This window comes from Ylistrum balloti, unplaced genomic scaffold (assembly GCF_031769215.1).
Source record: "Ylistrum balloti isolate Yb309-2 unplaced genomic scaffold, AGI_CSIRO_Ybal_v1 Utg370196, whole genome shotgun sequence".
Lineage (NCBI taxonomy): Eukaryota > Metazoa > Mollusca > Bivalvia > Pectinida > Pectinidae > Ylistrum > Ylistrum balloti.
Window position 1 is genome coordinate 2309270 of NW_026782173.1, and position 144179 is coordinate 2453448.

Here is a 144179-nt window from a genome sequence, read left to right on the forward strand (position 1 = left end):
TAACTGAAAGGCCTTAACACCAGCTGTCTGATGGCTCAATTCCAGTGATCAAGACTACCAGGATTTCTACAAGAAAAATAAACAAGTAGAATATCTCTCCTTATATCAAATTAATATGTAACCTCGTGTTCATTTCACCTTGTGAACTTATGATACCAATGTCACTAACTATTAATACAGTCTTTGTGTTGTTTGTATTTGGAACCTCATAGATAATAGTAACATCGGTTAAGTATTGATTCCATCAATTTAAAAAGTGACAAGGTATTTGTCAGAAAGTGATGTGTTAAGATCACTATTAATCACTGTGTTCTGTCACTGTAACAGACTGATACAACTTCCAGTGGGATTACTGATTACTCGACTTTGATATTGATGATGATGATGATGATGATGATGATGATGATGATGATGATGATGATGATGTTGTTGATTATGAATATATGATGATGATGTTGTTGTTGTTGTTGTTGATGGTGATGTTGTTGTTGTTGTTGATGATGATGATGACGATGATGATGATGATGATGATGATGATGATGATGATGATGATGATGATGATGATGATGATGATGATGATGATGGTAGTGAGGATGATGATCAACGCTGGTGATTATAAGAATCACAGACAGCTGTTGGTTACCATCGCATTTTTCTGTATTGTGCTGTCGTGTGCGGAAGCCATGTCGTACAATCGAGATCTGCACCATTACAGAATCAGTTTGATATACTAAGACTCAACGTTAAAGTCTCTGAACGACTTTAACGCCATACATGGAAGGATGATGACGTCATGGTCTCTATATATAACTATAAGGATGAAAAGATAACGTGACTTCCATCAGACTCTGATGACATGATGACTTTGAGGATGTGCTAAAATGCTGTGTGGCGCCGACAGTTTAAATTCTGAATGGTGCTGATGATATCTTTATCAAGATAACGAAAAATGAGCGTTCGTCTGTTTTGTATAAAAACACAGATATGGTTTCTTTTGTTGTAAATGGTATGATGACTATATATCATGAGACCCGGATGTTACATTTTACCCTTATGACGTACATCAGTGTAACCTACAGTTTACAACACCAGAACACATCGATGAGATCAGTCTTAATTTTTGATATATCAATAATATCTGAGGCTGAAATTAATTTGTTGTGGAAATTAATTGGTTATATTCACATGATTAACTGCTTTAGAGACAAGACTACAGTCATCGAAAAAGGTTTTTACAATAGAACGTCGTCCAACGTACTTGATATACACAAGTCTCCTTCCCGTTTTGCCTGCTAAATTTCATCAACTGGAAACTACAAGCATTTATTCTGCCGGCAAACTCTGGTGATAAGGCATCATTCGCCACCACTATACTACTAACATATCCTTGTATATGACTGTAATGTCTGATAGTATCCCGAACACCAGTGATCCGGTTAATGTCGGATAGTATCCCGAACACCAGTGATCCGGTTAATGTCTGATAGAGTTTATATTGATATCGGTATTTGCATCCATAATCGTTATAGAAACAGCATACAATATTGTTAGATTAACCAATCGCATGGGAGGATAAATATTGATGTTGGTTACCTTAACTTTAACTAATGCACATATCTATAGATTACTAGCAAATGAATTCCAGTAACATCTGCAAACATAACAGATAATGTACTGAAAGTATGCATGTATTGTTAATCCGTTGGAACGTGTATTTTCACATCACAAGATATATCAGTGGACAAGGGAAAGTGAAATAGGCGAAGTTAATGGTAGGATCACCGGGGATATTCTTTAAAAAGATAGCGCGTTTTCACTAATGGAAGTCAAACAATTCTTCATGTTTACATTGTTAAAGTGGTAATGGTACCTATGAATGTGTCTAGCTGATGGTTTCGTCACTCGATATTGATTACCAAAGTCGATATACATCATGGCTATCAGCAGTGTGTGATGTCTGTTACAGTGTTGCGTCAGCAACTGTGAATACTTTATGTCCTGGAAAGAAAATTTGAAAGAAATATGATTTACTTCATCCAAATGCTACCTGAGTGACTCAGGGACTACCAGTGTACTTTCATAGTGTTTCGGAACTGAACTACTGAGTACACGATACCTGAGTGACTCAGTTACTAGCTGTGTACTGCCATAGTGTTCCGGAACTGAACCACCGCCGAGAACACGATACCTGAGTGACTCAGGGACTAACTGTGTACTGTCATAGTGTTCTGGAACTGAACCACTGAGAACGCGATACCTGAGTGACTCAGGGACTAACTGTGTACTGTCATAGTGTTCCGGAACTGAACCACCACTGAGAACGCGATACCTGAGTGACTCAGGGACTAACTGTGTACTGTCATAGTGTTCTGGAACTGAACCACTGAGAACGCGATACCTGAGTGACTCAGTTACTAGCTGTGTACTGCCATAGTGTTCCGGAACTGAACCACCGCCGAGAACACGATACCTGAGTGACTCAGGGACTAACTGTGTACTGTCATAGTGTTCTGGAACTGAACCACTGAGAACGCGATACCTGAGTGACTCAGGGACTAACTGTGTACTGTCATAGTGTTCTGGAACTGAACCACTGAGAACGCGATACCTGAGTGACTCAGGGACTAACTGTGTACTGTCATAGTGTTCCGGAACTGAACCACCACTGAGAACACGATACCTGAGTGACTCAGGGACTAACAGTGTACTGCCATAGTGTTTCGGAACTGAACCACCACTGAGAACACGATAACCGAATGACTCAGGGTCTAACAGTGTACTTTCATAGTGTTTCGGAACTGAACTACTGAGTACACGATACCTGAGTGACTCAGTTACTAGCTGTGTACTGCCATAGTGTTCCGGAACTGAACCACCACTGAGAACACGATACCTGAGTGACTCAGTTACTAGCTGTGTACTGCCGTAGTGTTCCGGAACTGAACCACCACTGAGAACACGATACCTGAGTGACTCAGGGACTAGCAGTGTACTGCCATAGTGTTCCGGAACTGAACCACCGCCGAGAACACGATACCTGAGTGACTCAGGGACTAACTGTGTACTGTCATAGTGTTCTGGAACTGAACCACTGAGAACGCGATACCTGAGTGACTCAGGGACTAACTGTGTACTGTCATAGTGTTCCGGAACTGAACCACCACTGAGAACACGATACCTGAGTGACTCAGGGACTAACAGTGTACTGCCATAGTGTTTCGGAACTGAACCACCACTGAGAACACGATAACCGAATGACTCAGGGTCTAACAGTGTACTTTCATAGTGTTTCGGAACTGAACCACCACTGAGAACACGATAACCGAGTGACTCAGGGACTAACTGTGTACTGTCATAGTGTTCCGGAACTGAACCACCACTGAGAACACGATACCTGAGTGACTCAGGGACTAACTGTGTACTGTCATAGTGTTCTGGAACTGTACTACTGAGAACACGATACCTGAGTGGCTCAGGGACTAACTGTGTACTGTCATAGTGTTCCGGTACTGTACTACTGAGAACACGATACCTGAGTGACTCAGGGACTAACTGTGTACTGTCATAGTGTTCTGGAACTGAACCACCACTGAGAACACGATACCTGAGTGACTCAGGGACTAACTGTGTACTGTCATAGTGTTCTGGAACTGTACTACTGAGAACACGATACCTGAGTGACTCAGGGACTAACTGTGTACTGTCATAGTGTTCCGGAACTGAACCACCACTGAGAACACGATACCTGAGTGACTCAGGGACTAACTGTGTACTGTCATAGTGTTTCGGAACTGAACCACCACTGAGAACACGATACCTGAGTGACTCAGGGACTAACTGTGTAGTGTCATAGTGTTTCGGAACTGAACCACCACTGAGAACACGATACCTGAGTGACTCAGGGACTAACTGTGTACTGTCATAGTGTTTCGGAACTGAACCACCACTGAGAACACGATACCTGAGTGACTCAGGGACTAACTGTGTACTGTCATAGTGTTCTGGAACTGAACCACCACTGAGAACACGATACCTGAGTGACTCAGGGACTAACTGTGTACTGTCATAGTGTTTCGGAACTGAACCACCACTGAGAACACGATACCTGAGTGACTCAGGGACTAACTGTGTACTGTCATAGTGTTCCGGAACTGAACCACCACTGAGAACACGATACCTGAGTGACTCAGGGACTAACTGTGTAGTGTCATAGTGTTTTGGAACTGAACCACCACTGAGAACACGATAACCGAATGACTCAGGGTCTAACAGTGTACTTTCATAGTGTTTCGGAACTGAACCACCACTGAGAACACGATAACCGAGTGACTCAGGGACTAACTGTGTACTGCCATAGTGTTCCGGAACTGAACCACCACTGAGAACACGATACCTGAGTGACTCAGGGTCTAACAGTGTACTTTCATAGTGTTTCGGAACTGAACCACCACTGAGAACACGATAACCGAGTGACTCAGGGACTAACTGTGTACTGTCATAGTGTTCTGGAACTGTACTACTGAGAACACGATACCTGAAGTATCCGAATCATATAATGGACTCCTTAAACATGGAGGTTTACACCCGGATAATCATGCTTTCTATCCTCACTGTGAGTACCCATGCTGGATCGTATGACGAAATGATAAGACTGCAAACAAATCTACTCGCGAACTATTCTAAATATATACGTCCTATACAAAATCAGGATGACGCGATGAATGTTTCCGTTATTTACTCGTTGACATATTTCCATGACTTTGACGCAGTGGCAGGTAAAATAACGGTGCTTGCATCTTTATATCTCCAGTGGAAGGATGAAAAGTTGTACTGGAATCCAACCAATTATGGCAATATACAAAATGCATATTTTAATAATTCACAAGTGTGGACTCCTGTTGTTGCTTTAGCTAGTGGTATCGACAACTTATTCATTCCAGTAACATCATCTATCACTGTTCAGCATTATGGATATGCTTCAGCTGTTGCTGCTGACGTCATAACATCAGTTTGTACACCTGATATCACCTACTACCCATACGACACTCACAACTGCACAATAATGTTTGTTTCTATGGAAATTTATACTTTGATTCGTTTTCAGTCTGGAGTTATAGATATTGAATATCCTGATAATTTATTCTGGAAGATAACCAGAAAGGGATTTCGGGATTATATTAACAACAACTATACCTCTGGTATAGAAATAACTTACACTTTAGAGCGACGGCCGACATATGTGGTATATACAATCGTGCTTCCAGTGTCCATGCTGAATTTTGCTATTCTTCTTGTTTTTGTTCTGCCAGCAGATTCCGGGGAAAGAGTGTCGTTCGCTACTACCATGCTTTTAACCTTGACAATGTATATGACCATAATGTCGGACAGTATCCCTAACACCAGTGACCCAGTGTCCATTTTCACGGTTTCACTGATGGTAAAACTCATTATCAGCGCCTTAATAGTGTTGTCAGTAATTATAACTCTGTGTGTGTATAAGGCCAATGAGAACAAAGCGATACCGCTGTGGTTGTTGTACTGCTGTAAACTAAGACGACCACGGGTAGATGTTGCGGATGAACAGACAGAGGAGAAAGACGACGTTAAATCTTACACGAAGGTGACTGTCGCCAACTGGCATTCTATAGGGAAGCGTTTGGATTTCATCTTCTTTGTATTGTTTGGCTTAACGATGGTTACGGAGACTTTAGTAAATATCCTAAGAATTACATATCACTGATCACTGTATATTTACATTATTATATAATGATAATTCTTTGATTGATTCATACATAAAATAGTACATATGTCAACTATAGTAAGGAATTGTAACTTAGTGGTACTTATCTTTATAATTATACAAAATCATGTTTATTTCACATTGTTTAGTTTTTTGTTAGCTGACTTTCGTGAGGGAAAAAGAAAATATGAGTTCTCGCCATTCAGTACTGTTTGCTTCCATCCGGACGAACAACATACAGAGGGGGGGAAGGGTTCTTCATGTATGTATGGTATGAATTACATTTACATATAAACGTGCTAGCGTGTTAGCTATACTTTTCGTTGTTATATATGTCTATAGGTATATAGAATTTCAATATTCAGATATTCACTTATTCAAGGGCAGACATTGTTTACGTGTTTTTCGATAAAGCCCAATTAAGTTGTTTTTTTTTACTACTAAACAACTATTGATAACACATTTGCACATTGACTTGCGAAATAAAAAGACTGGCGTATTGAGGATTAAATCATTGTTACCCTAAACTTCCTATCTTTTCAATGATTTTATTTTATTCATTTATCTATTTCATTTTTGTTACATTTGTTAAATTCTTTTTAGATATTATCTATGATAGAACACATACTGAAGCTATTTTTTCAAGTTAATAATGGTGCTATCGAGATATTCACAATCGGTCCAGCTTGATAACGTTAAACGATTGTTTTGAAAGCGAGGCCGTTAATATTGTAAACACGAACACCTGACAGTGGGAAGAGATGATAGCGACAGTAGTGACACAGTCAAAAAAACAGAGTAAATATTTCAGGAATCATTTTCAAGATTATAATTTGAGTTCCTAAGTTTCATGCCCTACTTTGCATCTAGAAGGTTCTTTTTTAATCTGATGTTTATTCTTCAAATTAATTCTGTTAATGATCCAATGTGTTAATCTAAAATATGTGATATATGAAATACAGTATGTAAATAGCCTTTAAAGCCAGCGAAGTAGCCAAGTTACTTCTTACAAAGCAAATTATGTTTTTGTTCATTCATTTTCTGTTTGCAAGTCGAATTTGAAAAACCTATTTTAAAAAAAAACAAATGCAAACAAAATCGTCATCTAAATTGAAAACCAATGAAAACGAGAGCACAATATGAATGAAGAAAATGATAAAGAAACGAGACTTCTTTAATTGTAAAATATCTTGTATTGGATATGCATAGTCGTATAAAAATAAGCGGAATATTAGGGCACCTTATCTAATCCCCCAACACCTGTTAAAAATCTGTCATTCGTGACAAAAAACTTATAAACATCCGGTGCGCCTAAATCACAAATGTACTGTGACCGTACGAATGCATGCGTTCTTTTCCGTTCAAACTACTGTTGATATTCTGACTATCACCTAGACACATGATCGCCAGTATATTTGCAATCAATAATTGTTTAAACAAATATGCTAGGGCAACCCCTTATTAATAGAGGACGGGCTCTCGCAATCTTCATGGGAGATTGAACTAAACAGCAGGTTGCTTCTGACTTTGGAGTTCACAAACCCACTATAAGTCGGTTAGTTTTTCATCTCAACGTCTCTTACGTCCATGTGTGACGTCGCGACGTCAAGATCGGTTCAAGTTAGGCTTGCCTACTTGCGTGACAGGAGATTAACGACTGCCGAAACTGCACGGAACACCATTATTAATGGAAACCGTCGAATACAACACAAACATTTAATGAATAGGTTGCGGGAAGTAATTTTACGCCTCAGTACGTCGGTTTGCTACTGATACTTCAACGTCGAGCATGTCGTATGCGATGATTGACGGCACGTGTGCCCAGACGTTTTCCTATGAGACGTTGGCGGTCCATGTTCTTCATCGATCAATCTCGATCCACGTAATTTCGATCAGATAGCAGTCAACGTGTGTACCGATGTTGAGGAGAGCGTCTTGTAGAGTCTTGCGTTTCGTAATTAAAAACGATATATCTGTTCAAGGAGGATACTATATTAGCGATTGGATTGACAACTGTCGTTTATCATCTTTGTGTATTTTAGGGAACGCAGTTCATGGTGCCCTAACGAAGTCCTCATTTGTTAATAAAATCTCAGAAAAATTGAAAACTGATAAGCAAATATTCGAAATCAACTTTTGTATTCTCACATTTAGGCCTAATGCTCTTAGATATTATTTTATAAAACCTTACAATCGAAGTTTCTTTTCCTTTTACTCTGTATATATCATGTTTTTATTTCCTTATCCAGGGTTAAAAGCAAGTTATAAAAAAATAATGAAACATATATATACATCTTACACTTTGTATGTCTCTTACTGTGAATGTTTTAGGTTACAACGTCATGTAACCTATACATCAGATAGGCGTGGTGTTTGACTAAAAATCCAAAATGAATATAATGCTATCTTTATGTTTCAATACCGTCTATCTGAATATACATTTCAATAATGATTTTTATGAACTATGATAAGCAACCTGACTAAGCCTACAAATGTAGTATTTACAACGTAGGACACATCCTTGATCTAGTGTGCAGCAAAAGTAACTATCGATTAAAATCGGTAGTCTAAATGGTTTTCAGACAATAATAATGGCACACCGTCTTAATCAAACTTCGGCCCTTGACATCACTGACGAGTCCGACAAGGACCGAACAGCTGTATAATGCCATTTAAGTAATTACCCTGTATTTGGATCTACAGTATACCCCCACCCCAACTTCCCCTAACTCTGACACGTTCAGGATGCTGAATGGCCCAGCTTGAAAGGATTCCTGAAATCCATACGTCGATAGAGCTTGATATTTACATTGTTTACCAATACTAGGTTTCTACCAATGAGATATAGATTATTGATAAGATAGCCATTATACACATATAGAGACCTGCGAGTTATGAGAAAGAACAGATTTGCTTAAGACATCATACGTACACATTACACAGAGGTTTACAGAACGTGCTAAGTATGCAAGCCCATATCCGGACAATTCTTTCATGTCTTCTCTTTGTGTGCATACATTCTGGATCCTATGACGAAATGGCATCTCTTCATAACGCCCTTTTGTCAAACTACTCCAAGAATATACGCCCTATACAAAACCAGGACAGCGCGATGAGCATTATATTTGTGTTCACTATGCCTTATTTCCGTGAATTCGACGCTATAACGGGAGAGTTCACTATAATGGCGTCTATATACCTTGGTTGGATGGATGAAAAATTAAACTGGGATCCTACCGATTATGGCAATATCCATACATCCTATTTCTCCGCCTTTCAGGTGTGGACACCATATCTTGCGTTAAGTAGTTCTGTAAACAATCAATTAATTACAGCTACGTCTTTAGTCACTGTTGAAAGCACCGGGTATTCGTCTGCTCTTTACTCCAAAATAGTCACTTCAGCATGTTCACCAGATATTACTTATTACCCGTATGATGTCCACAACTGCAGTCTTTATTTTACAATGATGGAGCCCTACACGATTATCGACTTGAAACTTTACCCGCAGGATAACTACATTGAAAACACTGACAATTTATTTTGGATTTTATCCAGAACAGGTATGAAGAAGTATATTTCTAAAAACTACACTTCAACTATAAAAATAACATATTCACTAGAACGGCGACCTACATACTTGTTGTACACTATAATGCTGCCAGTTTGCTTGTTGAATTTCGTTACCCTCCTGGCGTTTGTTCTGCCAGCAGATTCCGGGGAAAGAGTGTCGTTCGCTACTACCATGCTTTTAACGTTGACAATGTATATGACTATAATGTCGGACAGTATCCCTAACACCAGTGACCCAGTGTCAATTTTCACGGTTTCACTGATGGTAAAACTCATTATCAGCGCTCTAATAGTGTTGTCAGTGATCCTTACTCTGTGTGTCTACAATACCAGTGAGGATAAACACATCCCTAAATGGTTGCTTTTCTGCTGCAAACTGAGGTCAGGACGAGTAGACGTCGATGACAATTTGAAATCTCCCGCAAAAAGGACAGTTGTCTCCTGGAAATGTATAGGAAAACGGTTTGATGTAGTTTTCATTATTTTGTATTCCATAGTGACTGTTACCGAGACAGTTGTGAACGTTGTAAGAATTTCATATCGTCTTTGATATATCAGGCAATTAATGGACAAGGTGAAAGGTTCCCACATTAATGGGCAGTCACTTTATTACCAAGTGATTGATTTTCGAACTGAAATTCATTTACTTTTGATTAAAGCATTTGTATTTCTTTTTCAAATATCATTCCTTTCTTATATAGCAATACATTATAATACAAGTGATTAACACACCCAGATATATGTTCCACATTAAGAATATCTAGCGGTATGTCCACTTTCCCCCGTTTTTCTTTCAGTCAATTTCACATGAAGGTATACTATTAACATATTTAAAGATATGGTTATGTAACTAAAACAAATACTAATGCACATGCAAACTCTAACTACTATTGCAGAGTGCACCAACAACTCATTTAAGAAGTATGAAAAAATACATAACAGGTTTCACCAATTCATTTATGTATATACATTACTGTATGTAAGAGACAAGAAAGCACTTAGAAATGAGAAATTAGAAAGATTGTATGTGACCTGAGGTCGGTCCGCCGTTTTGACTAGACATGCTTTTTTATCTTATCGATGCATTCTGTATTTTTATAGAAGTCTCCTTGGTCTTGTTTTAATAGAGTAAGGTCTAGCGAAATATTATTGCACATATGCGTCCTTCCCAAGATGATCACCAGATCTATAATACAAGTTTCCCCAAGACAAACATTTAAAACATAAAGGTAGAGCACTCTTAGTTTTATTATATTCCCTGGACAAAGTAAGTGACATATTGATACTCTTAAATAAAGTATATAGATTTTATTAGTATAATAAGGCAGTGTTTTTGCCTTAGGACTGAGGAGACTTTAACTACTAACGTACTAAGATTTTATTTCTTAAATATTCCAGTAAAAAGTGAGTTACTTCTGACATGTTTAAACTAGGTTTGCCTTCAAGAAAAGTGAAGGTTATATTCATTGAATATTATAAAGTAATATTTAATACTAATAATATAAGTTGATAAGACAAACAAGTATCCTTAACTCCACAGCTGGCCGGAACAGTTTTTTCTTTTACGGAATCTTTAAGGTACAAGATAATTTTAAGTGCGATATAATATATTTGCCGAATCCGATTTTTTTTCATGGCTCTTTTGTTTCTTAATCAACTTTCTACATATTTTATTAGATGTACTGGCATTGTATCTAACGCAAGTATTGAAACCTAAAAAGCGATGTTATGTTAACAATGAAAATACAATATAAGAGCTAAATCTATCTCTATATAGATTTCACATATATAATCCTTTCAAACCCAGTTTATTCACTTAATCTCCAAATACCTTTGATATCTATGACTTTGGTCAGTACAGAAAGTTCAGACATGGGAAGTGATTTGACCATGAAATCGAATTCATATCAAGAATAATCCGATACCTTGGAAAATCACAATACTACAGAGCCCAAGGCAACATATCTCCTTTTCAAAACAGAGCCCAAGGCAACATGTTTCCTTTTCACAACAGAGCCCAAGGCAACATATTTCCTTTTCACAACAGAGCCCAAGGCAACATATTTCCTTTTCACAACAGAGCCCAAGGCAACATATTTCCTTTTCACAGTAACAACTCTTATTTTATTATATCTTTTTAACTTCTTTTTATCTAACTCACGAGTTCAAATAATATTGAACTATTTTTTTTATTTTTGAAAAATTACTCGGTATGTTTTATAATTTCTAAGACTATATGTTTAAAGGTTGCTGCGAGAATCAATAACTCTTTGGCTATATTTCGTAGATCCTTGTGTAATCAAGAATAAATTCATTCTCAATACAATAGTAGTGTGCAGTAATGGTATGCATTTTAAACATCGATGAAAACGCCATACAAACATATGGTTGGAATACACTTTATTCTAAACACACATAATAGATTGGTCGTTTAATTTATCAGTAATGACAAATATTGATCATAGCATTGCTGAATAGACTAATGTAAATAGCTTCGTTCGATTTCTTATATCGAATCAGCCCTATGCAATTCGATTACAAATACTGCGCCAGGAACGGAATACACTAATTAGCGCCCAGTCTAAGTGATCATTTGAATGGTTTTAATGTGTGATTAAAAGAGGCGAGTGCGACCATTATTTAAGTAAAGACATACAGACATACATTTAGAAATCGTTCACGTTCTTCTCAAAAACAGACGTTAGATGTCTCAAATATAAACATAAATGTCCAGCAAATACATCATTGTACAAAAGACGCTCTTAAGTATCAATCGAATTTCAATATATATAATGTTTTCAATTGAGAATTTACCCCCTCAAGACAACATAAATAGAATTAGCTGAAATACCAAATGTTCATATCAATATTCGTGGGATATGAGGTATGTAAAGTCATGATTTTGAGAATAATCACTGGTTTCTTCGTATTATGCTAGAAACATAGCAACACCTCAAACACACATATATGATAAACGGAGTATGTAATAACTTCTGTTTTAATGTCCCGTCTATGAAAATGTCAAAGGTATATAATTGCTCCCTATGCAGTCATATTTTTCCATTCCTTCATTACATCTTGATCTGGACCCAATCATCTTTGGCAGATATAGAAATTGACCTGATATTAAGTATATGGTTGTATGATGAAATGATTGGGAAGTTCAGATTTGATTATTTACAAATTGTTTTTTCTGATACTGAATAAAAGACATGACACCTCTTCTATACGATTTACAATATCCAAACTTGCCATTAGCTGTAGGCAAACATGTGGCACCGCCACTACTTGTAAACAGCATTTATATGTCATAAGAGGCGACTGATGTGGCAAGTTAATTATCTAATTTGAAATATGAAACAAAACAAACTGTTATAGGTAATAAAGTAAAATGATAATATAAAATGGCTTTATTTATCTATTTATTCATCATCTAGGGATATGTGACTTTGATTCGCATTCGTAGTAAAACTCCAAATGCCTCGGACTTTACTTTTCTCTAAAACTGAAAGCATTTGTAAATACGTTTAGTTGTCACAGAAAGAGCCCATGAAAGTAAGAACATTAGAGTAAAAAATTCTACTTCAGTACATCAATTCAAATGCTGGCTTTGTTTTTGTTTTCATCATTTCTATTAATGTATATTTTTTCATTAATTTGAATCTATAATGGGTTCTTGTACAAAAAGTCTTTGTAGACCTATGTTGACAAGAAATGTCTTCAATTATACTGTATTTTGGCCTGCAACCTGTGAACACTTTCTTTAATAACTAGACGAACAATTTACTAGATTGTATTCAATGTTTGGCCATATATATATGTGTGTTTGTGTTGTATACCTAGTTTGTGCTGGCATTAACATTGTATTTAACATATTTCTTCTTTTAAAAATAAATATGTAAACGACAGAGCTTTTAATGAGCAAAGCGTTTACTTACTTGTACGCATACACATAATAATTGAAACAGGCAGTGTCTGAAACAAAGTCATACAGAAAACAGACAAAAATAGTCATTTCGCGTTGATGTAAATCTAAAATTGTACTTAAACATTGATTGTTTAATTGGGTTTATGGGATTTTCGCCTACATTAATGTGTTGTGTCACAGACGAAAGACAAATATGCACTCACTGTATACGTATCTTACATAAACTATTACAAACGTTTGTTGATGGGATCCTTTGTCTAGTTTGGTCATGTCGAGTTACAACTACATTAAAGGATGCCATAATGTATTTGTATTTTCTTTTTTAATCTTAAGATTACTTTATGTTGCAGCTGCGAATACTTTAAAATATATACGTTGATTTAGATCGTTAAATGTTTTAGCTGCACATATATCTTAGTATTGGATGATAACTTACTCTCGCGAGAATAGGACCAGGTAATCAATTTTTGCATCTTGATGTGTAATTCATTGCTGTTACTTATTTTTAAAATGTAACTGAAAGTGAGCGACTCCCAAGTTGTGTTTTTATATAGTTAAACAATAAGTTATCATGATTTCTTCACAATTCTTATAACTCTAGCTGTTTATCACTTCGGCATTTTTTCATTGGAGTACTGCTCTGGTTTTCAGATAAAAAAATGGCAACACAAATAGAAAGGAGGTAACTCTGTCCAGTCTCTGATTTTAATTCCCGAACACTTTAAAGAGCTTCGCTCAGGCGCCCATGCAAGCTTCGCAGTGAAAAGTTATTAATGCCGTTATGTATAAATAGAAAGCACTTTAGCCATTCCATATAAACTAATAGATTACAAACAAGGAGCATCGGAATTCATTGATTTTGGATGGCGAATTTGCAAGATTTCGATTGAGTAGCGTCGTGTCCGCCAGACAGTAATATATGATGCGTTGTTATCACAGGTATTTGAGCAAATCGATATAGTGAAAGCCATTGAAATTATTCTTTTGTCCACATTGTTGAGTGTTATCTTGACGACAGGCTGCAGGCTTATCTGCATTGGAATATTGTGTCCATAATTTTGCCGTTTAATATGAAGTTTCACATCTTGACGATTGTAGCACATCTCTGCTTTTTATGCACACATGCTGGATCCTATGACGAAATGGTATCACTGCATAATGATCTTTTGGCAAGCTACTCCAGTACCATACGCCCTATACAGAATCAGGATGATGTTTTGAGTATAACTTTCGTATACACTCTGCCGTATTTTCGTGAATTCGACGCGGTCAGTGGGAAATTTACGGCATTAGTGTCAATAAGCCTCAGTTGGAATGACCAAAAATTAAACTGGAATCCTGCAAGTTATGGAAATATTCATTCATCTTATTTCTCTTCCTCTCAGGTGTGGACACCATATCTTTTCTTATCAAACGCAGTAGACATTGGATTAATCCCAGTTTCATCGTCTGTCACTGTTTACAGTTCTGGATTTTCATTTGCGCTTTTCTCTAAAGTGGTGACCTCAACATGTTCACCTGATATCACTTACTATCCGTATGATATTCACAAATGTACTCTTGTGTTTACAATGTCTGAACCTTACACTGTTGTCGATCTAAATCTGAATCCACAGGGTGACATCTTTGAAAATACAGATAATCTGTTCTGGATAGTATCACGAAAAGGACTCCAGAAATTTATTTCTAATAACTATACATCATTCATAGAAATAGCATACTCACTAGAGCGGCGACCAACATACTTGTTGTACACTATAATGCTGCCAGTTTGCTTGTTGAATTTCGTTACCCTCCTGGCGTTTGTTCTGCCAGCAGATTCCGGGGAAAGAGTGTCGTTCGCTACTACCATGCTTTTAACCTTGACAATGTATATGACCATAATGTCGGACAGTATCCCTAATACCAGTGACCCAGTGTCCATTTTCACGGTTTCACTGATGGTAAAACTCATTATCAGCGCTCTAATAGTGTTGTCGGTAATCATAACTCTGTGTGTGTATCATACTAATGAGGACAAGCCAATCTCTAAATGGTTACTATTTTGCTGTAAACTGAAGTCAGGACAAAAAGAGACGGGAAAGAACGATGCTGTTGATGATACGTTTAACATCTCTGATGAAGTAACAGCGGCTTCCTGGAAATCTGTAGGACAACGTTTGGATGTACTTTTCTTTATTTTGTATTTCGTCTTGATTGTTACTGAGACTTTGGTAAATGTGGTGAGAATTTCTTACCGACTTTAGTATGTGATTTCAGCTATGATATATGACTTTTTGACATTGCGTGTAATGTTTTTGTACAAAATTAAAAAATGAAATATATATTCCGATCACACACTTTTCTAGCAGTTTCTTTAAAACAAGAAGAAAATCTTTACAACTGAAGCCAATACACAACAAATTCACAAAGATTTAATGAGTACATTGCTGCGGATGCTTTCCGAAAAGTGCTGAAGCGTGTGTCGGCCGTACCATCGGTTAAGATAACTAGATGGTTAGCGTTGTTTGTTTTTTGACATGGTAACCTTGCATGCCACAAAATGAAATTATCCCAAGATTAATGCATTCTCGTGCGGAAACGAAATATTGACAGTCATTCAACACTAATCAAACAATGCTCAAAAAAGAGTGGTTAAACTTCTCATCATTACACCGGAGGCACTAAAACCAGCATAACTTTTATACTGAGGCATGGAATCTACACTGCTAGGTTTTCCATTAACATCCTTCTGATTAACAGAATTAAAGGAACGGAGACTGTATATGGTACAAAGTATGCACTTTTTATGTACGCTTTATATTGGGATGCATTTAACAAAGTCGATATATTTAGGAAATAAAAGGATAATAGTTAAATAATAGAAATATTAGATAGGGAAAAGTAAAAAATAGATTAAAGACAACCTAACAACTATCAACCCTCTCTTACATAGATTGACAATGACCGAAGCACCCTTCTAAGACAATAATTGTAGGACAAAGCTCTAAAAATCAACCCAAATATGAGTATGAACTAAACAAAGCAAAATTGAGCCGACATTGCTATTTTGTGTTTATTATTTACATAATAATCCACATCAAGCTATACATGTATGTAATAACAACACAACAAGAAAATACCAGCAAGGCAATATAATCAGAATCCAAATAATTCAAATTCAAGAAAACGAGGGCAGAGTTTGAACTTAAGAAAGATTTACACGGAAGCTCCTAAAATAGAACAAAGGTATTAAGACCAGGTGTTCAGGACAAATAGGCGTCTTCTGTTTCATCGATCAATAACAACCACCTTGTAAATCTTAGTCAATCTATGTTAGTAATGTCACGTTCTAAAATGAGTAGAAGGTTTACAACAACTGAATATACAGACAAATTAAAGAGCAGAAAACATGTCTTGTTTCTCAAAGAAACAGAATATTTCTCAATAGGACCACTATGGCGACCGTAAAACTACATCATAATATTCATCAACTTGCATCTTTTGAAACCTTGTGTTACGAGTCTTCAAAGATTTTTTTAAATTCGTTTGTTTGTTTGTTTAAAGAGCCATGGCGACTCAGAAACGTATGGAGAGTAACATCTCGAATGAGGGCAGTCATTTTGTTGAGTCATTCTCAATTTATGACATGACGTCATTGTCAATATTTTATTTGAATTCTATGTAACATTTGCCGATATATTTTTATATAACCAATTGTTGTTAATGGGATTATGAACTGCACTTAATGATTATTCGTTCTGCATAGGAATTCAGCTGGCGGCGGATACTTTCGGTATAAATATACCATGGCATATCCGAAAGTAGTGTTATATTTTAGTGAAGAGGACTTAATAAAAAGCAAATTGAAGTAATTCACGAAGCTACCAGCAGAAGTTATTTGCTACAAAGTCCTTATCAGAGCCATAACAATCAAGACTACTAGACGTCGATTCGACAGTGCACACATAGAATATATTACAAAGAAAATAACCTTGGGATTGTTGTCACTTATTGACAGGAACTACTTCCACCTAGAATTCCCATGTTTATTCTGTTCTTAAAATCAGATTTTTTCCGAAAATTAAAAAAGTCACTCCGTGCGATGTGATCGGGAGCCGCATCACATCCCCATTATATATCAATGCGCAATAAACAGTTCGTATTCCAAACAAAACAAAAACGCGAAGATACTGTAGATGTTAAAACTTTTGCGATACGTTTATAATTTTCTTTCCAAACCAAATCAATTTATCAATATATATATATTGTGTATTTTGTACAATCTTTGACTTTGCCGTCAGTTGGAAATTTACACACAAGTGGGACTATTACATGATGACAGTAAAGAATCGGTTTGAAGCAGTTTTAGCAAAAGATAAATACGGCAACAGGCAACATTCTATTTTTCTGTCATCCAAATTTCATTCGATTCCCCTGTATAGTGCAATCTGTTAACATTTTATCGCTTAAATGACCTCAGAATCCATTGCTGAGAGGGGCATAGCCAATGAACTATAGGATATACTATACTAGTGATATTTTACAAAATTATTATATGGATGAATTCACTAGATAACAATACTTCAGTATTACTGTCATTGAATGATTAAGTTTTAGTATTTTAACAGTTGTTTCGTCCCCAAGTGATATTAACGCACATTACCATGAAACAACCAGACATGCTAAAGAGCATTGCATTATATATATATTAAACATATTGTGAAGGCATTGTTAATGACTGACAAGTTTTACAACAATACATTAATCACCACCAATATTCACAGGAAACAATACAAGCCAGTGAGTAGTTATTGATTTATCATAATTGCTTTGCAATTAACATTTGATCATCAAAGTCAGCATACGTTTTATACCATTAGATGTCAAAGGCTTGTTTATGTAATATACCCGTATACATACTTACTATCCTGACGTTCGCATTGGGTAATGAAGGATCATTTCAATGACGTCATAGTGTAAAGGGTAATTTCTGTGTCTTATAATTATATAAGTTTTTGTGTGTGGTCTCGTTTCTTTGTCGTTTTAGATAATGATAAGGACAGACTACGAGAGACCTACATTCAGCAGCAATATTTAATTCTTCGCAATTTGTAAGATCAAAGGGAATCTGTCCCAAGATATAGAACGGAAAATTCTCTACAGAAGATTCGTGAAACTGCGGCCTGGGGACAGAACCCCATTGATCTTACACATTGCGACAAATTAAATATTGCTGCTGAATGCAGGTTTCTCATAGTCTGTCCTTATTGATATCCAAAATAAACTTGAGACACAATCCCTTATTAGCTGGACTCGAAGTCATTATTATTGATGACAGATTTGCCATTATATTCGCTTTGTAAATGTTTGTAGCAATAACTGGAATTTGTGTTAGATTCGACATGTCAACAACATAGCAAACTGTTGTCCTTCAATTACAAAGTATCTAAACAGGTATAATAGATGATTATCTAAACAGGTATAATAGATGATTATCTAAACAGGTATAATAGATGATTTATCAAGGTTAGTACAAAATGCTGTTTCATTTCTTACAGTGATTCGTTGTTAGTAGCACAGACATTGTCGATATTCAGTTCGGGTATCTACTTTTAGTACCAATATTTTGTTATTTAATATCGCATTGATGACACAGTAACGATCTGTGGGAATAATACCAATGCGTTATTGAGAATAACTTAATTACTCCAGACGTGATACATCTTATTGCAAAGCCTATATCAAGGATGCTTATCATGGCAGGTCAAATTGGGACAATCATAAGGCTCCTCTTCTTCATAAACGTACATGCCGGATGACAACATTGCATCACTGCATACAAACCTCCTGTCAAATTACTCACGGTAAATGCTTCCTCTGCAAAATCAGGACGCGGCGATCAGTATAGGTTTTACGTACTACTCCATGCCATATTTTCATGAATTCGACGCTGTAAGTGGAATGTTTACAGTATTAATGTCAGTTTACCTGGGTTGGGAGGACGAAAAATTAAACTGGATTTTATATTTTTAACGCGTGTTGCTTACTGGCAATATATCTGGAAACAATTAGATTTATCTTTCGTTATTTTGTATTATGTCGTAACATTTATTGAAACTGTTGCTAGCTTTGTTAGAATTATGTACCGTCTATAATATACAGAGTATTTTGTTTTGAGTTCGCCTTATACAATACTAATACAATGTTTATAGAAAAGTCTCGATACGTACACCAAATGGGGTTTCATCACATATTTATATCACTAATTTTACTACATTACATTTCAGTCGATGTTATTTGTATTATTTAACTGACACATTACATTTTCTTCACTTGTGTTTGCAGATAACACATGTAGCTCACTGCTTAATGTATTGTGTCTATATGTTTCTGAACAAAATGAAAAAGTGTTTTAACTTCACAGAAGTTGATCAAGTTTTGTAAATAAACAACATCTTCAACGAATCGTTCATTTTGAATGATTTGGTCAAACTGTATTGTATATAACTAACTTCCCATCTGGATTTGTATTACACAACTTATTTCGCTGTTGATTCACATCCACTGGTAAGTCGTTTGTAAAGTATTTTAAATGGCATGTTGGTGGCCAGCTCCGCTAGTGAAAGCTCCGAGTGCCGATTCTGAAGTCTTGTATATTGACTCTTTTATCAGCATGGTATTGATATTATTATTGATATCATTTTTAAATGGTCTGATATTATTGATTACCAAATTAAACTGATGTAAAATTAATCATCGTTTTTCTTTTCTTATATTCAAAATTGCTTCGGTGAATTGTAGTTTTGTCAATTTGCTTTATTTCAAAATCAGTCGCTTGTCTTTATTGGAGAGAGTGTGAGGTAATTACATCCTAAGTTTGTTCATATCAGTATATATCCTTATGTCTTCGGTACAGGAACAAATAGGTAAACTGTCATTTAAATTAATCTAGATAGAACTGCATATTGAAGAAGGTAGACGTCAATATATTATTTTATCGATCACACATGTCACGAAAATCTCAAGCATTGTAAAGAACCGAGATACTGATAACAAAACGTGAATCATATGTTCCTCATGATATTGACTTTAAATTCTTTAAATTCAGTTTACAGACATCAAGTAGTTTTCTTTTTACAAATCCGTGTGACATGGATACTTTGGGATCATCAAAGTAAAGCAGATTATTGTTTATGTCTAAAAATTGATCAACAAAATCCCAGTTTTAAATATATTAATATATTTTTTCTGCAGGTGTGAAGAAGAACGAAATCAATAACCTTGATATGTTTTAAAGGTGTACTTTTTCAACCTTTAGGTGTTAATCAATGAACTATTAAACCTTAAAAATATGTGACATTGATAAATATTCTAAACCTTAGCAGAAACAAATAATTTGTGCTAGTTTAAGAATCCATTGAACGTCAGGTACACGAACTTAATTAACAGTAATGTACTGGATCAGCAAATCAATCCTAACGTTAACGAGTAGTCTAATGTAAACATCATCATCATCATTCAATGTATCCCTTCGTTTGACACAAAATCAGTATTAATATGGCTTTTTAAATGGACTTTAAGAGTGCCTACATCACGAATCGTCAATTATTATAGGTCTGTGTTAGAGAATAAGTCCTGTTATGATCTGATTGGGAATTACATAGGACAGGTGAAATAAAAAAAAAAAAAAAAAAAAGATAATGTATTTGTTACAACAACAACCCAGAAAATACTTACAAGTCAACAGAATCTTAATTTGAACTAACTAGAGCAATAGGAAAGTAATATCAGACGTTCAGGAATATTAAGCGTATTCTTATTCTTCGACAACACCAGCCATTTAGATATTTGCCAATCAAAGAAAACAATGCAACGCCTCCATATGAGAACAATGCTGGTAACAACAGAACCACATGGAATACATTCATATACAAATCAAATACATTCAGCTGCATATTACATACGGAAATAGAATATTTCCCAATTATATCATTATACGAGAAACTATATCCATCAGCCTATACTTTTCGAGACTCAGTGTTGTGAGTTAATATGTTAGTTGTTAGCATCCTGCACGAAAATCGTAATATTATGAACAAATCCTTGAATATCGAATCTAACGCCGAGACCACCCCACTCATCAACCACCTGAGGAACGGTCATATGTTATCATTGTTTTTTTTTTTTTTTTTTTGAGTGGAAAGCTAGATTGTGAATGGTCAATGCAAACAAGTAGCATAATATACCATATGTGATATAACATGAAAAATAAACTTACTCCAGAAAAAAACATTCAATTATCGAATAAGTAATAAAATGCGAGCATGAGTTAATGTACTGACACTCCATTGAACAAATGTCATGAATGTGTTAGGTAAATACGTTGGACATTTATAAAGTCTTGTCGAATTCTAAAAGTTCACATTGAAAAATAGGTCTTGAAATTTTATTGAGGGTAAGTAGTAAATTGATGTAGTTTAAAAACAATTTATTAATACTCTCTGCCAATATTTTTTTAAATAATAGGATGGTGTTGTTTTAGGAAACAATGGCAAAGCAATCATGTATTGTTTCATATAAGCTGCCATTTTCTTACCTGGATTTTTATCTGCGATAAACCTGTGTTTCACTCAACCTATCTTCATTTGAATGAGATTAAATTAGATATACAAATTTTATTTGATGAAAAAGTACTGAATAATTGAGTTTGACTTCATTTAGCACTCAAACATATCTGAACAAATTAAATTTAAATGTGGGATGATTTTGTACTACACCCTGACATATTTCTAAAATCTATCATAGATGATAAACAATATTTAACTTAATTACCATACATTACATAAATAATAATCATTTTAGTGTTATACAATAAAGTGCCCGAAAGAAAGTGTAAAGATAAAGAGAAAGGTATCTGAAATAAAACTAGAGTATTTGAAATAAAGAGAAAAAGTATATCATTATTGGTTAAGAAAATGTCCCATTTGTGGTAATTGGTATCAAATCAACTAATTTATCGATGAGAAATGATAAATAATTTAATTTTTTTATTAATTCGTTAACTTTTGGGCTAAGGGTGTACAAACACAAGGTACAATGTATACTTTAATATATAATGTAGTCAATAAACTAAAACGTGATAAATTAAATATTTGTATTGTAAGTTTACAAAATTATCATAAATATAGCATTCAAAATGAAATTAAGACATTCAAACATTTCACAATATATATGAAATAGGTTTCTTCACACTTTATAAGGTTATAGAGACTTAAAAGTAATTAAAACGTGAAAATTGTTTAGATATATCCTTTAATATTTATATTTAAAAAATAAATATCATGAACATCAACTTTTTTAAAAAATGCAACTATTACCAGTTGCTGAGTGCCAACAAGTGAAGTTTTATAGGTAAATTTAACTGGTATTACTTTAAGGGAAAAGACTATATTCACTATAAAATTAAACTGCCTTATAAGAGATTGAAAAATGTTGGCATTCAGACATACACTCCTGATGGAAAGGAAAAGCTGTTGTGTATACCGTGTGCAATGAAGTGTGGTAAACGACCCCATGCCTAACAGAACAGCTTAGCCCGTTCCAGTTAATCCTCAACAAATAAGCAGTACATTCAGTGGTTAGTTGATTTTTGAAAGAGCAATATTTGTCGGAGAAGCTTAGTGTATAAATAGTTTCACAATACCCGATTCTTCACTGCCCTAACTCATATAGAGTATTTGATATAGTGGCTTCCATTCATATAACGATTGGAACAACACAACAGTTATCATTAGTGCCGGGACACATAGACGGCCCATGTTGTAGGTACATCGTCACTTTGATTGTGTGCTAAGTAAGTGTTAATGATGAAGAAACTTACCATAGCAATATTGGTGTGTCTCTTTGCGAGCTCATATGCTGGATCCTACGATAACATGGCGACACTGCACACGGACCTTCTGTCGAACAACTACTCACGATACATACGTCCTGTACAAAACCAAGATGACGCAATAAGTGTAACATCAATTTTTTCAATGCCGTATTTTCGTGACTTCAACGCTGTCACCGGAACTTTCACTTTAATGGCATCTGTATACGTCGGTTGGTTGGATGCAAAATTAAACTGGAATCCTGCCAATTATGGGAATATTCAACTATCTTATTTTTCTGCGTCTCAGGTATGGACTCCAAATATTGTCATAGCAAGTAGCGTAGAAAGTGATGCTCTCTCACCCACATCTTCAGTAACCGTTACAAGTTCTGGGTATTCTTTTGCTCTCTATACTAAAATAGTGACATCAGCGTGTTCACCGGATATTACTTATTACCCATATGATGTTCACAGCTGCAATGTTTCTTTGGCATTGTGGGAACCATTTACAGTTATGGACTTGAATCTCAGTCCCCAGGGGGAATACTTTGACTTTACCGACAACTTATTTTGGATTGTATCCAGAAAAGGGGAACGGAAGTATATTTCTAGCAACTACACTTCAGTTATAGATATAACGTACTCAATAGAACGGCGACCTACCTATTTGATATATACTATCATGCTTCCTGTTTGCCTGTTGAATTTCGTTACCCTCCTGGCGTTTGTTCTGCCTGCAGATTCCGGGGAAAGAGTGTCGTTCGCTACTACCATGCTTTTAACCTTGACAATGTACATGACTATAATGTCGGACAGTATCCCTAACACCAGTGACCCAGTGTCCATTTTCACGGTTTCACTGATGGTAAAACTCATTATCAGCGCCTTAATAGTGTTGTCAGTAATTATAACTCTGTGTATCTACCATACCAGTGAGGATAAACCCATTCCTAAATGGTTGCTTTTCTGCTGCAAACTGAAGCCAGGACAAGTGGAGGCAGAAAAGAATGAGGTTGTTGAAAATGTGTACAAATCGCAGAACATTGGGACGGTTGCTACCTGGCAAGCTATAGGGAAACGTTTGGATGTAGCTTTCTTTATATTGTTCTTTGTTTGTACTCTTACGGAGACTCTTGTAAATGTAGTAAGAATTACCTACCGTCTATAATGTACTTTGATATCCCTAAATGGTTCCTCCTGACAATAAACATGAAATTGAAATGTTTGCTATGAAATCGTGATTATTATTACGCGTGTTTGCCTTCCTATGGTTTAATGAAATGGAATGTATCAATGAGTATCAGAAATTCATGTTTAGTGTGAGCAATTGAAATTAAAATATTATATACTAACTTGAATATTAATATGCTTGTAGCCGCCTTATTGTGTTAGATTAACCGTGGTGTAATTGAATATTTCGTTTCATCTTCCTGTCGTCACGGATTTAACATAATATACTCTTCCCTTTTATCAAATCAATATGTATTATGATGTATTAACCATTATTATGGGTACTATAACATGAACAGTTGTATATTATTACGAGATCAACGACGTCTGACAATTACAGTGGTAATGTCAGTTGCTGGTTAAGGATTAAAGCAAATATTTATATATTTTTTCAAATGTTATTTACCTTACAAATACCTTTTATCAAAACAAAACAATGAAATCCAGTTTTCACTTAGTATTGTGCTCTTGCATATTTGACATTCATCTATACTTAGCTATTTAAAGTTTGTTATCTTTTCGACATTATCCGTGATATGATGTGTCCATTATGTTACCTTATCATTATTATAAGTTTTATTCAATTGTATATGTTTGTTTGTATTACGAGGGTGATGGAAGATTTTATAGACCAATAATTGCAGTATCTCAGACACTACTCAATAGTATTATGCTGCGTGTTAAGTTAAAGTATTGTACAATTAACAATCGATACTTAATTCTTTCTGCTTACTTAACTATCGAAAAGGAAAAGGGAAATTGTCTTTCTCATTCATCGACAGTCTATTAACATAATGAAAGCAAGTTATAATGGTAACGAGAACTGTTACCTAAGTTTCCTAAACGCAACCGCAGTCGTAAAGAAAATCTAAAAGAAATTTGACTCTATCAAATTTTCACTACAAAAGCCGTTACTTTGTCTAATCAGGTAACGGAAGTGTGGGCTTTGTTATAACTAATCTCCATTCCAAATTTGATTAAACTTTAAGAATATTATAACTTCCCCACATTAGTCGCATCTCTATGGCAGCCATTTCGTCGCTGTTTGTCAAGTCAGATAACACCTATATACCGACTTGAAAATCGGATAATATTTTTTTACCAATCGAAAGTCACCTCTCAGCGGTCATTTTGCAAAATCAAAAACCGACCTCGCCATCATGTTCTTGTTGCCAAGCAACCTCTCTATACCAATTCAGTCTGTGTAGGAATACAGATGTTGTAGATGTCTTCCCAGTGAGCAAAAATGGCTGCCAGTCACTTTCGGTTAATATAAAATTCTGACGATCCGTAGTTGTCGGACTTAGTAAGAGGCCTTTAAGAAACATAAAGCAACTCAAGAAGTTCTACAATTTTAGTATAAGTTTATTGTCAAACACGTAATTATCACCAAAACAAATCTTATTTTAGCTGTAACTTTCAAGTTTGCCAACGTCCTCTGCTAGACGTCAATCTGACGTTTCACACATGGAATCCGTTACTGAATTATATGTAAATGTAAAGGTAATCACTGAACAGCAACCATCTATCAAACAAATGGCATCTGTATCGAATGCATGTTACCATCTGGTAACAGATCAGTACTTACATGTAAATTAAAGATCTCAAATGTAGCCGAGTGATGTAAGATCATTTGATGCCAATGTACTGAGGTAATGTAATGGGTTAAACATAGCACAGCCATTAACATGTTCATTTCTAATGTCTTATTATAGGGATACGTCGGTTTGAAAATATGATAAAACAGACAAGTAATGCAAGGTTTCCTGAAGCTCAGAAGTGAACGCTATTGTTGTCGTGTTATGACTTTTCTAAAACGAGAACGAATGGAACCGTATAGCAATACCATTTTCATGGAGAGAAAAGTCAAGAGTAAAATCTATGATATTTACCAGTAAATAATTGCCGTGGTCCTACCACTGGGTATGATTTCCCCAGCGAGACTTCTGTGTGGATTGCATAACAGTTTTTATGCAAATGCACTATTCGCAAAATGCAACCAAATCGATTTAATTGCCATTCCACAGAAATATTTCGCTTATTATTGTAAAATCTTCATTGATTGTGAAATATGTTCATTATTAAGATACACAAGATTAATTTGGCATTAACAAACCAAACCACGAAGAAAATGTTTTGACATGAATCACATGCGCAGTTCTAGGTAGAACATTACGGTTGTTCGATTAAGAATTTTTCAATAGCTTCATTAAGACGTGTACATGCCTTCCTTTCAATTTTGTTCTTTTGTATTTATAATTGTGTCATAAAATAAAGATTGGTCTGTCTTCAAATTACTTGCTAACAAAATAATAAATGATAACAGATTATGTTTTATATCTTATTATTAAACTGTATTCAAATGTCAATGTGCAAATTGCCGCAACTTGGGTTCGAAAATAAGGAACCTCAATTAAGAGGCCCTTTCTATAAAGGCCACTTTCATAATTTCCAAACAGTGGCCGTTTAATACAGGTTAGACTGTATACACTGTTTGCCTGAAGCACATGCTTCCAGGGAAATCCTTTGAATTCAATACATATTGAAATTCCTATATGAGTGAGGTGATAGAAATGCTGGTGGATTTGAAAAGTCGACCATGACAGTGCACATTTATTTCCAGACAAGAATCACCACTAAACCAAAAGTCTACTCAGTTAGTAAACATGTTTGTCTACAAACGCAAAATGTATTATAACTTTTGAACAGAATACGTTTGGAATGTTTAATTACACAATTATGCAATTTATTCCTTCAGTCTTACTTTTGATCGAGAAGCCTCTTCAGAAAACATGCCATTACACCATGAAATGTTACATGTCACCGATGGGTAATAAATGGAATTGGTTATATTGTCTTAAAATATAAGTTCCACTTCTGACTGGCCAGAATAGTAATCACCAACACTGGTTACATACTTTCTACCAAAAGCTTATATTTGGGTTGCTTTCTGTGCTTTCCATTTCTACTCAAGATTGACTTAATGAAACTACGAAACCTTGTTTCATTTGTCAAGTTATTTGACTAGATTAACATTGATCTAGACGTATCGATACCTCCTTTACATATTCTGTAAGGGGAGATTAAAAATGTTCGATGTTAGGCTTTCAATAAGATCAACCATTTGCTCCAGATTAGCATAATACATATTGATAAAGATAAGTAATGTTTGTGATAATTATCAAATAAATCAAAATGTGACATTATGGTAATTTTTAGCAGAACAGATTTGTTTTCCATGTTTTGATATCTGCTTGAGATCTTACAAATGTTGTCGTCTGCTTCAACTTACTTTTACATTTAAAAAATTGAAGAGTTTGTCAGTCTAATTTCTCCCAAAACTCGCTTATCCAACAAATATCAGTTCTCTGACACTGCATGTAACAATATTCTTGATCGTGCCTTTTATTGTTGCTGCTACACTCGTTCATCTTGTGACATCACATCCTATAAGATCCAATTCAGCGTGAGCTACGCTTATGCTAATTGGTAGGACAGGTGAAAATCGGACATTACATACGTCAATATCTCAGTATTGTGCTGGCGGAGTATAATGCGGTTTTCAATCTTTTTTAGTTTGGATCAAACATTATAATTTCCTTATTTCGTTCAGAGTACATTTAAAATCCTAACCAACGATATTCGGACGAATGGACGGAGACAAAAGCTATGTGATTTAAAAAGCAATCAAATTAAAACACCTGAGTTAACAATATTTGCTTTCTGATATGTAGACGACAGTGTTTAAGGATGGCAAAGCAAAGACAATATGAACACATTATCGATTGGCTCTGAAGCAATCCTCTACGGACAACAATGCACTGGATATTGGTGGATTTAGTCTGTTTGTTTTGCTAATGACTTTTGGTTATCAAACGAGGTATACATTTCACAAACAGTCGAAGTGCGTCATCACTTAGGTAAGATGATGAATTGTATTTCGAAATTTGCAAATATCCATTTCGTCTTATTTTCAAGATATATATGCTGTGTTTCATGTCGGTTATCAATTGCATAACGTTATGAGGGTTTATGTTTTCATGGTGTCACATCGGATATTTCTCGCACCACAGACGGGAATATCCCTGGTAATACCCACCCTAAAATTTTCTATCTCGCTCGATCTGTCCAGTACCCTTACGTGCGTTTTTGCGGATATTTTACGCATCGGTGTATTCATCCGCGTGAAGGCGCAAGTGGCACCTACACCCGTGCATTTCAACAAAGAAAAATATAGGTTATGTCGTTGTTAAGGTGTTGTTAAGATTAATGATGTTGTAGATAAAATAACATCTTCACTGTAAAATGCTGTTAAAAGTGAAGAGGCTGTGTGGGTAGTTTGAGGCTCCCACGGGATACGCCGAACTCTGATAAGAGTGCGAGAAAATTACTATTACCTATAACTGAGCGAGATCTTGGTATCTCAGTATCTAGCTAAGACCCTGAAACACCCTAACCTCGGCTAAGACCTCGGTTGGGATGAGGTTACAGGATCTTAGCCCTTGGCAGATATACCCCGATCTCGTTCAGTTACAGGTGACAGATTTTAATAGTCTGTAGCGGATCATAAAGGACGGTAATCAGGGGCGTAGCAAGCCCAGCAGAAATGTGTAAGCCCATTCGAGGGGTCTGAATTTCATGATTTCAAAGATGTTTGGAATCGTTTTCTGAGACAGTTTCTTTTTTATTTAACTTCAACCCTTGGTATCTATTTTCAACCTTAATTTTGTAATTTTGTCCCACATACTCTATGCACGGATTTTTTTATGTGTAAGCCCGGGCTTTTTCTTTCTATGGAAGCTACGCCCCTGGTAATTGTCTGTAATATTGAGACGGATCTCACAAGTGAATGTAGATATCACTGGGTTATCAATCGCATTGGTTATGGGCGGGTTATTGTCACTCATTGGTCATATTGAGACGGATCTCACAAGTGACCAACAAAATCACAGTGTTATCAATCTTGCTGGTTATGGGCGTCTTGTCGTCTGTCATTGGTCATATTTGGATGGTTTTAATGAACTATTGCCTGTAATGTAATAATCAGCATTTGTGTTGGCAATAGGAAAGTTTTAAGTATTGACATGTCGTGAATGTGAAAGAAACAATTTGTAACTATTCACATTCATAGGTAGGTCATTTTCCTGAATGTTTTTTTTCACATCCTGATGATGACGCACGGCTAATCTATGATGTATATAACAATATCTGAATTCAAATTCCAAGAGAACACATCATGATAAGTGGATTGCCTTTCAAATTCACACACCTTGGGAATGATATGTGACTGAAAGATGGGTACATTGTTAGCAAACCTGTATGGCGATGATATCAAAGTTGACATGCCCAATTTAATGATTAGAAAATGCGTCGTGGTGTTATAATGATTGTAGTGAACTTGAATTGACTAAAGAGAGGTAAATCAAACATCTGGGAAGCATATGGGTTGTTATCGACAGAATCAACTTCTACTTGAGAGTATCATAATGCTGCAATCATGAACTTGAATGACAGGCCTTATTGAACACATACTTTGGTCAACCACAACGATCACTTTGATTTCTACAGAAAGGCAATTAACTTCGTATTAATTACTGATCATCTCTAAATTAAACTTCTCATGTACTCTGTCTTATGTAACCTGCATGCCATGTTTTGATTCTCTCAAACTGTAGCATGGATCATAATATACACATGTACTTTACGTTCGTTTAGTATCATTCAATATTGAAATTTATGGAATGTATTGAATATTGTGGCTAATGACCTCCTGAATAACTTTTGCCCTTATCATCACTGACGAGAAGCACCACATTGAATATAACATTACGTTAGTCTACGTTATCTCAGGTGAACTCTCTGTGTGACGATTTTCGTTTCTCATGAAACTGAGAAGCGAATCGGTCTCTGCTTTTTTGGTTGTGTAATTGGCAACTACATTGATATTCCATCTCTTGAAAAATGAGTATGTTCACGGGTTGGCGATAAACCATTCACTTCACTGTAAATAAAATGAAACTTCTCTATTCATTGTCAACATTCTGTGTTGAAGCTCGTGGAAATTAATCTAAATCTCCACTTTATAAGTGTTTACCCGTGACAAAAGGACTATGTTTTCCACTTGTAAATCTATTGATATCTACTTTACTGCAACGCACACAACAAAACAGTGACATCAGGCGGGGACACATAAAGTTATTCTGTAGGTGTGTCAAACCGTTTTATTGATGTGTTTTTACATCAGCTTACGTATATCAATCAAGATTGTGTAAGGCAGATGAGGTACGTTTTGTTTTCCATACTGTTCTTTCTAGGTAACAACATAGTAACTAATGGCAATGATTAACAGGGTGGTAACACTGTGTTGCATCGCATCCTTTACATCTGCGGCTTCATACAGCCAGGTACGGGATCTGTACAACAGTCTCCTTATCAACTACACCAGCAATATCAGGCCAGTGTTAGATCAGACCAAAGCTATCAATGTTGACATCGACGTTATGCTCCACAGCATTAACTTGTTTGATGAAGTTTCTGGTAAACTTTCTATGTCAGGCATCTTCAGATTTTCCTGGACGGACGAATTGCTGCAATGGAACCCGATGTCGGCTAACGGTATATCCTCTATGATGTTTACTACGTCACAGGTATGGGTACCAAATGTTTTTATCGGCAACGGCGTGGATCAAACAAATATCTTCAAACCAAGCGACTCCATCGAAATATCCTACACTCGAGAAGGCAGCGCCTCTTTACGATTTTTCCAAATTTTCGATGTTGTTTGTCAGGCTGGTATGACGTATTACCCAAACGACATTCACACATGTAAAATCGAAATGGCACAAATGACAAATCTGGATCTAGTGAATCTCACTTCTTCGAAGGGGATCATACTGACCGCATACTATTCCAACCTCATTTGGAATGTCGAGTCCACTACAATGGAAAATGTAATCGTTGGAAGGCAGTCTAAGGCGATGTTCTATATTACAATAGGTCGGCGACCGACCTTTATTTTTCTTACTCTTGTATTACCGATTATTGCCTTAAATTATGTGAATCTCCTTGTGTTCTTCATACCGACCGACTCGGGGGAGAGGATATCCTACTCCATCACAGTACTGCTGACCTTCACTGTTTATCTGTCAGTGTACTCAGACAAGGTACCACCACTAAGTCTACCAATAGGTATCTTCAGCGTGTCCATGCTCATCAAGCTGTTCACTAGCTGTCTCATATCGCTTTCCTGTATCGTCATCTCGAGGATAAGCTACTATCAAGAAGATTATCCAGTTCCTTCTACATTGCAGAAACTAACTGCAAGCTTTCGTCGGAACAGAAAGATACGAAGCTCCCTGAAAACACCAGCACGCCAAAACTCGACTGTTGATGTTGTGGAAACTATGTGCAACACTCGTGAGGCTGAAACTCTCTCTCGGGATGAAAATCGTTCTCAGCCCTCTACTCCTGTGACGGTAGTCTGGAAGGAAGTTGTTGACTTCTTGGACAAACTGTGTCTTGTGTTATTCACACTGACGTCTACAGTTGAAACAGTTGTGTGTTTAATCCTCATAATAACTCGTCATTGATATAACACTGTTTCACGTGCTATGCTGAGAGTTTATTTCAATATAAATTTCGTGTTTAGCGCTTTTAACAGATAAGTATTACTTAAAAGATTGTTTCTTCTTCAGAATGAAATATTATTTAGTAGTTTTATAGATTTCTGTACATGGATAAAAAGGTCTACAAATATTTTGGTCTATCAAAATATCAGTGTTTCTAGATTAACTAGCACATTAACAATGATTTTTTTTCCAAAATTAACAATTTTTTTCAATGAAATTTTAGCACGATCGTAAAAAATGAGAAGCATGCAAGTGACCACTTTCGAGTGAGCTATCATAGAAGCTGTCCTATTTGGTAACTTTGTGACTCAGGTAAGTGGCTAGTGAACAGGTGGGTAAGAGATAATACTGCATAGTATCGAGCGATTTCTTTTATGCACCAATTCAGATTCCTAAGATTTTGACGACTTTTGGAAGTTTTTTTACGACAAGTAGGTACTGTATACGAGGAATTTTGGCCCCCGTTTAATTTTCGCCCTTTTCATCCATGAACAGGGAGGGCAAATTTAAGATGTGGCGAAAATGTGTAATACTTACATTACCGTTTCATATAATCTTCAGAGGGCAAAATTACTAGGAGGCGAATACGTGTATAATGATGCAAGCACTAAAATAACACGGGGAGAAAATGTCCAGGTAAACAGTATGTGTTCAGCTGTGGTATAGCGGCATGGAGGTGTGGAGCACCGGGAATATCAAAAAAAATTATTCGACATCTAGATTAACCTGTTGCAGAGTTTAATTAAGCAGAAAGCTACGTGACAATAGCGTTTGAATTTTTTTTCAGAAATACAACGGTATGATTGATCCACTTAATGTTTTTGAAAATACAGCAAAAATTAAAACAACAGTATTGCTTGAAAGCCGAACGAGTGAGGAAAATTAAAACCGTGGCTTTCTTTTTCAAAGACGTATTGTCGTAATGAAATGCAAACAAAACTTTCTGTGCAACAATTAGTTTGACTTTTAGGCTATTTTTCTATCAGACTGACAGGACTTAATGGCTAAGTGCTCTATTGTACATTCCTGAATGGTGTGCGTTGGGAACTGTTATCTGACGAGGTAAGAATTTAATCAATACACGTCATATTTATGTATGTATATATCAATGTATCGCTTTCAAAATTAGATTTTTAATGTATAGCCGCGACTGATGGTTTTATCAGATAGGAGACGTTGAATACGAGTACATATGCAAGTCAACAAAAGAGAAAAGTTAACGGCAACGACAATAATGTCATAACACTTATTAGCTGTCGGTCCATCATTCAAACTAAGAACAATAACAGTATGACGTCATTATAAAACCAATAAATCCTACTCGTCATGGCATCATTAACCTGGACAAGATCGATCCTTAAGACGGGATATTGGAAATAAACAAAAGTACACAGCGCATTCTATCTTATGGTTCAAGACTCTTCAAAATCTAAAGGTCTTGCTCACAATTAACCGATATTCTTTTCCGCCTCTCGAAAATGCCACACAAATTGAAGGATATCAAATACCACCGAGAAACCTTTTCTAAATCAAGCATATAAATTGTAGGTTACTTCTCTGTTAAAACACTTCCCTTATCTGTTACTATAAATCAACTCTATTGAACATACACAGAACCATTAACAAACACTGTTGTACATATGCAGTGTCAAGCTCCATCTGTCTAGACAATACATGATTTTTGTACATAAGTACGTTCCTACCGTTCCTCACCAAGCGATGAAGCGAGGATGATTTTTTTTCAGTCAGAGAAAATTAACTACAGAAAGATGATATTGTTGAAGCTTTCCGTGAAATGGAAGATGGCGGTTGGAATAATATTGACATATTATTTTAATGAAACAACAATTTATGATGGGGAGAACATTTTTTAACCAAAAGGGATTTCCCATTAAAGGAATGTGATTGTAGATGTAAACAAATCCAAATGTGTATCAATCTGGCTAGTAATGGTAATTAAAACAAAACAACAATATTTCAAGAATACTGGGATTTACCAATATAACAGGACATCGTAGCGAAGGAAATTAAACATTTTGCTACGGAACTTAAAGGCTGAAATATATATTTCACTACCCACATACAGTAACTCATACTTTCTTCTGAAGCAAAATCCTTTATCATTGAAAGTTAACGTAAAATATAAACATTGGAGAGTCAATGATGTAGACAGACGGAAACTTTTCTGTCATACTGTTAATGATATGGACAAAATTATGACACTACAAGTTTACAATGTTGATGTAATTAATCTTTATATGGTAATAACATAAATACCATTACGAAGTGCAAAGGCTTCTACAGATACCGATGGTGAGATACAAAAGCTATAGGAACCGATGACGGACAAAAGATAGAACAAAACCGTCACGGTATTGATTGGAATCATCCCATCCGAAATCTCTTACAAAATGATAAAAGAAATGATAACCTTTGCGCGAGCAAATGAATGAATAATGAGTCACAACTGAACACAAAAAATATAAACTTAAAAAATACATTGGCAGGTAAACGTCATCCATTACTGATGGTACAGTTTACTTGCCTGTGAACTCATCCGAGTGTTTGACAAATTTGGTTCCTGTGATCTGTGATTAAGGCAACTATCCATAACAAAGTTTGTCGTTGTTTTCCCTTCGGGCTTATCAGCAAACTATTACATTTCTATGCCTTTCTGTTAATAAAAGGTCGTTTGATGAGCATATTTACAACTGTTGCCACTGCGACCTTGAATATGGGCCAAGGTTATACATTTTTGCAATATTTGCTATGCTTCATGACAGAACCTACAGTCCAAATATTTGGAATTGAGGTATTTGATTGTTTTAACAAAAGAATCCCCGTGACACTGAATATGTGTACTTACTTTCCTCAAATTTTGTTGGACTTCAGCCAAAAAATATATACCAAATGTTATGATATCAGGCAATATGTCGTTTAAAAATGCTCCTTGTGACCTTGACTAAGTAAAGGTAATTTCTTAATATAAATTAGTTATACTTAATCTTATTTCAGGAACCATTCCTTTGAGCGTTTTAACAAGTTTATCACGTAACTTGAACATACGTCGAAGTATTTTTTTCTCAAACTTCTTTGGGCTTCATTTCATAAATTTACCAGCCAACTATTATGAATGTGGTGTCATAATCATTGAGAGGTTGTGATCGCCAGACGATGGACGTGTCCTTTAGCAAAAGAGACCGTTGGTTTTACTGTTACTGTGAGCCTGGTTTAACCTCTTACGTTGTTGGAGTAATGCTCACTCCGGAGCCTCAAGTGAGCTGAAAATCAAAAAGACATGTTATAGTTAGCCAGCAGGACTGATTGAAAGTCTCTTCATGAACGATATAATACCAACGCATTAAATAGTTTTTAATGTTCGAATTACTCGCTACAATTTAGTCAGAATCGTACAACTGCATCGATTATACACTTCCAGGGGGAAATTGAAACGTTCACCAGATCAGCTGCATTAGTCGTGTGGTGTTAAATTTATTTTCAAGTAAAATAGTATGGTGATATTTTATTATAAATTACGTAATATGTCCCTATTGGCATGCTTATTGTTTTACCGACTTAGTTCATATTTCTCTTTGGGCAAATTCCTGACGCGGTGTCTTTTGTTTTCATTACGTATAGATACTCTTCAACTCTCTTTTATAGAAAGTACAGTAAGCTAGTTCACACAGCAACGAATGTGATGCTTACTGTAACACATCTGGAAGGTTCTGATTTCCAAAAAATCTACAGAAAATTGAGTTTCTGATTCACGTACACAATTTCTTTCGATATTCAAGAAATCTTTACGAGGTAGATTTCTGGAGCAGGAAATGAATAACGCCTCTATGTGCTTGTCATCCCTTCGCAATGAATGCCGGGGGAATGTATTAGAATGTGAACCTGTACGTTGTGTACGGTCCTTGTCATCAATCCAGAGGCTACATTCCTTGAGAGAGTTTCATCACACATCACGCACTTTTAAAGTTGACTTTTAGGGTTCTATGGTGAAGGTCTTGGTAACCGTTATACTCTAGTTGCTTATGTTCTTTCGGAATTTTGATCAGAACTCACATCTTTATTAAGGACCATTACAAGTCGAGAGTTCGAGTATAAGAAATTAGGGAGAGTATTAATGTCATTGTTACTGTTTTAAAACAGGGGGATTCTAATCAAACTTCAAACACTCATGAATGAATATTTTATCTAAGACATGGATTAGTTTCAGGGTTGTGGGATTAAGGTCAAGGTCATTGACTCTTATATAATTCTTTGTCAGTACTTTAGCGTCTTGATTTCTTGTGGGATTTTCGATCAAACGCCACACATTTATAAAGGACCATAAAATGAGACAAGAAAAACTTTCCAAATTGAAAGGTCAAAGTCAAGCCCGCCGTTACTGTTTTTAATAAAATCTTTGTTAGCACCAACTGCTTCATTTTTGAGGAATTTCAATCAAACTTCACGCACATATAGAGCAATTGCGTGTCGGAGGAGTTCGAAAATCGAGATTCCAGTGTCAAAGTCATTGTTTCTGTGTCAGCGCTTTAGTAACTTAATTACTTTCCGAATTTTGGTCAAACTTGAAGACAACTGGCCATGTTCTTTATTACCATAAGTCAAGATGGAACCATGAGGGGGCTTGTATCATTTGTGATGCCTTGGAACACAATTACACGTCCTCAGTGACACTACATAAAATGTTTGATACAAAGTAGGGAATTCTCTACAAAGTAGTCTTTTACACGATATGCCATGATATGAAATCGACATTCTCCTTAGGTATGTTTTTTATATGCGAAGAATTTCTCTTCTATATCAACCATATTACATACTCTCAATACCGAATATAATACCTTGTGTATGGGATGAAATAAGACTTCAAATACAAAATTTACACAATGAGATCAGTTTTATTTACAACAAATCATTCCTAATTATGGACCCCTCAATATACATATAAAACATACACACCTCATAGTTAAAAACATGTCTTATTCAACTATTTAGATTGAAATGATAAAATTTACTTGTTAATTGCAATGAAATTTTGGTAACGATATACTGATTGGAGTTCTCAAAGTGGTAACATTTCCAAGATATTGGATATGCACACTTTCCTTCAACATGCACATGATGATAAATATCAGTTTTTTATTCTACCAGTAGTGAGAAGCATACAGATTTACTAATACCTTGATGTACTTGGAGCTACCTTCTTTAATTCCTAAGTCAGCTATAACATGTCCTTGATGTTTCCACTGTGCAATTTACACATTGTAATGGCTCAATGGGTGACAGGAATTAAGATGATGTATTGAAATGATGCAGTCAAGACCTGTCAACCCCTAAAAATGTCTGAGGAGACTTCCTCTATAGAAAGTTTAAGCAGATGAGATTGTTCCAGGAATCATTGTCACAAAATTTCATCTCAAATTTACAAGGGTGACAAATCAACAAAACTGTAGTACATAAATATGTTTTTATTTATATATCTTCCTGATGCACACGCTTTCATTCTCACTTACAACAAAAAAGTCTTTGTTTTGAATTGGATAAAATATCCTCTGAAGAGGAATGTTCTGGATGAGGACGGACACCTTTGTTTGAATCCTACAGTTAAAGGGAGGGTTGGCAGGTATTCAAAATGAAGATGTCACTCTGGTGCAACATCATCAGCCATGGTTGCTGGCAGACTGTGAGATACAATGTCACCCTATAACAGTAGTGTGGTTATAGATTCCTGGTAGACATGTCAAGAAGAAAATCACTTACATGTTAGGCAAGTACGCCATTATTGTATAAACATCAGACTTAATTGAACAATGATGTAAAATAATAATCTAAAATCAAGTGAACTTACTGAAGACAATTACAGAGTAATGAATGTAAAACCAAATCATACCACAATGTAGGAGCTAAGACAATTGTAAGGTCATTCTACTGTGTGGTCACTTTAAGGTTAAACTGGACAGGTTCTTGAAATATCAAACATCATAAAGAAGCTAATTTAAGGTGACAAGAGTGTTTCAGATAAGTGTGGACACTAGACACTCTATAAAGACAGGTAGTAATCTATCATTGTACACAACACTATATACACTGTTATTTAGGAATGATATCCTAAAATTCTCATCAGGAACTTTACAATATCTTAAACCATGTGTTAACATCGTATCAGTAGTATGTTATACAAACCAGAGAAATGTGTCAAGTCCTAGTGATCTTGATACTAGGTTTATTTCAGGAATCCAGTACATTGTAAAGCATTAAAACAAAATGTCTTCACTATTCCTCCACAATGAAACTTTATACAGAGCAAAAATACATTGCAATGATACTTAACCAATATCAAATTGGTAAAGTCCAGCAAGTATACCTAGTATCCAGCAGTCAGGCAGCTTGCAATCCTTGTTAAACTCTGCATTATAATGATATCATAAATATTGGAGACTGATATTTTGTTTTTATTCTTCAAAAACAATTGTTAATCAGAGAAACTAGTGTTTTTAAACTGAATGAAGAACTTTGATATCGCCTTCAGTAGAAATAAAAAACGAAGCTGTTTATTTGTTGTCTGCTGAAAAATATTGAATTAAAACACTTCTCAGTCACCATAATTCTGCTTCATTGTAAAGTGAATGCACTAATAGTAGTGACTTTGATCCTCAGTCAGTTGAAACATTTTGGGGCTTTTTGCCCAAAATGTCTATAAAAGTCACAATCAGATCCATGGTCCTTCCTCACCCTGAACAGCCCCGACATCCACAATTCACACACTCCACAATTTTACCCTAAAAATAAAGAAAATATCAATTACTTGTATGTTGTGACTCTGAAAAATAACAGCATCTGGTTAAAGAGCCAGACCCACTACGTTATAGATATTTTTTCATATTTTATTGACTGGAAATGTTGTTGTATACTAATAGATAATATATAAATAAAGACTTGTATTGAGTTTCGAACTTGAAATTGAAAGGGTACCGGAGATATCGGTCATTAATCAATACCAGGATGACCAACATGAGGAAAAGTCATGTAATACGTATAGATGCGATCAGAACCAAAACAAAAATGGAGGAAGACGTGAGTAGTATGTCCATGTGACATCGCTTATAAAAACATTTTACCGATGAATGCAATCAATACTCTATATATCCTGTATGGAAATCATCTAACGTATGTATTGATCACATTTTTCAATGCTTAGATATGACACGTGCAGATTATGAGAAAAACTACGATTAATTGCAAAGAGGCCCTCAAATGGGGGCTACGATAAGGTAACGAACATAAAGAACATGGCAAAATGGATCTATCTAAAGCGAATGTTCGATGATAAGAGTATTTATGAATATGATTTTAGAGTGATACTACATGAGAGAGCCAAACAGAGTATGAACCAGTCACCATCTTCCTTCTTTTCCCCTCAGAGTCCGTCATTACATGTTTTCTTCCCTCGCATGCTTTCTGCCATGTTGGAAGACGGCAGATTTATTTACAGTTCTTTGCGTTTGCATCAGAGGGCAGGACTTCACGCATAATTATGAATTAGCACTGAGTCATTTCAAATTCTTTTTTAAAATTATTTATTACGTTAGATTGGTATCGATTTACTTTAAAATTGCAGTATTACAGGGTTAGTCAGAACTTTTGCTATCCAAGAAAAATAGAAAATCATGAATTTTTTTTTATATAAAATAATATCGTTCGAGGAGTGGGTCTGGCTCTTTAATACTATACAATTATCTACTTTATACTAAGTCAATACATGGATTTATACACATCGTAAAAGTGAAATTTACCAATAAACCTTATAATAACCTCATATTAGGTTAATAATTGTTTTATTATCAGATAATCATAAAACAATATCTGCAGCATTAGTGTTGGATGTCATCAAATTGTATCTTAACAGAAAACAAGAAACAATTTTACATGGAACATCAATATGTACAGTATGTAAATTTGTATTTTACTACACAATTCTGTCTTGATAATTCTGACTGATCACATTTAAAATGAAACTTAAATAAATGAGATATTTGTGTATTTATTGGAAAATTCATCATACAGTTGAGGTTTTCAAGGTTTAAAACTGCATCAAATGTTTTTTCCTCTTTACAACTAGTGGTACTTCACTGGACACATCTTTGATTTCTTGAATCATTTTGATATCAGTATCTGTGGATATGTTAATTTGAACTCGGTGAACAGACTCTTGACAGGTAAACAGATTTGTAATACTAACCGTACATGCAAGTGATTGCCTATTTCAGGGTCAATATTGCATTAGTTCAGAATTTTACAAATACTTCATGGACAATCAGAGAAGGGAAAAACAATCAGTCATAAGATAAAATATTTCAAAATGTAACTTCCAACTGTTTCAGCTAGCAGTTTAAAATCACAATTAACATGAGTATCAGTAAACTGATGAATGTTCCCGGAGGCAAATCAATAGGACACAAAATTTTAACAAAAGGTAATAACTCTTTATTTCGGACACTTCATTTTGGTATGACCAAATTGTTCACCAAAATTCTTTATCCTAATTTAAAGGAAAGCAAAGTTAAGCAAAGATCATAAAATTTTAACAAAGGGAACTAACTCTGTTATTAAAGTGTTGCAGACTTTAAATTTGGTACACTACACATCCTCTTTGTATAACTAATGTAACACCATCTTTCATTGTCCTAGCTTAAATAATTGCAAAGTTATGTTATGGAAAAAAAAGGTTCAACAAAGAGAAATAATTCTGTAATTGAGGAGCCGCAGGGTCTGAATTTGGTATACTGCCCATCGCCTTAGTGTCACTAACGTATACAAAATTCAAAATCCTTTTTGTAATTGTGGGAAAAGTTATGCTTTGGACATGAAAATTTTGACAAAGGGCCATAATTCTATAATTTAGGGGTTGAGGGCCTTAACATTGATACACTGCACATTGCCTTTGTATGATCAATATATACACTTAAGTTTTATTTTCCTAGTTTAAATATAAGCTATAAGGTTAATTAAAGTTTAAAGTCATTGGCCCGCTATTTGGTACACTGCACATTGCCTTAGCATGATCAATGTTTACGGATGATCAACGGATATGAAAGGATAGATGGATTGCTCGACAGACAGCTAAGGCTGCAACTAAATGCTCTCCTTAAAAAAACACACAATGGACAATACTTACAGCTTCCAGCTTTCCCTTTGGTACACGACACACACAATTGCTGTTAAAGTTGGTATCCCTAGTCTGAATACACCGCAAACAACACAGATTCTCATAGCCTTGCTTTTTCCACTTTGCGATGAGATTTTTGTCAGCAATATTTTCCTTAAGACAGTACTCATACAGTTCTGAAATATTAGATAAATATTTATTAGTTCATAAGTAACATTATATAATACAGCATCAAACAGTAAATCAATGATGAAACTGTCCTGTAATATAGCTATTATTCCCTTGTCCTGGAAGTTGTATCCATGCTTTTACTGGAGTGAGATTTGCTTGTCATTTTCCTTAGAGAAACAAAGGAGTTCTGTCAGGACAATGGTATGACATCACAGCAATAATTCAATCACTTCATGTTAACAAATGAACTTTACCTATAAAAAACAAGGTAGTAAGAGGGAATAATCATTGAACCCTTTGAGGTTAGGATATGTGGGATCTCCACTCTCATGGGAGGAATTATTAAGATGAAAATCACACATGTACAGAAGTCTGCCTAAAGAGAAATCTTTCCTATCAAGTTGAAATACCTTATATCTCAACCACAAGAGAATGAAAGATTCTGGTTGTGTTAATATAAAAATCTAAAACTTACATTGTACATGCCAGTCAAATACAGCTGGCAGAATAAAAATTTATGTACTTTATCATCATTAGAATGAGTAAACCTAGAGGGAAACCCTTAGACTTTTATTTCAAATTCTAATTATTTTAGTTTTTAATTGTTTTTGAAGCACAATACTCACATCAACACTTACTTATATACAATATCAAGTTTAAATAAAATGTTCAAGTGTAAATGCATTAAGTTCTGATCAGAAATGATTGAGAACAACTGTGTCAGAATCTAAAATAAATTAGGTTGGATGATGTGTCAGGCACATGGAAACTACCTCTGCTTATGGCCTTCCTTCTGTAGAACAGGTCAAAGATATAACGTGACTTCTGATGGTGGATGCGGAATATTGGCCACAGTCCTTCTACCTTTCTTTTACCCTCATGTGGATCAGTTTCAGCTGTAATTAGAAAATGGGAAAAAGTAAATAAAATTGTTGACAACATGAGACTTTATAATATGTTACTTTGTGACATAACAACATTCATTTGAAATACCAATGCTGTTTCCAGAAAATTGTCATATATAATAGAGGTCTTTTCCTTCCTTCAAAGACTCTGTTGAGTTGTGGTTGTGTATGCATATTTTCACATCAAAAATTGTACTGGCATACATTTTTTTATACAGGTGCTCAAAACATGGGATAGGTACATGTTTTTAACTATGTTAACTACTTGACACTAATAGTAACATTTTTACCCATACCCTGTTGAGATTTAATGCCATCAAAACTTTTGTTACAGGCATTAAATAATAAGTATGATAAAGAATAAATAAAAAAAATATTTTTTGATAAAAAGCTTTTGATATCAAAAACAAATTTTCATGATATTATGCCCTAGCTGCATATGTCACCAAATTAAAGGAAAAAACATGTGCTGCTATTGACGATATTTGAAATAGTGACCTTTCAATCTCTAACTGGATATTCTAATGCTTGACAAAAGGGAAATTAATTTGCCCCTTCACGAAGTCTTTGACTCGAAGATGACTACAACTCATACCTAGTTCATAATCACCAATGAAGAATCTCATCCTATGGTTTCTACACATCGCGTCCGAATAAGTTGGATTATAGCCGTGGCCATTAAGACAATCTGGCCTCTCAACTTCTGCAGATTTTCACCGAGAATGGGTTATACGGGGCGGTTATACGAGCTATAGGTTTTTGTTTCATTGGCATGTACAATGTACTACCATGTGTACAGATGTATGCTAAATCGACATTTTACCTTCCCGCATCTTCTGGTCGAGCTCGTCTATTGTTGGTTCGATCAGCTCCCATCCCTCTGGAGGAGGTTTCCTACTTCTTTTGACTTTTGGCATGACGATATTTTAACCGCAGAACGAGATCAATTGTTTATCTTGTTGCGTGTTATTTTCGTACGTAGAACGACGAGGTCTCGAGTGTAACACAAGAAACTCATTGGGTTTCCACATCTACTACATAAAGAGTGTCTGCGTGCTGAGTGAGATTGCGACTGCCTTCTTTGGGAAGAGTCGCTTGCACTTCCGGTTTGTGACGAACCCAGCTCGAGGTTTGAAAGAAGCTAAAACCCCGAAAAAGTTTCTATTTCGTCAAGTTGAAAGGTTCCTGTAGACGATAATGCCAAGAGGTAATGAATATGTATTGTCTGTGACTGTTAAAAGGAGGTAATAACTACTTCAAACGTCAAATGTGATACAGCAGTCTAACCACATGTGACTAGTCCAGTTCACACGCGAATATACAAAAAACTAATTACAAGATGTAGCAGATGTGATATAAAACTAAGGCTTTGTGTATATATATAACGTAATGTGTGTGTCATTTTATTCTTACAATAAAGAACAACACTAGGTAAACACCTAATACAACCCTGTTTATAAATATAGATACAGCTTATGTTATAGTCTTTTATGAGGTATTTGACTATTTTTAGATCAGCTGTAATTACATAATGTGTGGAAATGAAAGTGATTAAAAAACAGACAAAACTAACAAACTGCATATATGCTATCGTGTTTATCGCAAAATGGATTAAGAAATTCTTACATTGATTTGGTAGAGTGGCAATTTTCAAAATACCACAGAAAAATGTAATTTACTCATTCCGTGGTCAAAGTTTTCATTTGAAAATTAAAAATTAACCTGGTACTGAAATCTTTAGGTTATTCAGATAAATTTCACAAATATATGCATTAATATGGCTTGAGATGCATGTTGCCAAAAGCTTAAGGATAAAGAACAATTTTAATCAAGATAATGGCAATCCTGTTACCTGATTTCTGATTTCTACATCGCTTTCTTTAAATGATAAATGGATCGTCTCTTACACAGAGGGTGCCAAAGGGTTTGGATTTGGCTGGAAACTTGCTTTATTTGATGTCTGTTTAATAATGATAAACTCATGTTTGGACGTACTGGCAAGTTTTGATTTTTGTTTGAGTTTAGTTATATTTTAAAATCTGTGAAATTCCCTAAAGATTTTATGATATATGATTGAAGCCTTGAAACAGACATAATTCTACAAAGGATTTTCTGCTGATAAATATTATGATCTGCCATTATGAAAATATGACAAATAATCAGATGACTATTGAGTTGACTATAAGTCTGGAAAAGTTCTTTCTGAAATGCAGTGGTTAATATTTTGGAAAAAGAGAATTGCCAGCTTTCAACAGTTTAGCAGATATACCAGAAATTCCAGAAATCTCTTTACAATCTAGTTTGAAAATTCGATTGGGTATAATAGGTTAATTGGTATTTGATCAAGTAAAAGATCGCAAACCGAAACATTCACTCAATAGATGTTTAATTGTAGAAATTCAAAATAAGATGGCTACAAAGGTCATTATAACATTCAAGGTCCTTACTAATATCACCAGCAACATTTGTCAATTACGAGTTAAAAGTATACCAACTTAATAATCCTTGTTTTGGTGGGGTTTTGCAGCAAATTGATTGTTACATGCTCACGTGATATTACCAGACACAAAACGAGTCATTATGCATTAGCATTGACATTACACCTGAATATATTATTGATTTCTTTAGGGGGTGCAAGAGGAGGTGGCAGAGGAGCCAAGCGTATATTCAAGGGTCAGAGACGACATTTCACAAATGAAGACCAAATCAATTCAGACTTGGAGAAAGCTGAGCGTGAACAGCAATGGCGGGTATGACATATCAGTAATGTGATATCCCATTCTTGTTGTAGTGGATCACAGAATCATGCATTCCTTAGAGGACTGTTCAGTTATACATATATAGTAAACCTCCAGTCTGTTCAAATTGATGGATAGTTCAAATACATGATTTTATCAATAAAAACATTACTTTTCTGTCTAGTAATAGTTTGAACCCTTTCTAGTCTTGTTTCACCTACAATGTGAAACAAGACTAGAAAGTGCTCACAAAACCTTGTTGATTGCAAAATTGGTGTCTTGTTATATCCACTTACTATTTTTGTGAATAAGACTAATTAGATTAACTAAAATTGAAGTTATCTATATTCATGGCAATACCTTATTTTGATATTGAGCAATGTCAACCCAGATAGTTCAAACTATTATTTATTTTGACCAGCATAATTTCATATAATTTGGACGGATTCAGCAATATGTGTTCAATTTCGTTCAAACTGACCGAAGGTTTACCATATTCACAATATGTACATTGGATAAGTTGTTAATAGTTGGAACAAGTAGGAATGAAGACTAGCAGTGCAACTTGTATTATATTGGCATTGGTACTACCATGATTTAAATTTTGTCAGCAGCCAATTTTCTGTCCTGTGTCTTGTATTTTTGAAAACTTATTATAGGTAATAGAACAAACGCAACAAATTTGATTAGCAATGTAAAAACAGTTGTGTTCATCCTTGAAAACAGATTAAACATGAATGTATCTTGCTTTGTTACATAAATCCAGGGGTAGAGACAACACCGTAAATTCTTATTGAGGTTCCGTTGGTTCTTTATATCCCTTGCCTGGATACCACCCGGTATACAGGGCGATTGAAGAATAGGGGAAACTAAGTATATAAGTCAATCGCAACAGGTTCGGGATAAGTTGATGTTTTATTAGTGTGAAACAGCTACCGGTTTCGCCTGAACAGTGGTAGACGTTTCACACTAATAAAAAATCAACTTATCCCGAACCTGTTGCAATTGACTTATATACTTTGCTTTGTTACAGATATTTTTGTATTTTATTTTGTAGCATCCTACATTATATTTTGTACTGTGCCACATTTTCACACCTACTAAAACATTAGCAATAATTCTTTATATAATATATATCACATTGTTGTAGTCATCACAAAAATAACTTAAAATAATATATATATGGACTCAAAGATTGTTAACAAACATCTCAAGAAAATAAAAATATCACTAGTTTCAGTGAAAAACAAAAAAAAAAGAAATTTTTAGTATGTCACCTGATGTAAAGTGGCATTGGGCTTATACATTTTATGGTATGATGTTATACCTTTCTGCCAATGTTTTCTTTTAACGGCTTCTTAGGATATGAATGAATACTAACTCTTTTGCAAGGAGGTTAATTTTTAACTGTACTTGAAACTTTAGATTAGACTTGAATTATGACTTTAGAAACAAAAGTTATTACTTATTCCTGTCACATTTTGTTGATTTTATTTTTTATCTCAATTACCATTATATGAAAGAAATTATGTATTTTCTGTGAGACTTTGCTCAGTATCTATCAAAGTAAAGACAAAGGCAAAGGGCATTCACTTACATGTTTTATATTCAATGACACTACAAGGTTAGCACTGAGTTCATTTCAGGTGTTGATTTGATGATAAAATTAAGATACTTCATGCACTGTTTAGCCTATATGAGTGATGGTTAATATTCTTTAGTGTTAAGTAAAAACCCTGTACTTCTTTGGTATATTGTAGAAAGCAAGAGGAGAGGTTGGTGTTGGTGATGATGGAGTACAGCCCGGAGACCTCCCACCCTCTGACTCGGAATCAGAGGAGACAGACTCGGAAGATGAAGTGGTGATTTATTAAAGATATTTAAAATGTTTATCAGAAATATCATATTCATTAGGTGATGTGGTAATTACAATTAGGTTATTTTTAGAGACTTACTTCTTTTTTGTCGTGTATTGTTTTATTGATCATTTATGTGCATATTTGTAAACTCATTCCTGTTATAAGTACTATTATTTGATATCTAGATAAAGATAAGTTTTTCCAAGGTAGATAAAAAAATCAGCTGAATAAATGAAAGAACAATTCCCTTTTTAGTATCCCTTTTTAGTATACATATAACTGAACCCAATCTTGAATGTGTTGAACTATGCATTTGCTGGTAAAAGTAAACAGAACATCTTGCAGTTGTTTTTGTTCTTTTTGTGCTTTTCAGTAGAGATTAATTATCAAGCATCCTTGAATAATAACGTAATTTTATTTTGAATGTCTAAATATACAGGCAAAACCAAAAGGAGTGGCACATTTGATTGAAATAGAGAACCCTAACAGAAAGAATCGTTCTCAACTAAGGAAGGTTACAGATGATGCTGCTAATACAAAGACAGAGTTATCCAGGAGAGAAAGGTAAGACAAATCACTACAAGTAGATATTATGTTTTATAACAGAATTAAAAAGTCAATTTTTGGCAAAGCATCAGATGGATTTTTCAAATCACCCTGCATCCATGTTTCTTTGTCCGGGCCCTGTCTGTCCTCAAACAATTCTTGTGATTGCTATATTTCTTAAGAAGTATTCGATGGATCTTTTTCAAATTTCATATGTAGGTCGCCTTTGGCTCCTTCTCTTGCATTGGCCCATTTTTCTGATTGATCTGAAAACATGACTGACCTGTGGCTATCTTGCATTTTGACAGTAATAGTTTGTTATTGCTATTTCTGGAGAAGTACTGGATGTAGGAACCCCTTTGTCCTTAGTTATGCATTGTCCCATTTCTGGACTGATTTGAAAAAACCTATGGCCAGAAAGGTGGACATCATGTTTTTTGACAGTCATAATTTATCCTTTCATCCATTTCATGTTTACATTCCCTTAGAGCCGCAGTTATGCACTTGTGATTTTGGAACTGATTAAAAATACAAAATGGCTGAATGGCGGCCCTCTTGGATTTTGACTAAGAGAATTTGTTACCACTCTTTCTTGGGAAGTACTCAATGGATCTTTCATATGTAGATTCCTCTTGGTCCCTTGATACTTGGTATGCCCTTTTCATTTTGGGACTGATTTGAAAATCAAAGATTGTCGGCAAGGCTACAATCTTGGATTTGGGAGTCGCAGATTGTTATCGCTATTTCGTAAGAGGAATTTTCAAATTTCATTTAGTTAAGAGCAAAGACAGAGAATCGGAGAAAACAAAATGGCTGGCAGGTGGCTATATTGGATTTTGAAAATGAGAATTCTATTTCTTGAGAAATACTGGATGAATGAAATTATATAGGTTTTTCTTCGTTTCTAATTGTGCCCATGCAATTTTTGTAATGATCAGAAAAAACAAAATAGTCAAGAAGGATCAGATCCAACTCTTGATGAACAAATAGTGGTGGTTGCCAAGATTCCTCTTGGATCTCCTTGTTAAGATTCATCGGAACTAGATGGCATATCTAAAACCAAAGAATACAGATCACCATAAAGAAGATGTAAAAAATGAGTATTTGCCACTTTCATTATATTGATTGTGAAAATGAAACCATTAAATATCATAGGAATATTTGATATCTCATTCCTTTTATCTATTATACTGCTCACATTTTTACTGGATTTGTGAGTGTGGTCATGTCAGGGTGTTAGTTGCTTTCTAGTGTATCTGTGAATCTGATGTCACTCTATATTTTTCTGATATCTGGTTGGCAGTTATTGTTTTCTTTCATTTGTGAATCCGAGGTCAGGGGATCAACTGCTTTTTGCTGTGTTTACAAGTCTGAAGTCTGGTTGTCAATCGCTTACAACTTCACTTGTAAGTCTAATCTCTGGTGTCAGTTGCTGTCTTCTGCATTTGCTTGTGATGTTAGTGTTAAATGTATTCAACCATGTTTGTATATCATATCTCTAGTTGTCAACTGTTGTCTTCTGCATTTGTTAGCGAGTTCAATGTGTCAGTTGCTGTCTACTGTGTTTTCAAGTCTGATGTCACCCTTTGTGAGTCTGGTCTTTCAACAAAATTACCAAGAGGTGACATAATTACAGGGAGGAGATAGTAACAAAACATTACAATATTACAGGGAGGAGACATTAACAAAACTTTACAATATTACAGGGAGGAGATATTTACAAAACTCTACAATATTACAGGGAGGAGATATTTACAAAACTCTACAATATTACAGGGAGGAGACATTAACAAAATTTTACAATATTACGGGGAGGAGACAGTGATAAAACCTCATAATAATATGGTGAGGAGTTTGGGAGGAGACATTAACAAATACTTTGCAATATTGTAGAGAGGAAATAGAAAAACAACAAGCAAGAGAAAACTACCAGAAACAACACATGGCTGGTAATACAGAGGAGGCAAGGGCAGATTTGGCCAGACTGGCAATCATCCGAAAACAGAGGGAGGAGGCAGCAAAGAAACGTGATCTAGAGGCTGAGAAAGGTTTTTACTTTAACTCAATCTTTTAGTGATGTACTAATCAACCAAAGTCTTTATCTACTTAAAGATACCTCAATAAGTAGCAAATTCAGGTAAAGATCCAGGTATGCAGGTGGTTCAGTGTTGGGGTATGTAGGTGGTTCAAAGTTGCCTACATGTAGTTAGGTTCTTGCTTCTCTGGAAGCTGAGAAGTAGACTGATCTGTCATTGTTGTTTCCTTAGACAGGACACTTTTTATCCCAATGACTCTGGATGGCTCTACTGGCCTCCTGTGTGTTACTCTGAATCAGTAAAGTTGCCATGAACCCCACCTTAAAATGATCATTGCAATTGACAGGCAGTAAAGCAGGCAAAAACAGTCAAACTCATCAACCCAAATTCTTACCTGTATGCTAATAAAAGTGTCTAATCAACTGACTTAATAAACCACAGGGCTTAATCATCTGCATATCTCCAATCCCAATCATATTTTGTTTTACAACTGCATTCTTACTGATCAACCAACAAATCCCAGTTCTTAGTTGTCTGCTAGTGCTCATTCATTATCTACCGTTTCTTACACATACTTAAAACGTACCAGGTCTATAGTCAGTATATAAGCATTGTCTGATTTTAGATTAGAATTATAAATGAAATAACACTTAACGCAATTTCACAGGATTTAAAATTTAAGTGCTCTCTTGATCAAATATGGTTTACATGTACCATGTGCTGTCTCCAAAATGAAACTTTTCTTTTTCTTATTTCAGCCAAACAAGCAGCAGCAAAGAAAAAATCCTGATATTGCTACGCATAGATAATTCAAATATTTAAATGAATGAAGATGTTTAAGGAATGGGGATACAGCCAGACTAAAGTGATGGATGGTGGGGGTGAGGTCAGAGGCTTCCCTCTAAGGCATGTTACATTAACCTGGACCTGCGGCTGACAGCTTCCTTGGTTGTTGTGTTCTCTATAAGTCTTTTCCATTGTTACCCAAATTAAAGTTACATTGTACTTGATATACACACATGGTAGACATTAACAATAATTTGAATTTAAGAAATATCACATATTATTATTATAATATCTACAGTGCATTTTGATTCAAATTTACAAATGGTAATCGTGAATACACTATTCCCTAGCACAATTTGTATCTCCTCCTTACTGATCATCTTTATAGCTCACAGTTCAGGCAAGGAGGAGAGATTCTTCAAAAATTAACAGATTGAGAATTAAATTTCTATAGAGCAATTTCAGGGATGTTTCACATAGCTTCTATAATAGAAGATTAAAGAAGAGGAAAAAGGAATAGATGTTTTGTATTTCAAATAGTGTTGTGAATATACCACAATGCCTAAATATCCACTGTGGCAGGTATACTTGTCAAATTTGTAAGAAACTGTTTTCTACTTACAACATTGTTATACTTTATAATCTTACACACCTACAATAAATGATGCAAATATTTAGTAAATTGTCAGTAGAAGCGCTTAATTGCTTGAAGTCTTTTTATGTTAGGTATATAAATGCAGGTGTACATGCTAAAAGTCTGAAATGACTATGCAATTTTTGTACCATAATTTATTACCTAGGTAAATGATAAAAGAGAAAAATACCTATGGGTTTGTCTGTAAAACATCCAATCATGTAATAGTGATTAATTTTCATGTCAAGATCAATTATTTATATTTTGGTACCATCAGGATGCATCAAGATATACTGAGAGTCCATTACTTTTCTTATTACTTGTTCAAATGAAGATGTTTTGAGACCCAGACGTTGACAAGGGTTCCATAAACAAAATGTTTCAGCAAATTCCCAATCCTCACGATCATGAAACGATGACAGCTGAAAAAATAACTTGGGAGAGGACACATGTTTGTGTACTTCACGTAGTTATAATTGCCAAATAGAAACATTTCCAGTTTAAAAAAGAAAAGAAACAGAATCATGTTAATTTTTCTCTCTATCTTGTATAAATTATGCTGAAAGTTTTAGAATTTTCATTCAGATATATAGTTTCTGATTCATCCATCATGTGCACATAAACATGTTTGCATTTTTTTCTCATTCGAGAATTTTTTAATACTTAACAGCTATGAGTTTTCTAACCTATTTTCATCGTTGTTTTGATGATTTGAGAATTTCTGGAACATGTTCTCTTGTCTGAAGAGTTTTAAGTGTAAACTCTCAATACATAGTATCATTTTATCAAAATTTAATTTGAAAACATGTTTACAATGCACAATAATGTGTATTGTCACAATAAACTGAATTACCAGTCTTTTAAAACAAAATTTGATTGCCCAAGATTAATTATCTTACAAGCTGATTTTATTTTGGGATGTCTTTGTTATTACTGGTATTTACTGTTTTTAAAAATGTGAATAAATGATATAAGCTTCAATAATAATGAAATTTCAAATTCTGTTTTGGAGACGGAATGTTTGGTCTATACTTACAAGATAGTTAACTCAAAAACAATTTAAGCTTCTCCAACCTTTAAATGATAAAATGAATGGAATTTTATATCAAATTATGAAATACAGTTTAGAGGAAATTATTTTATTGCAAGTATAAATTACTGATGGTAAAATGATATTTTTATGACACCATTAAGACTTCCAAAATTTGGATAAATTTGGAGAATGGTCTTTCTTTTGTATTGATGTATCCATTGTGTTTAAAAGTTTGTGGTATGCTTTCTGAAGTCAACATTAAAGTGCTCAAAAAGTAGTGGTACATGTAGAATGATTGGAATGTAAATCATGTGATTTTCTCAAAGCAAATGCATTATTACATGTCTTAGGTGGCATTATGGTATATTGACATTTTCTGTAAACATAGGGTTACTGCTACCATAATGGTCAAGTGCTATTCTGAATAAAATATCTCATGTTTATTTCATTTCACTGTGTTTTTTATAAGTTTGTTTTTTCTTTTTCTTAATTCTTTAGATAAATCTAAGTATATTGTACCAATTTAGCATCACAAATAACCAAGGATCTAGGTTTTAAAATTGTTGGTAGTTTTAAAATGGTAGGAAGTTTGTTGTGAAGGGACATATATAAGTTGATGTATGTATGCCGTTAGTTAAAATGGTGTGAAAAAAACTGTTGATTATTGATAACTTGGTTACAACGCACATTGACAGGTTGATCAGCAGATTCCAGCATACCTTCCACCTTTTGTTGTAGAAAAAATAAAATATAAACACACATAGCATGGAACACTTTATTAAATCAACTATTCGCAGTTTTTCCCAACATTGATAACATACATAATTTTTCCTTCCTAACAACATTTGTGTCATGGTGGCCAATCACACATGTACATGGTGTAGGTAAACAACTTCAGCAAGCTGTATTTACCTGCAAAGGTAAATATTTTCATTTAAGCAGATATCAGAATTTCATAAGTAACTGGTCTTGATGATAATGATCATTAAAATGATATTATATTTATCTAAAGAGATTCAGACAATGTATTCCTTCAATAAAAATGAAGTTAGGTTATCTAGTGCAGAACATCATGCAAAGTCATGAATCTCTTTTCCAGTAAATATAAGAACATTTTCTGAAGAAGGACAATGAATCAGACCTATGACATAGGTGTGTGCAAAAATCTAGTGCATACAAGAGCACTTAAAACTTCTTGGTTTTTTTTGCAACCATTGCAACATTTATCAAATCTAACAGTACAGCGATCTTTGGCCCTAATTTAGTATACATTAGTATTAAATAAAATTGGTCATCCTTACTAACACATATCAGCACTGTCATTGATCTGTATCTTTCACTCTAGCTAGCAGACATCAACAAGACCTGTTTCACTGACTAGCATACAGTTACATCTGTACTCAAAGGAGCCTGTCATACATCTGTAAGAAAATTTCACTTTCATCACATATTAAGGATGTATGCTACCTTATAGTGATATGCATTTGGAAAAAGAGTTCCATACAACTTGTAAGCCATTCGTTCAAAGCAGATACCTGAACTTTGTCTTTGACAGACAAAAGCAGGGTGTTTGCATAGACATCTATAAGGCAACATGTACCCTTAATGAAATATTTTATAGCCAACAGTAAGTCCACATTGTTCTCCACTACCACAGAGGTAGGATTAAAACAGTTATACACAACGCTGTCAGGAATGAGCACTAAGAGAGAGCTGTTGTCAAGATTCACCCTGTGTACCCTTTAAATACCACATTGGACCCTTCTGCACACAGTAATCCTGTAACACAGAAAATTTGTATAAATAAATATAAATGAGATTCCTGATATATACAGGTATCATGTGAGCTTGTGAGAGAGAAGATGGAGCTAATATAATAACTATGGCAACACATGCTTTGAGATAAGATGGAAATTAAAACAAACATTTACTCTATTTATCTGCAAATAAACCCCTGCCCACAAATCCTTTTCTTCTTTTCCACATAATCATTAATTTTACAATGGTAAGCCAAAAATAGATCCTCAAACTTTAAAAATAAATTTTTCTACAGAAGCACCACTTTACTGTCTTTAGTGACATTTCTTATCAGTTTCACACACATATATATATATATGTATATGAACCGGGGGTCAAAGTGCTTCTAATGCATTTTAAGATAAATATAGATTGTTTTTAAGTTTGTGTTATAGACTTGAATCACACACTTTGAGATAATTAATTTGACTAACAGTCTGGGTTCATGCTGATTGAAGCACTGATTTTGACTAATAGTCATAAGTTATGGCCATTGCCAGCAACTTTGACTTAAAGTCTTGAGTTATACCCACTGAAGCACTGACCTTGAGTAACAGTCTTGAGTTATACCCACTGAAGCAATGACCTTGAGTAACAGTCTGACGTTATACCCACTGAAGCACTGACCTTGAGTAACAGTCTGACGTTATACCCACTAAAGCAGTGACCTTGAGTAACAGTCTGACGTTATACCCACTGAAGTAATGACCTTGAGTAACAGTCTTGAGTTATACCCACTGAAGCACTGACCTTGAGTAACAGTCTGACGTTATACCCACTAAAGCAGTGACCTTGAGTAACAGTCTGACGTTATACCCACTGAAGCACTGACCTTGAGTAACAGTCTTGAGTTATACCCACTGAAGCAATGACCTTGAGTAACAGTCTGACGTTATACCCACTGAAGCACTGACCTTGAGTAACAGTCTGACGTTATACCCACTAAAGCACTGACCTTGAGTAACAGTCTGACGTTATACCCACTGAAGTAATGACCTTGAGTAACAGTCTTGAGTTATACCCACTGAAGCACTGACCTTGAGTAACAGTCTGACGTTATACCCACTGAAGCACTGACCTTGAGTAACAGTCTTGAGTTATACCCACTAAAGCACTGACCTTGAGTAACAGTCTGACGTTATACCCACTGAAGCACTGACCTTGAGTAACAGTCTTGAGTTATACCCACTGAAGCACTGACCTTGAGTAACAGTCTGACGTTATACCCACTGAAGCACTGACCTTGAGTAACAGTCTTGAGTTATACCCACTGAAGCACTGACCTTGAGTAATAGTCTGACGTTATACCCACTGAAGCAATGACCTTGAGTAACAGTCTGACGTTATACCCACTAAAGCACTGACCTTGAGTAACAGTCTGACGTTATACCCACTGAAGCACTGACCTTGAGTAACAGTCTGACGTTATACCCACTGAAGCACTGACCTTGAGTAACAGTCTGACGTTATACCCACTGAAGCACTGACCTTGAGTAACAGTCTGACGTTATACCCACTGAAGCACTGACCTTGAGTAACAGTCTGACGTTATACCCACTGAAGCACTGACCTTGAGTAACAGTCTGACGTTATACCCACTAAAGCAGTGACCTTGAGTAACAGTCTGACGTTATACCCACTAAAGCAGTGACCTTGAGTAACAGTCTGACGTTATACCCACTGAAGCACTGACCTTGAGTAACAGTCTGACGTTATACCCACTAAAGCAGTGACCTTGAGTAACAGTCTGACGTTATACCCACTGAAGCACTGACCTTGAGTGATACTCTGAGTTTTACCTACTGAAGCACTGACCTTGAGTAACAGTCTGACGTTATACCTACTGAAGCACTGACATTGAGTAACAGTCTGACGTTAAACCCACTGAAGCAAAGAAATTGAGTAACAGTCTGACGTTATACCCACTGAAGCACTGACCTTGAGTAACAGTCTGACGTTATACCCACTGAAGCAAAGACCTTGAGTAACAATCTGACGTTATACCCACTGAGGCACTGACCTTGAGTGATACTCTGAGTTTTACCCACTGAAGCACTGACCTTGAGTGATACTCTGAGTTTTACCCACTGAAGCACTGACCTTGAGTGATACTCTGAGTTTTACCCACTGAAGCACTGACCTTGAGTGATACTCTGAGTTTTACCCACTGAAGCACTGACCTTGAGTGATACTCTGAAGTTATACCCATAGAAGTGCTGACTGAGTAATAATCTGATGTTATACCATTGAAGCACTGACCTTTAGTAATAATCTGGAGTCATATTCATTGAGCTGTAGACCTGTTTCATCCTCCACACATTGTAGAAAAGTTTTCCGTGATATTTTATGTGACTTTTCAAACATACCCAGTAAGATTGCTCTCATCTAAACAAAATAGAAAATATACATCACAATTTCTCTATGAAAACAAAAGACTATATATTAATGGGGGAAAATAAGTCTGTCCTAAATATTGGATAACTTCATTACAGTCGGTACACAAATATATGTAACCCTTCCAGGTGGTCAAACCACAAATATTTCTCTACTTGATAAACCTGAATTAATTTATCTAAATTATCAAAATCACTGCTTACTTTATCCAATTTGTCCCCTGTTTTTGGTAGAGCATAAATTGGTTCTGCTTTGGTATTGGAAGGCCACTGAAATTAAAAGTAAAATGTCATCAACATGGTTATTATTGTCAATAAAATGTTACACAATATAAGTACAATGTGTACAATCAAGACTGAAAAAAAAATAATGAGATGAAATATCTGTCCTCTATTTATCACACAATAGAAATGGCTTTCCTAACTCAAACTGAACAAAAACCAACAACTGTAAGAAACGTTTGACTGTTCAAATACAACATCACACCATATAAAAGGCAACATCAACATTTTCCTCTTTTTGGACAGGTAAGGAAAATATTACAATGCCATAATATCCTCAACAAACCAATTCACATCAATGGAAACAAGAACATTCAGTGATCCTCAATGATCACTATTATTCTTAAAATACTTCATATAGCAATTACAGGATTAACAGTTAGCCTGAGATTTCCATATTTAAAACACAATGAAGAGAGAAAGTGACGTGAAATTTGGCATTTCATTCTGGTAAAAAGCATTCTGTGAAGTTCTGTAGTGAAAATGAAATATAGTATAATTAACAGAACTGATGCTTTATCCTTAAAAGACATTTCAAACTAAACATATAATGTTTATTCTATGTTCAAAACTATATGCGGACAGTACTTTAAAACCCAAGTGACAATACCTCAAATTTATGTCTTTTTTAAAGCTTACTAGAAATCACTTTGAGGACAATTAAGCAATCAATAGTAAACTTTTTTGTATTCTATAAGAAATGAGTTAGAAACTCACTTTTTGAAAAACAATATGGTAATGTTTATTTACCTGATTAGATAACCGTACTCCTCCCACTTCTTTGATTGTTTCCTCTAACAAACTGTCTGTGACTCCTGATAAGAACACATGCCCAGACGGACATTGTAACTGTTTTACAGAGAATAGACGTTTAAGTTCACTGGCAGTTAACACAAATCTGCTGTACAATTTTTCTTGCACAAAATTCACAAGTTCTGTCCTCAGCTCCAATGAGACAGAGGAAATATCACAGCTTGCAGCGTTAGCACCACCTGACAACCTTTCCCCATTTATTGCTGGCCCTGTGTCCATGCTCTCCTGCCGAAGAACATCTTCGTCCTCTGTACTATTGTCTACATCAGACTTAAGGGAAATATCCATCTCCACATCACTATGGTCAGACACAGAGCGACCACTAAGTGTTCGTTTACGATTACTACGGGTGGATGAACTGCGTCGTCGCCTTACAACTTTCTCTCCTGCAGGTAACCCAGAGTCTGAAACAGGATAAGGAAACATTTTGTTAACTTATGAGCAAGGACACATGTGTTCAATGAGTAACTAGTTTAACAGATAATATGAAGTGAGATTCTATACAGATGATTTCAAAATACAACAGAAAAAATGTACTCAAGTCTATCACTTAGTAAGGAATATCTCAGTGTTTGATATCCATGTAAATGAGGAAAGAGTTTTGTTTGATACTTTTTTTTCCATGAAAAGATATTTATAAAGAAGGTATTGCAGTCTAAACAGAATAAATAGTTCTCACCTCTGTCTTTGAATTTCTTTTCATGTTCTTTAGGAATCTTCAGTTGATTACATAAACCCTGATATTTAGCATCCCACAACATCTTCTGTCTCTGTACAATTTCTGGATATCTAAAGAAGAAGGCACAACCATACAGACATTGTGTGACAAAATGAATTTAACAATCTCTGAAATCAAAAGCGATATACCAATTTTGAGACAACAGAAGTCAAACAATAAATCTGAACAAAGTTCCTGATTAGAATTGGTACCGTAATGATTTTAAACTTTTTGTTTTTGTCTGATTATTTGAGATTTCTTAAATAAACTTTGACAAATTGTAATGTTCACTTAAAATTGATGAAAACCTGTTCACCAAGTTAACATCTTTTGGTAGTCTGGCAGCCTAGGCAGGAAATAGAGATTGGAAATTTCACTAACGCGAGTCAAAATTTTGGGTAGAATGATGGATAATGCTAAGCTCACTATTAGAGATCCTGTCTCTGTATCATCATCCTTTCAGTAAAAGAAATGATAATGAAATAGTTGTTACCTTCAGAGATAGATGGACACTGGAAACTAGTTATGACACAAGCTCTATTAACAATTCATTAAACAATATAACCAACATACATGTTGATATATCTATAATTAGGTACCTGTTGGAAAAGTCAGAATCGTAAGCAAACAAAAACTCCCAGCCACAGTTAGCTCTAATCCTCGACATCTGCTCAAGAATGTCCTTGACATCCTCCGCTGGAAGCTACAAGTGTAATAAGACATGTTTCAATAATTCAGAATATGAAAATTTTACATCAATCTTCATGCTTATGTATCTATCACAAACATTGTGTGAAAATCGGGACCATAATGCCACTTCTATTTATCAAACAAGGAAATAAACCATTGCAAACGTTTCAAATGTTAACATATAAGTGATATGTAAGTGATCACTAGGAAAAAGCATCAGTGTCTAATGATCACTAGTATATATAGGGATAATTGACAAAGTGAGGTCACAAATCATCAGCAGTGCTCTAAACATTGTCATGTATTTAAACATTAATTATATTCTTCAGTCTCGTATTAAAATTTTGCCGATTTCTATTTCGGAGTTTGTTTTCTTCAGCATATATACATGAGTTCACCAGTATTGTTTTTATCAGATTTGAGTGTGCCAAAATAAGCACACTATCAATATTTGTTAAAACATGTTATAAATATGACATCCGTGTATGTGTCAACATAATACATGGATTTGTTGTATTCACACTGTGAACATGTTTCTTAACGTCTTTGATACAGATGTACAAGAACAGCAAAGTGACCATGTTTTGAGGCAGACATTTGTATCTACATACAAACCTTGACTATGGATGCTATGTCTTTGCGGGTCACATGACTAGACTGTGTGAATCTCCACATCTGTCAACAATAATATTATGTGATTAATTTTCCAATTTATATTGAATACAATATCTACACATTTTGGTTACCAATGTGAAAGATTTCAGAAAATTTATGTTTTAATAATGAAATTTTATCAATTAACGCCAAATTTATCAAAGTGGCAATTATCTTTAAAAATGTAATACTGACCACATAGTCGCGTCCACGACACAGATGATCAGCTGCCACTCCGCTGTGTGGACTGGTGGCCTCCTTAGGGTATAGGATCTCACTATTCAAAACAATTAAATACTCCTGTGAATCTGTATAACCTGTATGACCTGCTTACAAGCTGTATCGTACACTCACGACTCTAGTGGTTGAGAGAAAGGTTTCAACAGTTTATCAGACTAAGGACAATCCATGACAATTTAGATATAACATGATATGTTTGGTGATATAGATATCATATTTGATAAATGATTAAAAAAAAACTTGAACTAACAGTTTTAAAACACTTGACTTCTTACATTTCCAAGACACTTGTGTCATACTCATTGGATAGTAACACAGTTGAACAGTATGAGATTCATGTGTATTGAATAGTAAAACAGTTGAACGATATGACATTCATGTGCATTGAACAGTAAAACAATTGAACGATAGAACAAGTTACAAGTTTTTGACTTTTTTTGGTGCCTATCTGACCTTTTGACAACCCAGCAGCCCTGAACAAGGACAGCCACCTGCTGAAGAGAGCGAAGGGCTCCCATGCTTTCTGTACCCTGTGGAAGTAGTGCCATCAGCTGACTGAACCTCATCACCTTTGCTGCAAACAAATGTACCAATCGCAGGAAATCAAATTTTATTTCAAAAACTACATCTTACACATTTATACTATAATGGTTCCACAGCAAAATTGTCCTATTTATGAATTTCAAATTACTAAATAATTTAAAGGACACTGACAAATTCCTAGCAGTTAAGAAGGACATTCAGATTGATTAAATTGCACTTGATTTTCAAATTGAGAAATCATCTTCATAGTTGTGTTAGACAGAGGATTTCTTAATTACTTGTTTCTATTAACCTCTGTGTTCCATATCACATGAGACAAAACTAACTGATATGAAATGTGTTTCTCACTGATATAAATCAAACATACCATTAGTGAGGAGAGCCTTGATTTGGTCAGGGAGAGGCATAGTCCTTAGCTGTGTCAGTGATAACACATTACTAGGCATGGCTGGTTTCTCTCTATTAAAGGTAAATAATAAATGCAGTATTTTCAACACTGAATTATAAATTATCAAGACTGGAAATAAATCTATTTATAAGAATTAAAAAAGAACATTTAACAACTATTCATTTTATAATAACCAATTAGAAATTAGTATACCAAAGTGTAGTTAGTCTCCAACATTGGCTAATCCCAAATATGTCTAAAAGGTGGAATGTAACAAGACTGGTAGGAATAAAATTAGAGAAATCATCCATCCTGGAAGTACAGAACAGACCAAGAATGGAGGAAACAAGACTTACTCCTGTGTCTCCCCAAGAGGAGGCACCAACATTCTCAGATACTCATTGGCCTGAATCTGGAACTCGGATATCTCATCACCTTTGGAGGAAACCAACTTCAGGCGCTCTGATTCTGCTACACCACTCTGTGAATAAAGGATATTGGTACAAAACATTACTATTTTTTTCACTATTCAAATTTCGTTACTTCCAAGAAAAGATGTTCACTGTAACTTAATATCAAGTTATTAATATCAAAGTGTTTGATCTGTTATCTGTTCAGAAAATAAAGAAATATTGAGTACTACTTACGACCATTTCTAGAAGGAGCTGAAAAATAAATTAAGTTTTTTATCAGGTGGAATAAAACATGCAGAGACAGAATATGTGATCTGACATACATTGATGTTATAAAAGTGAAGTCGATGCCAAGCTTCCTCTTCTTGTTTCTTCTGTAAGTAGTCATAAGATGCCAGTCGTCTTGCTTTAGCCTCATCTGTTTCTTGGCGAGCAAATTTCATTGCAATTGGTTTGGCTTCTTCTTCTGCTTCGTCCTGGGAGGATTCTCCTTGAAATAAGGTAGACATGAAGGTATTAACTTGCAGTTTCTCCTTTGTCAAGGTAACAATTAATGTTATAATTAATATTATTACTAGATGATTATGAACAGTGTTCAGAAATTACTTTCATGTGAAAGAGACACTATTATGTTGACAACCCTTTGGTGTGTGACTAGACACTTAATATGTTGAAACCCAAACATGTATGACAGGTCATTAGCCTTTGAAATCCCTCAAGTGTATAACTGGTCATTAGTCTTTGAAAACCCTTAGGTGTGTTACTAGTTATTAGCCTTTGAAAACCCTAAGGCATGTGACTGGTCAAACTAATTCTTTGAAAACCTGAAGATGTGTGACTAGATAATAATCCTTTAAAAACTTCAAAGTGTGTGACCAGTCATAAATCCTTTAACACCTGGACTTAATTATCCTTTGACAATACTCAGAATAATGTTAACAAACACCAGGACACATGAAGAATCAATTATATTTAAATTCTTCCCACATTAAGAAGAAAAGCGTAGTAGTATTTTTTTCATATCACAAATTTGTTGCCAATGTTTCAGAAATAAAAGTTTCCAACTCTGCACGTTTCTATAGAATTGATTGTTCTAATTCTTGATTGATGAGACATGTCTACACTACCTCCAGCATCTCCTGCTCCAATCTCCACTTTTACCCGACTGTCTGCACTATCCAAGTAGTCAAAATTAGGTCTCAATTGGACAATGGCATGCAGAGGTGTTAGGTGTACCTCTCCTGCAACAAGTAACACCAGTTATATACATGTATACAAACAATCGGAAATTCATGGCAGCTAAATGAACAAGAGACTCATAGGGTCTGTATCACCTGAGTTAGTTTGCAGAAACTGACTTATTTTAGTTATGGGAAAAGTGTTTATAATAGGTTTGACACTCCTCCAAAAGGGGGTTCCATGCAGCTGTTTGTAAAAAATTAAGTTCTCTTCAGTTCCAATATAACAGAGATTTTAAGGAATTAACTCTGTGTCCACTATTTGGTCCCAGCCCTCTGGTCCCAATGGACCAAAGTCAACTGTTCATACAAAATTGATCCCTTTTTTTGAAGCATGTCTCACAACAAATTGGAACAGAATAAAGGCGTTCCTACACAAGAACAAGATAGATTTTTAAGAAATTAATAGATTTTCCCTATTGGATCCTGCCTCTCTGGCCCCAAGGACCAAGACCCACCATTTATACAAAACTGATTTTTATTCAACCAAACATGCTTCAGATCAAATTTGGACATTATCCTGTAATTCCTGAAGAAAGATATAAATTTTAAAGAATTGACAGATTATTCCTATCGGGCCCCATCTCTCTGGCACCCTGCCTCCCCTTGTCCCACCATTCATACAAAACGGATTTTCTTTCACCTAAGCATGCTTCAGACCAAATTTGATTAAAATCTGCTCAGTTGTTCATAAAAAGTTGCAATATATAGTAAAAGTGGGCCAAGACCCACCATTTATACAAAACTGATTTTCTTTCACCTAAGCATGCTTCAGACCAAATTTGATTAAAATCTGCTCAGTTGTTCATAAAAAGTTGCAATATATAGTAAAAGTGGGCCAAGACCCACCATTTATACAAAACTGATTTTCTTTCACCTAAGCATGCTTCAGACCAAATTTGATTAAAATCTGCTCAGTTGTTCATAAAAAGTTGCAATATATAGTAAAAGTTGACAGACGCCATGGTATCCCAATTGCTCACTTGACCCTTCGATCAATGTGAAAATAATAACTGTGGGGATGAAGGGTGGAGTAACAACCTCCCTCAATGTCTAAATCTTTATGTCTAAATCTTTTCTTAAATACTGACCAAATTTATACACAAGGTCTCACTGGGGTAATCTATGTGACAAAGCTGATAGGAGCAGTTCAACACTGCATTTCAATCGTACATTTCCTTTACTTACCATCTTTCCAAACTCCAACTGCGTACCTGCCTGCTGTCTCAGTACAAGCCACGCTACTCAACACCTGTTTGTCCATCATTCCACTGCAAACCAAACTATCAAATATCATACAGGTGTCTACAAAACTATAATTATCTTTAGATGTTTTTCTAGTTATGGTACAAATGGTCTTCAAAGTGAGAAACTTAAGAAATTACCGTTTACAAATTTGAATTTTGAAGTAAACAGAAATGATTGAGCTTAGTAAGTATCAAAGACCTGATGTAATGGCCTGACTGATTGCTGCTCCCATCTACATTGATGGCAATCTGTTCTCCTTTACTCCGTGCATAGTTGTCTCCCCTGGTGTTGAGACCCAGTTCTATCTCAACTTTCTTCTGATCAGGTTTGATCTTAGTATTGAGGTGAGAAGCTTCATCATATGTCATGTGAGCAGGGCGCACTGGATACTGGAATAGGTGCAGCTTGTCGGCCAGGGTTTTGGATAAATATACATTAACCTAAACAAAAACAAATTATCATATATTCTGAATCATAAAATAGCATGAAACACACAATGCCTTCAACAAGTACAGCATTTAGATGCGGATTTTTTCAATGGCAACAAACTGAGGTTATTACTGGAGTGTAAAACTTTTTTCCAATACACTAGCCCATGGCTAGTAGCCTACTGAAATCTACTAGCCTGATACAATATACTGCTAGCCCCTAATATTTCCACAACTACATGAAACATCAAAGGGATGTTTATGAAATGATTATTTGAAAACCTCTAAGAAATAATGCTTTAATCATTTTTATTATTAAAAAAAAATCATACACTGAAAAACAAAGAAAAATATTGGAAAAATATTCACATTCTGGCTCCACTAGATTCTTATTTAAAATAAAAAGTGTTTGATTTCATGACCAATGACTGTTATTTTGACAGTCAGTCTTACCCTCTGAGAATTTTTTGTTGACTTTAGAAAACTCATACTTTTGCCAAGCAGGTTTAGGACATTTTATGTCAGGGTATCAATAAACAAGAGGCCCAAGGGTCTTAATGGTCACCTGAGTTACAATGCTTCTTGTAACATGTCATTCAAATGAATTTGTTAAAAAAAGGTAAGATAACTAACTACATTGTACACACAGTGCAAATGTAAACTGTGCAAAACATAACTGCTGTCCCATGCTAAGACTTCTAACTAAGTTTGAACTAAAAGAAATTTAACTAAAAAATTGAATTTTCCTATATAAAATCAACAGTAGAACATCTTCAAAATTTCAGGCAATTTGACCCATTTTAGGCCCTGCCTATAAGCCTAGGGATCAGCTTAGGATAATATGGGCATCTCATCAAAACTCTCAGCTTATACTAATAATTCTAACCAAGTTTGAACTAATTCTATAACAAAATAAACAAATTATTCTCAAACATGTAATTTTCCTAAGTACAAAATAGTAAATTTGACCCCTTCCCAAGGGTAAATGTGAGACCCCGATGTCATTAGAATTTACAATTTTGGTAAAGCACTGGAAGACACTTCCATTCATGAAGTGTATTTGGTTCTACTTACTAAAAGAAAGCAGTCCTGATGTTATATGCTTTAAATGTTCTGATTAGAAATGATAATTAATTCTTAGTAATTTCTGGGGGAAAAAGTCTACAGAAAATCACTAGCTCTGGACTAGTGGGCCTGTAATTTCCACTAACCCAAGCTAAAAATTTGGTAGCCCCAATTGTTTTCACACACTTGAAATTAAACATGAAATGTAGGTCAGATGTAGCCTTCAGTTTGTTAAATGTGCCAGAGGAGTCAGATGGTCTGTCATTAATAATGTATAATCATCATTATAAAAATAGTCTGTATACTATTTTAATATCCTGGTCTGATGTCTAATGACATCACTAAATCACAGGGATGCTTTAGTTAGCTTCGTGTGACCTAGAAGTACACATGTATTACATCAAATAATCATTTGAATGGAAATGACATTTATAGTGCAAAAAGTCGTAGATATCTGTGTTTATATGTGCATCTTTTCTTTTTTATAACACATACTATTCAAATAAAGTTGATTTTTCATCTCTCAGTCTACAACTACCAATTTCAATAAAATTGGAAATAAGTCGTCAAAAGTGGTAATTTATAAATCATCATTTTTGCAATGTAAGACCTGCAAATTTGGACTATCAAAGCCAAATAATTAGAGAAGGTGTGGTCTTTTATTCATGGGATATTTTTATTTGCATGACAGACGACAACCAAACATTGGCATCTTAGGATGAAATGATAGGTTATTTCATCATACCAAGGAGGATGTTGGACATGTAAAATATGTATTAAGAAAAACTACACAAAATATTCCATTGTTAGCATTTCATGATGAATGGTTAAAATCACTAATTATCATTTCTTCTTGGAAGCGTGACATGTTACAACAACCAAATTTATCTGGTTGCAAGGTCACAAAGATCAGTAGTTCATATGATACGGCTCGATAAAACGGCCGTTCCGAAATACCTAATTTGTTACACATTTGAGAAGCATATACAAATTCAAGAAAATAAGGCAAATCAGATTGTTTGGCTTATGAAAAGTGTTCTGCTTATTATTCAAAGCTCTGGTTAGGCCTTATATGGAATATGCAAGATCTGTCTGTTCACCTTATAAGGAAAAGGATATGGAGGCAGTAGAAAATGTTCAAAGGCAAGGAACAAGGATGCTACGAAATATGAAAGACATGAGCTATGAACAACGTCTAAAACGGCTGAAGTTACCAACCCTTAAATCAAGACGAATGCATGGAGACGTGATCGAAGTCTTAAAATTTTGAAAGGAATTATCATCAGAGAGTTCCTTCTGATTTGTTGAAATTAAGCATGTCTAGCAGCACAAGAGGAAACCCGTTAGAAATAGTGAAACAACATTGTACCCGAGACATTAGGAAATACAACTTTGCACACAGAATAGTAGATACATTGAACATTCTTTCAGAACAAGTAGTCTCAGCCAGAACAACAAACCTTTTCAGAACAGAATTGACAAGCTCACGGAAAACCACCCTCTACGGTTTGACTTCACAGCAAGGACCGATGTCAAAACGATATATTCTTACTCATTTCAGGAATATCTTACCTTCAAACTGGGAATAATTAAATTCTGTTGGCAAGATATATGAATATTTGTAATTAAATGGCTTGACTCTCCACATATTTTTGTAGCAGAGGAACAATTTGCTTTGATATTACGTGAATTTAAATTTAAGCTAATACTACGCTCTTGTTTTTAGTTTCCATACTACAACTGGCCAAAAGTGGACGATGTTCGAAGCTAAAAGTGTATGATAAGCTCAGACTAGCAACCTATTCCCAGCAATGGATGAAGGATGGTGCCATTCGAATGGGTCTACCCTATTAATTGTAAACAATCCTATCCATATATGAGATTATTGCCCTAACATTGCCCTAATAAGAGTGTCCTTGAATGGTCATAATTTCAATACGAGAAGTATGTATAAATCAACAGTTTCGAATCTCATTGTAGGTTTGTTCGGATAGTATGGTGCAATATCTTGCAACCATACTCACCTCATGTTCGACCGGATCCTCTTCGTCAGCCATAGCTAGTACCGATCTTGCGCATGAGCAGTAAGCATTTTTAATCATTGTGTATGAAAAGCTTTCAATATAAACACATTATATTAACGATGAAGGTTTTGAGTGACCCAGAATGATGTCAACAAAAAACCACATGACTTCGAAGATGGCGACCGATGCTGTTGCCGGAACAAGTCGTCGTGCAAATCGTCCACGTTCGGTAAGCCTCTTGAATTAGATTTTTCTCTTCGTGCAATTGTTTAATGAATTTATAACTTGTAGTCGTTTTGAAATACCTGGAATGGATTGGTGAGGGTGAATTACAGCGTGCAAATATTTCCGGTTTCTGTTTCACATCCGTCAAGTTGATCAGTTTTAACGGATTATGTTTCCTGGTCCTGGTGAAGTTTCTGCTGCTGCCCATAAACAACAGCATTTATTGTATTGAGGCCAAGTTGACCATCTCAAAGCGAAAAGAATCTTTCAATTCCTGACAGAATATGTACTCTTGGCGTCAAAAAATCGTTCAGAAAGACGAGGGATTTCCTATGCAATTGCTGAAAGTATTCATGCATGCACTATTATATTCCTTTTTACCATATAAAGGAAGAGGACTTTTATCAGTGAAAAAAAAAAAAAAAAAAAATGAAAAAGTGAGAGGGACTATTACTCGTACCTATCTTTTGGTGATTTCGTTTACTAAGTACACAGTGGAATAACCATTATTTTACAGGGAAATACTAGATTTCCCTTGCTAGCAAATTACCACATGTAAGCACTCCTGAGCACTCTTTACATATCTAGAAATGCAACAACATGCCAGGCACTATAGGACTGCAGTCATATGATGTAGCAGAAAAGACATTCCATTCAGCCATTTACCATCTCTGCCGTGGTGAAATTCCGCATGCATGAAGCATGGATATGTGAAGGACAGATATGATTAGTATTAAAATCTGTCATTGCATGCACTGAAGATAAGTGTTAGTATGAAAATTTGTCATCACATAAACTGAAAATTTAAACTGTGAGCTGTACTCTTTTATAGGAAAGTTGTGATTGCATCAATGTAATTCATTCATTCAGGTTGCACTGTTCTGTGACTCAAATATTCAAATTTTTATGAAAAAAAAATGTAATCGTGCTTTGAAAATTAAGTGATTTTATATCCTGATGTCTTATGACCATTAAGATATTTATCCTGCTATTATCCTGAATTATTCTGATATTCTATCAACTTTTGTATATCAGTAAATAAGTAAATAAATAGTCTTTTATTTTACAACAATTGTGAATCAAGTTTTTCCAACTTATATTAGTCACTCTTGTTGGCTCGGATGGAAGCGTGCAAGGGGTCTTAGTGTGGGAGGAAACAGGAGTACCTGGGGAAAACCCACATGGTCAGGCAGGTTACCCCATACCTTTTCAAATCCATTCTAGGAATTGAACCCCAGACGGCTTGGTGAAAGGCGAGTGTATTACCACTGCACCACCCGACCATCAGTCTAATGTCAACTCCAGACCAATATGAAAAAAAAATGAAGAAAAATGTTTGTTATTTGCTTGTATAGTTTTTCATCTCATGAAAAGCCACAACCATTTTGTGGCAGCTTACAACAACAGACTGAACAACATACAGGAGTGCAGTCACATACCATCCAAAGCAACAAGGGTAAAGTGTCTTGCACAAGGACACAACCACATCAGCACAGATTTGTCAGTTATTTAGTTCTTGAGAAACGCAGACCACCATGGTTATGGAGCATTACACCATATTGACAGAATATCAGAATAATTCAGACTATACTGCAGTAAGCCCAAAGTGACATTATATTTACTTTGTCAAAAAGGCTTGATAGAATGGTTAAAAAACATTGGTGGCTAGTAAAAGCCAATACTTTTTAATTTTACTGGGCATAGCCTTGATAGTGTATGATAAAACAATATTACATATTATCTTTGCATTGAGTTTGTTGCATGAAATAGAATCCAATAATTCAAAGTAAGATTCCACTTGTGAGAAATTGATTTACCAGAAATCTCACTTAAAACATTAATTCCATACATTTGAATTATTTTTAGTATGGATGTAACAGTCTGCTAGTTAGGAATGGATGCATTAAATACATTATTGTCTCTTGAACAAAAATTATATGATTAAAAGGTTTATACATGATTGTTGATGTCTTAAATCATTTTATCTCTTTACTGTTTTATCAAGCGAGCTAATTCAAGCTATGGCAGTATACATTTAACAAATGATGATGGTGGGAGCAGTGCTACTTCAGAATCAAATGAAGAAAACGATATTTCAGAGGAAAAAATACTTTCTGGAGGATTTGAAGTAAGTAAATGTGATGTGTGCAAAATTAGGTCATAACATATACAGACCAGCTGAGATGGTTAAAGATAAACTAACAGCTGTGTATAGTTTTACTTAAGGTTTCTCATCACTATTATAACTATCAGATAATTTCATTTTACTAGCAAAGCAACTTCCAACTTAATAAGTTCAGATTACTACCACTGAAAACTAGCCCATGTTCTTTTTTCTGACTATATTTAGTCTTACCTAACAAACTTCTTGCCTCGTTTATGTTTTGTAAGTTCTGATTATAATTTGCAAAGAATCCTTTAAATCTGGCTGTTCCACATACTAGAATGGTGTTGCATCAGAGTTATGATCCTTTGTTAGTTTTCTTTGTGTAGTTATAACTTTCATATTTATTGGTCTTCAGTCAGTTTCCATTTACAGTAGATAAATGATATATGGATCTTATGCTCTTGTGATCTTATGTTCTGCTCATAACATCAAAAGTACTTGTGTGATGTGCTCCTAATTCCCTATTTAACCTGAAGGCAGGTTATTCATGGTTTTGGTTGCTCGGCTTCACTCTTCAGCCATGCATAATGCATTAAAATCACCTGGACATTTCTTGGTGAAATTTGAACATTTTAATTTGCTTAGATATTTTGTTGCTTCATGGTCCAAACAAGTTTAAGTAAATTCTGTGTTTTGCTCACCTAACTGAAAAGGCCAAGTGAGCTTTTGCCTTCCGTCTGTCCATCTGTCTGTCCATCCATCCATTCTTGCATCCGTCCAGTGTTAACTTTTTTTTTAAACAACTTCTTCTCAATAACCAATGGTTCAAATGTTTTGATATTTGGCTAGTATGTTGAAGGTTACAAGGATCAGATTTGTTAAAACCTTTAAATGACTTCTTCTCATGAACTAAAAGGTCCAGAGGCAAGATATTTGGCAGGTATGTTTCCTGGATGACATCCAACAAAGTTTGCAAAAAGAAATGACCTTGACCTATATTCAAGGTCACAGAATCAGATTTCTATAAAAATCTTTAAGTGACTTCTTCTCATGAACTAAAAGGCTCAGAGGCATGATATTTGGCTAGAATGTTCCTTGGATGAAGCCTGATAAAGTTTGTCAAAATAAATGACCTTGATATATATTCAAGATCATAGAAGACAAATTTGTTTAAACATTTAAATGAGTTCTCCACATGAACTTAAAAGGCCTAGAGGCAAGATATTTGGCTTGTATGTTCATAGGATGTAGTCCGGCAAAGTTTGCGAAAAGAAGAGACCTTGACTTATATTCAAGGTCACAGGGGTCAAATTTGATGGTATATATATATATGTATACAAGGTGAGCACTGCAGGCCCATTGAACCTCTTGTTATTGTGTCATAATCTTATCATTCTAGTGTGACTGTTATGTTAAATGTAACTATTAAGTACTAATTCGTAACAATAATATGACAACTGATGAAAGTTATTATCAACAAATCTAGCATGTTTATTTTTTCAGAGTCTAGATTATGATCATTGTGAAAATGAGCTGTTTCAACAGGAAGAAAGAAAATTCTCGAAGGTGTGGTTAAGTTTTTCTGCCTACTTTACATTTATGTAGTCAGCAGTAAGAAAAAAAATCTCGGAGTTATGATTGACTTTTTCTGTGTAATATACATTTAATTGAGATTAAGCAATATGCCTGCAAGTATCAAAATTATTTTTATCTAAAGGAGCTTTGAGGTTGACTGATGTCAGTACCTTCTTCTAAACTTTTGAATGATTGATGTTTATTTGAATGTAAGGAAGAAAATAGTCTGTAAATTATAGACCTAGCTTATGTCGATAAGATGGTGCAATTGAAAAAACAGAACTGTTTCATGTTTACAGACATATATTAAGAAAGAGGTGGTACGCTGGTTGGTATTTGGACTGATTGGAATCCTCACAGGTCTCATTGCATGTGTCATCGACAACATGGTTGTCCTCTCCACCAATCTTAAGTTCTCTTACATCAAAAGTTGTATCCTTTTCTATGTCTCAGTCACAGTAACCTGTGCTTGATCTTGGTATCAAAATATGTATTAATGAAAATTATTAGCTCACCTGGCCAAAAGAGCCGAGTGAGCTTATGCTATGGCACGGCGTCCAGCGTCTGACATCTTACATCTACTTTTTCCTTTTAACAACTTCTTTTCAATAACCAATGGACCAAATGTTTTGATATTTGGCTTGTATGTGCCTAGGCTGAAGCCTGACAAAGTTTGCAAAAAAGAAATGACTTTGACCTATATTCAATGTCACATTGTCAAATTTGTTAAAACCTTTAAATGACATCTTTTCATAAACTAAAAGGCCTATAGGCATGGTATTTGTCTGGTTTATTCCTAAGGTGACGTCTGATGAAGTGTGCAAAAAGAAATGACCTATATGTATATTCAGGGTCACAGGAGCCAAATTTCATAAACATTCAAATGATTTCTAATCAAGAACAAAAAGGCTTAAAATCTTGATATTTTGCTGATAAAGGTTTCTTGAATGAAGGTAAACAAATTCTGTGGAAAGAAATAATCTTGACCCATATTCAAGGTCACAAGGATAAAATTTGTTAAAGACTTGAAACAACTCCTTCTTATGAACCAAAACTCCTAGAATCATGATATGTTGCTTGAGATGAATCCTGACAAAGTTTGTGAAAAAAAATTACCTTGACCAAAATTAATTGTCACAGGGATCATATGCTATGTATGAGCGATGCTTGCACAATGGGCCTCTTGTTATCCTACTTGTGGTGTATTCTTTTAATGTCATATCTCTCAACAGTTTCACTGTAATATACAAAGAAAATCCTCAAACTAGAATGGAGTCTGTGGATGTGTTTTATGCAGATAGATGTTGTACAGTTTATTTTCCTTACAAAATATACCAGTTGTTAACAGCTGTGTTCATGCAGATCAACCTTGCCTACAACGACCGTTTCTGATCTGGGTGGCTATTAATGCTGGACTGGTGCTATTAGGGGCCTTCATGACGGCTGTTATAGAGGTAAAAGAGGAAAATAATCCCTATAGGGACCTTAATAACAGCAGTTACAGAGGTAGTTTGGTCAATAATCCTTTTTAGAATGTTGTACAGTTACTTTCTACTTCATTACTTTCCATGAACATAAGAGCTAGAATATATCACTGCTGATGCTAAGTATCAAAATAATTCTTTTACAGAGAACACTCCACATCCTAAGTGCAATATAATACTATTTATATCTGTGGATTGAATTTTTCCAGCCAGTGGCTGCTGGTAGTGGTATCCCACAGATCAAGTGTTTCCTGAATGGGGTCAAAGTGCCACATGTGGTGCGAATAAAAACTCTGATATGTAAAGTACTAGGGGTGATATGTGCAGTAGCGGGAGGACTTGTGGTTGGTAAGGTGAGTTGTCTCCGTTCACAATCGTTCAGTGTTTATAGTGCATTACTTCCTCAGTCATTCTTAAAAGAAAAATGTTTTTATTTCAAATATGTGAATTTGAATTAACTACATGTACTTACTGCTTAAAAACTAAACTGGGTTTGTTTATGTATTAAATGCTTTAACAACATATTTAAGGCTTAATACTGATAACAGAGTTTAAAGTCACGTAAAGTGTTTTTTTATTAAAAGGAAGGGCCAATGATTCATTCTGGGGCAGTAGTGGCTGCAGGAATATCCCAAGGCAAGTCTGACACCTTCCATGTGGACTTCAAGGTTAGCAACTTTTGGTTAAGGGATGTTTTACTTCAAAGATATCTCTTAGCTTTTATTTTGGAAACTTTTTTCGTGTTTGTTGATCTTTTTTGACAAGAAAATTGTGGAAAAAACTTTTTCAAGACCATTTTTTATGGTTGATGAAGTTCAGTGATAATCCTGTTGATTTTCAAGGGAAGTCTCTGTCTGTATGAAAACCTTCAGTGAAGTGACCTTTTTCTTTGCCTGAATGATCAATTAATTCCATGGAAAAATCAATGTATTTAATCATGAAATTAAGTTTATGTTCAAAATCATGCATTTCAATCTTGTGATAGTTATTCATTAAATATTTTGGATATATGTCATATTTACACTTTATATTGCTGTGAAATGTTTGCATTGGCTGTTTCACTGGATCAGATTCTACAATACTTCCGGTCAGATAAGGAGAAGCGTGACTTTGTATCAGGGGGTGCTGCAGCGGGTGTGTCAGCTGCCTTTGGTGCTCCTGTGGGAGGTGTATTGTTTAGCTTAGAGGAAGGAGCCAGCTTCTGGAACCAGGCACTTACATGGAGGATTGTAAGAAATTGTCAGAATCTATTGTAACTATAAATATTTTCTTTTCATTTTCACTCTTAGAGAGGATGCAAAGTGCTGTAAAGTTTGGGAAGCCATAAAAAGTGTATAATTATGTACATTGATTTTTATACCTGGCATTAATTACCAAGATCGTAGTATGAAAATTTTGCAGTCAGGGAAAATAATGCCTGTAATGTCATAAAAGTTCAATCCTTGTTTCTTTGACCAACTTTTTCCAAAAAAGGTGAACATTTTTTTATCAATTTCCTTTTCCTGAATGTGTTCACAACATGAGGGAGGATATTTTTCTTATCCAAAGCTAAAGAACAAAATTGAAAAAATCTCTGAAAATAAACAATGAAACACATAGTTCTACAGCTTAGAAATGTCTGGAGTTGTAGTTTTTCAATCGCTAACGTGGATCGCTGTGCATGTATATAAGTTGAATATGATTTTAATGCTGTTTATCTCATTTTGTATTAGTTTTTTGCCTCCATGTTGTCGACCTTCACCTTGAACATTGTACAAAGCTATGTGAAGGGCACACCTTGGATCCTGTCTTCTCCAGGTCTCTTTAACTTTGGCAAGTTTGATGTAAGTCCCATTTTGTATTTGCTATATGTTGATTCAAATTTAGTGCTTGATATGTTGTTTGATATAAGTGAAAAACACGGCCTTGAGTACTTTTTTTATGGTAAACAATATGTCGTTTTCGATTTTAATTTTTAGTTATTTAATTGTGAACATTCTTGGTACTATTTAAGTGCTTATTAGTTCGTGTGAAGATGAGATCTGCTGTGATTAAAATTCTTAGGTTATCTGACCCAAATGGTCATCCGCCATGCATCGTGTGTAAACTTTTTCTCTAAGACCCTACTCCTCTTTCATACCCTGATGGATTTCAACCAAATTTGGTCTGATGCATCATAGGGTGAGGGTAATCATTTGTTAAATTCAGAATTTTTATTCAACCCTTAGGGGTCAAGGGATGGGGTCAAAAGTGGTAGGTGCTGAAATTAGCTTTAAATCTCTTTTCTGCCTGGGTGGATTTCAATAAGCTTTGTCCTGATTCATAATTCAGTGTAGTCAATTCTTTTTCAAATTCAGAAATTTGTTTTGATCCCGAGGGATTTGCCAGATGACAGATTAGGGCCATGACCCTCTTGTTGTTGCTTAGGTTTGTTCATACAATTATAGCACCAGTATCGGTAGACTTTTAAGTAAAATGATCAATATGATTTCTCTTTCTATGCAGACAACTGACTACTCTGGACTTGAGATACCTTTGTTTATTATCATGGGTGTGTTTGGTAAGTATAGACTTAATGTTACTCATCAACTCAAGTTCACAAGGGATGTTTAACAAAATTAAAATTTGATCAAAATTGATTGTAGATGATTTTTCTTCAAACCTTGAAGTATTTGTCAGAATCAAAAAACTTTCCTTTAGATGAGTTGATGAACTTTGGTCACTCAGAATATACTTCAGCAGCTTCAAAAACGTATAAGGTTCTATCCCAGTGTAATTCGTGTTAAGTTAAAACAAAATTTAACTTAATGATTTTCAGTTATTATTGTGCATTTTTCAGAAATCTTGGTCATTATGTCTTTTTAATGGTGATCAATGTCATTTACATCTTAAACACAGAATCACATTGACCGTCGCAAGCATTGTTTATCACTTCCAAGGTCAGTCCGAATAAGTTGTCAGGGCTTCATACATTTTAAACACAGAATCACATTGACCTTTCGCAAGCATTGTTTATCACTTCCAAGGTCAGTCCGAATAAGTTGTCAGGGCTTCATACATTTTAAACACAGAATCACATTGACCTTTCGCAAGCATTGTTTATCACTTCCAAGGTCAGTCCGAATAAGTTGTCAGGGCTTCATACGTAAATGAAAGTATGATTCCACTTGTACGAATTATTTACATGAACCTGTCATTAAGATGCTTATCCCAAACTACATACCAAACGACTAAGAATGTAGATGTAATTATTGCATACTGTGTTTAGGGAAACCAAACATTTCATTTCGCCACGTAAGTGTTAAGTTTGCTCTACATATTAGATAAATGTATGTACCTATGTAACATCAGATATTCCACTTTCACCCTCTGAAACAGGAGAAAATAAAAGTTGAAACTTTCCCTGGTGAATGCTTGGTGATGAACACATTGTAGGTGTATCTATGCTTGTTTTCATGTCATGTGTCATTGATAAAGACCTCTTTTATACATAGGTGGGTTACTTGGAGCTGCATTTAATCACATCAATTACAAACTGACGATTTATCGTAAAAAGTAAGTAGCCATTTAATACCCTGACTTTTTCTGTTCCCTAGAATGTATATTGAAAAATGTACAAATAAAGGTTTCAAACTCTGCCATCATTTAACCATTGTTTGGGAGGATATAACAGAGAAGACTTTTTCTATCACTGATCGACTAACTTAACAGTCTTTATTGAAATGTTAGATTGTGATATTTGATAACCATAAAATCATGTAGGCTAATTTAATGCGACTCAGTTAAACTTGGTTTTTCAAAAGATAACTGATTTGTGGACTATTGACTATGGCTCAATAAATCTACTTTAATGTATGTGCATGATGTATATAAGTCTTATACTTATACTTATTTGTGGATTAAGAGCACCCATGAATTAAAGCCTTGTGATAAAATAACTTAATGATTTCACAGATGTATACATCTTTGCTTCCCACAGGTACATCACAAGCAGGAGCACTCAAGTCATAGAAGCCATTTTAGTTGCTATAGCAACAGCAACTGTTAGTTACCTCACCCTGTATTTCAACAATGACTGTCAGCCAATGAGGAAGGACCCTGATGAAGATAGTGTACAGGTATGCCTTTTTTTGTACCTGTTTGTTTGTGACGGTCTCAAGATAATTATTTGGGCAGTAATTTGGTAATCAATATATTTCAACACAAATAAAATCAAAATTTCTACCAAATTTTTGATAGTTTATGATTTGTTATGAAAATTTGTACCAGTATTGTCCATTTATTGTGTTGCTCTAGGCCAATGACTATTCCATAGTCTACCGATGTAAATTAAGAATAAGGATTTATGAAATTATTTCTGAAAATTAACAAGTCATAGAAATTGAAGACTAGACCAACCACGACTACTATTCAACAGGTTTATCTGGCTAGCTCAGCTTGAGTTTTAAAGAAGTGATTTATAATTAGTCTGGAATCTGTTCTACAATGATCCAAAAACAAAACATATTGGACAATGTTATACCAAAGTGAAATAATTTACATGTAGTTATGATCACCCTCCTTTACCGTGATAACTGAGTATTTGTCAGACTTATTACTTAACTTGAAGACTGATCAATTAATAAATTTTGTGTTCTGTGTCATGTATTGAGATATCTTTGTACAAGCCTGTTTAGATTTATGCGAGTTTGTCCATACTGCTTCTGCTAATTAGTGTATCAATAAAACTTTTAATACTTAAACAATGCGCTATGTAGCTGTTAACTTTATTTCTATTTTGACCATCTTATTGGGACCAGATTTTTCTCTTGTGTTGGCTGTTTCACTGGATCAGTCTTGATTCAGTTTCTTTGAAACTTACCTGGGTTAAATACTTACTATCACAAGAAGCTGGACATTTTTTATCATAAGCACTGTCACCACAATGCTTAACAGGAAGTACACACAATCATGTCAAGTGCAATGTTTTCATGGCCTACCTCCTCTTAGCTATGTATATTATATATTTGTCTTTTCTGAAAAAGTTATGGAAGCAGTGAGTATGTTTTATCAAATACTTGGAGTGTGTATTAACTACTGGGTGTGGAACAATTTAATTAAGTTGTGACTAAAATAGTTCTGATCTTTTTGTCTTTCATGGTACTGACAAACTTTCTACATCTCCTGATTTTGAAGTGAGATTAATAAGCCTTCACCATTTCCCTATGTGTACATTTGAAATATATTTGCATAAAAGTTTACACGTACATATTTTTTTTTGGGCTTATAAACAAGTTCAATTTAACTGTCATATAAACCTTAATAATGGCATTTTATATCAGTTTGTCTAATAATGGTCATTGTATCATAAGTATGATTTTCAACAAATGTTTAAAGATTGACAAATATCTAATAACAATGACATGACATTGTGTATTATTTATATCAAAATGTAGGGCATCTCAGAACCTATTAGTGGCTCTAAAATTGAATGTGAATGTGTAATGAATTCCGAAGTTCATAGTGATCTGATTTACTGAACTCATTGCCAATATCTAAAAGAAAGACTAAATCTCACAATAACCTGAAAAATATTTTGAGAAGTTTACAGTTAATGATATTTAATCAAAAAAACTGTGTTTTGAAAAAAGCTGTCTTTTAAAAAGAAGTAGAGAAATCCTGTATTTTGGTAAGTGTGGAACATTAGTTCACAATAAGGCTGTTTGGATACTGGTATATGTGTGGCATTGTGTGCTGTGATTTATTGGTGTATGTTGCAGTTTTTCTGTGATGATGGCCAGTACAGTGCTAATGCTGGCTTAATGTTCCATACTCCAGAAGAAAGCATTAAAGAACTATTTCATGATATACCTGGTAAGGAAATCATTAAGGAATTATTCCATGGTAATGTAAATAAATGTAGCTTGGCAGATGTATGGAAGCCAACTACATAATTAAACATCACCTTTCAAAATTATATACAGTGAAGGAACAAAAATATTGGCCTCATAGGACATTGGTATATGTATGATTCAGTGTGATGGTATGCTATATTCATACCAAAAAAGATCTCTTATGCATATATGTATAACTGATTGTGTGATGATAATAATAAAATATATGTTATTGCCCTATGCTAGTACTGCTTGTTTGATGTATATTAATTGAACAATAAGCTAGTTGGATACTACAGGACAACTTTGTCAGGACAATACTTTCAAAGATTGCAGTATGCAGATCCTTCAGACCAGCAAATTGGTTCTTGTGAGAGATTTGAAAGGAAGCATATTGAATTAGAGCAGTATATCTGGTCTCTTTTAATTAATGTTATTTGTATCTTGTGTGTAATTTGGCTATTTATCTGTTGACAGATAGCCAACCATTTTAATTTGGGTTCAAATATCAGTTGTTATATCATTTTTTTTTTTTTTTTTTACAAACTGAATGTGAGTGAAATTGCACTATAAGCTACTTGTATAGGAAATACAATATAAGAGATGTTTAATCTTTGGATAAACCTCTGAGTTATGTACTTCATAGTAATAGACTTCAGTGTTAAGTAAACTAATGCTAAACTAAAACTAAACTAAACGCCTCTGCACTCCATCTCCTGTAAACACATTTCTACTATGATCTTGTTGGAATACAGTATATCATTTGAAAGAAATGTGACTTAAACTCAACTGCTCTCCTTGTTGTAGATTGTTAGACATGCATCATCAGCTACAAAAAATGCTGATAGGTTTTCAAAATAGTTTATTGTGAAGAATTTCAGCAGTTTTCAGAGAGACTAGGATATAAAGGTTTAAAGTATTGATGTATAATATATTCTATTTTAATTTGTATTCAAATTTGGTAATCTTTTTCTGAGAGCCAAATGTACTTGTGAATTGGTAATCTTTTTGTGAGAGCCAAATGTACTTGTCAATTGGTAATCTTTTTCTGAGAGCCAAATGTACTTGTGAATTGGTAATTTTTTTCTGAGAGCCAAATGTACTTGTGAATTGGTAATTTTTTTCTGAGAGCCAAATGTACTTGTCAATGAACTGTAGGTACATTCCGGCCTGCAACTCTTGCTGTGTACTGCCTTTGCTGCTTCTTTCTGGCCTGTTGGACCTATGGATTGTATGTACCTAGTGGTCTCTTTATACCCAGTATTCTGATTGGTGCCTCCTGGGGAAGACTGCTGGCAGTGTTTGTCAAGTCTGTTTTTCCATCTGCTGTAAGTGTCTATGATAAACATTAAGTTTTCTTTTACTTTAATCCTGCTCATAATGCCTGTATGATATTTTCTAAATTTAAATGTAATCACAGACTACAGGTAACAATATGCTATCATGCACAAAAAATGTGGGTTTTTTTTTACATGCAAAGAAAGATATAGAACAGAGATGATATGTATTTAGTTATATTATAGTGTCAGCAGTTTACATTCAATGTTTTTTTCCCTATCTAGACCTGGGTAAATTACTCCAAATATGCTTTACTAGGAGGAGCTGCACAGCTAGGTAGGTGAATTTGTCCATTTGTTTTTTATTACAAAGAGAAGCAAAAAATAATGCAAAAAGTGTACTTTGATAGATATAATATATATACATGTACGCAGCTTCAGCTGCCCATACACATTCATAATAGTATAATGAAATAAGTAATTGTAACATGTGTTAGCATGTCTGAAGTTAACAATATTGTGTGCTGTTTTTGATAGGAAGAAGTAACTGCTCTTATCTTTGTTATCAGTAACACTTTATGTGGTTTTATGATGTCTCATGATTAAGCAGCTAGGTCACAAGTTCCTGTGTTCTATTTTCAACCCATCAAACACCAGAGGTGATGCTGACTTGTGTCAACATGAGACTTCTGTTATACTTACAGACAGTAAAAAGATTGTTTCCTGTAACTGTTCTATAGATCAGTACATCTTATTTTGTAATTGTAATTTCGTACAGGAGGTATTGTGAGGATGACCATCAGTTTGACTGTTATTATTACGGAGGCGACAGGAAACATCACACTTGGACTTCCTGTCATGATCGTCCTAATGGTGTCAAAGTGGATTGGAGACATCTTTAATGAGGTTTATCTCAAATGTATACTTTGTAGTCTTTTAACCCTTTTGATTGGTTGACAATGTATTGATGATGTTACAACAGTTGTACATTGTACATGGGATCTGTTACGCTATATATTAGTAATTGCAGTTATCTCCCTTTCATTGAACCCTCTTCTCAGTGGTTTACTCCCTCATGCTCTATGCAGTAATCACTTTGTGTGTCTGTGTTAACCTTGTGTACAAGATATCTCATGAACCCATGGAAGAATTTAATTCATATTTGCATCACCCCATCAGTCACTCTTGACCAATTTTGAAGTAAAAAGATAATCTCTGAACCCCTTACTAAATATATTAATCTCTCAATAGATATAAATCAAAAGAAATAGATGAGGAGGGATCCCTTGTTCACTTTGTTTTTATTTACAGGGTATATACGACATGCATGTCCACCTACAAGGTGTACCACTCCTTGGATGGGAGCCCTCTATCATGCTTTCTAACATCTCTGCCACGTAAGTCCTGCATATCTCTAATGGAATACACAAGTCACATTCTTCCATATCATAAAGACATCAGGTTAAACATTGTCTTCATGATAAGAATATCCGACATCATGTCATTTGCATTTTTTTACAGTCCAAATTGAAAGACTTAAAAAGTAAAAAAAAAAATTCTGACGGTCTTACATTTTGGTGTGAAAACCAGCCATAGTTTAAAAAAAATTATCTGCTTTACACTTGGCTTGAATGATATTGTAGAAGATGATAAGTTTTGCATCATATGATACAGGGAGTTGATGAGCCATCCTGTCACTGTGCTGAGATCCTACGAGTCAGTGGGGCGCATCGTTGACATTCTGAAGGGTGAGACACACAATGGATTCCCAGTGGTAGAGGATTATGATCCCTTCACAGAGGAGGTATGTATTTAACATAGTTCTGGGGTACCCATTCATAAAGGACTGATCCCTTCACAGAGGAGGTATGTATTTAACATAGTTCTGGGGTACCCATTCATAAAGGACTGATCCCTTCACAGAGGAGGTATGTATTTAACATAGTTCTGGGGTACCCATTCATAAAGGACTGATCCCTTCACAGAGGTGGTATGTATTTAACATAGTTCTGGGGTACCCATTCATAAAGGACTGATCCCTTCACAGAGGAGGTATGTATTTAACATAGTTCTGGGGTACCCATTCATAAAGGACTGATCCCTTCACAGAGGTGGTATGTATTTAACATAGTTCTGGGGTACCCATTCATAAAGGACTGATCCCTTCACAGAGGTGGTATGTATTTAACATAGTTCTGGGGTACCCATTCATAAAGGACTGATCCCTTCACAGAGGTGGTATGTATTTAACATAGTTCTGGGGTACCCATTCATAAAGGACTGATCCCTTCACAGAGGAGGTATGTATTTAACATAGTTCTGGGGTACCCATTCATAAAGGATTGATCCCTTAACAGAGGTGGTATGTATTCAGCGTAGTTCTGGGGTTCTCGTACATAAAGGACTGATCCCTTCACAGAGGAGGTATGTATTTAACATAGTTCTGGGGTACCCATTCATAAAGGACTGATCCCTTCACAGAGGTGGTATGTATTTAACATAGTTCTGGGGTACCTGTACATAAAGGACTGATCCCTTAACAGAGGTGGTATGTATTCAAGGCAGTTCTGGGGTACCCATTCATAAAGGATTGATCCCTTCACAGAGGAGGTATGTATTTAACATAGTTCTGGGGTACCCATTCATAAAGGATTGATCCCTTCACAGAGGAGGTATGTATTTAACATAGTTCTGGGGTACCCATTCATAAAGGATTGATCCCTTTACAGAGGAGGTATGTATTAAACATAGTTCTGGGGTACCCATTCATAAAGGACTGATCCCTTCACAGAGGTGGTATGTATTTAATATAGTTCTGGGGTTCCCATTCATAAAGGATTGATCCCTTCACAGAGGTGGTATGTATTCAAGGCAGTTCTGGGGTACCCATTCATAAAGGACTGATCCCTTCACAGAGGTGGTATGTATTCAAGGCAGTTCTGGGGTTCCCAGTCATAAATGACTGATCCCTTCACAGAGGTGGTATGTATTCAAGGCAGTTCTGGGGTTTCCAGTCATAAATGACTATGATCCCTTCACAAAGATATGAAATAAATGTAGGTCAGGGGCTCCAAATTGTCAAGCAGTTTAATCCCATTAACGAAAAAGATGTTAATTCAAAGCAGGTCTAAGCCTAGAATGTCAGGAATTTCCATTTGTAAAGGACAGGGATCACCTTTATGGAGAAGCTGTAAATTAGTTAGGGCTAGTCCAGACCTAGCAGGTCAGTTGTTTATTGTTATGCATACCTTAATCCACTTGAGATTGATTGTTAAGAAAATGAAAGTTTTTGAAACTTCTTGCTGAAGTGAAAGTTGATTATGGTAAAACTATATTTCAGTCTCCAGAATCCGGAACCTTTGGAACATTCCATGGAACCATCCTTAGGTCTCAGCTCATCACACTACTAAAACTAAAGGTGTGTATATTTATATGTCTTTTCAACTTAGTTGTTTATTATCCAGTTTAAAACTGATCCACAAACAAAATGGCTGACATGCGACCATCTTTAATTTTGACAGTTACAGTTTAAGACAATTAACACCATTTCTTAGGATATGCTAGTTGGATTGTCCTAGATTTTTATGTAATTAAGAGTAAATTAGATCAGAGGAAAGAAAACAGAAAAAGGGGAGGAAAGCCAACTAACTAAGGACTAATATAGATGATACATTGTGGTATGTATCAAGATCTCACTAGGATCTCTTGTTCTAGAGTTTCCATGTGCATGTTTTAGGTTGACAATTTGCCTTCATTCAATTGATTAATTTTGAGTTTGAATGACAATGCTGTTATCATATAGGTATTTGCATTTATGGGACTCACAATGTAAACGTTAAACTCACTGTACACGTGTCACTACAAGTTTACAAACATTACAGGACAATTTTGATGTTTTTCCAAACCAGTAAACGTTTCTGGTAAAATTGATAGCTTCACCTCTTAGAGTCTATTCAAGCCATGTCTCTCCTAGCCATAATGTAACAATGATAATGTTTCTTTAACTTATCAAAATGTCTTGCAGGTGTTTGAAGAACATGATGATGTACATCTAATCAAGAAAATACTTAGTATAAAAGACTTCAGGGATGCCTACCCTAGGTTTACACCTATACATGTGAGTATTCAGGGATGCCTGCCCTAGGTTTACACCTATACATGTGAGTATTCAGGGATGCCTGCCCTAGGTTTACACCTATACATGTGAGTATTCAGGGATGCCTACCCTAGGTTTACACCTATACATGTGAGTATTCAGGGATGCCTGCCCTTCGTTTATATCTATATGTGTGAGTATTCAGGGATGCCTGCCCTAGGTTTACACCTATACATGTGAGTATTCAGGGATGCCTGCCCTAGGTTTACACCTATACATGTGAGTATTCAGGGATGCCTGCCCTTCGTTTATATCTATATGTGTGAGTATTCAGGGATGCCTGCCCTAGGTTTACACCTATACATGTGAGTATTCAGGGATGCCTGCCCTAGGTTTACACCTATACATGTGAGTATTCAGGGATGCCTGCCCTTCGTTTATATCTATATGTGTGAGTATTCAGGGATGCCTGCCCTAGGTTTACACCTATACATGTGAGTATTCAGGGATGCCTGCCCTAGGTTTACACCTATACATGTGAGTATTCAGGGATGCCTACCCTAGGTTTACACCTATACATGTGAGTATTCAGGGATGCCTGCCCTTCGTTTATATCTATATGTGTGAGTATTCAGGGATGCCTGCCCTAGGTTTACACCTATACATGTGAGTATTCAGGGATGCCTGCCCTAGGTTTACACCTATACATGTGAGTATTCAGGGATGCCTGCCCTTCGTTTATATCTATATGTGTGAGTATTCAGGGATGCCTGCCCTAGGTTTACACCTATACATGTGAGTATTCAGGGATGCCTGCCCTAGGTTTACACCTATACATGTGAGTATTCAGGGATGCCTGCCCTTCGTTTATATCTATATGTGTGAGTATTCAGGGATGCCTGCCCTAGGTTTACACCTATACATGTGAGTATTCAGGGATGCCTGCCCTAGGTTTACACCTATACATGTGAGTATTCAGGGATGCCTGCCCTAGGTTTACACCTATACATGTGAGTATTCAGGGATGCCTGCCCTTCGTTTATATCTATATGTGTGAGTATTCAGGGATGCCTGCCCTTCGTTTATATCTATATGTGTGAGTATTCAGGGATGCCTGCCCTAGGTTTGCCTGTACATGTAAGTAATCAGGGATGTCTGCCCTTTGTTTATATCTATATGTGTAAGTATTCAGGGATGCCTGCCCTTTGTTTATATCTATATGTGTGAGTATTATGGGATGCCTACCCTAGGTTTGCCTGTACATGTAAGTAATCAGGGATGTCTGCCCTAAAGACAGAGTCACACCATTTGGGCAGGCTATACAGGCTGGGCATGAAAAGGGATTTTTAAGTATGGAAAATGATTCTGGGGACTGGCTGAGAGATTGGTGAGTTTTGCTTGGAAGGTGCTTGTTGGATGCACGGTTGCTTTTTGGACACATGGTACCTGTGTCAATATGTGTGTACACTTTTACATGAGAGTCATCAGGGGATGTCTTCCCAAAGCACCTCAGCATTTGAAGTGTTTCTGAATTCCTTTTTTTTCTGATTCATAAAAAGCATACGAAACAAATTTTAGTTTCATTGTTGATTTTTTATTTCAATCTTGCAGCAAATTCACATTTCTGCACAAGAACGGAATTTCCATATAGACTTAAAGCCATTTTTGAATCCCGGTGCCTACACTGTCTCTCATGTAAGTTCAAATCTGCTGTTTTCTGACATGTCAATTGATAATGTTTGGTGTAAGGTTAGAGACAATTATCAAGTTTACAAAGAAATTTGGCTCCAAAATATACTTACAATATACTTATTAGTATTACATTTCTTTCAATTTAATAACAGTAGTATGTAGCATTACATCCCTTGTACCTGTGTATTGTGTTTTGATTCCTTTGTCACATATTTATTACATTCATCTTTCTCTCTGAGCTGATACAGAAGTCAGGTTACTAATTTTACTGTCCACACCTGCTCCCTGACATTACACTTATATCCCTGACATTACACGTATATCCCTGACATTATACTTATATGCCTGACATTATACTTATATCCCTGACATTATACTTATATGCCTGACATTACACTTATATCCCTGACATTATACTTATATCCCTGACATTATACTTATATCCCTGACATTACACTTATATCCCTGACATTATACTTATATCCCTGACATTACACTTATATCCCTGACATTATACTTATATCCCTGACGTTACACTTATATCCCTGACGTTACACTTATATCCCTGACATTACACTTATATCCCTGACATTATACTTATATGCCTGACATTATACTTAGATCCCTGACATTATACTTATATCCCTGACATTATACTTATATCCCTGACATTATACTTATATCCTTGACATTACACTTATATGCCTGACATTATACTTATATGCCTGACATTATACTTATATCCCTGACATTATACTTATATCCCTGACATTACACTTATATGCCTGACATTATACTTATATCCCTGACATTATACTTATATCCCTGACATTATACTTATATCCCTGACATTACACTTATATGCCTGACGTTACACTTATATACCTGACATTATACTTATATGCCTGACATTATACTTATATCCCTGACATTATACTTATATGCCTGACATTATACTTATATGCCTGACATTATACTTATATCCCTGACATTATACTTATATGCCTGACATTACACTTATATCCCTGACATTACACTTATATCCATGACATTATACTTATATCCCTGACATTATACTTATATCCCTGACATTATACTTATATCCCTGACATTATACTTATATCCCTGACATTACACTTATATCCCTGACATTATACTTATATGCCTGACATTACACTTTTATGCCTGACATTATACTTATATCCCTGACATTATACTTATATGCCTGACATTATACTTATATCCCTGACGTTACACTTATATGCCTGACATTATACTTATATCCCTGACATTATATATATGCCTGACTTATATGCCTGACATTATACTTATATCCCTGACATTATACTTATATGCCTGACATTATACTTACATCCCTGACATTATACTTATATGCCTGACATTACACTTATATGCCTGACATTATACTTATATGCCTGACGTTATACTTATATGCCTGACGTTATACTTATATCCCTGACATTATACTTATATGCCTGACATTACACTTATATGCCTGACATTACACTTATATCCCTGACATTATACTTATATGCCTGACATTATACTTATATGCCTGACGTAATACTTATATGCCTGACGTTATACTTATATGCCTGACATTATACTTATATGCCTGACGTAACACTTATATGCCTGACATTATACTTATATGCCTGACGTAATACTTATATGCCTGACGTTATACTTATATGCCTGACATTATACTTATATGCCTGACGTAACACTTATATGCCTGACATTATACTTATATGCCTGACATTACACTTATATGCCTGACATTATACTTATATGCCTGACATTACACTTATATGCCTGACGTTATACTTATATGCCTGACGTTATACTTATATGCCTGACGTAATACTTATATGCCTGACGTTACACTTATATGCCTGACATTACACTTATATGCCTGACGTAATACTTATATGCCTGACGTTACACTTATATGCCTGACACTTATATGCCTGACATTATACTTATATGCCTGACATTACACTTATATATTATATACTTATATGCCTGTTATACTTATATGCCTGACGTAATACTTTATATACACTTATATGCCTGACATTACACTTATATGCCTGACGTTATACTTATATGCCTGACTTATATGCCTGACATTACACTTATATGCCTGACATTAAACTTATATGCCTGACATTACACTTATATGCCTGACATTATTACTTATATGCCTGACATTACTTATATGCCTGACATTACACTTATATCCCTGACATTACACTTATATCCCTGACATTACACTTATATGCCTGACATTACACTTATATCCCTGACATTATACTTATATCCCTGACATTACACTTATATGCCTGACATTACACTTATATCCCTGACATTACACTTATATCCCTGACATTACACTTATATCCCTGACATTACACTTATATCCCTGACATTACACTTATATGCCTGACATTACACTTATATCCCTGACATTATACTTATATCCCTGACATTACTTATACTGACATTACACTTATATCCCTGACATTTACTTATATCCCTGACATTACACTTATATCCCTGACATTACTTATATCCCTGACATATACATTCCTGACTTATATCCCTGACATTACACTTATATCCCTGACATTACACTTATATCCCTGACATTATACTTATATGCCTGACATTACACTTTTATGCCTGTTACACTTATATCCCTGACATTATACTTATATGCCTGACATTATACTTATATCCCTGACATTATACTTATATGCCTGACATTATACTTATATCCCTGACATTATACTTATATGCCTGACATTACACTTATATCCCTGACATTATACTTATATCCCTGACTTATATTATATACATTTATATCCCTGACATTATACTTAGATCCCTGACATTACACTTATATCCCTGACATTACACTTATATCCCTGACATTATACTTATATCCCTGACATTATACTTAGATCCCTGACATTATACTTATATGCCTGACATTATACTTATATCCCTGACATTATACTTATATGCCTGACATTATACTTATATCCCTGACATTACACTTATATGCCTGACGTAATACTTATATGCCTGACGTAATACTTATATCCCTGACATTATACTTATATCCCTGACATTATACTTATATGCCTGACATTATACTTATATCCCTGACATTACACTTATATGCCTGACGTAATACTTATATGCCTGACGTAATACTTATATCCCTGACATTATACTTATATCCCTGACATTATACTTAGATCCCTGACATTACACTTATATCCCTGACATTACACTTATATCCCTGACATTATACTTATATCCCTGACATTATACTTAGATCCCTTGACATTACACTTATATCCCTGACATTACACTTATATGCCTACACTTATATCCCTGACATTATACTTATATCCCTGACATTACACTTATATCCCTGACATTACACTTATATCCCTGACATTATACTTATATCCCTGACATTATACTTAGATCCCTGACATTATACTTATATGCCTGACATTATACTTATATCCCTGACATTATACTTATATCCCTGACATTACACTTATATGCCTGACATTATACTTAGATCCCTGACATTATACTTATATCCCTGACATTATACTTATATCCCTGACATTATACTTAGATCCCTGACATTATACTTATATGCCTGACATTATACTTATATCCCTGACATTATACTTATATCCCTGACATTATACTTATATCCCTGACATTATACTTATATCCCTGACATTATACTTATATCCCTGACATTATACTTAGATCCCTGACATTACACTTATATCCCTGACATTACACTTATATCCCTGACGTTACACTTATATCCCTGACATTATACTTATATGCCTGACATTATACTTATATCCCTGACATTATACTTATATCCCTGACATTACACTTATATGCCTGACGTTACACTTATATGCCTGACGTTATACTTATATGCCTGACATAATACTTATATAAATAAATATTATCTAAATGATTACTTCTATTTCAGTGTGCATCCTTCCCCAGAATTTTCCGATTGTTCAGGGCGCTTGGACTTCGACATGTTGTTGTTATTAATAGAAAACACCAGGTCAGTATATTCATTTGTGGGAGGCGGCTGTAACAGTTGTACATAAATTAATAGACTAGATCAAGGAGTAAGCAAAAAAGTGGATTTACAGTGATTTTTGAGACTCATGCTTACCAAAGGGACTCCCTCAAATTTTAAGAAAAAAAAAAATTACTGGATATAGCATGGTTTCTCGCTGAGTATTGTGTCTAGATCATAAGTATGAGAGAACTATCAGGTTTCTTTTTACACAAACGATAGAAAATAATATTGTATTCGACCATACACCTATACAAAATGTGACATGTTTTATTAGTTATTAGTGCCCTAATGGTAAGTGTACATACTAGTATGTACTCAACACCAAAGTTTGTCAGCATTCTAGCAGCTTCATTCCATGAGAAATTCTCATAAACCTTCATACACGCTTAAAGCAATGAAATATCATTGACAAGTTCCAGTTCAAGGGTTGTTGGGTCAATGCACTTTTTTCTAGAAAATCATTGTCAATGCTTTAGGGGCTTCATTCCTTATAGAATTTTAGTAAACCTCACACACTTACATATGATCATAATACATTAATTACACAATGATGATGAACCTGTGTCATCAAATTGCGACTAAAATGAGATAAAATCTAAATACATGTTTGGATATACTTTTCTTTTTTTCCAAATTAACACCAAACACAATATTTATAAATTATTACAGTGTAATATCTTGTCAGGACCAGTAGAGGACAAGTATTGCTTTTAGTAATACACAGTATGCTTGTTACAATTATTTAAATACATGGCCAGTGTAAAATTTTAATACATACTAGAATTTGGACAGTAAAGAGGGATCTTTGATGCCATATTCTAATGCTATCCTTGATAACAATACATGGTAACATTTTCAACAGACTTTGCAATAAAAAGTTTTATTTTCTACAGTTACAAAACTTATGAAAAATGTTTTTTAAATATGTGATAACAAGTAAATACAATTACAATACCATACATGTATATCAATGTATATCAATGTATAAGATTTAAGTTATAAATGTATATAATTTGTGTCAGCTAGGACATATGATTATAATAAATATATTTACAATGTTAAAGACAGATACAGATTAAATATATAAAGGAAAAGTTATACATATTTTTTACAATAATTTTATGTCCTTGAAATGCTTTCTGGAATTGACCTCCCTTTAAGTTGGTTGTTACTGGTTGTAGGTAATTGGCATGGTAACCAGGAAAGACCTTGCTAGATACCGCATCACACAGCACTTTGGCAAGGTCAACATGGAGGAACTTCTCATCTCAAAGTAATCTTCCCTGCCTTCTGCCATACGAGATTTGAGCACAGACCCTAGAATAAATTGATGTCATGGACGTCTTTAGGGTAAAGAAGTCAGAATCTCAATGAAGCATTTATAGCTGTTTAATACAGTGGAATCTTCACATTCCTCTCCATTTGTTAGCAAGAACTCGATCTTCGGATCTTTGCTAATGTTGTATAATAAATATTTAATCATAGACATGGTGATATTATTGGAAAACTTTTGTGATTATGAAATTAATAAGATCTGTTGAAATGTCCTCAGAGAGTTTATATTATAATAGCAACAATATAACTAGCATTTTGTAGCCAGAATATATTTCAACAATAACTGAATGGAGGTTCCAAGTTATGTTGGCATTTCTGGGAAGGTGTGTGATCATGTTGATATTACTGGGAAGGTGTGTAGTTATGTTGACACTACTGGGAAGGTGTGTGATCATGTTGACATTACTGGGAAGGTGTGTGATCATGTTGACATTACTGGGAAGGTGTGTGATCATGTTGACATTACTGGGAAGGTGTGTGATCATGTTGACATTACTGGGAAGTTGTGTGATCATGTTGACATTACTGGGAAGGTGCGTGATTATGTTGACATTACTGGGAAGGTGCGTGATCATGTTGACATTACTTGGAAGGTGTGTGATCATGTTGACATTACTGGGAAGGTGTGTGATCATGTTGACATTACTTGGAAGGTGTGTGATCATGTTGACATTACTTGGAATGTGTGTGATCATGTTGACATTACTTGGAAGGTGTGTGATCATGTTGACATTACTGGGAAGGTGTATGATCATGTTGACATTACTGGGAAGGTGTATGATCATGTTGACATTACTGGGAAGTTGTGTGATCATGTTGACATTACTTGGAAGGTGTGTGATCATGTTGACATTACTGGGAAGGTGTGTAGTCATGTTGACATGACTGGGAAGTTGTGTGATTATGTTGACATTACTGGGAAGTTGTGTGATCATGTTGACATTACTTGGAAGGTGTGTGATGATGTTGACATTACTTGGAAGGTGTGTGATGATGTTGACATTACTGGGAAGGTGTGTAGTCATGTTGACATTACTGGGAAGTTGTGTGATCATGTTGACATTACTGGGAAGGTGTGTGATCATGTTGACATTACTGGGAAGGTGTGTGATTATGTTGACATTACTGGGAAGTTGTGTGATCATGTTGACATTACTTGGAAGGTGTGTGATCATGTTGACATTACTGGGAATGTGTTTAGTCATTTTGACATGGCTTGCAAGGTGTGTAGTTATGTTGACATTACTGGGAAGGTATGAACTCATATTGTCATTTCTGAAAAGGTGTTAGTCAGGTTGACATTGGTGAACAGATTATAATATGATATGTGCATTTTTATCATTTCTTGCCATTTTAATTATTTACATTTATCCTTGTGTAGGTTTTCACTCTGTAGGTAGGTAAATTTTATACCTCTAACCCGGCATTCCATGTCTGAAACAACTTGCTTACAAGTATATAATACTGGTTATATAACAAATAATTTGTGTTCTAAGGTGATATAAAGGTGGGGTTTTGCAATATTATTTGAATTGTACATATGGACGCTTTTAATGTATTTTTGAGTAGTATGAGAATATCTACTTGTTATGCGTGTTGTTAACTGACATGTTGTTGGATGTATAAGAAATTCCTCTTTCACAAGACATTTGGATTAAGATTCCTTGTTCAGACTTAACAGGTAAGATCACCTGCTGAATCATATTTTCTTTGGTTACCAGTAATCAGATCAAAATCCAGTTGTAATAGTAAGGCCTTTCCGAGTCATTAAAGTGATAATATAAAATGTTGGGATACAAAACAACACACAGACACTTCATTTATTACAATTATTATATGTCACAAGGCTCTCAGCATGGAAAGCCACAAACTATGGTTACAAAGTTGTAATGTTTAGGTATGTTAATAGTTAGTGTATATTTATAAAAACATGGGTATATACCGGTGCCAACTCTTGATATTGGACTTTGTAACTTGTTTAATGGAAATCGCTTCTTCTACTTTCATATTGCTAATTAGTTCTTGTTCGTATTGTACTTTGAGGCAATATATATATAAATTACCTTTTTATATGGCAGGCTTACCAGAATTTAAATCAAAGATAATTGTACTGCCAGTATTAAAATACTCTGCACAGAACAGGGTGCCTTTTACTATTATAAATATTAGTGCAATAAAAAGTATTGGTAGTCAGGAACAGCTCCTATCTCGTTTTCCGTTTTCAGCTTTAGGGAAATGACCTTTACAAGAAAACAGTTCATGGTTTTAGGAAAGGACCTTAACAAAGGTGTATTCCTTATCAGTGTCACAAACCATCAAGGTATATGATAGATAGTAATGATAAATTCATAATAAATTATAGGTAATTGTGATAAGTTACAGGAAATCATGATAAATTATAGGAAATAATAATAAAATCTTAGGAAGGACAATCTGAATATGGTTATGATATTTCAAACCCAGCAGATTTAGACATTCATGACAGAGTATGAAGGAGTGGTTGTATAACTGTTTACATGACATTATGACGATGGAAATAGATTATAGATAAACTGTGTTATACAATTCTCTTTACCTCCATTGTCATTTATAGTAAATAAAACTTGTCTCGTTTAATATTGGAGTAATTTACTCCATAGGATATCGGACCAAAATTTTTTATAAAGCAATAAGTCACATGTTATTGGCTGTGTCTTTGAAAAAAGTCCTTTGTCCTTTCTTTCAAGATATCCAGTGATCAATTCCTTCTTTTGACATAAATAGGTATGAGAACACCTATCCGTCACCTTAGTGTAATACATATTACTCTTTTGACATAAATAGGTATGAGAACACCTGTCCGTCACCTTAGTGTAATACATATTACTCTTTTGACATAAATAGGTATGAGAACACCTGTCCGTCACCTTAGCGTAATACATATTACTCTTTTGACATAAATAGGTATGAGAACACCTGTCCGTCACCTTAGTGTAATACATATTACTCTTTTGACATAAATAGGTATGAGAACACCTGTCTGTCACCTTAGTGTAATACATATTACTCTTTTGACATAAATAGGTATGAGAACACCTGTCCGTCACCTTAGTGTAATACATATTACTCTTTTGACATAAATAGGTATGAGAACACCTGTCCGTCACCTTAGTGTAATACATATTACTCTTTTGACATAAATAGGTATGAGAACACCTGTCTGTCACCTTAGTGTAATACATATTACTCTTTTGACATAAATAGGTATGAGAACACCTGTCCGTCACCTTAGCGTAATACATATTACTCTTTTGACATAAATAGGTATGAGAACACCTGTCCGTCACCTTAGCGTAATACTTATATCTACAGCTTTATTTAAGGTTCATTTATACTTCCATACAGGCCAAAAAAAGTAATAATGTTGAAAGCTGTGTCATTATTTTTATGATATTGATCATGTAAAGTTTATTTTTTTTTATTTATATACAAGTGTAGACCATGACTTGTATGCTGAGTTTCCTGTATATAACCAAGGATTGAACAAATCCTATGTACCATGTTTCAGTCTAATGTTGTAAGTGCCATCTGCTGAGACAGTTAATAGCCTTTAGTGCATTTGAATGTGTTGTAAATTTATATTACCATATTTCAGTCTTACATTGTGTCATAACAGTTGCATTTGAATCACATATTACTAGCATTTTACACCTACAGTTGTTTTGTTACCAAGTATAGTAATTACAAGGTAAATTCGGTAACAGTTATTGATTTCTGATTTCTGAAATTTGAGTAGGAAATATTTCATTTATGTGAGTTTGAACCATGTAAAAACTTAGCATAATAAGTTTTAATTTGTAGAACTTTTGCATGGCATTTGTTTTTTAACATTTTTCTCGACCGCCAAAAAATTTCTATTCAGGGACTCATGTATCACCTTTGTGAAAATAAATATGCTTTTAATTTGATTAAGATTTTATAATTATTTGTTTAATTGATGTAAACAAATATATAAAAGCAAAAATGGTCATTATCTGTTTGTTATATTAATCTCTCAGACCATGGTCCATTGTTATCAAGATTTGTCAGAATTGGAATATTGCAATACAGAAAAAATTATATAAGTATTTGTTTTAAAAAATTTGATTTTTCTTCATTTTTTATGTCCAGTAATGAAAATGATACTGCATGAAGAATGATAGAGTAATGAATATCAGGATCTTTGGTTCAGTATTTCAATGGTGTCAAATTTGACATCATTACAACATTTTGCTGGGGATACTGTAATTTTTTTTCATTTTTTCAATTACAAGGTACAAAGAAAAATTATCATATTTTGTTGGTAACATTTACAAAATCAATAACTTGTTTTACTCTCACTTCACTTACATCTGAATACAAAATCTGTGGTGTTAAACAGAAAGTACTGTCCTGTCAAGTGAAAGTGATGTGTTTACTCTGTGGTAGATATAATGGACACATTGGTTACCTATTTAAATGTAAATCATTAGAGGTTCATGAAGTTGAGATATCCAATATCTCTGTGACATAAATTGTTTGTTAAAGGAGAGATTGGAAATTTTTCATTGTTTCCATCTTTCACCTTGTTAAAGGATAGAATAAAATCAAGGAAAGACATTCTTAAGCCTTTGAAAAATGATGCATTCCTTTTACCTCAAGTTTGTTGTAAAACCATGAACACTTGAACCATAGGAGAGAAAAAAAGAATTGCTGTATTTTGGTGTATGGTTTGCTTTCACATGTTTCATCAGCCTAACACAACTTGATATATGGGGTAACATCCAGCCTTGCTGTGTTGTTATATCAAAAAGTATTGGTATATTTGTATTAATATGTGAATGCAATTAAAATGTATTTGTCAAAAAATGAAAATAAAATCAATTGTCTCATTATTGTTATTCTTGAGTTCACTTATTAAGACAATGTACATATCAAATTGTGTAGTTATTTTCCAAAGGAAAAGAAAATTGACTTTTCTATGAAGGGTATATTACCTGTTAACTTCTGAACTAAAGTAGAAGAGATGATAAGACAGATTATAAACACTTAGTGTGACAACTCTACTTGATGTATAACATCAAATCTTAAGGCTTGTTTAGTACTCTTCATTTGATCTCTGTTGGTTAAGGAAAGATGTGGTCTAGTTTGGAAAGATCCTTAAAATAAAACCTCTTATAACGCAACCAGTACAAGATTAGAGTGTGATTTTTTTATGAATTCAGGGTTACCTTTATCAGACAAATGACTGGTCTTCAAGCGTACTAGCACTGATGTACGTAGTGTGTTGTCAGTACAACCAGTACAAGATTAGAGTGTGATTTTTTGATGAATACAGGGTTACCTTTATCAGACAATTGACTGGTCTTGAAGCTACTAGCACTAATGTGTCTTTCCTTCGTTGGTAAATTTCTGAATTGCCCAATCAGGGTATCACATGTTTACATGACACTACAGTTGTTATTTTATCCTTGCTTCTTGTCTTGAGTGAGTGACAATTGTTTCACGTCTGTTGCGCTAAATTCGTACAACTCGTAACTTCTGGTGTAAGGGATGGTACTGTCAGTAGTTGAGGTATTGGTTCATGTGTGTCTTTTTCCTATAGAATAATACCTGTTTTGTCATCATTCTTTACTAGACAGGTGCCGAGGAATAATGATGCTGATATCTTCCTTACATATGAATGTGATACTGTTGGTGATATATACAGTATTGATTTGTGCAGTGAAATCTTTCTGTTACCCTTTCTTGACTATTTCTAAAATGTCACACACAGAGAAGGCATTCTACCTGGGTCATTGCTATTGTATCTCCCCAAGTGCTGCATGCAGTTGGCCACAATCGGAGACACTGGGTTGCCCATGGCTGTGACCATTCCTGATAGAAGATACCGGGGAAACCAAAGTACCCTGCTGAAGCATGTTCTTGCTTTAGTTTTGATATATAGCTACCAGGCATTTTTTGAACTTTTGGATAGGGTTGCTTTTGATTTTCCATATGTCTTGATGTCATGGAGCATTGCCACGACATTGTTCTCATACTGGACAGTGTTCACTTCCATACGTTATTAGTACAATATTTCTAAAGGCATTAAGTGTAACACTAAACTGGACTTCCTTGCAATATCTCCTCCGTTCATCAAATTTACTGTTTACCAGTAAGCAGCTTGGGAGAGTGTTTCTACAGTTCGTTTTGTGTTCAATAAAAAGAGTTATTGCCCTTTGATTTTTAATCCACGACTCACCATCAATATATTGGCATTACATACCGTTTAAAACTGGTAGTATATGTACCGTTGAACTGCGTTTTCAGTAGAAATATATATTGTTAATCAATACTTCAAGGCAGCGAATGGTCCATCCATTCGTAAAAGACTGTGTACATAAGCATTATGTAATCCAGAGATAACGGCTCACTTGGGATGAAGTGGACGGATTCCCCTTACATATAATAGACCGTTATTGACGTTTAATTTACATTTTTACAGTATATAACCTTATATTGCCACCGATTATGTAGACAATGACACTGACATTATTATTCCTATCTACAAATGACCAATTACTGCCAGTCTCTTCGCATTTCAACACCACCCTCGATACTCCAGGGTTACAAGCATTTTCGCTCTGTGCACCAAACTGAAATATGAGGGCACAAGCGAAGTAATTTAATTGGTTCCAAGAGAAAAGAACTGACCAATCACATGCCGATACGCTCCTCCTGAAGATTAAAAAGGAGCGACAACAAACTCCAAAGCCATTGCAATATAAGCGACCAAGAGATTTGTTTGATGTGCATCACAGGGTCAAACTAGTTTTTCGTTTTGTCGACATGGTGTCACACATTGAACCTTCAGTTTTGACATGGAAATTTCATGATGTAATGTTATTGAGTTGCGTTATTTTCACAGTGTTTTATATGTTAGGTGTTTTAGCGCACGTCGTTCTCCACCGTACTGAAAGGCTGAGTTGTGCTTTTTCCTACGCTTTCTGGTTTTAGTTGAATTCATATATTGCTTGGGATAGTCTTTCTTGCATATCAAATTAAGCTGTTTTCGATAATTTTGTGCTGCGTTGTGCAATTTCCGTTGACAAAATGATCCACTGACCGAGAGTATAATCGCCTGTTATTGGTAACACATTTTACCGATTGCTATAACAATACATTAAACATTTCTCTTTTCTAATTAATTGTTTTAAGTGTTTGTAATTAGGCTTACCTATTCATTAATCTTATGTATCACTTATCATTATTTTACAACTCTTCAGTTTTGAAGAATAGAAAATTACGACCCCTCAAAAACAAGCTTTATAGTATTTTGTAGGAGAAATGCCGAGAAAGCATATATGGGTTGCACTTCAGCTTACAAACGATTATCAAATAATATCTAACTCGTCGTACTTTTCGTAAAAATAAGGTAATCTCACTCTGTCACAAGCTTTAAACCCAGATCGAGCTAGACAACGTACCAACTGCATAATGTTTAATTTTCGCGATCAGCTCTTTTCGGATATCTGTTTTTGGACTTAAGTAGGGACGTTTATGAAACTGGTATAAAATGTACGATTTAGAAGAACAAGTATCTTTTCTTTCTGTTATTTGTTATCGTTCTGAAAATTCTAATGAAAATACGGAAGCAACACGATGGCACCGTAGCGCTGAGGCAGTGGCAGATCACATGATCGATCATGTGACTGCGAGTCTAACTGTCAGTTAGGTTGGTGTTATGGTGCAGTGTGCCACGTTGTGCTGAGAAGGAGTGCTACTCGGCTGGTGATTAGGCCCACTACTCTGACAAGGGGTTGGGGTTTACTAGTACCCCCGGGACAGCAGCATGCAGACAGGGGACATCCTCGGAGAGATGGAGGAGGAGGAAGTGGACGGGGAGTGGTATCAGAGTGGTAAGTAAACTCGATAACGTCATCCTCTTACTAATTATCATAAATAATCACAACTCACGGAATCCCTCAACTTGTATTTACTTGTAGCATGCAACTGCGTTAATATGCATATGCAGTGCTACATGGCTGTAATGTGTAGTTTCATTGTAAACACGTACCAGTTCGGAGTTTGTGGTCCACGTGTACAAATGCCGTATGAGACACCCTCCAGTTATTCAGAGCATCTCCGTTTGTAACGGTTAGGCCTGTATGTGTTACACGGACCTATCGATTTTCTTACCGTATGCCTGAATTAGACACTACAGTATATATTTTTGTTGGCTCTCCATGAACTGATAGGACATAAGATATAGAGTGGAAATTCATTTTAATGTAAAATTCAACATTGGTACACTGGTGCTGTACTGTTGTGAACCATACAATATGTGTTGTAGATTAACTAACCTCTGCCATGCGATATGAAATGTCATATATTGTATGTATCTTAAGCATTGTATCTGGAGTCACTAAATATTTTATACTATAAATATTTGTTTCTTTTTATTTTTGATAACGTAAGTTCCTCAGATCTTCTTTCATATAAATTAGACAATATAGGGTCAGTCTAGTAATTGTGCATTGATTCTTAAATATTTTTCAAAATCTGTTCAGTGCTACTGTGTGTTTTTTCTTCTTTCTGGGTAAAAGTGTAAGTAGGTGTAAAACTGTTAGTGAAAATAATTGTTAGTTTAAATGTCTTACTTCTGGATGACATTTAAATTGAAGTAGATAAATAGAGAGATTAGATCAGAAGGATTTATTTAAAAAAAAATACACCTAGAACACAATGTCCTATTAATGCTTTTCTCTCTTCATCAGATAAGAATGTAAATTACATATAACAGCATACATGTTAGAGTAAGGAGATGGAATGCCCTCATACAGTTTACTGGTCCCACGGATTATAATTACCTTCTCACTTATGAAGGTGTTGATATAGTTACTACTAAGTCATTAAGCTTGTTGGCTGTCATACTGACTATGGTCTGATTCATTATACGTATATACCTCACTAATATCTACATATTTAACCCATATAATGTACAGCTGTTTCCATGGTAACATAAAAATTACTTCAGACCTGCATTACAGTATGATCTCCACAGATGTATATGAGAAGATATTTGCCCTGTTTGCCCCATAGCCACACGTACCAGAGAGGAGGCCTGGAATTGTTTAAACATTACCATTAATAGGTACAAACAGATGATGCCCAAAGTCAACTGACCTCAATCTGTTATGATAGAAGCCTCCGCGCTTGCCAAGCCCTGTATTAAAACCTGATTGATTTTGTTGTTTTGTCTTTAATGAAGAAAAATAAGGCTAGGCAAATTTACATATTGGTTTAATGAATATGATTTCATTATATTCTGAGAGTTTTTTTTATTGTAAAAGTCTCCTCAATACACCAGAATATTACCCGACATTAATCTTGTACAGTGATGATTTATTAATGGTAATCTGAAGTCTGATGTATGTACGTACTTAGATATATCTAAGTCGGTGATGTACCAAGGGATGTATGTATATATATATATGTATGTATATATGACCGACTTCAGTACCATTATCTAACCTAGTTATCAGTACATACTGAAAATAGGTTAGGTTTTTATCATAACTGTATGATATTCTAGTTTGTTTTATATAAAGAAATTCAGAAATTGCACTTTTACGTTTATATGTAAGATTTTATTAGGTAGGTCATGAACTTGAATATAGAAGTTTTATATAGTTTAACTGTTGGAAATTGTACTTCTCATGTGTAGGTAAGTCATAAACCTCTAAACAAAAAAAAACTGGTAGTTATAAATGGATTATGAATTTGTATTTACAGTAAAGACAGGAATCAACTTATACTGACAACATTAAGGCAGGCCATTAACTTAATTGTACTTGCAAGGTTTGAGCAAGTTATGCCTTTATTCTGACAAGGCTAAAGCAGGTTATGACCTTGTACTTATAGGGTTAAGGCTGGTTAAAGGGTTAAGGCTGGTTACAGAGTTAAGGCTGGTTATGGGGTTAAGGCTGGTTATGATTGTCTAAGACCTACTCAACTGGTTATATCAATTATCAGCTGAAGTACAAGGTATACTAGATGTCAACTTAACCACTGTAGTACCCTAGTTGTTTGATTAAGCTACATGGACTTAATTTGGGTGTGAAGTACCTATTACACTTTGAATGTTTACAGGTGTTTTTGGTATAGTGTCCTCTACCACAGGCCTTCAATAAAGCTGTGTCTGTCAATGTACACCCATTGATTGTTATTAACATGAGGGTGACATTATTACTTGCCAAGGAAATTATGTTCTACTTCATCTAATATAAGCTATAATTGATACAGTAGACCTATTCATAGAAACCAATTTAAGGTATGTAGTGTCCAGTGAGTCCACAATCTACTGGTGGCCCTTTGATAATAAGATTCTGGTGGACAGATTTCAGATAAATTATGCATGTATTGCTACAGTACTATTGATTCATGGCCTTCTTATACATTTTATGTGATATTGAATGATACAGCTAGAAGATATCACAGAACAAAATGACTCCCCAAACCTATCTGTCTCTGATGCAGAATTCTTACTTGGTCATATAAAATACCGCTAGTTTCTGTTAAGATCTTCTTTTAATGAATTTTGACTATTGAAAAGATCCCTTTTTTTGGCAAGCAATAGTACCCTTCCACACAGTACACACACCACCTGTCTTTATGTACTTATACATCTTCTTGTCCTGCACTATACACAACACATAGTCATTAAACTGTAGATGGTCTACTAAGTTGATGTTAGATGACAAGAGGCACAGTAAAAGCAGCGCTATAAATATGAAATATGGTTTATGTACTGTACTATGTGATGTCCCAAACTTTACTGGTAACATATACATGTAACAGAGATCAGGATATTTGTGGTAACAGTAAGGCTTTTTGGTGCCGAGAGAGATTAAGACTACAAAGGTAATATTTTTGTTTTTTTGGTGGTTCAATATTTCATGTTTTTTTTTCCAAAGCCTTGAAATAGAAAGTTTTTTTTCTTTGGAGTCATGAAATTGACCGTCCTTTTCTCTATTATTTGATTTTACTTTTGAGGTATCTATCTTTCACAATCTCATTCTCACGAACAAACGGAACCCTTTCAAAATAACAATGAGTTGTTGTTTGTACAAATATAGGTATCATGTGGTATGTCACATTGTTTTTGCATGAGAATATGTAACACATTTGAATAAATAAATTCTGTTCATCACTTGATAGAATGTTGAAGATTGACTGCTATTTTGATGCTAATTAAACAAATGGTAGAATTCATTAAAATTTGTGGTTAAGTAAATAGCATGAATTTTTTAAACATCCATAAAAAGAAAAAGAAAAAAAAAATTAAAAGCCTATATAAAGACTGTTTTAAAATTTTATTGTCTAAGGTACCATAGATCAGGGAATTCTAGGTCAGTCTTCTGTTAAAAGGGGGGCTGATTTTATACACATAAAGTTTAAATTGTCTTTTCATGTTTAAAAAAAGTAGTAATAATTTAGTAGTGACTTTTGACTGTTTATTGTTCTGTAAAATTCCACCTTGATGTGTTGATAGACTTTCTGTACACCTATGATGCCCTTGATCAGCTTTACTGGGTTGGAACAAGCTGTGTAGCTGTAATATGCGAAGGTTGTTTTAAAGTCACCTCTGGCTAGCAAAGGATGTTATCCGGGGAAGTTAAGGGGACAGGTTTGGCTAAAATCTATATACCTGTGGAGACATACATGGCACCTTTAACTAAGCCCAGGGTGTTATCAGAGGAAGTTAAGGGGGCATGCCAGGCTCTGATCTATATACCTGTGGAGAGAGGTATCTTTGACTCCAGGTCCAGGGTGTTTATCAGAGGAAATTCTGGGGACATGTTGGCTCTGATCTTACCTGTGGGGACAAACACTTCTGACTCGGGGCCCAGGGTGTTATCAGAGGAAGATAATTCAAGGAGATGCGGTTTGGCTCCAATCTATATACCTGTGGAGGGTGATACAGGGTTTAAGGAAATAAAAGGATAGGATTGTCTGTATGTTTACAGATTAAAGTCCTGTTTACCATGTTTGGTATTGTTTGCACTATATTTGGTACCCAAGATTTCTTTATCAGAGTGACAACAACTATATTTTGATAATCTTGTTTTAGCTATGAAATTTTTTAGATTTTTTGATATCCTAATTAGCTTGACAGTGTAATTTGTTTTTTTCTAAGTATCAAAAGTTTCATGCTGGCTAAAACAGAAGGTGTTGACAGCAGACTAGAAAGACATTTAGGATTGTCTGTTATATGTAGGCAATACTGGTCAGTGATATATCATTTACGGACTATCAGGGGAAGTAACTCCAATCCATTTCCTGAATATGTTTGTCAGCTTACTTTTTGTCCTATACAAAAGGGTAATGTTCCATCCTTTATTTTGTGAATTCACGTAGTTGAGAAATGGCGTTGATCAGTCTGTTTGGTAGATCAACTGATCCTGACTTTTTACTTTGCTTCATGATGCTGTACAATTTTGATATGGTTTACTCTCTGTAAATTTATTATTTCATCAATTACCTTTCTAGGAAGTTTTATATAGAAAGATACACCATAAATGTGAACAACTGGGACTTGGTAACCTTCTAAATCAAGGGTTTCACTCTCAGTGTACACAACATGTCTCAAAATCATGATTTTCAATTCTCAATATCTCTGTTCAATTAATTGATGAAAAGTTGACTAATTCAGAGAAAAATTAAGAATTCTCTATACTTGTAAGTTCTTTATAGAAAGAGTTGAGTGCCAATGCATTGGAGAAATTAGCTTTCTTTGTTATGAACATAACATCTTTGACATCTTTAAAACATATTGGCTGTATAAGGTAATTCTTATGTTAAGTATAGAACTTTCAATTGGTTAAAAAACAAGCCCTGGTATTGCTATTGCTATAGGACAGTATTCAAAGTTAACTGTGGAGAGAAGCTGAACAAACCTAGAGATCAAACTCTGGATTTTGGTCTTGTTATGGTGTGACCATTACTGTATATTGATCAGTGTTTCTGGTCCTTAGTCACTTTATTACCATGCACAGACTGCCACTGTATTGACTGGTGTGGTGTTGACCTGTGAAAGTGGTAGTTGGAAATCTAATATACCCTGATTTGTTAGTGAAATGGGAAGTTTGATGTGGGGTCAGTGGCTAATTAGTCATTCATAGACTAGGATTAACTTTAATTAAAACAGATATATCATAATAAGTATAGCGCAATTACGAAAATTAATGTCAGTAAGTTCTTGACAGCTCTTGAATGACTTCAAGGTCATTCACTTTTTTTGTTTGTTTTTAAATGAATTGTTGCAACTACTCAAAAATTTTGGAAGGATACGGTCAGAGATCTTTCGACCAGCATTCATGGCGTTCTTGGCAGTATCAATCACGTTTCATTGCTAGATCAGTATAACACATGCTATTGTGGTATATCAGATATTGGAAAATGATAATTTGGTATAGATAAGGACCATATTCATGATGATCCAATATTTACATTGGTTCTGCTATACAAAGCAATATATTGGTTCAATTGGCTGCCATTTTTGGCGTGGACAGACAGTGCCCAGTGATCAATATTCTGCCTTCGTGTGAGGACACCGGATATAAAAAAGATGTTTTAGAGGATATAATACATGTATATACAGACCCATATTTCATTTACACAATTACCGACCATGGATCTACAACAGAACATGTGAAGTTCAGCCTCCAAGGTCCGTTGTTAATATGTGGATCATAGGCTCACATGCACACAGTGAAGTTTTATGTCATATTCTAGGTATATTTAAATCCCAAGGGTTTGTCCTGTCTGTTTATCTATATCTTGTCTGTATTCTGTGAATACATTTAAGCAGAATTAAAGGCCATTTGTCTTGCTCTAAAGAAAAAAAGACATCATTGAATTGATCCCTGACATGTACCAAAGAATCAAAAGAATAACTCACAATTTCCATTTTTAGCAATTCTTCATATCTCCTGCAATATGTCACAAGCTATTATCACTCTCTATATGTACAAGGTTCTGTCTGCTGACAATTACCAGCTATTATGGTACTCTATATGTACACGGTTCTGTCTCCTGACAATGACCAGCTATTATGGTACTCTATATGTACATGGTTCTGTCTCCTGACAATGACCAGCTATTATCAGTCTCTATATGTACACAGTTCTGTCTCCTGACAATGACCAGCTATTATGGTACTCTATATGTACACGGTTCTGTCTCCTGACAATAACCAGCTATTATCAGTCTCTATATGTACATGGTTCTGTCTCCTGACAATGACCAGCTATTATGGTACTCTATATGTACACGGTTCAGTCTCCTGACAATGACCAGCTATTATGGTACTCTATATGTACACGGTTCAGTCTCCTGACAATGGCCAGCTATTATGGTACTCTATATGTACACGGTTCAGTCTCCTGACAATGACCAGCTATTATGGTACTCTATATGACCAGCTATTATCAGTCTCTATATGCACACAGTTCTGTCTCCTGACAATGACCAGCTATTATGGTACTCTATATGTACACAGTTCTGTCTCCTGACAATGACCAGCTATTATGGTACTCTATATGTACACGGTTCAGTCTCCTGACAATGACCAGCTATTATGGTACTCTATATGTACACGGTTCAGTCTCCTGACAATGGCCAGCTATTATGGTACTCTATATGTACACGGTTCAGTCTCCTGACAATGACCAGCTATTATGGTACTCTATATGACCAGCTATTATCAGTCTCTATATGCACACAGTTCTGTCTCCTGACAATAACCAGCTATTATCAGTCTCTATATGTACATGGTTCTGTCTCCTGACAATGACCAGCTATTATGGTACTCTATATGTACACGGTTCAGTCTCCTGACAATGACCAGCTATTATGGTACTCTATATGTACACGGTTCAGTCTCCTGACAATGGCCAGCTATTATGGTACTCTATATGTACACGGTTCAGTCTCCTGACAATGACCAGCTATTATGGTACTCTATATGACCAGCTATTATCAGTCTCTATATGCACACAGTTCTGTCTCCTGACAATGACCAGCTATTATGGTACTCTATATGTACACAGTTCTGTCTCCTGACAATGACCAGCTATTATGGTACTCTATATGTACAAGGTTCTCTCTCCAGACAATGACCAGCTATTATCAGTCTCTATATATACACAGTTCTGTCTCCTGACAATGACCAGCTATTATGGTACTCTATATGTACACAGTTCTGTCTCCTGACAATGACCAGCTATTATGGTACTCTATATGTACACAGTTCTGTCTCCTGACAATGACCAGCTATTATGGTACTCTATATGACCAGATATTATCAGTTTCTATATGCACACTGTTCTGTCTCCTGACAATGACCAGCTATTATGGTACTCTATATGTACACGGTTCTGTCTCCTGACAATGGCCAGCTATTATGGTACTCTATATGTACACGGTTCAGTCTCCTGACAATGGCCAGCTATTATGGTACTCTATATGTACACGGTTCAGTCTCCTGACAATGACCAGCTATTATGGTACTCTATATGACCAGCTATTATCAGTCTCTATATGCACACAGTTCTGTCTCCTGACAATGACCAGCTATTATGGTACTCTATATGTACACAGTTCTGTCTCCTGACAATGACCAGCTATTATGGTACTCTATATGACCAGCTATTATCAGTCTCTATATGTACATGGTTCTGTCTCCTGACAATGACCAGCTTTTATGGTACTCTATATGTACACAGTTCTGTCTCCTGACAATAACCAGCTATTATGGTACTCTATATGTACATGGTTCTGTCACCTGAGAATGACCAGCTATTATCAGTCTCTATATGTACACGGTTCTGTCTCCTGACAATGGCCAGCTATTATGGTACTCTATATGTACACGGTTCAGTCTCCTGACAATGGCCAGCTATTATGGTACTCTATATGTACACGGTTCAGTCTCCTGACAATGACCAGCTATTATGGTACTCTATATGACCAGCTATTATCAGTCTCTATATGCACACAGTTCTGTCTCCTGACAATGACCAGCTATTATGGTACTCTATATGTACACAGTTCTGTCTCCAGACAATGACCAGCTATTATGGTACTCTATATGTACAAGGTTCTGTCTCCAGACATGTACACAGTTCTGTCTCCTGACAATGACCAGCTATTATGGTACTCTATATGTACACAGTTCTGTCTCCTGACAATGACCAGCTATTATGGTACTCTATATGACCAGCTATTATCAGTCTCTATATGCACACAGTTCTGTCTCCTGACAATGACCAGCTATTATGGTACTCTATATGTACACGGTTCTTTCTCCTGACAATGACCAGCTATTATGGTACTCTATATGTACACAGTTCTGTCTCCTGACAATAACCAGCTATTATCAGTCTCTATATGTACATGGTTCTGTCTCCTGACAATAACCAGCTATTATGGTACTCTATATGTACATGGTTCTGTCTCCTGACAATGACCAGCTATTATGGTACTCTATATGTACATGGTTCTGTCTCCTGACAATGACCAGCTATTATGGTACTCTACATGTACATGGTTCTGTCTCCTGACAATGACCAGCTATTATGGTACTCTATATGTACACGGTTCAGTCTCCAGACAATGACCAGCTATTATGGTACTCTATATGTACACGGTTCAGTCTCCTGACAATAACCAGCTATTATCAGTCTCTATATGTACATGGTTCTGTCTCCTGACAATAACCAGCTATTATGGTACTCTATATGTACATGGTTCTGTCTCCTGACAATGACCAGCTATTATGGTACTCTATATGTACACGGTTCTGTCTCCTGACAATGACCAGCTATTATGGTACTCTATATGTACATGGTTCTGTCTCCTGACAATGACCAGCTATTATGGTACTCTATATGTACACGGTTCAGTCTCCAGACAATGACCAGCTATTATGGTACTCTATATGTACACGGTTCTGTCTCCTGACAATAACCAGCTATTATCAGTCTCTATATGTACACAGTTCTGTCTCCTGACAATGACCAGCTATTATCAGTCTCTATATGCACACAGTTCTGTCTCCTGACAATAACCAGCTATTATGGTACTCTATATGTACACGGTTCAGTCTCCTGACAATGACCAGCTATTATGGTACTCTATATGTACACTGTTCTGTGACATTAAAAAACAATTTGAAACATTTAAAAAGAAAAAAAGATCTTTGATGACCCCAAACAAATACTTGTGTATTCTAGAGTCAGTGTAGTCAGTTTAAGGAGCTTTAATTAAATCAAACAAGAAGACTCAGATAATACATGCTACAGAGTGTCATGGTGTCAGAATAGTGTACATTGGATCAGCTTATCTTAATACAGCCAAGAAAGCTGAGATTGTACCAACAAACAATGTATTTTAGTGTTTATGTTTGGTGACAGAACAGTAAACACAGTCTGTATCAGTTATATGTGACTTTAACACAATTAAGAAGTCTGTGATAAATAGTGTGTATCTTTGATGATGTAATGATTCATGAGATTAGAGACCTGTCGGGTCACTAAACAGGATGTTATCAGTCATTAATTCATCACCATCGTGTGACGTATAGGTGCCCTGTGGCAAGACATACAATAAATAGATTACTAGCCAGATGTCTTAAAATCCTCTCAGGTCAGACTTGCTTCCTGGACAGGATTCCAACATGTACCACTGACTAAAATCATGTCATTTCACATAACATGGTGACCTCCCTCTACAGTTAATGTTGTTTGTCTGGAACAGTGATTATTCATAGTTTGCTAGATACCCCCCTCCCACTCCTCCTTCCCAATTCACCATGAAATGCCTCTCCCCCCCCCCCCCCACCTCCTCCCCACCCCCCTGCCTCTCAAAAAAAAAAACTATATTGCAAACTTTATTTCCTATTTTTGTATTAATCAATACAACATGTTGTTTTACTCGCCATTATAATAATTAAACCTTCTAACGTTTTACATTTACTTCAAAAACCATGAATTATGATTTAATTATGTAATGAAGTTTACTTTTCAAAAAATATAGTAATTAAGATCATTTTTCATTAAATGGAAGAAATCGCAAAGTGATAAACCTAGAAAATATAAATGAATAATTGTCATGTTAGGTATCTCATCTGGTGCTGTTCATGATGTTATATAATTTCATTAAAATCAACATTTTCGGCAGTACACTGGAGATCATATATAAATGAGAACAGAAGCCTGTAGAAATATGTCCGAGGTATACCTCATCTACTTGTAGTATTAACGGTTAATAGGTGAAATGTGTCAGTGATTGTTATTGTACATCTTCCTTGTCTTAGTATACAAAAGATATATTGAAAATGATAACCAGAGCAGTTTTTCACGTAATATCCTAAATTTTGTTCCTATCAAAAGAATTCACCAAGTTTCCCTGTAGGAGCTGTTTGCCATGCTCTCTAATGTATTGTCATGATGCTCTCAACTCTCAATGTCTAGTCTTCGAAAAACAAAATGTTTTCTTGTCTGAGTCACACTGTCGAAACTGTTCCTACTTCATCATTGTCTGATAGGTGATACAGTGTCTGAGGGCTCATATAGGATATCGCAACTGTCTTATGTTGTGACTGTTTAGTGAGACAACCTGGAAACATCAATTATCTCATTAACATTAGGGTAATGCAAGCTACTTTGAGGTGAGCTTGTTCATTGTTAAGGTCCCCGTTAAAGTTTTTTTTCTGTAAACCCATTTTGTGGCAAATAACCATTTCGCTGTAACAGAAGTGTAGTTACTAGTAACTGTGATTTTTAAGAATTTTTTAATGTAATGTACTAATGATTTGAATGCTGTCTTGATTTCAGATCTTCAGCTGGCTGCAGAACTAGGGAAGGCTCTCTTGGAAAGAAATCGAGAACTGGAGACACACATCTTACAGATTCAACAAACCAGCCAGGATCAACTTCTTGAAAATGAGGTAATCAACCACAAGGAATTTCTTATCTATCAGATATTAATTAAAAAGATTATATAACTGTAATTGAATTTGTTAATTTAGGCATCTTAAATATACATATTTTTAAAAAAATTCTTCGGTATATTGTCCCCTTTAGTAAACATTTTAAGTGTCCTCTGTAGTGTCTTGTTGTTAGATAAAAAAAAAAATTGGCAGTAAAATGGCATCATATATATATTTTCTTGAAAAATGTGGCTTGTTGTTTTTTATTGTTGTAGTTGATATATATATCTATTGCAGTACCTGAACAAACAATTGGAGACCCTAAGGGAAAACAGTGATGCACGCATGCGTGTTTATGAAGAATTAGATAAGAATGCTCAGGAACTGGAGAAACAGAATCAGCGACTGATTATTGACTCCAGAGCAGACAAACAAAGAATAGAAAAGTAAGCATTAAAGTCAGCAAATCTTTTTCTATAGGATTTCTTATCCAACTAGCTGGTCACTTGTTCTTTCAAATCATTAAAAAAATCCACTATGAGTTTCAGTATTGGTGAAACAGTAAGAAAGGTTGAAGTTTAATAAATATATGAAACCCATCTTGATTTTGTGCTAAAAATCACTTGATATTGCTAGAGTAGTATTGGTTTGATATCACTCAATTTTTGAGAAGTTACCTCCCTTATCACAATTTTTATTACACTGACTAAGTTAGAGTGATTATAACTAATAGCATTTATTTAGTCTCTACAGCTTTAACAATTGATAACAAAATTCTAGATATTGAATTGGTTATTTTTAGATAACTTGTATAATTTATAATTTTTTTGGCAAATCCTCTAAAAATTGCTAGAAGTTAATAAATGCAATGGTTTGAAAATTCTGAATCCTGTAGTAGCAGTTTATGAAAACGATAAATTTGAAGAACATGGATCACTTTTGTTTTTTATTAAGGTTTATGTTTTGAGAATCACTTCTGATTTTGAAATCCCTTGTTTTACATTGGCACCAGTTAGAATTTTTCATACACTGGCTGTTTCAGATTGACAAGGTTGGTTCAATGTCTGATCAGCTACTAGTGTTTCATTTAATAGTAAATATTTTGATTTCAAATATTCAAGCAAGCAAAAAAAATCCCAGAAGTTTATTTTGAATTAAAAGACACAATTTTAAAAGACTGTTGAAATAGCGTTAAGTTGTCGCTGATAAAAAATGAAAGGCCTTAACAATATTGAACTTCGGTTTGATGCTTGATAAGCCACTTACATATCAGGTCTTTTTTCTCAGGTTGATGGATACAGTTGAAACAATGGAAAACAAATGTGATGAATTACAGAAGAAGATAGATGATCTAAAAACTGAAAGAAAACGAGAGCATAAGCAACAAAAACAGGAGTCTCGCCGAGCAATTAGTTTGGCAAACTTGCGGGAAAATACAGACTACATAAAAAACCTGTACAATGGTGAAATTCATTGGACCTACACAGATCAGTTTAAAAATCTGCCTCTTAATCCATATGAAGTGGAAATAAAAGGCTTGCAGGAGACAATCAAACAACTGAAGGCTCAGCAACTCATTGAGCGAAGGAAACGGGAAGATTTGGAGACAGAAGTCAAATTACTATGGGAAGAAAATGAATCTCTGGAAAACAGAGTGAAAGATATGGATAAGAAAGTGAAAGTAAGTGAGGGGCTTGAGGAGGAGTTACAGAAGGTGAAGTTAAATGCTGGAAAAGTTTGTCAGCTTTGTGGTAAATCTTTAGAGAAAGAGGTACATAAGTCAGCTTTGGAGGCTGAAGTAGAACATGATGAACCAGAGGTTAGGAATACTGGGAAACTCATGAGGCTAGGAGGAGGTGGAAGTGTGTACGGAAGTACGGAGTCTGTCAGTAAGATTGCGCCCGACTCACAGCCTATCTCACCAGAAGAAGCAGACTCTCACAGTGTGTCCATTCTAAACGAACTGGAAAATCAGTACCAGAATTTGTTTGAGAAATATGAAGATTTACTTCAGGGTAGAAAACGATCAAGTTTTCACGAGTTTGAGGGTAATGAAGAGACCTTTGATGAAGCACTTCATCGTCACCTGGCGGTTTCCCACAAGGAGGTTCAGACATTGTTAAAGCTACAGAAACAGACATGTGACACAGGAACTGGAGGGGCTGCATGTGCTGATGAACTGGGAAGTCCTCCAGAATACAAATCTTTGTTCCGTGATATTTTTGCTACTTTGAAAAAATCTCGAATTGAGGAAGGTGGTGAACAGATGACATCATCTCATTCTACTCCAGCCACAAGTCCTGTCAGTTAAATTGGTAGCCAAGTCGCAGGAGACATACCATTCATAAAGTACAAAGTCATAGACAAAATGCCAATAAGTTGAAAGTCTTAGAAAACTTATCAACAAAGCTTAGATAATCTGCCAATGAGTTACATCAATTGTAAGGTGTTATTGTGACACTTGACCAATACATTTGGAGCAGTGATTGCTATGGTCAATAATTTCAAGAACAAGCCCTTTTAGTTTTCTTATAAATAAAGACTTGTCGTAATGGCCAATAATTATTCAAAACAGGTGAGCCAGAACAGTTGTGTATTAGTGTATCATCCTGTAAAAGTTTCCTTGTTCTACCAGTAAAGTTTTCCTTGTTCTACCTGCAGGTTTCCTTGCTGTACTTGTAAAGATTTCTATGTTCTACCTGCAGGTTTCCTTGCTGTACTTGTAAAGATTTCTATGTTCTACCTGCAGGTTTCCCTGCTGTACCTGTAAAGATTTCCTTGTTCTACCTGTAGGTTTCCTTGCTGTACCTGTAAAGATTTCCATGCTCTACCTGTAAAGATTTCCATGCTCTACCTGTAAAGATTTCCTTGTTCTACCTGCAGGTTTCCTTGCTGTACCTGTAAAGTTTTCCTCGTTCTACCTGCAGGTTTCCTTGCTGTACCTGTAAAGATTTCCTTGTTCTACCTGCAGGTTTCCTTGCTGTACCTGTAAAGATTTCCTTGCTCTACCTATAAAGATTTCCTTGTTCTACCTGCAGGTTTCCTTGCTGTACCCATAAAGATTTCCTTGCTCTACCTATAAAGATTTCCTTGTTCTACCTGCAGGTTTCCTTGCTGTACCTGTAAAGATTTCCTTGTTCTACCTGCAGGTTTCCTTGCTGTACCTGTAAAGATTTCCTTGCTCTACCTATAAAGATTTCCTTGTTCTACCTGCAGGTTTCCTTGCTGTACCTGTAAAGATTTCTATGTTCTACCTGCAGGTTTCCTTGCTGTACCTGTAAAGATTTCCTTGTTCTACCTGTAGGTTTCCTTGCTGTACCTGTAAAGAGGTTTCCTTGCTGTACCTGTAAAGATTTCCATGCTCTACCTGTAAAGATTTCCATGCTCTACCTGTAAAGTTTTCCTCGTTCTACCTGCAGGTTTCCTTGCTGTACCTGTAAAGATTTCCATGCTCTACCTATAAAGATTTCCTTGTTCTACCTGTAAAGATTTCCATGCTCTACCTGTAAAGATTTCCATGCTCTACCCATAGAGATTTCCTTGTTCTACCTACAGGTTTCCTTGCTGTACCCATAGAGATTTCCTTGTTCTACCTGCAGGTTTCCTTGCTGTACCCATAAAGATTTCCTTACACTAATTGTATTGTTTTCCTTGCTTATACTATAAAGTTTGCCTTGACATACAATGTCTTACTGTTTACTGTTTCTGGTTAACTTCTGAGTGAAGTTATAACCTGGAAATGTAACTAGTTTTTTAAGGTTGAAGATTCAAGAACAAAATAACCAGTGACTGGCTGAAATCTATGTTTTGTTTTTGTAGTAAGATCCTTTGTTTTTTATCTGTCTTAGGATTATCCTCCAACTTTAACATCAGGAGAAATTTATTCTAGGTAATCAATTTCGTCTACAATTGTTAAACCAAATTTGTACTACCTTAACAGATAAGAGAGACAGATCTAGAGCTCACAAGACACAGAGTTATTTCAGTTTCATGAGTAAAACTTTTCATTGCCTTCCTTTTTGAGGACAACATACATGATTTCATCTTTTAATGTCTGTAGCAGAAAATTAATGAACACATGAGTTTAAACATGAAGTGTATATCCTAGTCAGCATGGTGTTGGTACCATTATTATATATAGGATCAAAATCATTACAGTGATCATTATCATAGTATCCATTCTTAAGACTGTTACTGAAATATTGTACTTACATTGTCAACACTTCTGCCCTGGAAGTAAAGTTCTTTCCAGTGTTATGCAGGATTGAAATATTTTCAGCCAACATTCATTTGCAGTAGTACAGTAATTAATACAGAATATTGTCAAACCATCTACAATGTTTTTGCTGATTAAGGGGAAAAACCACAAAAAAAAAAAAAAAACCCAACAACCTCGAAAATGAAATAATACAACAAAAAAGTCTATGTCCTGACTTGTATGCAAAAATACATCTGTTTTGAAAATTTGGGCCATCAAAATACAACCTTAACAATAAGTAGGATATTTCAACTTGTCTGAAGTAATAGCATTAATAATGACTGATATATTAAGTTTATTGTTAGTTTACGTAGTCTGTAGTATGTATATATAACATTATTACATTCCTCAAAATCTCTGTCACCAATCTTCATCGTGTAAAGTTTGATCACATGGCAATGTAAAAACTGTTGATATTAATTACTGATATTCTGGACTAATTCCTACCCTATATAGTAAGAATGATATTTTCAATGATGTTTTTATACTTTTAATATTCTACAGCCAGCTAAGTTAAATTATTATTGACAGATGTGTCTGTTTTATACTAGTGTTTATTAGGCATTGTACAGCAACAAGATATATGTTATTGTAGTGCTTACAATTAGTCTAAAGGGTGATGTCACTTCTCTAAATAATACGGTGTCTCTCTACTTTATAGTATGGTGTCACTTCTCTAAGTAATATGGTGTCTCTCTACTTTATAGTATGGTGTTACCTCTCTAAATAATATGGTGTCACTCCACTAGTCATTGTGGTGTCATCTTCCTGAATGATATGGTGTCACTTTTCTTTATAGTATGGTGTTACCTCTCTAAATAATATGGTGTCACTGCACTAAATAGTATGGTGTTACCTCTCTAAATGATATGGTGTTACTCCATCATATTTTGGTTGCCATATGCATCTATAGATCTGAATACCTGGAAGTTTGATATCACATCCTCCAACAATATTTAGCATCACGTCCCATGATTGATTTGCTGTATTAGCTTTTAGTGCTTGAATTTTCTGTGTTGAACTCTGAGAGACATACACCTGTGTACCTATATGTTTTATTAAGTGTAACAGAGGAGGTTATGTAATTTATTTATGAGACACTTAACAAAACCAGATTTGTATATTTTTGTAGACTGTATGAGCCAAATAATCAAACTGTCCTTATGTTCCTGTCTGCATGTGTCACTTGTGTAAGTACAAATACAATTGCAATTTTACAGTATTATTGATGACAGTGTCATTATGCATCACACACCCTCAAAGTTCAAGGGGTATACTAGGGTCAGGTCATCAGACATCATGCACCCTCAAAGTTCAAGGGGTATACTAGGGTCAGGTCATCAGACATCACACACCCTCAAAGTTCAAGGGGTATACTGGAGCAAGGTCATCAGACATCACACACCCTCAAAGTTCAAGGGGTATACTGGGGTCAGGTCATCAGACATCATGCACCCTCAAAGTTCAAGGGGTATACTAGGGTCAGGTCATCAGACATCATGCACCCTCAAAGTTCAAGGGGTATACTAGGGTCAGGTCATCAGACATCATGCACCCTCAAAGTTCAAGGGGTATACTAGGGTCAGGTCATCAGACATTAAGCACCCTCAAAGTTCAAGGGGTATACTAGGGTCAGGTCATCAGACATCACACACCTGCAAAGTCCAAGGAGTGTGCTAGGGTCAGGTCATTTGTCTACCTATTTGGTGACAGCCCAGATGCTGATTGTCATCACTATATCTGTACTTATCTTTGTAACTCATGTTTGTAAAATTCTAAGAAAAGTTCTGTGTTAAGTGTCATTTTGATAATTATGTTATTCAATTTTAACAAGAATAATGCTGATAATGTATAAAAAAAACTTTTGCTGACATTATTGTGTTGGCAACCACAGCTGCCAAATTTGCATGACATATAATGCAATTTTCAATGAGTTTGCTATATCTGATGTCACAACAAGACAACCAAAGTGTCAGGTGACTTTACATGTCTCTCAGCCTCTTGTTAGTAAGGGTCGGAGGAAGCCATCATTACGAAAGCACTATGATATATACCAGTATATGTATAGGTTTTGTGTGTGTAGACATTAATAGTGTGATAGATGTGACAATTGTGTCACATGTAATAATTCTGTGATAATATAATGTGTTGTATGCTATTCTTAAAAATGAAAGCAGTATTTTGTGCTGTCCCTAGTGGTATCAATCAGTTAAGATGTTATGGGACAGTGGAGACATTAATCTAAGTTGATTTTCATCTTACGATCAATCTATGATTTATGGTATATAGTAATACAACCATATATGATCTGTGATTATATAATATACTTTACTATTATCCTATTTCATGCAGAAAACAAATTGATTATTTGCCAAAATCAGTAAGAAAAAGATTCAGCTTGATGGTGTCTCGTGTAATGTTCTTTTTAAATGGGTTTAGTCCTTTGTAGAAATTTGAAAAATAGCTTTTTTCTAAACATCTTATTGAAATATGTTTGGCAGTATAGCAATTTTGTTACAACAGTTTGTGTATGTACCTAATGTAATATTCTAAAGTTAATAGGATGCACTTAACTTGTACTAGCTACTACATGTATTATAAAGCTGTTCACTGAAGATTTTGAAAAGTTGGGGAGTACATGATCAAATGCATTTCTAGAATTCTATCTTACTAAAGTTACAGAAATTGTATTGTACATAATACAAATTGGAACCAATTGTAAGGGAGACAACTCTGGTACAATTATTGTGGATCATATTTACTAGAATACTATGAATTTTGAATGCATATTTGTAAAACTTTTGTCATATTATCCATAATTTCAAAACTCTCATTAGAACATTAGGCAAAATGGCTATGTCTTAATTGGTATAAAGTTTGTATAAAGTATAATATGATCAACAGGAGTCTGGGGATCGGTATCTAGCTATGATTCAGAACCAAATTTTTATGTTGTATGATTTGTGAATTTCCCAAAAATATACACATGAATAAACAATGTAGAAAATTAACTGAAAATGTTTGCTACTAGAATGTTTCTTTTTAAGAAGTGAACAATGAGTCTTGATCTAGTGCTCATAAGTCCTTAATTAATGCAGTAAATTATTTCATTGTTGATATTCCAGTAAGTGTGATTGAGATTTTACAGACTACATTTAGTTGTATGGACCATTGTGAATCTGAACATTTATTCATATGTGCGTGTATATTGATTAGCTGCCACTACTGAAAGCATAATTTTAAATCAGAAGTCAAGCTGTGTTTCTCTCGTCTGACAGGGTTTACAACTTGAGACAGAACAAATTCTAATCAATCCGTGTGTGGATGGATCAGAAAATACTTAAGTTTCATTTTCATTGTGTGTTCAGATCTGTGTATTTGATTAAATTGACAGAATTGTTTTGATAAAATTTAATAAAATATCATAAAAAATACATGAAATAATGTGATTGTTGTTGTACTAGAAATTAGTTTTTGTATAATGTTGGTGCATATATCACTTACACATCTGATCCTCCTACTAAACCGTACATGGTATAAAGCTGCAGGCACCACCCACTACACAATATACAGGCACCTCCCACTACACAGTATACAGGTACAGGCACCTCCCATTACACAGTGTGCAGGTGAATGTAGCTGTACTTTACCTCCCACTACACAGTGTGCAGGTATGGGTAGCTGAAATTTACCCACCACTGTTGATCACCTGTAACTGATAATTGGGTAGCTGAGTCTATCACATCCATTTATGTACTAGAAAAGGTAGGGGATGTTTCATTATGGCCATTGCTAAATTGCTTGTAGTGTATTCCATGAGACTTTGGGTGTATCTCGCTATGCTCCGTTCTCCTTTGCTTGAAACTTTATTTTTCCAAACTTTTTGACATAACTGATATATTCTTCAGATGTCCTCCACATCAAATGAACAAAACCTGTATTATGCTAATTTATGCTAATTTTATGCTAATTTTATGCTGACAATTATTTGCCATATTCCTTTATTTTTAATCTGTGTGAACGTTTAAAAGTAGAATATTCAATGTGACCTGAAATAATACTGAAAACCTATCCAAGGCTTGAACAGTCTTACTATCAATATCTCGCCATGATCAATACAGCCTTGGTCAAGTTTAGGAAGGTTTTCACGATTATTTCAGGAATAACGGGACGACAAACATGTGTCCAGATTACAGTTCCTTGAGGAAGGGATTTGAGCTTGATATTTTCCTTTACTTTCAATAATAGTTTGATATTGTTATGTAGCATAAGATGTAATAGTACTAAAAATTTACTGCAGTTCATTACTTACTGTCATTTGTTTTGTTACTTTATATGTTTATGAATAAAATGTTTGGTATGCAGTCAATGTTCGTTTGCTTTGTTCTTAGGAAACTGAATTCACTTATCGCCTTCTGCTGTTATGGTCGATTCTTAACTGAAATGGTCTGGATACCATACAATGATCCACACGTATGTTGTTCAGTATACAGGGTATCTAATGCTACCAGCTACTACAAGGAGACTTGTCTCAAAATGATCCTAACTCAATGGAGTAACAGATTCATCAAATAATCAATTTTTTGTTGTCCCACAAACTGACTTATCATATTTTCCATTGTTTCCTAATCATCTTGACAGCTATCTTACATAGAAGGATTTATGTTTAGTGATGTCGCACGATCGTCATAATATTTCATTAATTTGTTTAAGTATTTGTTACTGGCATTGTAAATGTCTTCCCTAAATATTTTACTTATAAAGCTCATTTCAATTGACTGGTTTCTTTTTTTTTTTTTTTTCCAGGTTTTTATCAATACCAGGTAGTCACATACATCAATCACATCACATGCATAACTACACGTCATACATTGTACTTGTATCTAAAATTAATGCAAATAATATAAAATATTACAGTGCATATGAAAACAAAAAAGTACATACTTGTTGACACTGTGTTAACAATACGTTGGAATACAATAATTCACTAATTTATTAACTGATTAATAAAGATCCATTTGTTTTGAATAATTTCTTGTTTTCTAAGACTGGTTTCTTCATGAAACAAATATTATGTACAATATTATATATATAGCTCTTTAGTGTGGCTCTTATCTTGTAAATATATATTCCAAACTGTCATGTCAATGACATTATTTTGGAGAAAAATTCTGCACTGTGACCATTTCTGGTGATCAATCAATCAAGAACATGTTGTGAAATGAAGTTTAACCATGGCTTTAAGGAATAATGTATATTTCAAAGTTTTATCTCAAAAAGATGATTTTTTGAGAAAAATGACTGCACTGTAACCATTTCAGGTGAGCCACTAAACAGTGATATGATATTTGGCCTTGGCTCTAAGTATATGAGGGCATTTCATAATGCTCATCATATCTTTTCAAAGTAAAATTTAAAGTTTGATTTCGTTGGGATTATTTTGGAGAAAAATATTGCACGTAAACCATTTTATGTGGTTATTGCATAACGTAAATGATGTTTGGCCCTGAGTCTAGGAGTTTTTGTTATGGCTCCAATCATCATTTTTGTATACATTCCAATGAATATTACAAATGTTTTGTTTTACTGAGATTGCTTCTATGTTATGTTGCTATCCTTATTTTAATAAATCTTATTCTATTTTTTTTTAAAGATAAAAAAAAAGTCTTAGCTGTTCTTTTCATATAATAATGCTTGTTTCTGTTAAACAAAGTTAATATCAATTAGATATTTGAATTACTATTGTCCTCTTGTTAGATACTTTTTAATTTGAATTTTTAAAATTCTTATGACTGTTTTTACGATTAATATGTAATGACTGGACTGAATAAAAGATTAACTATAGCTGACAAGACAACATGTTTTCTGGTCATCTATACTTATTGTTCATACATTACTACTACCAGACTTGTATGTTCCTTAGAAATCCATCTTGGGAAAATTACCGAAAATTAACGGAAATGTCTACACGAACGTTGGATCTCATTTCCTTTGTATTAAATAAAAGATAGTTAACTAAGAATTCAGTATGTTTTAAACATAATTTAAATAATATCACGTATATTTTACCGAATTTAATTATAATTAATTTCTGTGTCATAGTTTTCTATTTATTAGTTTGGTTTGCATTCATAGATAAAATATCTTTTCCTCAATATCGGTCTCTTATTGTTCATTGCCATGGTGAATATTGTTAAAGTAATAGTTACTCAGTGAAACTGGTTTTTTCTCCTTTCATCGTGACATACTTTGTTCGATTTCCAAACAAAATATACATTTTTAATGAAATTATACCCTAAACTGTTGATAAGACATAACAAAAAAAGGAATAAACCAAGTTGAGGCAGAAAATAAGACTGGTTGCTTGTTCGAGTCTATTTGTACGAGTTGCTTCCCGTGCGAAGAGCACCTGTCAAAATTCAGCCAATCAAAATCCTCGGAACAAACGTCAACAAAAATTCAGTTAGACGAAGTTGACAGGTTATGGCGGCTGAAGAGAACCTCTCTTCTTCATAAACTAGGATGGGCCGTTCATTTCGTGGAAAAGCTGCAGTATTATTGTAATTTCTGGTAAGTTTTCTATCAATACCATTGTCTAAATAGTTTTGTGACCACAATCGAACAGTTTAACTTACTTCGGAGAGTTTTCCACGGCGAACGAGAGAAGCCATGCAGCAGCCCGCTTTATAAGAGTATTAGCAGCAAGCATGTGAGATCATACACGATGTACAAATTAATGGCGACTACTGCTAAGTCACTCTGTGTAAAACAGAAAATTTAGTAAACATTATGTTATACAGCTTTTATGATTGTTTTTTTTAAACTCCATCGTTTTGACTTTCGTGTTGATTTTTATTTGTTGCTTAATTACATGTTTCTTATATAGCTTCTGTACCACCATTATCTCATTGTTACGTCTTAGTCAGATATAGATGTTAACGTTAAGTTTATATTGCATGTAGTTATGATTAAGTCCACACATCATGATTCAAACACACTAGCTGACATAATGCTATAAAATGTAATACAATCGGGAAACGCACATTCCTGCAGACTGTCCGCACAGGAATTTAATCAATGTCTACTGCATGATAATCCAAAGCTCTAATAACTGAAGAATTAGGCTCTAACAACTTCGTGAAGGCTGAGATTATACAAATTTAATGGCATACCTACTTCATTTGCTTTGAGTTATTGACAGATTATAGTATATTACTTAGGTTAATTAGTGGATTAATAACAAACATACCATGTTTCTGGAATTCTGTCTCACAAAAGGTTCCTTCAGGTTTAAGATAAACTGCAAGCAATCAGATAAAAATTCACATTTTCAATGCATGATAGAAGCTATTAGCAGGTTTACATAACAGCATAAGAAAGGAGAAATGACAAAAATCTGGTAGACATGATTCCAAACATCTATTTATAGATTCCATTCATTGTTTCGTTTCTCAGTTATCTTCAATAATGTAACATGAATTTTCATCTGATTCTTATTTATTTGAATTTCTTTGTGTCTACTGATTGTATATACTAATAGTCACAGCAGAAGGAAAATGCAAACATCCTCTCAGAGATTCATATCTAATTGATGCGAAAGTCTCTGAAATGCTTACAGTCCATCCAATTGAGTTACATAGCCAGTGTGATCACTGGCAGTTTGCCCAGTCCATAGAATATTTGCTCTTTATTATTGTACCAATATCCCTCCACGTTTTGTAGATCTTATCAGATTTGCTGCTAGAATGACCCTCCTTTCTGATATCTAGCAGCAAATTTAAGCAGATTCCAACTTAGTACTTTCATACTCCAAATGATTTATTGACCAATTAAATAGCTTAGTCCTTTGTCATTGGTTGTGATTCATCCATGTCCCATTGCATTGCGCATGTATTTTCCAATGTAAATCTCATGGGTATGTAATAAAATTCTGATTACCAAAAATTTTCTTTGCAGGTATAAGAAGGAAGATGCCGGTAGCTGAAGTATCAGTGTCTCTCTTTGAGGTCCTGGAGGTTCGGGGAGCACCTCTCACGGAACCTGAAATTTGGGGCATTGCCTACCAAAGTGCTCTTACCTTACATGATACTCTGGTACAAGGTAATTACTTATTATATTTGTCTTCAATAATCCAAGAATGACTTTTATTTCTGTAATGGAGAGGTTACCAATAACTTTTGGAACTTATATTTGAGTCATGCACTTATGCCTTTCCTGTGGGACTCGCTCAAATTCTAAGAACGTACAATATATCTCTGTAACTGGACTCATCAAAATTTTTTTAATAGTTCTTTGGACTGTTCTCTCTCGCACGCTGATCCCTTTGTTGATTTTCGAAAAATAGTAGGCATGATTATGCTGGTCCAGGGGTTTAGGGATAACTTTGGGCTATACAATTATTTTTTTAGGCATTTCATGGATTTCAAAATTACCCTAATCTAAACCAAACCTATGTAGGCCCCCAATTCTTCTTTTCAGCTTCTGGACATGTTCAAACTGCTAGAGTTAGGGTAAGACATTTTTAGGCCTTGGAGCCATTTTCTTAAACTAGCATAATCAAACATTCACAGCTACAGAGGGTTCATCCCGCTGAGGGGGATGAAGGTTGTCTCTTCTCGTCGCGGGAACACTGATGTTTGTCAGGGAGATAAACCAGGGACATTGTAGGAGCTGCAGAAACAGAAAACCTGTCAACCAACAAACTGGTCACTATTGTAAAGTTTACTCTAGAGACAAGGTCTTATGACCCTCAACAGACTAATATATATATTTATATCATAGTAACATAGAGCAGTTAGATCTAATTTGATTACAGCTTATATTTTTAGGACGCCAAAACCTGTACATTGTAAATGAATCAGACAGTTGTTGCAGTATCATGCACATTCAAGGCTATAATTCTCCCTGATGCAGATAAGCTGGTGTAGTGTAGCAATGCACAATGAACAGCGAAAATGATGCATTGTGCGAGTCATACTAACATTTTTTATAAGAACGAGAAAAAGTCCTGGTTTTTCCTTTACAACCAAATGTTTTTAAAGATGTCCACAAGTGAAATAGGAATGTATAGAAAAAGAATATCTTGATTTTTTGAGTGAGAGTGAAAGATAAGGTTTGAATCATTCATATCTTCTTCAGTACAAAATTACGATATGTGTAAATAGTATATTAGCATCTTCAATATTTCAGTCTGTGTTCTGATAGAAATATGTAGTCAAAGTGAAATGCATAATACATTAAACTCAGTTATAAAATATTGTCGCATCCCTACATTGTAGTAAGATATTGAAAGAAAAAGAAAAAATGCATTGTATTTTATTAACTTGGTGAAAGCTGGCTTTTAAAATATCATGTCCCGTATTAGTTAGAAAATATTCCATGCACAAGCTAAAACATAGTGAGATTAAGTACTGGTTTCATGAAAAATTACTGTTTTCACATATAAAATGTTGTTATCCAGGTGAAGGACATGAAGGGGGTCCAAATTTCGTGATAAGCCCGGATACCCTGACCTTCACTAGTGGTGGGGAGGTGCAGTTTCCACACGCCTATGGGACTGGCACTGAAGGCCACGCCTATGCAGCACCAGAGTTAAGGCAGATACCAGACTACGAAGGAGTTGACACAGAAAAGGTCTGTCTTTTAATTCATATTCATATTACATAACTGATAATCAAACTGGAGCTATTATTTTTAAGAGTTTCTGGTATAGATGTATGTTAATGTTGCTCCCTGAAACTTTACTCATTAACATATTTATCCAAAGCATACATTGTAGCAAAATCCTAATTGGTGTCGTCATGATATTTTATGACGTGGTGATGTTGTTGAACGAGTTGACAGTTGCATAATCATATCTCAGATCTTATTTTCATCATTATGGTACAAGATACACAATTAACATCGTAAAATAGTAATGTTAAGTTCTGTTGATGGTAGTGGTTATCCCAAGAGTAATTTCATGTATCTTTACAGCAATTTTGTGTTGTTGTACCGTTGAATTTATAGCATTTCGTTCACTTTTTAAACAAATTCATAAGATTTTAATGATTGAACACATCTTTTGACTTGTTACTAAGGGCATTGTCATGTATGTGTGTATGAACATGAAGAATTCCATTCATATTGAGTTATATTAGCATCGGTGCTGATTTTTCGAAAGTGCAACCTTGTAGCCTAAATGGAAATGGAAACTCTTGTGTCATTAGTAGACACAATAAATCCAGCAATCTGAATTCTAGTGTCCACTTCAGTAATTTCAACCATAAATCATCAGAATACCATATTTTTCATGGCATCACTGGGTTTAACCATCCCAAAATCAAATCATGAAAACTTCTTAAGATGGACAGTACATTTTGAATGGTTAAGACAATGCTCTTTATGGCAATATTAATTTGGTATCACATAAAATGTCATTTAGAGGTTTGCACTTATTGAAATTTGATGTCACATGACATAACGGTAAGTGCATATGAACCCAAAACATCACTATGATATCAGGTGTGATACATATCAGTTATGGCTATGAGGCATGTACTGGATAAGACATGATGAATGAAGGCGTGGAAAAAAGGTGGTGTATTTGAAAAGCAACATTAATGGTGACGCAAATGGACTATTATTTAAAGAATTTAAATGTGTTCCATTTAAATTTCTGCAGTTTTATTCTTACATAATCACCATTACCTGTTTGAATTAATAGTGATATTGGAATATAAAAATTAAATTGGATGTTTTTTGTACAATCAACACTCCTTAACCTATCCTAACATAATGACATATAGTGTTCTTTTTTCCAAGATTTCAGTGTGCAAATTTGTTGGAATACCTTCCTGTACAGCCATAACAATTACATATAAAGCCTTGATATATGTTCAGTTCTTTACTAGTAGCATATTGTAAAGTTTGCTAACAATGGATAACATACAAGTGGAGATGTGTTCACTTTGAAGGTCAAAGGTACTATCTCATAGACACAGAATTTAAAATTTTAGTTACGTAACTAAAACATAAACCTAGACCGCAAGTTATATTTTTGCTGTTGTAGCTTTCATTAGGGTGGAAGACTACTTATTTACTGAAATATAATTTACTTTCACTATTCAAAATGTCACAATGGCAATTGTTCATTTGAAAGTAGTCAATGAAATCCAATGGGGACCTTCAGTGCAGAAACTATTGAAACTGGTGTTGAATCTACAAAATGTATGATTCAACTACAGTGATACAATATTTTATTTGATTAAAGTGTCATTTATCAGTATCAAAGAAAACAGCTCAGTTTACATTAGAATAAAAGCTTTCTAATGTAAAAACATGAAAATATTGACATACAGCCAAATTTGGCCTACGAGACACTTAAAAATTGTTACACCGAAAAGTAAGTAAAATTTTCTGTAGTATACACACTTGTATTTTTCAAACACAGACACCTGTGTTACAGCAGCCACTGAAATATTTTGTAAGCATAGATTTGTCATCAAAACCTGTGATTTACTGTTGTCTTCAATTAGTATATGTATAACTTTGTGGCAATTGCAAGGAGCAAGTACTTGTCGTTGATATTTATGCTACCACCAGTGTCATGTTTAAAACTAGTATTACAAATTGATGGTATATTTATTTTATTTATGGGAGGTGCTTTACACTCTTGAATAGCATGGGATAAGTACATATGGAACTGCTGCTTGTTCCCTCCTCTAATCAAAATTGATTGGACTAATTACTGAGAATGTTCCCACAATCAGCTGGAGTCTGGTCTCTGTAATGAGTTACCATTATTAACCATGTGATGAAGTTAATAAGCTGCTGCTGGGTAAGGTTTACTTTACAACTGGTGTTAACAAGTCTACAACTGGTTGATGAAGCAGTTGACTGTAGACTTGCCCATGCAAGTAGAAGTTGGTGGTGGACTGTTAGAGAAAGCTGACTCAGGTCAGGAAGTCTGTGGTTATACTTGGCCACTGATGTGCTTACACTATTTGTGTGTGTTTATGTGATCAGGCTATCAGACAGTTATCCAAAGTTCCTCACTGTTTGTTTCCCTATGCTTGCCATAGAGGAAAATATAGTTATGATTAGCTCATTTAGATAATGCTATGAAAATATCTGTTTCAGCTTACTATGAGCCAAACCTATATTTTAGGACACATTCTTATTTTTGAAGGCAGATTTTTGAAGGCAAGCCATTTATTTGGTATCACAGTTGGGATTTCCTTTCTGTATCTAACCTTCCAAAAATGTCTTTGAATGATTTTTCAATAAGATTTTCCAACAGACTTAAAATATTTAGTTTTTACAATTTTGCAAAAAAAAATATGAACCGTTTTTGAGACCAAACTTTGTTACTGGTATTAAAGGCAATCCCTGCAAGTGTATTTGTATCAGGTCTATTGGAGATGCCAAATTACTGGTCACTTGTGGTTTTTAGATTGATATTTCCATGTCATGAACTAGAAAGTTTGACAAACACTGTGTAACATACAGATATATGGTCTAAAGTTTCTGTCATGTGATTGTACATAAAAAATGAAAATTTATGAACTTCCACAATAGATGTTAGTTGTGATGTGAGGTAATACATTATAATATCATCAGTCATATAAAAGACCATTATGTTAATAACACCAATATCAACTTGATATGACAAATGTAGCAATGGTTAAATATAATGATTTGATGAAAGAGTCCATAAAATGTTTTCATTTCATCAGAAGATATTCACTGTAGAATTTATTTCTTTAAATATAATATACTTTAGATATATACTTAATTGAAAATAGAAAGATAGTCCTTATTTTTTCTTTATTTTTCGGAAATTTGTTAGTAAGGGGAATATAACTTATTCTCAGCTGTAATCAGAGCACACATTCATAGGAGAACAGCTGCTGCTTAATGACTTAAACACCTAAATTATCATAGTTAATGAAATAAATGCTCTCTTATAAACTGACTAAATATCTCTGAAGTATTATCTGGCGTTATTTTGACAAAATAGAAACAATGTATCGAGATAAGTCATAGTCTAAGGAAAATGTGCCATATTACTAGTTATAGATGACACCTAGTTATGTAGGAAGAGTTAATTAGCTAGACGACCAACCAATTAACATCCAACCAAAGTCATATTATTATAGATTTGTGGTAATGTACAGCATTATTTGGTCTTTATATTATATGACCTCAAAGTATGCGCTAAGGAACTATATTATATGACCTCAAAGTACGCGCTAAGAGATATATTTCTGGAAAGTGAAAAGGAAAACATGATTCTGAAGCATTTCTACTTTGACACATACTGATAATGAATTAACACACTTAAACCATTATAATGTTAGATTTTGAGATGGCCTGATGATAAATCCTTCCAAGGATTTGTTATGACCAGATAGAATTCTGTACCCCAAGGATTTAGTGGGTATTCTTTCATGTGAAATATAATCAGTACATCTCTAATTACTGTACAACATTAGTAAGCAACTGTTGGGTACGCTAGTAGCTCTGTGATAGGAACAGGCTTAATATAGTCTTATTGTCTCCTGAAACATAGATATGCCTTCATCGGAGGATGAGATATCATGGAGCTACAGGAGATTGAAAGAGAACTATCACTCCAGGTGCTTTTAATGTAGGGGGATATATATCTCCTCATGATATTTGGCATCGGATCAATATTGGACTTAACCAGAGTTCAAATTTACCTTGGTACAATTTAGAAATGAAACAAAACAATTAATATTACATGCAAAACACTATGTTTTCTAAGAAAAGAATACTAGGTTATAGTTGAATAGCCACCTTATCATATTGGAGTTTAACAGTCAAGACTTTTGTATACTATTGTGGTACATAAGACAGACAGTTTTATAGGTACAAATACAGGAGATGTACTAATGGTGATGCCAGGTACTGATACAGATGTACTAATGGTGGTACCAGGTACTGATACAGATGTACTAATGGTGGTGCCAGGTACTGATACAGGAGATGTACTAATGGTGGTGCCAGGTACTCATACAGACGTACTAATGGTGATGTCAGGTACTGATACAGATGTACTAATGGTGGTGCCAGGCACTGATACAGGAGATGTACTAATGGTGGTGCCAGGTACTGATACAGATGTACTAATGGTGGTGTCAGGTACTGATATAGATGTACTAATGGTGGTGCCAGGTACTGATACAGATGTACTAATGGTGTCGGGTACTGATACAGATGTACTAATGGTGGTGCCAGGTACTGATACAGATGTACTAATGGTGGTGCCAGGTACTGATACAGATGTACTAATGGTGGTGCCAGGTACTGATACAGATGTACTAATGGTGGTGCCAGGTACTGATACAGATGTACTAATGGTGGTGCCAGGTACTGATACAGATGTACTAATGGTGGTGTCAGGTACAGGTACTAATGGTGTGCCAGGTACTGATACAGGAGATGTACTAATGGTGATGCCAGGTACTGATACAGATGTACTAATGGTGGTGCCAGGTACTGATACAGATGTACTAATGGTGGTGCCAGGTACTGATACAGATGTACTAATGGTGGTGCCAGGTACTGATACAGGAGATGTACTAATGGTGGTGCCAGGTACTGATACAGGAGATGTACTAATGGTGGTGCCAGGTACTGATACAGATGTACTAATGGTGGTGCCAGGTACTGATACAGGAGATGTACTAATGGTGGTGCCAGGTACTGATACAGGAGATGTACTAATGGTGGTGCCAGGTACTGATACAGATGTACTAATGGTGATGCCAGGTACTGATACAGATGTACTAATGGTGGTGCCAGGTACTGATACAGGAGATGTACAAATGGTGGTGCCAGGTACTGATACAGATGTACTAATGGTGTCGGGTACTGATATAGATGTACTAATGGTGGTGCCAGGTACTGATACAGATGTACTAATGGTGTCGGGTACTGATATAGATGTACTAATGGTGGTGTCAGGTACTGATACAGATGTACTAATGGTGGTGCCAGGTACTGATACAGGAGATGTACTAATGGTGGTGTCAGGTACTCATACAGATGTACTAATGGTGGTGCCAGGTACTGATACAGATGTACTAATGGTGATGCCAGGTACTGACACAGATATACTAATGGTGGTGCCAGGTACTGATACAGATGTACTAATGGTGATGCCAGGTACTGATACAGATGTACTAATGGTGGTGCCAGGTACTGATACAGATGTACTAATGGTGATGCCAGGTACTGATACAGATGTACTAATGGTAGTTCCAGGTACTGATATAGATGATGTACTAATGGTGGTGCCAGGTAGTGATTCAAGAGATGTACTTACGATGGCGCTACTTTCTTTCTATCTTAATAGTAGATCTCCTATATTCAGATGCTATAGGTGTATTTTGTTTCTTTATGACCGTTACCATGGTGTCATGAACAACTTCATCAGACCCAAATTATTTGTCTATGTATCTGGAGTAGATAATAGTTGTCAATAATGTTGTGATTATAGATGGTACTTTTTTGTTATTGAATTATCCTGATGAATACACGTTCGTTGTCACTTTGTGGCAAATGTCTTCAAGTTTTGATAGCTTAGTAAATTTTGTGCTATGAAATTAAACATTGTGTATTTCAGAGTTTTGAGTTGTACATTGTTTTACTTTGACTACCTTTATACTATTAAATCTTTTCCTAAGCAAAATTAAATTTTTTGTCCTTTTTTGAAAATTATTCCTGTCCTGTACAAGTTTTGGTAACATTTACCACTTTTGATAACAGACGATCAATGTACGACTTTCAATATTATGTTGTTGCAGGTGCACTCCTTCTCCTTGGGGAAAACTTTACGATATGCAGCAGAGTACGGCCTTATAGGAAGTCAGGTAATAATATTTTGTATTTTGAGCTTAAAAATTCTATTACTTCTACTTTTTTTTGCTGCATTGCAAGCAAGTTAAAAACATGTAATCAGCTCTCTTTATCCACTAAAAACAATACTTGGTATGTTAATTTCATGTCAATTTTACAGATTTTGTTGACTTTCCTCTACTAACATACACTTATACTCATTATACTTATGTAATCCTATTAACTTAGTTTGTCTGATGTGGGTGTGTAGAAATGTTAAGGAAGATTATTGTTTTATTGAATAAGCTACACATACTTGCAGACCTGTTAGTTGTTTTAATACACTGTCGGGTAACAGTATACGTATATGATATGTACGAATCATGATGTACACAAAAAGATTATTTTAGAGAGATGTATATATGTGTTTGGAACGTTGTGGAGGTCTTAGATCTGTTTTTCGTATCCTTATGCAATTATATTCATTATAGAGTTAGTAATGATCACGGCGTGGTCCAATATTGGCACTGGATCAGAACAAATATGTTTGTAGCATGTGTATTACTGGAATAGATTTATGCTCAATGAGGTAATAGTGACAGTACAGATGTCAAATGTTTGAGGCAATCCACCCTTTGTCAAGAAAAACATCAGTGATATCAGAAACATCACATACATGTAATATATGAAAGAAAGTTACATATATGTATGAATAGTATGGACATACCTGGTATTTTGGTTTGGTTCCTTATTTAGCCAGCATAGTTTGGAAATCATGGTTGTTAATGATTTTATACGACATCTATTAAGACATCAGGATTAAAGCCTGTCATTAGAAATATGACTAATAAGAAGGCAAATAGGGCTATTAGGAGACAAACAGGGCTGCAAGGAGGCAAATAGGGCTACTAGGAGACCAACAGGGGCTGCAAGAAGGGAAATAGGGCTACTAGGATGCAAATAGGGGCTACTAAGAGGCAAACAGGGCTGCAAGGAGACCAATAGGGCTATTAGGAGGCAAATAGGGGCACTAGGAGACAAATAGGGCTACTAGGAGGCAAACAGGGCTACAAGGCGGCAAATAGGGGCTGCTAAGAGGCAAATAAGGCTACTAGGAGACAAACAAGGCTGTAAGGAGACAAACAGAGCTGTAAGGAGGCAAATAGGGGTACTAGGAGACATATAGAGCTACTAAGATGCAAATAGGGCTATTAGAAGGCAAATAAGGGTTGCTAGGAGACAAATAGGACTGCAAGGAGGCAAAAAGGGCCACTAGGGGAGAAATAGGGCTGCTAGGAGGCTTTTAAGGCTACTAGGAGCAAATAGGGCTGCTAGGATGCTAATAGGAATGCTTATAGAGACCTTAAATAACGATGGGATCTGGGGCAGCCATAGTATCTGATATAATTATCTAACTTACAACTACATAAATGGTTACTGGTGAATTCCTACTGTTGTTTTCTCCTGCTAACTTAATAATAGCTTGGTATATAGACCACAAGGCCTGAGGCAGGATGAGGCTACAGATGGCATCTAAATCAGTTCTGCTATATGTCAAATGTATGTCTGGTACATAGGTTACCCCTCACTAGCAGTTTTCTGCCCTGTCTGGAGATGCTCCAACAGGAAACAGTAGAGGGTATTTGTGGTATAGGGAACTCCTATACCTGACTCACACATATTGATTATCACAATGCTCACACCTGAATCTCCAACAGCTGTAGTCAGAGTAACTTAATCTCTAAGTGGAAAATCTTACTACAAAATCAATACATCAAACTAACTCTTTCATGCAAAGGTGATTGTTTAAATGTAATTTCCTTTTCTCTGGTATTGAACTTGTTGACTGATAATGCCTGTTACTCTCACGACAAGATAATTTGTCTTACAAATACTGCAAACAAAATTGCTCCAATCACTCTTTGATCCTTGTGTAAGTGTACTGGTTTTAAAATTTGAAGTAAGTGTTTACATATAAAAATCCAGTTTTAAAGATAACCATCCTCCTGCGATCTATATAGAATAGACTTGTGTGAGTCGTTTGTTCATTAATGATCGATCATCAATCTACCAACATCCTATCTGTTTATTTCTGTTAATAGATAATCCCGTGATATATCAGCTGTCAGATCTAGATGGTTTAGGGAGGCACAGGTTGTAAACTACCTGTATCTGGTTTTGAGATGGTTAAGGGACTTTCAGATCATAATTGAAAGTGAGTGGTCATAAAAAAAGAGATATGAGATTGTTTTGGGTCAAAACTGGTCATAAGTTACCTGATATGAGATGGTTTTGGGACAAACTGGTCGCAAGTTACCTGATATGAGATGGTTTGGGGACACACTGGTCGTATGTTACCCGATATGAGATTTTTTGGTACACATTGGTCATAAGTTACTGGATATGAGATGTTTTAGGAACTTCCACATTGTAAGTGACCTGATATATGAGGGTCTAGAGACTCACAGGTTGTAAGTTAATTGCCTGGTATGAGATGGTTTAGAAACTCATTAGTTGTCCGTTACCTGATATGAGACGGTTTTATAGGGACTCACAGACTGTAAGTTACCCAATATGTGATGGTTTAGGAACTTACTTCATGTAAGTGCCCTGATATTGTGATGGTTTAGGGAATCACAAATTGTAAACTACCTGGTATGAGAAGTTTTGGGTGATTGTAGGTGGTAAGTTCTTTACCTGGTGTGATTTTGTGCTCTGACTCACAAGAGAACAGCTGCTTGTGATGTTAATGAGGAAGCCATCAGACAGACAGCAACACAAGTGTAAGGTCCAGAACTATTCACATGAAAGGGAAATCTTCTTTGTTTTGTTTGTTTATGAGTTTTCTGTAGATAAACGGGAGAGCCTACTAAGTACCAACCTTGTATACATTTACTGCAGTACTATTCTGGCTTTAACTGTTCCATCACTACAGCATGCTATACTGTGTGTCCCAAGCTACTGATGTACACCAACAAATATCTTCTGACTTTGAACAGAACCACCCCCTTGTCTGTAGGTGAATCGACAATGCTGGTGTTCATTCACACATGAGGAGGCCAAATGTTAAAAGAACTTACTGCTAATAAATGTACCTTGTAACCCTATAGTGCTTACTTGCAATATTACACATGTTTTTATCATATCCTCATGATAAAGCATTATTCTGCATTTTCATTTAAGATACCTTATAGTCACGATAAATCTCAGTGGCTGCTTTAGTGAATCACTTTCAAGTTTGTTCATATAAATGGCCTTGATATATTGTCAAGGTCACTGGAGGACAACTGTTATAAAATGCTCAAATGACATGTTCTAAGTAACTGAAGGATCTAGACTGATGATAGTTTGATGACAGATTCCTGGGATAAAGCCTGAAAAAATTTGTGAGGATAAAGGACATTATACCATATTCCAATGAACAAAGAGTCAAATTTAAAAGGATTTCTCTACATTAACCAAAAGAATGAATCATGATGTTTAACTTATTTATATAGAAGTGATAGAGTCCAATTTTTAGTATTTATTATTATGAAGTTAATGTGTTTGTAAAAATCATTGAATATCAGACAAATGATGCAGACCTGTTGGACCTCTTGTTTTTTATAACAATACATATTGCAAATGAAATCTCATTTTAAAGAAAAATTCATCAGTCAAGATCAAACAGACCTCTCTATCAGAGTAGCAAGTCTAAAATGACTGTCAAATGTGACATATACATACTATGTGTTTTTGTTTATTTGTTTTTTTTAATTCTCAAATTTCCTGTGTGGAGTTTTTATGGCAATGATCATGCTAATGAAAATTCCAATTAAATGCTCACCATATTAGTATATTGATCAACAGGTTCAAGCAATCATCTTTCGTTGACTTAGTTACTGTCTATATCAAGTATTGATGTTTAAAGGCTTATATGATATACTTCTATAATAATTTTGGTAGATGTAACATTACTCTGGACAAAAAGCATTTTTCTAGACTTCAAGTAAATGACCACTGAAACATGCATAGATAGTAGATTATCCTGAGTAGGGGAAGCATACTTTTAGTAGTTTTACCTGTGGTGGGCTAATTAAGGTGATGGATCACCCTACCCTGCTACACCTGACAGTGATGAACTAGAGAAGATATAAAATGTCTGGTTAACAGCCAACTGTACTTATCTTTGCCTTCCCTAATAAAAACTCTAAAATTAGGATACCTCTATTTAACACCTCTTTTCTAAATTACATCCATCGCCTATCAGTGATCATATATGGATATCTAGTTTCTGTGCTTTGGTCACCAAAACTTGATTTCAACTCCACAATGTGCTTGTAGTAAGTCACAGCTGATCAAGAGACTTGTGACAGTATTGGGAAGTGGTGAATACAGTAATGGACTGGTCACCATCTGGTACTAGCCTTCACACAGTGGGAGGGTAGGTTCTATTGGGTTCCACCCAATCCACCTGTTAGACATTTTACATCTGACTAGGGGTTTATAAATAATGTATTGCTATGAATAAAACATGGTCAGCTCAGGTATAAACATACTGGCACAGCTAGTCCTGATATACCTGGTATGGAATAAACACTATTTCTTGATGGATGTATACTAAGTCAGTGTCTGGAATCATAGCTGGCCTTAAGTCTTTCGTACATATCTTTCACTAGTTTTGATAGCAGCTAGGAGATACATAAGCATTAATATTCTACCAGTAGGACTTCATAATTTTGTGAACACGAGGACACATTGCCATTAGTTTGATACACTGGGGTATAACAATGTCAATATTATTTGACAGTTTAAATTCAGAGTTTGTCTACCTGTAATCCACCTTTACTGACTTGATGTGTTATATCAATATAATTTACAACTAAGATTGTGGATTATAGATTGAAGTTTTTAGCCCATCAGATGGTTGGCTATTCAAATCTCCTTGAGTCTGTCTTCCATCCATCTTGTTATTACAATTTCTTGAGAAGTCTTGGATGGGTTTATTTATTTATATGTAGATTCCCTCTAGTCTCCAAATGTGCATTGTCCCATTTTTTCGGACTGATCAAAAAGCAACCATTGACGACGAATGACACTTGGATTTTTACAGTCATAGATTATTTTCTCTATTTCATGAGAAGTAGTTTATTGATATAGCTCTGATTTTATATGTAAGTTTCCCTATGTCACTAGTTGTGCATTATCCCATTTAGAAATTGATCTAAAAAAACAACATGCCCAACAGGTGGCCATCATGGATTTTAATAATAATAAGACTTGTTATCACTATTTCTATAAACTGAAGTTGTGCATTTTCCTGTTTTTTGGACAGATCTGAAAAGGACATGGAAGACAGATGACCTTAGATTTTGACAGCAGTAGTATCACTAGTTCTGAAAAAATACTCAATGGATCATTCTCACATTTTATATATAGAATTTCCTTTGGTGCCTAGTTGTGCCATTTTAATTTTTGGAATGATTATGATCTGAAAATAAATTGGCTGACAGGTGGTCATCTTGAAATTTGACTATAAATGTTTGTTAAAGCTATTTTTCGGAATTATGAAATGGATATGTCTCTTTCAAAACAAAACGGCCAACAGGTAGCCATCTTGGATGTCAACATTGAATGTTTGTTATTGCTATTTCTTGAAAAATACAATATGGACCTGTCTCAAGTTTTATATAGAGGTTAATTTCCTTGGGTCCCTGAATTGTGCCCTTGTGATTATGGATTGGCAGAAAACAAAATACTGACGGGCCCATCTTTTAAGAAGAAATCTCAAATTTCATATAATTATGAGCAAAAAAGGGAAAGACCCAACTTTGATTTTTTTACTTGCATATTTAGTACAAGACATATTCATGATAGCAGAAAAAATACCTGCCATTGCATTTAAGTGTCCTCATTTATTGTGAATTAAACCAAAAATCATCTGCTTAAATATATAAATATATATATATATATCAACACTACATTGTAAGAATTAATAGACTGATCAATTTCAGTTACCAATGTGCCTCCAGACTGCACTGCATATGTCTTATAATTCATTTAAATTCAAAATTAAAGGATTTATAATCTGTTCGTCATCTAGTACAAGGTATAGCCAGCCATAATCATAGGAAATGCCAATAAAATGTGAATACTCTCTTAGATTTTAAAGCAACAATTTCAGTCAAGTTTATTGCATTAAGATCAGAATAATAAACAACAAATATTATACAATGTACTATGTTTAGTTATTATCTATTGTACTATGTATAGTTATTATACAATGTATTATGTATAGTTATTATACAATGTATTATGTATAGTTATTATACAATGTACTATGTAGAGTTATTATCCAATGTACTATGTTTAGTTATTATACAATGTACTATGGTTAGTTATTATCCAATGTACTATGTAGAGTTATTATACAATGTACTATGTAGAGTTATTATACAATGTACTATGTAGAGTTATTATACAATGTACTATGTTAAGTTATTATACAATGTACTATGTTAAGTTATTATACAATGTACTATGTTAAGTTATTATACAATGTACTATGTTATTATACAATGTACTATGTATAGTTATTATACAATGTACTATGTTTAGTTATTATACAATGTACTATGTTAAGTTATCATACAATGCACTATGTATAGTTATTATGCAATGTACTATGTTAAGTTATTATACAATGTACTATGTTATTATACAATGTACTATGTATAGTTATTATACATGTATAGTTATTTACAATGTACTATGTTAAGTTATCATACAATGTATTATGTATAGTTATTATACAATGTACTATGTTAAGTTATCATACAATGTACTATGTATAGTTATTATACAATGTACTATGTTAAGTTATCATACAATGTACTATGTATAGTTATTATACAATGCTTTATGTATTGTTAATATGCTCTTAATATGTCTTGAAAAGTGTTGGCATCAAACTCTTTGTGATGCAGGGGGAAAAATGTCAAAGTTATTACATAGATGGGAGAGAAAAGTTGTGTACAATGTTGTAGGAATTCCTGATCAGTGATCATTATGTACATGTATTCTGTTTACGAAAGTTTTTTTGTCAGCGATTTCCTGATCAATTGTTTGTGGGTCTAGTACATTGTTCTCTAACGAGATTTTTTGTTTTTCGCAGCCCGCCAGGGTTAGCAGTAACCTACAAGCAGTTCTGAATTCCATGTGTGAAGGAACACCTTCACTAAGGCCCAGCATGATTCAACTGCTAGAGGTAAATATAACTTCAAACCCATCTATTTCAAACAAACCAAATGCAATACACGGAAAGGAAAAGTGAGAGAAAAGCCTTAATCTTCCCTATTTGCAAACATCAGAAGATAACGTTGATAAAAGAAGATAAAGGTTGGAGTTTATGTAGGAGTCAGGTTTATAGTAGCAAGGTAATCAGTGCCACTATTTCTGTCTACTTTGCCCTATCAGACACTGTACTAATGTTCCTGGATAACCAAGCAGGTTTCCTAACTTTTCTCATGAGTTAAGCTTCCAAGTATATATTATACACAGTGATGTTTAAGCTACAGATAAATGTCTGTAAAACCATTTTGAAATAAACAATGATCTGATTTCTGAATGTCTGTAGAATCATTACGGACTATCCAATTTAAATTTGTAATCTAAAACAATGGAAGATCATGTTGTTGTTTAGAATTACCAAGGAGAATGTTTGTTATAACTGGAATTGACATAGCATTTGGATTCCATGGTTTTACTGTAGGTTTACATGTTTCAGCTAGGTAGCCTATTGGTCATCAAAACCAAACTAGAATGTGTGAAAATGACATTCCACTCTTTAGTATCTGTATTGTTGAATGGTATTTTACTACATTATGTGTAAATTTGTTTTTAAAGGCATGTGATATGTATGCAGAAAAGTATTCCGTACAGAGGTCACATAGCCATTGTGTAAGAGGCCTGTACCAAACTATACTGGGCAGTGGCAGCGAGGTAATTCTTTTATACAATCAATTTTTGCAGACACACAGAAACTTAAATATTTCACAGTTCTCAGAAAATTGTCATTTGTGATGTCATTGAACATATCTGATATTGAGAAACCTTCCCTTCCTGATATTGAGAAACCTGTCCTATCTGACATTGAGAAACCTGTCCTTCCTGATATTGAGAAACCTGTCCTATCTGACATTGAGAAACCTGTCCTATCTGACATTGAGAAACCTGTCCTTCCTGACCTGTCTTATCTGATATTGAGAAACCTGTCCTATCTGACATTGAGAAACCTGTCCTTCCTGACCTGTCTTATCTGATATTGAGAAACCTGTCCTATCTGACATTTAGAAACCTGTCCTATCTGACATTGAGAAACCTGTCCTTCCTGATATTGAGAAACCTGTCCTTCCTGATATTCAGAAACCTGTCCTATCTGACATTGAGAAACCTGTCCTTCCTGATATTCAGAAACCTGTCCTTCCTGATATTGAGAAACCTGTCCTATCTGACATTGAGAAACCTGTCCTATCTGACATTGAGAAACCTGTCCTTCCTGACCTGCCCTATCTGATATTGAGAAACCTGTCCTATCTGACATTGAGAAACCTGTCCTTCCTGACCTGCCCTATCTGATATTGAGAAACCTGTCCTATCTGACATTGAGAAACCTGTCCTATCTGATATTGAGAAACCTGTCCTTCCTGATATTGAGAAACCTGTCCTTCCTGATATTGAGAAACCTGTCCTATCTGACATTTAGAAACCTGTCCTATCTGATATTGAGAAACCTGTCCTTCCTGATATTGAGAAACCTGTCCAATCTGACATTTAGAAACCTGTCCTTCCTGATATTGAGAAACCTGTCCTTCCTGATATTGAGAAACCTGTCCTATCTGACATTTAGAAACCTGTCCTATCTGACATTGAGAAACCTGTCCTATCTGACATTGAGAAACCTGTCCTATCTGATATTGAGAAACCTGTCCTATCTGATATTGAGAAACCTGTCCTATCTGACATTGAGAAACCTGTCCTTCCTGATATTTCCTTCCTGATATTGAGAAACCTGTCCTTCCTGATATTGAGAAACCTGTCCTATCTGACATTGAGAAACCTGTCCTATCTGACATTGAGAAACCTGTCCTTTCTGACATTGAGAAACCTGTCCTTTCTGACATTGAGAAACCTGTCCTATCTGACATTGAGAAACCTGTCCTATCTGATATTGAGAAACCTGTCCTTTCTGATTCTGAAGAAACTGCCCTTTCTAATATTGAGAAGTCTGTCGAATTTTACATTCTCTACAAAAGATATCTAAAGTAGTTCTTATGGAAAGAAAGTCTGTTGATTACGACATCTTTGTACTTGTTCTGTAGGAGGAAACTGTGTCACAAACCCAGAACAATAGCCGCCAGACTAGCTCTTTCCTGAGGGAAAATAGAGCAAACCGGTCACGAGGGAAATACAAATATTCCCATAGGAGGGAGCAGCAGAAGTCAAGGTCACGATCAAGATCACGGTCAAGGTCAAGGCATCGGAGTGGAAATGAAGGTAAGCTTTTTAATCTGATAAGATGTTTGTATATGCACCAACTTCTTTCTTTACCAACCGCAAGTTACCTAAAAAATTGTGTAACAGAAAGTTAAATCATCTTTTATGACACTTGAATTGTGATTCATCTAGACTACATTTGGGAAATTTATTTCATAGGAGAGGAACTTTGCTCTGTCTTGATTCAGTGTCTTTGTCCTACCATAGAGTTGATAAAACTTATCACCGAAGACAAGGATGAAATGCTTTGGAATTCTTTGCATTTCAGACTTTTAAAATCACTTACTTTTATATATTAAAAATAGAAATTATTACATAGTTTACTACCACTCTAGTTACTATATAAATTTATTAAGTAAGTTGTCAGTTATGGTATTACCTGAATAAGTTGACATTTCAGGGTGCCAAGACCAAAGGCAATATCTGTATTGATAGAATATGATAAAAGAACAGCCTTAGACAGTTCAGAGGACACTTTCCTATTTTATCAGAATCATAGCTTTTGTAACTTGAAAGGTCTGAAATTTGAATTACATGCTTTGTAAATTCTCTTTAATTTGCATAATATATAAAGATGATGACTCTTTCTGTACAGAAACTGATTCAGGATACCAACCATCATCCAAAAACAGTCATGGAGGGGTTGTCAATGGTGTCCACATACAAGATACAGAAAATATGTACGCTGGTCCAGGACAGACTGCGCCACCACCTTACAAACTCAGTAGTCGGTCTGATCTCAAGCTTGATTTGACAGATTCCTCACAGACGGGTCAGTCCTATCATTTGTCAGATATAACATTCTCATCCTCACAAAACAATGGATCTGTGTCACCTGGGGTAACAAGTGGACAGAGAACTGGCCATCCACTGAGTCCAAGGGGCAGACATCTGACAGCATCCCATATGGGAAACACAGCTTATGAAAAATACTTGAGGATAAAGGAGCGTCAGAAAAAACTGAAAGTGTTACGGAGAGGATTATTGGGGGAGGGGAGTGATGAAGATTCACCAATCACCTTGTCTGAGCGTGCTGATCATCTGGCTGACACAAGGTCAATCAGCTCAGCTGTCTCCTATAACCAAGGTAAGCCACGCTAGAACCATGTCATTGTGCATGTTCTTCAGTATCTATTAGAATACTAGGCACTGAGATGCTAGGTGCTGTAGAAATGAAAGGAATGTCTCTTAACTTTAGAACTTATATTAACTTCTGTGTAGATTTCTTTGTCAAGTCTGTACTAAATCTGAATTTTAGATTAGAATAGACGTTAAGTTACATGTATTTTGTATGTATGTTGTCAAATATAAAGCTTAGATAGACCTAGTATGGTGATAAAACACTACACAATAAGTATCTGTTACTGTAAATAAGTACTGTCCAAACAGTTATGAACACTTTACTGTTTGCAAGTGTTGCACAGATGATATTAATAATTAAATGCAATTAGTACATTGGAAATATACACACTTTATAGTAGGTCTAAGGTATTGTACAGTAAATATATGTGTTGTCCTTAACATGAGAGTGGTATACAGTAATCATATAAGTAATCTAAATATGTGTGTTGTAAACACTATACAGTACATTTTATATATATATACAGCACTACCAATTCAGTGATGATATTCAATATGAATGTTGCATTCTTTACAGTCTCAATACAAGATGTACACAAGTGCTGTACATTAAATGTGAACATCATACAGTAAATTTCAGAGCTATATACCTACAATAAATACAACAAAAATGTTTGTCCTCTGCATGTTAGAAGTAGATTTGAGGATTGATATTACTTGATAGTGATGGATTGCAAAACTATATATGTTAGCATGGAATCCCTGTGTTACAGAGGCTGGACGGAATAACACAGGTAACTCCTCTAACTGCTTTTTTGCATGCTGCATGACACACCTTGGTCATAAGTGTATGATCTACCAACACAGTCATTGAAAACATACACACAATCACAGGATTTTGTTTATTATAACCATGTATAAATATTACTGTTCTGGCTAGATGTGGTGCCAACTTCTGACTCAATGACCGTGATGTTCCAACAACAAAGTAATTATGAATTGCTGTGATATTCTGTGTAATAAGTTTTTAAATGATTTGTAACACTGCCAATTGCTGCATTGAAATTTGGAAATTGTATGTATAGCTGCTTGTTCTGGTATTCTGTTAGGTGTTGTGCTTGGCTGTGCATGCATATTTTTTCACCATTGCGTCACCTAACATCTCCTGTTAAACCTAGCTTTCTGTCTGGTTCCCAAACCCTTGTGTCCCCCCTCCCACAATATTTAATGTTTTGTCTATATTTAACAATCAGTATCCCATGTCCATATCAGGTGTGCTGTCTCTCCCTATAAACCTAACTTTCATGTCCTCCTCCTGTCATTTCTTTTGGTGTGTGTGAGTAGGGTTACTGTTACCTATGTCTGTTGCCCTTTGTAGATCTTTTTCATCTCTTGAGAACCCTTCAACAGATTTGCAGTTGCTTCATATTGATATTTAGCCTGTAATAACATATCATTTGTAAGATTTACACCAAGTCAAATTAAGATGTTCATTGATCAAGGTTAAAGGGTCAAAAGTCACATTTGACAATTTTTATGCAAATTTATTTCCATGGTAGATGGGTAGGGGGTGGGGAATGATCCTTGTTTGATATTTTTTAGTTTTCCTGATATATTCCTGTAGAGTCTTTCACATAGTTGGTGTCCTGCTTTCTGTAACTTAATTTTCTTTCCCGGTGTGTAATGCTTTCTACTTATATGTGTATCCAGATCATCCAATCCCTCCTCTCCGTTAATGGTATCCTCTTCACAAACCCAATGTCTATTCGTATAGTTGCTATGTATCCTATCTCCATACCTAGTGTCCCTACCTAGGGTCCCTACCGTATACCTATAGTCCTTTCCTTTCTACGTGTTCCATACATAGTATCCCATGTTGTTTCAATGTCCGTGGTACCTTTTCCCTATACTTAATGTCCTTACGTCATGCCTAATTGCTATCTTCTAAAATCTCCACATACCAGTTAGAAGTTGAGGCCCAGTCTGTACCTAAATACCTGAGACCCTGCCATAAACTAATCCACTCTGGGCACATCTTCATGCATGTTGGAAACCTGTCAGTTTCAGGATTGGCTTCATTTGGAAGATCTCTTCAATCTGAAATTCTATCATTTTTCAGTATTATCATCAGATAAGAAAATCTATATCTACAGCTGGATTGAAATGACATTTCCACAAATTTTTCTTCTTTTAATTGACAATTTTGGCTTAAGTCAGCCCATTGCAGTAAATAGGTTCACACATTCTCCAGGGTTGTAGTAGAATCTCATGATTAGTATACAGATGTATATATAAACTGTTTCCTGTGTTCTTTTTATATACATATATACCAAGTATGGATTACATACACATAGATGGATGAATTGTGTTACCTTTTACCAATTACTTGTCTTAGTGACCACTATAAGTACATTTCCACCTCCAATGTGTATTAGTTACAACACCTGCCCATGTATTTGTATGTCCTATACATTCCTACGTTATTCTGTAAAATGGAAATTGCTTTTGAACGAAATTTCTTGGGGTCCTCACATGGAACAAGTACCATTAGGCCTACATGTTACTTACAGTGACATGTATTGTACAAGTGCACATGTGTACATGTGATGGCTTCTCCACCATGTTATACGAAAACCCCTACATGTGTAGTTACTACAAATACCCACTAAATACCGTATACGACAGCATAATCACTTACTACTGAAATAATGATAGAATTCTATCAAGATGACTTATTGCAAACAATTTAATCTGTCTGTTGTAAATGTCAAATCCTTGTAAACATATTGACTTGGATAGATATAGAATGGGCCATTGTGACCATACCAGTAATACCTAATGTCATTAAGTTATGTCATTAAAGTATTTCTGTGGAGGATTAATAAAATGGGTGGTAAAGTAATTATGTTTCTATTAACACTTTTCATTTAAAGTTATTTATCGTTTTGGAATTTTAGTATCATCGTCTTAGAATTCACATCAGTTTCAAATTAGCATTCTCAATTAACTCGGCCTTCTTGGCGAAGTGGTAGTTTTATTGGACATTGATTTTAAAAATCATGTAACAGTATAATTTAATTTTACACACATTGTAAAACTACTAGTGAACAGGTTTTCTTGTGTTATTGCTTCTTTTCATGTGATATATCTGATGTGAAACAGTGACATTGTAGATTACTTGCTTACTGTACAAAAAAAGACCTACAACAATATAAATATTTACAGGTAGCTACTTACCAGGGATACACATGCAGTATGGGTCAGAGATGGCCCTGAGAGTGGGACGAGACTCTGACAGGGAGAGCATTGTCAGCAGTGAGTTCTCATCCTACCAACAGGAATACCCATTAAGGTATATATCATATGGAAATCAGTGATATTTAGTTAGATCATTCTAACTAATACATATTGAGTTCTATTGAGTTAGTCAGTTAGATCATTCTTTGTTCTGTACTGTATATTAATTTATTGAGTTTGTCAGATCACTCTTTGTTCTGTACTTTATATTGAGTTCTATTTGATTTGCCAGTAGATCATTATTTGTTCTGTACTGTGCATTGAGTTCTATTGAGTTAGTCAGATCATTCTTTGTTCTGTACTGTACATTGAGTTCTATTGAGTTAGTCAGATCATTCTTTGTTATGTACTGTATATTGAGTTCTATTGAGTTAGTCAGTTAGATCATTATTTGTTCTGTACTGTACATTGAGTTCTATTGAGTTAGTCAGATCATTCTTTGTTCTGTACTGTACATTGAGTTCTATTGAGTTAGTCAGATCATTATTTGTTCTGTACTGTAGATTGAGTTCTATTGAGTTAGTCAGATCATTCTTTGTTCTGTACTGTATATTGAGTTCTATTGAGTTAATCAGATCATTCTTTGTTCTGTACTGTATATTGAGTTCTATTTA

The 144179-nt window shown here is 35.0% G+C and overlaps 8 protein-coding genes across 12 annotated transcripts in view; 6 read left to right on the forward strand and 2 right to left on the reverse strand.

Moving 5' to 3' along the window:
* Window positions 1–23158: 23158 nt before the first annotated feature.
* Window positions 23159–24265, forward strand: LOC132551405 (neuronal acetylcholine receptor subunit alpha-9-II-like). Its single transcript, XM_060215546.1, has one exon. It carries the CDS (start codon window positions 23159–23161, stop codon window positions 24263–24265), a length of 1107 nt encoding a protein of 368 aa, XP_060071529.1.
* A 6394-nt stretch (window positions 24266–30659) lies between these two features.
* Window positions 30660–31916, forward strand: LOC132551406 (5-hydroxytryptamine receptor 3A-like). Its single transcript, XM_060215547.1, has one exon. The coding sequence runs from the start codon at window positions 30660–30662 to the stop codon at window positions 31914–31916; it is 1257 nt and encodes a 418-aa protein (XP_060071530.1).
* A 5504-nt stretch (window positions 31917–37420) lies between these two features.
* LOC132551336 (protein BUD31 homolog) lies at window positions 37421–43204 on the reverse strand. The gene is made up of 4 exons (XM_060215471.1): window positions 43033–43204; window positions 42078–42200; window positions 41143–41309; window positions 37421–38746 (listed from the first exon to the last, which is right to left on the reverse strand). Exons 1-4 carry the CDS (start codon window positions 43124–43126, stop codon window positions 38696–38698), a joined length of 435 nt encoding a protein of 144 aa, XP_060071454.1. The 5' UTR covers window positions 43127–43204; the 3' UTR covers window positions 37421–38695.
* A 107-nt stretch (window positions 43205–43311) lies between these two features.
* LOC132551436 (28 kDa heat- and acid-stable phosphoprotein-like) lies at window positions 43312–52289 on the forward strand. Of its 2 annotated transcripts, none has more exons than XM_060215574.1 (6): window positions 43312–43416; window positions 44838–44959; window positions 46708–46809; window positions 47246–47370; window positions 49246–49400; window positions 50147–52289. In XM_060215574.1, exons 1-6 carry the CDS (start codon window positions 43407–43409, stop codon window positions 50176–50178), a joined length of 546 nt encoding a protein of 181 aa, XP_060071557.1. In that variant the 5' UTR covers window positions 43312–43406; the 3' UTR covers window positions 50179–52289. The 2 variants fall into 2 exon arrangements, with proteins under 2 accessions (XP_060071557.1, XP_060071558.1); XM_060215575.1 differs by having other exon boundaries at window positions 46708–46806.
* A 329-nt stretch (window positions 52290–52618) lies between these two features.
* LOC132551350 (DNA-directed RNA polymerase III subunit RPC5-like) lies at window positions 52619–66808 on the reverse strand. 3 transcript variants are annotated; one of them, XR_009554243.1, is made up of 17 exons: window positions 66776–66808; window positions 63457–63698; window positions 63199–63281; window positions 61900–62013; window positions 61096–61262; window positions 60716–60840; window positions 60339–60430; window positions 59882–60002; window positions 59384–59465; window positions 59150–59209; window positions 58444–58547; window positions 57806–57915; window positions 57064–57530; window positions 56236–56301; window positions 55883–56023; window positions 53147–53620; window positions 52619–52753 (listed from the first exon to the last, which is right to left on the reverse strand). XR_009554243.1 is itself a non-coding variant. In XM_060215488.1 (16 exons), exons 1-16 carry the CDS (start codon window positions 66806–66808, stop codon window positions 53561–53563), a joined length of 2052 nt encoding a protein of 683 aa, XP_060071471.1. In that variant the 3' UTR covers window positions 52780–53560. The 3 variants fall into 3 exon arrangements, 2 of the variants coding, with proteins under 2 accessions (XP_060071471.1, XP_060071470.1); XM_060215488.1 differs by lacking the exon at window positions 52619–52753 and having other exon boundaries at window positions 52780–53620; window positions 55898–56023; XM_060215487.1 differs by lacking the exon at window positions 52619–52753 and having other exon boundaries at window positions 52780–53620.
* Window positions 66809–66950: 142 nt separating this feature from the next.
* On the forward strand, window positions 66951–95478 carry LOC132551408 (H(+)/Cl(-) exchange transporter 7-like). The gene is made up of 23 exons (XM_060215548.1): window positions 66951–67004; window positions 69006–69128; window positions 70611–70673; window positions 70982–71114; window positions 72021–72136; window positions 72376–72519; window positions 72751–72834; window positions 73237–73395; window positions 73879–73989; window positions 74651–74705; window positions 75640–75700; window positions 76125–76263; window positions 77905–77998; window positions 79177–79346; window positions 79581–79632; window positions 80074–80201; window positions 80607–80692; window positions 80970–81099; window positions 82636–82713; window positions 83320–83412; window positions 85003–85086; window positions 89144–89224; window positions 90427–95478. The coding sequence occupies exons 1-23, from the start codon at window positions 66951–66953 to the stop codon at window positions 90520–90522; spliced, it is 2334 nt and encodes a 777-aa protein (XP_060071531.1). The 3' UTR covers window positions 90523–95478.
* A 2852-nt stretch (window positions 95479–98330) lies between these two features.
* LOC132551360 (cerebellar degeneration-related protein 2-like) lies at window positions 98331–112848 on the forward strand. Of its 2 annotated transcripts, XR_009554244.1 has the most exons (5): window positions 98331–98478; window positions 109459–109571; window positions 109851–109999; window positions 110841–112170; window positions 112326–112343. XR_009554244.1 is itself a non-coding variant. In XM_060215499.1 (4 exons), exons 1-4 carry the CDS (start codon window positions 98412–98414, stop codon window positions 111862–111864), a joined length of 1353 nt encoding a protein of 450 aa, XP_060071482.1. In that variant the 5' UTR covers window positions 98331–98411; the 3' UTR covers window positions 111865–112848. The 2 variants fall into 2 exon arrangements, 1 of the variants encoding a protein (XP_060071482.1); XM_060215499.1 differs by having other exon boundaries at window positions 110841–112848.
* A 7450-nt stretch (window positions 112849–120298) lies between these two features.
* The window catches only part of LOC132551432 (tyrosine-protein phosphatase non-receptor type 13-like), a 50571-nt gene continuing 26690 nt past the window's right edge, over window positions 120299–144179 (forward strand). Inside the window, 10 exon segments of the mRNA XM_060215569.1 lie at window positions 120299–120381; window positions 121768–121911; window positions 123272–123444; window positions 129624–129689; window positions 136808–136900; window positions 137539–137634; window positions 139014–139188; window positions 139784–140275; window positions 141042–141062; window positions 143494–143620. Of these exon segments, the coding sequence (XP_060071552.1) occupies window positions 121782–121911; window positions 123272–123444; window positions 129624–129689; window positions 136808–136900; window positions 137539–137634; window positions 139014–139188; window positions 139784–140275; window positions 141042–141062; window positions 143494–143620 (1373 nt within the window). The 5' untranslated portion in view covers window positions 120299–120381; window positions 121768–121781.

What these genes read in the sequence shown, in the direction of transcription:
- LOC132551405 (XM_060215546.1), top strand. Translation starts at nt 23,159, where the DNA reads ATGGCGACACTGCACACGGACCTTCTGTCGAACAACTACTCACGATAC.
- LOC132551406 (XM_060215547.1), top strand. Translation starts at nt 30,660, where the DNA reads ATGGCAATGATTAACAGGGTGGTAACACTGTGTTGCATCGCATCCTTT.
- LOC132551336 (XM_060215471.1), bottom strand. Translation starts at nt 43,126, where the DNA reads ATGCCAAAAGTCAAAAGAAGTAGGAAACCTCCTCCAGAGGGATGGGAG. An exon ending in CGACCAGAAGATGCGGGAAG is followed by an intron (nt 42,201 to 43,032) that starts GTAAAATGTCGA and finishes TTCTAATTACAG; the next exon opens with CTGAAACTGATCCACATGAG. An exon ending in CAAAGGGAAAGCTGGAAGCT is followed by an intron (nt 38,747 to 41,142) that starts GTAAGTATTGTC and finishes CTTTATTTTTAG; the next exon opens with GGTAAAATTGTGGAGTGTGT.
- LOC132551436 (XM_060215574.1), top strand. An exon ending in AGCGTGAACAGCAATGGCGG is followed by an intron (nt 44,960 to 46,707) that starts GTATGACATATC and finishes GGTATATTGTAG; the next exon opens with AAAGCAAGAGGAGAGGTTGG. An exon ending in TGATCTAGAGGCTGAGAAAG is followed by an intron (nt 49,401 to 50,146) that starts GTTTTTACTTTA and finishes TTCTTATTTCAG; the next exon opens with CCAAACAAGCAGCAGCAAAG.
- LOC132551350 (XM_060215487.1), bottom strand. Translation starts at nt 66,808, where the DNA reads ATGGCTGACGAAGAGGATCCGGTCGAACATGAG. An exon ending in GTCGTGGACGCGACTATGTG is followed by an intron (nt 59,210 to 59,383) that starts GTCAGTATTACA and finishes TATTGTTGACAG; the next exon opens with ATGTGGAGATTCACACAGTC. An exon ending in TAAAGGTCAGTGCTTCAATG is followed by an intron (nt 53,621 to 55,882) that starts GTATAACATCAG and finishes TCTGTGTTACAG; the next exon opens with GATTACTGTGTGCAGAAGGG.
- LOC132551408 (XM_060215548.1), top strand. Translation starts at nt 66,951, where the DNA reads ATGGCGACCGATGCTGTTGCCGGAACAAGTCGTCGTGCAAATCGTCCA. An exon ending in GTTCTCTTACATCAAAAGTT is followed by an intron (nt 71,115 to 72,020) that starts GTATCCTTTTCT and finishes AAAATATACCAG; the next exon opens with TTGTTAACAGCTGTGTTCAT. An exon ending in GTGCCTACACTGTCTCTCAT is followed by an intron (nt 85,087 to 89,143) that starts GTAAGTTCAAAT and finishes CTTCTATTTCAG; the next exon opens with TGTGCATCCTTCCCCAGAAT.
- LOC132551360 (XM_060215499.1), top strand. Translation starts at nt 98,412, where the DNA reads ATGCAGACAGGGGACATCCTCGGAGAGATGGAGGAGGAGGAAGTGGAC. An exon ending in CGGGGAGTGGTATCAGAGTG is followed by an intron (nt 98,479 to 109,458) that starts GTAAGTAAACTC and finishes TCTTGATTTCAG; the next exon opens with ATCTTCAGCTGGCTGCAGAA. An exon ending in GACAAACAAAGAATAGAAAA is followed by an intron (nt 110,000 to 110,840) that starts GTAAGCATTAAA and finishes CTTTTTTCTCAG; the next exon opens with GTTGATGGATACAGTTGAAA.